Genomic DNA, 144179 nt, shown 5'->3' on the forward strand with positions numbered 1-144179 from the left:
TAGATTTTGCTTGCTCTTATAACAGATGTGAGGGCCGCATGAGAGTATAGGGGATTCTGTATTGTATCGTTATCGGCTGTTGAATAACAGAACGTAAAATGCAATAAAAATATTCAAAAAAAAAAAAAAAGAATTATAAAGATGGTGATGACAATATCTTAATGCAAATTTTTTAATCTGCCATTTGGGGATTTTTTAAATCTGACATAAGCAATAGGCACTAAGAATAATTTAAAACATAAACCTTAACTACATGTACTTCTTCCTCATGTTTTCGGAAATTGGTAGACCTATTCAGCATGGTCAATGGGTTATTATAGAGTTTTCGCTCAGCAACGTACCGAGGAGTCAGGAACAGAGTAAATGTGTCTAAAATTCGCGTCAATGACAAAGAGCAGACGAGAGGTCTTTGTCGAAACAAAATGACCCGGAACAGCAGTTTCGTCCTATGTTTCAGAGCTGACAAAAAATTGCTAATAGTATTTTGTTGCTTAGAATCAAGCAGGACTGGAATCGAGGAATAGACTGCTGTTTTGATTCATTAATTTTCGACAAAGACCTCTTTGCTGTTCTTTGCCATGATGGACAGTTGACAATGCATCTTCTATGTTCTTGAATCCTTCGTACATCACTGAGCGAAAACTCGGTGTTATGCAACCGTCAACCTGCGAAATCTACTGCAGACCGATCAGAGCGATCACGTTATTTCCAATTCCATCTTAGCAGGTTTCGCAATTGCAACGGGAGACGGTTTCTACAACATATAAAACCTATTGAAATGCCCGACAAATACCGATGAAGTACTGAGAGGTATTTGTCGAAAATTGGTGCACCAGGGCTCCGTAACACAAAGATTACCGATCAATCGCTAAATGAACTGACCAATCAATATCAATGTTACGCGCGTATTGGTTTGAAATACTGACCAGGGACCAATCAGTGCGGTTTTTCATATTTGCAATCCATCGCAAACCTTTGTGTTACGGAGCCCAGGAGAGCAGATCGTCCTACGATTCGGACCGGATGATAAATTGCAAAATAGTCGTTTATCCAGAGTCCATGACGACACTGCAGTCCCTATTTACCGACCTCCGACAAAGCCTGCTTTGTCGTGAAGGGCTTTTGGCAATAGATTCCTCTAATCATGGAAGGCGTCCCCGCAGTGGTTGTGAAAACTCTCTATTATATATATCTGTCTGTCTGTTTTGTTGAGGTGACAATGACATTAAGGTACATACTTCCTGTACAGCTGAACAGTTGGTTGTAGAAGGATATCGGTCTATCAGGGTTGGTCTCCTCTACCGTGAATGCCCGACTGGCTCCTGCCTGGCCTAGCTGCCTACAGATGACCTGGACGTCGATGATACCCCACGATGGCGTGTGGCATACCGTCAGCCATATCGACCTCGCCCCGTCGAGGATCTCGACGATGCCCGAGAACTGACTGGTGCCGTTCACCAAGCGGACCTCTGCAGTGGAGTAACGATAAAATGGAAATGTTTGTTGACGGTCGAAGTGAGTTAACATGGCAAGCCTGCGCCAGAAACTTCTTGCTCAATGTTAGCATCTGAGTGCGTTGCCAATATATCAATCATTCCGTCAATCAATTAATGAAAAACAACGAAAAATAAACAAATTGAATAACAAAATATAAAGAGGGCTTAAAGAGAACCTAAAGAATGGCCATATATATTCATCGATAAAGATTGAACAAACTCGTTAACATGGTTAATAAATTGATACATGTACATTAATAATGAAATTCAATACAAGTGAAAGTAAAACTTATAATTAACAAGGACATGATCGATTTCAATTCATGAAGTTAGTCCTAATACTTAGTTTGAGTAATATTATGTGATGCAAAAGTCTGGTACGAAGTTTTGCAAAAGAATGAATGTCTAGCCGACGGTACGTATGCCGACATACTGTACGTAAAGAGACCTTAATAATTGTCAATTCGTCCACTCATCACATGGTCTACCTTCATTAACTCTATAATGCGGCCATTCCGTCCATCAACATTACGCCTAACGTTGGTTCAATAATCATTTGGTCCAATCATCACTTCTAATCACCAGTTGGTCTATTACCATTTCGTCTAATAACCAGTTGGTCTATAATACTCGTTTTATTCTCATTCATTTTACTCAATTAACACTTAGTCTAATTAGAAAATTGGTATATGGACTAAATGGCTGTTGGACCAACTGGTTATTAGACGAAATGGTCAGTGGACGAAATGGCAGTTAGACCATGTGGATATTGGAAGAACTGATGGTAGACCAATGATAGTAGACGAGTTGGCAATTGGACGAATTGGCATTCGAAAACATGAAAATAAACCCGTAAGAGAATGGACACACAGACAGGGGATGGGGGGGGGGGCATTAAATTAATTTTATCTCATGATGATCTTCAACACATTTTGGTCATTTCATCTCCACTCTACCTCCTCTTAAAGCCACATATGCTCTCTCTCATCATCCATTTTTACTTTAAAAACGTCGACATCAACAACCACAAATTGCATGAATCACGGAAATATCAAGATGGCTTGACAGAATTAACCTGTAACACTAATAAGGTAATTAAAAAAAAGATTTTTAAAGGGCGGGAGTGCGAATTCAATGCTGTCCGGAACAAATTTGAAGGAGTCGGGATACATAGTTAATGGTTATTTTAAAACGATTCAAATATCTTTAAATCTAATTTTATGCTTTAAATCAAATCATTCCCTCCCAAACCTAAACTTTCTTTTTACTTCTGAAGGTTTCCATGGCGAAGAAGAAATGTAGCAGGTTTCACGGTACACCATGTATCTTTCTTCATTCCTATTATTTCATGTTATGCTGATCCTTTTCCTCGTGAATCCGGGGAGCGTTTCATCAACATTTTCATGCGACAAGTTGTCAGATCTGACAACTTTCCTTGATTCTGATTGGCTTAGAAGCACTGCTACTATGGTAACTGTCTGATAAAACAGGATTTGTCGGATCAAGTCCTGTAATGAAACGCTCTCCAGGTTTTTTTTTTTTTTTTTTTTTAATAATTTACCGTATAAAAATCACAATAAAATACATTGCACAAGATATGATATTAAATATAAATATATAAACATGCACATAAAAATATACAGTTTGTTCGTTGCAACGTTGGGAGTTTTTCAACAACATTCAGTTTTGACAAAAATATTTGCAAATGTAAGGTTCATTATACTGCTGGAATTCATTTTCATTTTTTGTACCAGATACTAGGAAAAACAAAAACAAGCGCCAATGTCGTTTTCTGTAACAAAATAAGACAAAAAACAAAACAAAAAAGGGGAAAAGTAAGAAAATATTAAGAAAAAGTTATTAGTCGTCTTGATACTTGATATCATATGTGTTTGGATTTCAGATATCGTCGTATATCCTTTTTGACAAGATGATCTCTGTTGAACCACAAAACATTATTGTCAAAGGATAAAAACAAAGGTAGACATCTAACCTTAGTCAGATCTTATTCCCAAATATTATGGGATTAAACAGGTATTGTTCTTCTCAATCTTGACATATTTAATCCTTGAGTCAATGGAAGGTGTTACAGTCTTTGTGTTTCAAGCTTCGAAATTTTAAAGCAAAATATGAAAACAGCTGTTGCTAATGGGGGTTCAAAGGAAACCGCATATGGATCATTGAAATGATGTTTTGTATATTCATTTTTATCGCAATGTGCACAGGAAATACATATTTTGCTATGTGATTTTTTTGGAAGTTTTAAAAATAATTTTTTTCTTTCCCTTAAAAAAAGCCATATTAGCAGTCTTTTTGCCATAATGAGACAACAAACATGATTACGTGAATCTTATTCTGTGAATTTTGTAATCAATATTGCTTTTCAATTAATTTCTGTTTTTTTTTCAATGCTTTTCTCATTGATAATTACTATAATAATATATTTAGATTTAAGGAATTATGATAAAAAGTATGATTTTGAAAAAAAATGCAATTATCGAAAAGACAAAAGAAAAAAATCAAACTTATATTGGGATAGCAATGCTACCCCCCCCCCCGAAAAAAAATTTAAAAAAATCCTAACCCACCGGGGTAGTCACAAAAGAGATATTTGAAGCATGGACCCTGGTATACTGGGCATGTTGGCTCATTGGTAGTAGTCAGAGGGCCCATCTTTCGAACGGAAGTTTGTGAGTTCGGTCTCCGTCCGAGTCACACCACATATAAAAGACTTCTTAAATAGAAAGATCTCATCAGAAGCTAGACGTATATGAAAATGCTAATGCTAATTACATGTATATCTTTCGAGGTTCGCTGGAACAGGGTAGATTTACCCAGTGTAAATTTCCCGAGTTATTGTCCTATTATTTGTATTTCTTATTTTACGTCTAGTAAAAATTCCTCATCATTTTCGAGCTATCCGTACACTGCAAAAACTCCGGTGTTGATTTACCATCTATTTTATGTCCACAACAGACATGACAGAGAAGTAGTGGAACAACACAAGTTTGGAAGCAACCGATGTTGTGTTAAAGGAAACCAAAACCCAAGACAAGAAGCAATCTTATTGGAAAGAGTGAAATGAGAGGAACAATTAAAAAAAAGTTTCATCAAAATCGGTTATGAAATAAGCACGTTATGGGAGTTTGAAAACTCTTGTTGTACTTTCTATGGGCATCCTCAAATTGGCAAACGTGCTTCAAAATGGCTGATTTTTGTGGACAACTCTCCATTTGTTTTGTACACAAATTTTTAGATTTTCCTCATTATCTTTCAAATTGCATCTTGCCTCGTTCTGAGCACAACATTATGTTCTGGGGACATATAATTCACACCACATAATATGTCAAGGTCAGGAGGAGATAATGTGAAATATGTAAAATAATGGGGGAAATCTGAAAATTTCTGTACAAAACAAATGGAGAGTTGTTCACAAAATTTTAGGATCCCCGTAGAAAGTACAACAAGAGTTTTCAAACTCCCATAACTTGCTTATTTCATAACCGATTTTGATGAAACTTTTTTTAATTGTTCCTCTCATTTTACTCTTTCCAATAAGATTGCTTCTCTTCTTGGGTTTTGGTTTCCTTTAATACTAATTAACAATTAATGTTTTATAAACATCTATCTGTTGTTATAGCAAAAGCAAACTGGTGTAGCTGAACACTTCTCTGGTGTGGACGTATATATATTCCGGGCTGGTGACAAGTCAACACCGGTGTTTTTGCAGTGTAGATAATGGAACACCGTTGAAGAATCGAATCTGCCCGCATCTCTACAGTTCAATCATCAAAGGCATATCCCATGCCCTCGTAGGAAATCCCCATACAACGCTTAAAAAGTTCAGAGTGGTGATGAGCCATTAGAATAATTGTGAAATACGTTCATTTGCTTCTCTCTGACCTTTTTTTGACGGATTTACAGCTTCAATCCAGGCATTTCCTCTTGTTAATGTGTGGTTGATTAACTAACTAAATAAAATTGTTTGTTGAAATAATGATACTTAATCAAGGGCAGGAGCCTGATCAAACAGCTGGGGACAGCAATATTATTGTTTCAATTGGATCGATGTATTTATCATGAATCCAAAGAAGGGCATTTTGTAATTTGTCGTCGATTTCACTTTCTTTGCTTTGTTTATTTATTTTTTTGTAACTGTGTTTTTCTTCCATCAAACCCTGCCAATTTATCGAAGGTCAAAATCTACCGATTAAAGTAAACTTTGGGCAAAGTTCATTCAGAGTTGTTAGTGAGAATGGGAACCGTTTACGGTGTATAAGTGGCTCGAGTTTCTGAAAGTGGTTGATGGCTTTCGAAAGAGTTTGATGGCTTTCGGATAGATATTAAAGAAAACAATTATATATTGTGCATCATGGCCATGATCACCAGAGGATGCATGCACGTATTACTGTGTGTGCTGTCATGACTGGTGCACGAAATCCTTCAATGTAATTTTTGAAAATACAAAAGCGCCCACATGACAAGCTCGGTCGATTTGCTCCCTCTTTTCCGAGTTTCTTCCATTTTTTTATGCGTCTTACCCCCCCCCCCCCGTAGTCAAGATAGTCTTTAGAAAGAAAGTATCATACTTTGTTTGTTTTACAAAATTATTTCATTTAAAAGTTACCCAAACTCATCATGCCCATGGAAAAAGCAATTTCAATGTGATACGCCATTACTCATATTTATCACAAGGATCATTTCTTTAGGTGATATGAACTATCCGCTCTTTCTTTCTTCTATTTCACTTTATACATGTTCTGAAAGGAATGTTCATCTTTTTATATGCATTAAATTCAAATTAATCAGGAATAGTTCCAAAAACTCTATCGTGAAGTGGCAAAAAAAAATTCCAAATACTGACTCATAATTTCCACCATAAAGTGTGCATGAATCGGGGAATTCGGAGAGGTTACCCAGCGAGGTTATTTTCAAACTTTTCCTGGAAATGCCGTCAGCTCTTCGTTTCCCAACTTCGCTGAAAGAAGGGGTAAGGTTGCGAGGAGGGGGTAAAATTGAGCTGCAACATTCGATCCTCCTTAAGCCAGGGGTGCTGAAAGTTGAATTTATCATGACAAGGTAGATTAGGCAAACGAGAAATGTACCCCGGGAGAAAGTAGGTTAAATCTGGCAAAATCATGCTGTTTGTGGAGAGTAGATAAAACAGGCAACATCTTTTATGAAAACTATTTTCGAACGAATATTAGTGAAGGAGGAGCTCCGTGAAATAGAAAGATACCTCACAGATGTTATAATCAATCTGCAACATATGCAGGAATGCGCGAGGCCTGTTAATGCGGTTGAGGCTCAGTAGATCTATTCGAAGTTCAAGATGTTACATTTTGAGCAACATAACACCAACAGCGATAGAAGAAACAGGAACAAGTGTCTGACACTTATTGCAAGAAAAGGTCGCGGTTATGATAAATATAACCTTGCTATTATATGTGGTGTATCAACTAACGGGGAAAATGTGACTAGAGTCTGATGCCTATTATATGAAGTTCTACCCCAATTTTATTCTTAATAATTCAACGAAAATCAAATAGTTATTCGACAATATGTTGCGTGTGGATTCCATGACTACAGGCTATGATAAACAAAGATTATACTCTTTCTGATGACATCATTATAACGGCGATGTATATAATTATGTGTAATCCCGAACAAGATCGTTGGTCAGTTGCCATAACGACCAGACCTACCAAAGATTGACCCTTTTATATGCTTAAAACCCTTCTTAACTCATTAACCTTATAAATTCCTATTTGGAGAAATAAGGACACTAAGTCTTTACTTCTACATTGACATAACGTCCTTTTATAGTACTCGGTATATCAAACGATCCGAACGGCACCGCAACCACAGAAATGCTATATCCAAATTTTGAGGCTAATGAGTAACAATTTAAATGGGCAGATAATCTTTAGTCCAAGCATTATGTTTATAAAATAAGGACGCGTCTTAATTTTCCTTTGGAAAAAGGTTTACCATCCTCGTTTGCTTATGTGGTATAGGATCATTTAAACATTAACCTACTTATTTATATAACGGATGTTATGACAAACATTGTCCAGTATAACGGAACAATGTCAACAACAACATGTAAAGTCGATTAAACCATGCAGGTCCTGTGTAATAACAATTGCAACGATTGTTTTGCATGTACAATTTGTGCCAGCTTTGGGTTCCCTTCCATGCTATTTGTGGTGAATAACGATCACAACCTTCAACCTTCTTTTTTAATTGCAAAACGGATGCGGTGTTTAATATTGCATAGCGGACCAATGTCAAACAAACAATAGCAACAGCCAACAAGTATCAGCCAGCCCCCCCCCCCAACAAAAAAATACTAATAGGCTTGTTCTTCTTGTAGCTATGTGGTGACTAAAATTATGAACAAATGTAATTTCAGTGCTCTTTACAAATATACAATTTTCACAAGTAAATTAAGTTAGTGAAATAAATATTAATACGAACAAATTTTCACTAAAATTATTATATATTTTTTACAGTTACACTGCAAAAACTCGGTGTTGATTTAGCACCAGCCCGGAATCTATATATGTCCACACCAGAGAAGTGTTAAACAACACCAGTTCCGTTTTAGTCTAACACCAGAAAGGTGTTTATACAACACCAATTAGTATTAAAGCAGCATCGGTTTGATTCCAAACTGGTGTGGTTTCAATACTTCTCTGGTGTGGACATATACATGTATAGATTCTGGCCGGGTGTTAAATCAACAACGGATTTTTTGCTGTGTACGAAATGTGTGTTTTAAGGGGCGACCTACTGAGAAGATCGGTAAGGAAGATGAGATTTTTATAGATAATAAGATTAGGGGTTATTAGGAATATATTATTAAAATTGAAATTAAGTTCATATACATGAATGCCGAATTCTGTATGATCTCAATCGCTACGTTATTCAACAGGTTCAAAATGGGCGTTGGGTTTGGAGAATATTCTCAAACTTTTGAGAAACAATTTAAAGTAAACTTAATAATAGGCAAAACGCTAATACGTCATAATAAGTAGAAATTCAATGTAAATCGCTTAATCAAAACAGGTTCCCATTACACCTCATCCAACGAAAAAAAAATAAATGAAACAATATGACCGTACAATCACTGAACATACACCTCGTTTGCCATTAGACATACGATAAACTGATTCAATTGTCATCAATCTGCATGCCTAGCACGTGTTTTTGATACCACCTTTTAATTAATTTAGTCCACAGTGACAGACGTGTTAATTGATAACATGTATGCATGATGTAAGAGGTCAGTAATATTCATATAGAGCTTTCTTAAGTATGTGCATGATTGACCGTATTTTTCTGCTCTCAATCACAAATGCTTGCACCGAGGGGGGGGGGGGGGTAAACTCCAATCCTGCTCGAGCAGGCATACACAGTGTAATCTTGCACCCCTCCCCCGATATATCCGTAAAAGCATTGACCATGATGTTGAACATGTTGGAAATGGAATAAGCAATCTCAAACAAAGTTCGCTAAATCTCCTTTAAGAGCAAACTAGGGGAGGTTAAACATTTATTATTTTGTTATGTTTGTACTGAACACACATTAAAGTATATAGCATATATAATAGCATGTGGTGTTGTATTTTGTTTAAAGACTCTGGAAGCTTGTTTTGTGGAGTATTATTTGATTAGACTTATTTTTCTTCCGCATTCACAACATTCGAATACAATACAATTTCCATTACGTAACAAACATAATATATCAGTATTTGATTTTGGTATGAATCATAAAGAAAAAAATACAAAAATAAATAAGTCATTTTAAATGAATATGATCTACTACCAACAAAGAAAATTTAACATTTACAGTTTGCAGGAGAAGGATTGTCATTATGAGCAGATTGCTTGAAAAAAATGACAACCCCGATTATGTGCAAGCTAACTCTAATTGCGGCACCAAGAGGACATTCAACCCCTCCCTCAGTTTCCCCAGAATTTTGTTTAAATAAAAAAAGTATATATATTTTTAAATAGATTGTCATTAATCTACATGCCTAGCGCGTGCTTTTGATACTGACTTTTAATTAATTTAGTCCACAGTGACAGACGTGTTAATTGATAACACGTATGCTTTATGTAAGAGGTCAGTAATATTCATAGTATAGTGCTCTTAAAATACAATTTTTTCACTCTTCAGTGCGCGACAAGATTTCTCCAATTTGTTCGTGTTCGCCCTGCGCCCCCCCAAAAAAAAAAAACAAAGCATTTTGACAAATACATTGTGAATTCCCTTTAAATAGAAACAATTCAGGGTTAAGAAAGTAGGTGGATTATGAAAATTATAATTATGTATATAGTCAAGGGAGTTTGATATATCGGAGACCTCGACTTATGTAAGATCCTAAGGGACAGCTGGTGAATTGTCTCTCAAGTACAGCTATGGAGTGCGAGGAGACCGTACGGGTGCTCCACCATGCAATGTGTATGATTTTGAAAATTTGTAGATTGAAATTTGTGTAAGTTCGTCATGCACACTTAAAATGATGGGCAACATACTGTCCACACAACAAGTGGTTAAAAAGATGTATCCAACTCTGGGAAGTTTTCAACCAATACTTTCTAGTTTTCACACATTATTGGTTTAAAACTACCCAGTATTGGATAAAGTTTTAACCAATTGTTGTGTGGACAGTACGTTGCCCAACATTTTAAGAGTGTGTTTGTCGAAAAATTATTATTGATAACGGTAGGTCGGCGGCAATTTTGTCATGTAACTAAACCTTGAAGCAAACATTACATGTATAATTTACTAATTCTCCTGAGAATTATAAGTACTCTTGAAAAAAGCTTTCCCCAATGTTATATCGATAGGTTGTGTGGGTTAGGGTGTGTGTGCGTGTGCGTGTGTGTGTGGGTGTGTGAGGGTGCCTGTGGGGGTGTGTATGTGTGTCTGTTGTTGAAATAACACCTTATACTTTTTAATACTAATTTTCCTTAATGTTTTGAAGATATTTCCCCGCAATAATTATATGTTTACATATTTACTTACTGAATGCCATTATTCAGGAGCCCCTTTAACGTGTTTAACAAATAATTTAACTTGGATTAAACTCTCAACATGGTCAACTAAATTCCAAATAACATATATTCTCTCAGATGAAAATATTCTTTTAAAGCGTATTAATATCTTATATCCAATCTATGATCTTGAGTACATAAAAACCTTCTGAACTTTCTCAATCTTTGTTAAGTCGTATCTTCCTCTGAAATATGTCCCCAAATTCTTTGGTCGATGACAGTAATGTTTTCGTCCCACGGTATAATACGTCGGTGTTTTTTTTTTTTGGGGGGGGGGATTTCCTTCATTTAGAATTTCTAAATGACAAACATGATCACGCTGGATATCTGTAGAATTCTTGATCCATAACTTCCCTGTATTTCTTTGAATAGGATAGGTAGAGGGGGTTAGCGGGGGTTATATGCTACCGTTTGGGTTAGCCAAATTCTAGGTCGGTCTAAATTTAGGTCTAATTTTACTACGATAATAGGCCGATGTGATTATAATCATATTCGTTGAACTAGATAAATCCAGTGTTAACATCATACTATTTCCTCATTCAGGTCACGGAGTCTTTCAACATTTTAAGAAACTTAATCTTCATGTTCTTGGTGAATTATCTCGATGGATCAATCACCGATGTATCCCCATCCATATAGCATCTTTATCTCCTATAAAAAAGCTTTTTTCATCCCACCAACCAATACTGAAAGATATACAAAGACAGCTATATCACCAGGCCTACTAGATCGCGTCAAAGACACCAAAAGCCTATTCTTAACACCTGGATATGTTTTAAAGGTGTCATCGACAAATCCGCAAGAGGTCTTTCTCGCAATGGTTCTTCCCCCTCTTTCCGTCTTGGGGTGTCAGGTGCAACGCCAAATGGTAGGGGTAATTGCCTCAAGAAATGGGCTAATGAGGGGTGAACATGGGGTACGATTAACAACCTTCCGTTGGAGGAGATTTGTTGGGGGTTGGATTACTCCGTTAATCCAGAGTTTGTAATCCCACTCGTCTTGCATTACCAAACTAAGCTTCTTGACAATCATACTACCTGAAAGTGGTAATTGACTCCTCTTAACGATGCAAGGATGTTTTCTATTAAAGGTTGCCCCCTAGATCATGCTGTATTAGGAGTACAATTTATTAATTTGCACTGTTTGCGTTCATCATTATCAATCGTAAAAAAAAAGAAAACGGTCATAGTATGATTATACAGGTAGCAGTCGGTTCAGGTTAAACAATCCAACCACTATGAACACATTCTTTGTTTAATTGTAGAGAGAATAAGCATCAAGGGTTTTCCTTAAATAATGTCCTTTATTTCATTTTACCGGTACTTCTTTATTAATACACAAGCGTCCCATATCAATCGTAAATATTTCAATTATTCTCTTTTCTTATATCTTTCATTTATATTGACAAATTCTATCAATTTACAAATATCTATCATTTATTCCTAAATATACATGTAAGTGTAGCCTCATTCTATATTCTATCATGTTTATGGACATCTTCATTAATAACGATTTTCTTAAAAGGCTAAATAAAAGTTATCAGAACCTTATACGACAAAACCTGGAAATACTTTTGAATATATTCTTTTAACAATAAGTATTTATTTTGTTTTAAATTAAACTCTGGGTTCCGTTTTATAAATATTTGTTATGCTAACAATTGCACGATTCCTATAACAAATATTCTACCAACCAATAAGATTGAAGAATTTTATTAGCTTTAAACTATTATTTAAATTTGTTTATTTTAACAAGGTTTATGATACGGGCAACTGGAGTGGTCAAATACCAAATGGAAAACCCTGGCTATAAGGCTGGGTGGTGGACATTTTGGTGATTACTGTTGCACTCCCTTTCTCTTTCATTTCAGTCCTCATTGTGACGTCACAAGATGTTATCAGTCGGGGCATGAGTGATAATGAGACGGAGCAGGATATGAATATTAGATTATGAATGAGATTTCCTGTCTGGTATTTCTCCAATGATATTCCATAATTAGAACAACAAAACTTTGATCTGTCAGTACCTGTCAGTGGCATGGTCCGAAGTGACATTCCAACAGAAATTCTGATGAAAATGTATTCAATTCTTATTCAAATAAACTTTTATTTTCTTTCATATTCACAATATAATCCACACAAATTCATTTATCATAAAAGACTGTAAAATTTTAAAAGATTCATTAAAGAATAATTCATAATTAATAACAAATTGTTCTGGATGTGATTGTGTTCAGGTTAAACGATGATGTTGATCTGCGAATTAGCACAAAATCATTAATTGAAAGGCGTTTTACATTTTATTTGCAAGGATTATTTTAGCCCCCCTTTGCCCTCTATCTCGATTTTTTGTCCCCTTCTGATACCACCACCACCAGCACTACTACTACTACTTCTGCTGCTACTACTACTACTACTACTACTACTACTTCTGCTGCTGCTGCTGCTGCTGCTACTACTACTACTACTTATAATAATAATAATAATAATAATGATAAAAACAAATAATAATGATAGTAATGATAATAATAGAAATAGAAATAATAATAATTATAATGATGATAATAATTATAATGATAATAATAATGATAATGATAATAATGATAATAGTGATAATTATCATGATAACAATACTACTACTATCAATAATGATAAAAAATGAATATTTCTAATGCACTCTTTAATAATGATAATATTAATATGATAATAACACTCAATATTTACAACGCGCTTTTCCCATATGGCCCAAAGCGCTCAAAATTTCAGGTAACATATTCACACAAACAAAAATCTGAATGACATGTTAAATGAAGGCAGTTGCCTCGAACAAAAGAGTTTTAAGGGACTTCTTGAAGGACTTGATTGTTGTTCCTATTTATTATCTCTTTCGATTTCTCTGTTTTCATCTCTGCACTATACCCCCCCCCCCCTTCTTCCATAGCTTTTATTTCTTTTCTCTTTTCTCTATTGAATTATTCTCAGTTTTTTCTTGATGTCGAAATATTAAAAACTACTGCATCATCCTCCTATCAACATCTTGCTTCATGGAGCCTCCCACTGCCCACTCCCCTCGATGATTAGACAGGTTAAAATAAGCAACAAAATAAGTTATCCCTTCTCCAAAGGCGTATTTAGTATTCCAAGGATGAGGTGGGGAGGAGAATGTCAAAGACTGAGGAGGGGATTAGGAAAGGAGAAAATGGCTTAATATATTTGGTGATTATCTTATGTGTGGTTAGTGTGCAGTCCCTACAACTCTAGACATTCATCGTTTTTCAGACTTATCCCATGCCCCCACCCCACATCCCCAGCATCCGTGGGTGCCCCCAGCCGAACCAAGGGACCCCTTCTTATGTTACTCATGTGCATGTCACATGCCAAGCATTTAGAACATGACGAAAGTTCATGGCCCAAAACTAGATCCTTATCCGTTTCTTGCAGACGATGGTTCTTTTAAAGGAACGATATTATCGATATCAACATATTGACATGAGACTGGAGGCCACAGAATATCAACATTAATTGCCAATATTCAGGAAAGGCCTGGTGACATGCTTATCAATTTGGCAAGTTTGCAGTCGCATGGATATAACGTTTGTCTGGACTTGAAACATACTTTGATTGGACGCAGTTCATTTAACATTGTGAACTAACCTTCCTAAAAGACGAAGGAAAACGTATATACCTAATAAAGGATACAAGGTATCCATGGAATAAGCAAAACTTTAGTAAAAAAAATCATCGAGTAATGCAAGAGTTTGGACGAAAACTAATATAAATTGCTAAAAAGGAAAAAAAAAATCAAATTATCTTAGTGTGATATAGTGGCCTTTCCAAAACCCCCAATTCATTTTGTCCGCAGGGCTTTCCTCGCTAAGGAAGACGTTATTTCTCTCATATTTTCTTGCAATTCAAGCTTGTAAATTTTCATATGAAAAGTTCACATCAAGGTTAGTTTCTAACACTTTGATAAGAAAACGATATATAATTGTAGAGGAAACGAGTGTTGGAAATTACCACTGGGAGTTGAAACAGACATCGTTTTGAGCTAAACTTGGCTCTTTTAGCATCATTTATTCATTATTTAAGTCTGATGTGATTTGCTGCCATCCTTTATTTTTAAACGATGTCAACAAGATGAGTAATCGAAACCATTATCCCACGGGAGTGAGCGGGGAACAAAATGAAATCATATTCTCGTTATATCAATGTTCATATAGACTTTATGTTTGCTGCTCTTGCTAGATCAATTTTGTTTCTTATGATACTTAAAATAAAGCCGGAATACCAAGCGAAGCTCCGTCCGTTTTAAGTCTCTTTTGGGAAGGTTAGTTCGACGATGATAAGAGTATTCAAGAGGGATGTCTTTTACCCCATCTCACCCCTCTTCAAATCCCTTCTCTATTTCCAATCGTCCTCTGTCAATGGTCGTACACAGCATGGAGAAAGGCAGGGGTGGTCAGTTACCTTATTTATAAACCTACATTTCATTTAAAAAAACCCCCAAAATTGTGATCCTGTTTGGTTTTAAAATGCACAGTGTTATAAACTTTTTAGACTATTTCTTTCTCTTTCTGTTTGTTAATTTTTTATCCTAAAATATTCACATGACATGAAAAATACTACAGCGACAAAAAAATTCTTTAATTTCACTCCACTTATGGTAAACGTATAACTTCAAAACATTTGTGAGCGTGGCAAGGGATACTGGACGTGCCCCTCAAACTAGGCATGCTAGGAGGTGTTCCATTCTCATACTCAATACAATACCTGAGATAGGAAATCACACATGAATACTACATCCTCTCACAATGATGCGCTTACAATAGGGGGTAGGGGCGACCGATCCCAGGGTATCCCAATAGCTTTAAATTGATTCAAAGTTACTCATACATCCCATATAGATCTAGGTGATATGGTGGGTAGAATGGCTTCAAGTACAAACATGGAGCGAATATTAATGGAATGGAATCATAATTGGTTATCCTTAAAACGTTTCTCTAAAAAGTGTTACTGAAATTAGTGAAAATGGATAAAGCAGGGACATTGCAGCGTCTTGTATCCTGTGCACTTTAATTGATTAGAAATTCTGCTAGCCATGTTTTCCGTTTGCTAAGAATTGACTTATAATTTATGTCGTAAATATCTCGTAGATATGTTTGTCATTTTGCCTCCTAAGAAGATTCTGCTAGGATCGAAAGCTTAGGCCCCTTTTGACTCTCTCGTAAATATCTAGGTAGATTTTGACTAACTCGATATATTATATTCCATAATCAGAGTCTACTCAAAACCAAGATAATTGGATCGCGCGGATGCTTAATTGACAATTGTTCTGCGATAATGACTTGAAGTTCTAGAAAAATAGACAGTAACATATTCTACTCCAATTTAACAAATTTCAGAGTAATTAAATAATTCATGAGGTATCTAATGTAATACCATTTTTCTCCACATATACCGTCTTTTGCAGAGAAAGCACATTCTTCTATAACCTGTAACCATGGTGACTACATAATATGCCTAACACAATCGAAGCTCAAATTTTATTTCAGTCATCAGGAGCGCGGTTCGTGATGTCTAATTATGTAATTAGCTTAATGTCACTAATAATGAATGTATTTATTCATCAAGATATGTGGTTGGCGGATCTTACGGTAAGGTCACAAGGTTAGCCTTTGTCATTTGGACCACATACCTTCTTTCTCTCTTCATGCTATTTATTCCCCACTCCCAGTCACCAGTCCTTACCCATTGTTTCCCTATAATCCCACATATTGTGTGATTCACGATCGAGGAAAGAGATTAATAAATGAGATTAGCTTTTGAAATACGCCATGTTAAGAAAAGATTTGGTGCATCATTCCCTATTCTTGAATTCAAAATATGAATATAAATAATGTGAGTCAAACTATGACAAGCCAAGTAGGGATGCAACCTGCATGCGGGGTTGACATTGATAGATGTAATTATGACAGGCCCTGTGTCACGCTTGTGCTAAATTACAAGGTGAAGAGATAATGCTTGGCATGATATTCTTTCAAAATGTTTTGATTAGATGAAAGTTGCTTACTCTACAAGTTGACAAAATAACGGTGCACAAGGGGAAATTGAAAATTGAGCAGTTATCCCCAGAATTTGCCTGAATAAAATTAATAATTTCCATGAGCATTTAGAGGTTCCTAAATGTTTTCAGTAAGTCATTTTTTGTTTTTGTCTGATCTCTAATCCGTTCTTCCAGTATACACACTTCGGCTGAGTTCAGTATTATAGGTACATTCCTAACTTATCATTTTTTTTTACAAATTCGTGAAAAATATCGCAAAACAGAGCCGAATCGGTGAAATGATGATTTGTACCTCAATGGTTTGCAATCGTTCTTGGAGACCGCATTTGTGACGAAAAATCGCCCAAGTGGTCAGGGTAGTTCCAAAAAGTCATCACCACCTTCTAAACGGTTGATAAGTATATTTCCTCCACGAATGATAAACGGATATTCCATCTTCAACTGTCACTTCAATCTCTCTCACAATCTCGACAGCAAAATTACGTCATAAGCTTGCTCTGAAGTCATTAAAGTAACTTTCTTGACCAGATCCGGTACTGGATGCATTTACTTTCGAGGGTTTACCGCAGGCTAAAGGGCAATATTTCATATTCATATTGAAAAAAAGATAAATAGTTTAAACTAGCTGATAAGTAACTTCCTTCCCTTAATCTTGTACTTCATATCTTTAAGATTTATGTTCCTATCGAATATTCAGGGGAAAGGTGTGTATCAAATATATTTGATTAGCTATAATCATCATGATCACGTAATCAGGAAAATCATATTGGAAGAGCTGATAAGACTTTATGCAAGTGCCAGTGATTAAACTGAGTTTATCCTATGCTTATCTAAGATTGGAATTATGAAATTTACAGTAGCAAACTATCAGGAATACCGGTAGAGTCTGAATTAAACATTTTAGATTCTGTGTGACCTCTCGCTAAAAATATTAATAAGTGTTTATAGGCCTTTAGGCAGCTGACTGCTTTAACTGGCTAATTTTCATAATATAAGATTATGAGGCTAACTGGATTGATAAGTGCAAATGAATGATTATAGATAAAGCAATAGAGACGCAAATAAATCAATTAACTTATTGTTTAAAACTTACTGAATGACTGAACGATAAATGAATTTAAATATAAACAAAAGATGTTATCATTATTTAAATAACAATAAAAAGGTATATTATAAGTAATGAATCAATTGACTACTTGCTTATCAAGCAATGAATCTTAACAACAACATCATCAATGCAGCAGGGAAGTTGGAAATAAATACTTGAACAAAACAAATTGCTTATCAGCTATCAGGTTATTCATGTAAAATTTATATATTTTACATGTTTAACCTCATAAATGTAAACGAGAACAGCGTATAGATTTACAAATAAAGGAATGGCTATGATGAAAATAATTCCCCAAATTTACAAAATATGGAATTGTTTTCATCAACACAATAAACATAAACATTAACAAGACGTGAACTTTCCTATTCTCTTACCTGATAAATGCTGCGAGTTGCCAACATTCCTTAAAACAATGATATGGACGATGATAAGCCTCCATAGCGATATCGCCATTGTCATCCACCGATTGGAAGTCGTCTTACACCTTGCCATGATGACATCAGTGCTTCATCCCTTCAAAATACGTTCGAAAATAGTAAAGTCTGGGTGTAACTAATTTCTATTCTAAGTCTCCTTCATCAATATACAGATCGGTGTTAACCCTGTAGGAATGGAGTAACCATTAAGGAAGGATTGACACATCAGATTCGTCTAGATGACTGACGACGTTGGTGGGAACGTCTCTTTGACCTTCTTTAATAGATGAGGTAAATTCAGTAAGTGAAAAACAGTGTGACCCTTGAATGAGTATGAGAGACGTGAACAGCTCAAAGTTAATCAGATGTCTGATGAATTTGGGGTAATTGTTTCTGCAACTTCTTTGAAAACCGTTAAGGTGAGCAGAGGCTATGGTCCAATAGCTTCTGTCGCTCCTTTCTCAGAAAATGTTAGATGACAGTAAACTCACTGTTAATAAATGGCTGTAATCAATTAATCATTTAAATAGCAGTGAGGATAGCCCACTTGCGTATAGATGATTGAAGGCTTCGGTCTGAGTGTATAGGTCCCTTTTTCTATCAGCAGAAGAAATTTCATCCTGTAAAACGCAGCGTGACCAATTCACGATATCGATGATATGAACAGCTAAAATCCATTCAGATGACTGAATGCTGGTCTGAAAGCTTTTGCAACTATTTTATCTGATGATCCAAGGGCGGCCTGTGAAAACAGTGTGGACCAGCGAACGATTCTCACTGGTACGAACAACTCGAATGCGTATAGATGACAGAGTTCTTTGATGTGAAGGCTTTGGCAACTCCTTTATCAGATCGAGCAAATGCAACCTGTATAAACAGTGTGACCAACGAGCGATATTGTAGGTGTAACCGAGTCGAGTGCATCATAATGACTGAAGACCGCTCAGTCTTAAAAGCTCAGTCAAGTTCGGGTATGACGGGGAAACTTGTCACACCCTGGATGAACTTTGGACGAATGAGAGCTATTGAATCGGACGTAGCTTGTGACAAGCGTTGGTGTGTGTGCGTTACATCCTAGTCATGCTAGTGAGACATGGGAATGGTTCAGGTATTGGCTTCAAGGGGGGGGGGGGGTAAGGGCGTGGGGTGGTTGGTTGGGAGGGGGTGGGGACAACCGATGGCGTGGACTAATGTGTGTAATTATTCTCAACCCATCGTACCTTTATAAATGTTTTGATAGGCCTTTTGAGGCTGTGTGTATGGGTGTGTGCGCGCGAGGGTGCGTGTCTGGGTGAGGGATGGGACTGGTAATTTCAGGTGAAATCTTTCGCTTAGATGACAGTATGTTAAAGGCTACTTGCTGGTGGGGAGCTGGTTTAAAGTTTACCATACAGATTCAAATTTCTCGGTTATCATTCAAATTCAAACCAAAGTTAAAATTCATCTAAAATAAAAAAAATAAAAAACCTATATGTAAATAGAATACATTTCCATTGCATGTAAGTACACTCGGTGTTACAAATGAGTATTAACATTATAAAGAACGTATTACAACATGGTTATCATTTTGTGTTTTATAGACTATTCATAATGCATATTTTAAACAGACACGTGTAAATAACAGTAAATATAAGAAATACAGTATATGAAGAGTTTGGTTGCAAAAGGGGTTAGATCCACTTCAGACCATTCAGAGAAAAATCATCTTTTTTATTCTCACTTATTGCAATATTCTTATGAGAAACTAAATTTCTCATAATGTACTACCCTATCATGCGAACATAAAATTGGGTGTAAAAGAAATAAACCTGTCTTAACTTTTACTATTCATTTTTTTTCCGAAATTATCATTGTGGACCTAACCCCTTTTGCAAGCAAACTAAAATGAATCCATTCTGTTTTGAATAAAAAGTGATTTTTCTTTGCCACTTTTATTCACGTTTTAATGCAAATTTAAAAATTTCTCTGGTATCATCTAAGCGACTGAAATATGTAGGTTTTGACACAGAAATCAATAAAATTTATGAACAATGGACCTAACCCCTTATGACTGATTAACTATTCAGAAGGCTTTGGTTGCAAAAGGAGTTAGGTCCACTCCAAGAATTTTTGTTATTCTCCCATATTGCAATATTTTTATGCTAAAGTAAATTTGTATGATACCCTATCACGTGAACATGATATTGGTAATAACAGAAATCTACTTGTCTTCATTTTTTTCTTTCAAATATTCTTTTCCATAAAAAATCTTTGTGGACCTATCCCCTTTTGCAACCAAACTGAAATGGACCTAACCCCTTTTCAAAAAAGTCATTTTATTTTCCATTTTTGTTCACTTTTTGATGGTAATTTCAACCTTTTTTGGTATCATCTTATAAAGCTAAAATCTATACATTGAGACCAAAAAGAAAATCAAATTTGACGAAAAATTGACCTAACCCCTTTTGCAACTGAGCTCTTCATATGTCGAAACATCGCACGAAGAAAAAAGAAAGAAGCCCGGTTTGCATCTAGGAAGGAAAGCTCTAAACTAGTGTTTTGAAAGCTCTAAATTTCAATTCATGCCCCCCCCCCCCTCTCTCTTTCCATCTTCCTCTATCTCTCCTAACGGATTTGAATGTGCTTTCGTTAAATGGATAGCACGTGTGCCTAATAGCAGGATGCTAGGAATTTTCTAAAATTGAGTTTGGAAGATTTTCTGGCGCAAAAATACCAATGTTGAACTTCCCGGGCTTGCATGATTCAGTAGTTTTTCTTAACACCTAGGGGGTGGTGACCTCATTATCCCTGGTACATTTTGGTCTGCATAGTCCAAATAGTCTAATCATAACATTTTAATTCTAACATGATGCCTGCTGAATGTTGTGATTGCCGTAGAATTCGTACAGAGATCACTAGGTTCCAGTGGGCAACGGGCCAACATCTATCCCATTAGCATGGTAAGTTTGATTCATACACATTTAAAAGAAAATGTACACTGAAAAAACTCCGGTACTGATTTATTACCAGCACGGAATCTATATATATATCCACACCAGCGAAGTGTTAAACAACTGGTTTTGGTCTAACATGAGATATGTGTTTATACAACTCCAATTCGTATTAAAACAGCATCGGTTTGATTCCAAACTGGTGTTATTTCAATACTTCTCTGCTGTGGGCATACATGTAGATTCCGGGCTGGTGTTAAATCAACACCGGAGTTTTTGCAGTGTATAGAGAGTATTGTGATATATCCATGATAACGGGTTCGATGCTTAGCACTGAGAGACCGATGAGTCATATTGAAGGTTCCGAATACTTAAAGGCAATTGCACCCGAAACATTCCTTGAGGTCTGTTAAAGTACATAGAGTGTCCGTTGTCGCTTCTGATAATAGCGAGTTTTCATTTTACGATCCACGACGGACTAACGAACGAACGTAGAAAGAGAACTGTCATTTTTTTATCAAACTGAACAACCAGGAAGTCTGGGTCGATAATTGGTCAATCAAAAAAAGCAGTTTCGTCCTGGACTCTGAACGACAAATAGGCCTATGCAACTTTTTCGTCAGCTCCGAATTTAGGACGAAACTGCTGCCCCAGTTGACCTATTTTGGACAAAGACCTCCTAGCTGCTCTTTGTCATTTGACGGATATTTTCAATAATATCCTGTCTTAGAATCAGGAGTTGCGAAAAACTCCACCTCTTTTAGAAAACACACATTTTCATTTTTTTTTCATGACAGGCCTCTAATCGAATATTCGTTTAATGCAATATTAACGTCTGCTAGTAGGTCCATGGTTGCACAACTAATTTGTATAAAATGGATTTTGCTTCTTTGTCTCATCATAAGAATCGGCTAAAATTGTTGATTTTTTTATCTTGTGGTTTTTCTTTTTTTGTCTTTCTTAATACTCATAAGTAGAGTCATCATTGATCAACCCAGGAGGGTTGGCAAATAATCGTTCAATCTAAAATAATTGTGTGATTGAAACTCCATTTTGGTTATACTATGAAGTACAATTTATAGCACGAAAAACCCCTAATACTCCCTCACTTGCTTTCACAATTCGGAGGCTTGTGTCAAATCTCGTTAATCAAACATAATTCATTTCACCTCAAAGCTTTTGTAGCATCTTTGCCGGCAAGTTTTAAAAGTGCAACTTGAAAAATTGCACTTTGCACATATCATGCATATTGATGTGTGTAAATGTTGGCATAAACCAGGCCCAAACTCGGCATTCTTAATGAATTGTCAACTAAATTGAAGATTGTCATTGGATGCTTCCTGCTTGGTGGTTATTATGATAGAAGAGGGATTGCAAGGGGGAGGAGAAACGGAAAAGGGATAGGAAAGGGGAAGAGAAGAGTTCCTATTTGAATCTCTGTTAGATCGTTTTGTCGACATGGGCTTAGATCCCAGTTCCTGTGGACCGTTTCCTTAAAAAGAGCTTTAAGTTATTTGCGATGAAAACTGTTTTAATCCATACATAATTATATATGGTTGGCCAAGGACGGATTTATCAGCGATTGTAACTATACAAAAAATTGTCCAACGTTTCATCGATTTCTTACAGGAGTTTCATGATCCCCTTTGATGCATTTGCAACTAGTGCCAAACTGCGATTATTTTTTTGTCTGTATTGTAAACATGGTAAAACAAACCTACAATTTCGCCAAATTGTATTCCTTTTCCGTTTTGCGGTTTAACTAGATTTCTTGATACTCTTAATACAATGTCTATTGCGAGGTTTTGTTCTTGTTTTGATATCAACCGAATATTGGCACTCTCTTTTCTGATAAAATGTGCTTAATAAAATGACTTCATGTCCAACTTTATTTTCTCAATTGGAATATTTGATAGAAGTAACACCGATCCCGATTTTCCATGGAAAATAATGAATATTTGCAGACATATGCATGCATTTCAGCGTTTAGGACTTTTGAATTGTTGCTGATTGAGTTATTTTTCTTTCTTTTTTGTCCTTTTCCGCTTAATCTTGGAATCATGGTGCATCTTGGGCAATCAGACGCCTGGCAGCCGTAAAAAAATGCATCCTCTCAACATCTTTCCCATGGCCCAAGTCCTTAAATCGCGCCTGTTTGAATTCAACTCTTTATTTTCTATTGTTCATTTTTAATTTCTTTCTCCCACGAAAGTGGCGCCACATGCACGAACTTTCCCCTCCCTGTTACACCACTGCACCTACCTCAATGACACACCGTGGTGAAATTCCTCTTTTATTGAGTCAGAATCAGTTAACAAGTGTCAGCACAATACCCCCTTCTTCCGCATCCTTCTACCCGCCCCGGACCCCCTTCCTCTTCCTTTCAGTGTTTATAGGTATATATGTACGACATTCTCTGGAGATACTATCGGCCACCTATTCGTGTTAGCACAAACATCCGAGTCCATTCAGATTTCACCCAAGAGAGGATGTGGATAACTTGTCCTAAAAAAAGCCGAAAAATATCCATTTGCAATTTTTAGAAACCTTTTGAAAGCGTGCTTGGGGTAATATGCTACCTGCATTTTCTGTGCACTGAATTGTAAGAACGGAAAGTTGATAAAAAGTATTGTTTAAGAGTTTATAAGTTTAAGAACTTTCCCCAACTTGTCCAAATTATTATTATTATTTTTTATTGATAACCGTTTTCCAAAGTGTTACATAGATAGGTCATTAAATGAGACATTAACTAGTTGTGGTTCATTTACCTTTCCATAAAATTATATATCTATTTACTTGTTAAGGGTCCATGTCCCCATCATCCTGGTGTACGGTTGTAAATAAGAAATGTACAATCATGTAAATATAAACAATTCAAATTAAATTTGGAAACGAATGAGAAGAAAATATAGAACAATACAAAAGGCCAGCTCATTGATTAAGGCTTGATTGAATACATATTTTCATATCGGTCGAGTTATTTCGACAATTTCTAGATAGTCAAAAAAGAGCGTGCAAGCATAAAATAACGTCTTCGATATGAAATATATTTTTTGACAGATTTTGATATAATCTCCAGAAAATTTATTCATACTTTTTCATTTAATCATTTATTTCCTTTCTTTATTATTTTCCCTCCTTTATTTGAAAGGAGGGCAAAAGCCCCAAGCCCTTTTAAATTTTGTGTGTTAGGGTGTGCATGAGGAGTGTGTGTGTGTGTTTATCTCTCACACCGGTTTATCCACTTAGATTTAGGGACACGTGCTGCATCGGAAGGCCAAGCATAACTATCTTATAGAACGTTTTGTTTTTATAGGACTCCCATTGCACTGACACAGCAGCAATATCTCCTCTCATCTCTGGCTGACAGATCGGGGAAGTCCGTGTTTATTCCTGGGCCAGAGGGACGGGAAACAATGGACCAGCAAGATATCAGATTTTCACTCACAGTTTTGGATCCTTATAAAGATAAGTATAGTGGACAAGACTTAAAGGTATAACGAGGAAAGGGTGAATGTAGGGTTTATTTCCAATTCGTCCAAATGCCAAGTCGTCTACTACAATATTTTGGTCTGTCATCAGTTCGTCTACTCACCACACGGTCTACTTTCATTTAGTCTACAGCCATTTCGTCTAATAACCAGTTGGTCCAATAGACATTTAGTCCATATACCATTCGGTCTAACTAAACTAAATTGTTATTTGTGCAAAACGAATGAAAAGAAAATGGGTATTATCTTATTAGACGATATGGTAGTAGACGAAATGGTGATTAGACGAAGTGATAATTGGACCAAATGATTATTGGACCAAATTGTTATTAGACGAAATGTTAATGGACGGAATAGGATTAGACTAAATGAAGGTAGACCATGTGGTGAGTGGACGAGTTGGCAGTGGACGAATTGACAATTTACCGAATGTAGAGATGTGGAAATGGTTGAGGGGCCGGGGTTGTGAGAGAGGTAAAATGAGATTAAGAAGGGCATGAATGGAGGAGGTGTGAGACAGGGATTAAGAGGGGAAAAAAGAGATGTGGGCACGACAGACTATAAAATTAATCCAAGCTCCTTTCTACTAAACGCAACTCATATTTTTTTTCTTTATTGATTCAAATCAACGTAGAAAAATCAAACCAGCGTAACCAGTAACAATGAAAATTTCATCGAAATCGGATGTAACATTTAAAAAAAGTGTATTGCATTTTAGAATTTCTCTTTTTACAAAAAAAATATGCATGCAAAGCAGAGTGACATGTAAATAAGAGGGTCGATGATGTCCCTCACTCACAATTTATTTTGCTTTTTATTGTTTGAATTGTGCAATATTTCAATTTTTACAGACTCGACAACAAGGGCCAACTAGACTGAACCATATAATGGTTTTTAAAAATGGATGGTATACATGTTCAGGGATAAATAATTTTTTTCTCTCAAGACAATGGGGAAAAACCGGAATATGTCATTTTTTAGAATAAAATAAGAAAAGAAATAGCGTATGGGTAATACATCCATATGTTTACCGACCAGGATTTGCATATTGTTTTGAGAAATGAAGCAATAATTTTTAAATGTCATAATATTGTCATTTTACACTCGATTTTGATGATTTTTTCCGTGTTTGTTGGATTTAGCTCTTTTCGTTTAAATCAACCTTTTGTTGAGATGGACATGCCCTTTAATGTTTTTAAAAATAATAATCAGTTTCCTTCTTTTACGTGTTAAAACTTTGATTTTTCTTACCCCTTTCTCATGTTTCTGTCCTCTTCATGTCTATACTCTGCATTCTACATGTTCTATAACCTAACCATATACAGCTTCCATGGATGTACAGTGATCAAATGACATCAAACATGTCAAATGAATTAACCGATCACATACGGTTTGCAATGTTATACCATTTATCATTTTCATTAATCCATATTTGTAATTAAGCTATACCATAAAACATCGATTAAACACTTCCTTTTTTCCGATACGCACTAAAATTATGAAGACAACTTTATTTATTCGACTAAGCGAATAAATAATCTATATGCTTACATTTTCTATCATTCTGAGGTCCACGCAAATCTTGGTATTCTTAAAAACACCTTTAAAAAAGGGAAAATAGATTTCGATGTGGTGAAATACACATGTTAATCATTTCCGATGCTGTAGGCCTACATTCTCTGATGAATGAAGCTGTGGTTCAAATTAAGATCTAGATCTTTTATACTTTTTTTACATTTTATTTTCTATTTTCATCGTTATCATTGATACACATCTGATTTCAAAACGTACGGTTAATTTGATACGAGAGGAATATTCCATACATCGTTCTGAGATGAGGAATATGACTGCATGTAACCGTGCGTTCACTCGTATGGGTTCACTAATTACATGGCTAATAAACGTTGATTCCTCTGTAAATCATTGGTTTCCGTACCCAGTGAATTCTAAATTGTTGTCTCTATTTTCGCCTCTCCTACTCTAGCTACCTATTCACCATGTAATATCATCTTTCTCTGTCAGGGGCTACCACATCGGGGGCAAGTTTTATGAAACTTGTTACAATAACAAATTTGCAATGACAGTTATAAGATAATGAAATGATTTTATTTGATTGGCTGATAGTTAACTTATGTCTTTGCAATATTATAACAAGTCTTCATGAAACGGAACTCAGGACATCTTAGCCAGTCTTCTGACGTATACGTATCGCAAGCCGTTATAACATTCTCAATATCATGAACGTTATATCATTCTCGATATCAAGTAAATCCTTTTATTAAACATCAACATGGATTCATTATAAAGAATACGTTTGATGATATCAATAATTTGATTTCTTGATAAAAAGACATAAGTGAATCCATGGTATCAAGAAATATGATTACATGATAAACGTCTTTCCATAAGCATGTATCGATACACCTTTCACATGACTCACACTCTATTTCTCTCTCCCTATATTCTACAGGCGCCGCTTTTTAGCAGCTTCCTCCATTCCAAACCTCTTTATATGATTATCTTGAAATGAATGAAATGAAATAAAAGCTCCTCCTGAAAAATGTTTGTTCCTGTCCCAGAATAAAAAAGAAATGAAATGAGAGGAGAAATGGTATCATGTAAAAAAAATCATTAAAAAAATCGCTTTGCTTTAGAAAATCATTCAAATCCTCAAAATATTGTGACTCATTACGCCACTGCAAACAGTGCAAATGGTCTAGATTATTTTTATGATTCCATTTTCTCAAAAGACATTCACTAAATTCGTATTAGCAGGATTAGTAGACAGTAGACATCAACGAAAAGTTGTCACTACTTCCTCTACTACTACTAATAATATATGCAATATTAATATATCACCTAATACAAACATTTCTAAGCGCTGCATATCATTACCCCCGCTTGAGCACAGCTACCCTGATCAGACGCTCGAGCATTCAAGGAATTCCTTCCTACCGGGTACACATTTACTACACCTGGGTGGAGAGTGGCAAATGTAGATAAACGCCTTGTCAAAGGACGTAAGTGCTACGTTGGGATTTGAACCCCGGAGCTTGAGATTCACAGTTCGGAGACTTAACCACTGAACCACAACACCTCTATTAATGACCGCCGAAGTGTTAATTGGATATAATTAATACCGGTGGTCTATATTAATCACGTTAATAAAGAACTGTCAATGTTTGTCTGCGGTTGAACTCGCCAGACATATTGGTTCTATTTTTATCTTTTAATGCAAACAATGTATCGTTACCTTAATAAAATATTTTTTAATGTTTCATATGCTGCCAATTTTATAAACCTATGTCGAGATTATCATTCAAATATCATATTTCAAAACTAAATTTCCTTCACCTAATTATTAAGTTGATATAATGTTGCGGCACAGACTTTGAGGGTTATATATTTTAGTGAAAGGATTAACTCAATGACTCCACCCTGCCTCCCTCCAATACAACCCCTTACATAACCCCTAACCCCACCACATTGTTTTCATCTTTGAAACAAAAAGTACTTATTTAGAGGGGAAAATACAAATTTCAGCCAAAAAAGTAAAAAAGGGTGTGAAATAGATAAGTGCTTTTTACCCACACACGTCTTTAAATATAATAAAGAAATAAGAACAATATTGTTAGTCCAGGTATGGATCCTCATTCTTGTCATAGTCTTTTACATGACGGATGCAGAAGAAATGTGTGGATGTAAAAATATTGCATGAAATTAGGACTGGGGTAAGTTGAGCCATCCAACATGGGGCAAGTTGAGCCATGGTAATTCATATGGTAATGTATAATAAAAAAAAAACGAACAATCTTTAAAAAGCCATTGATATGCAGGCAGAAAGGAGCAAAACCATGTGACAGTTCTTTTGCTTTTAGAGGATGTTAATATTTAAAGAGAATTAGCAAGTGAAAAGACTTTAAATAAAAATTGGCATACTGGTTCTTCCTGTATACATTTTGTACATACTGTTTGTGGCTCAAATTACCCCCAGGAGGCACAACTTACCCCCACATATGGGGCAAGTTGAGCCATTTGACATCGTTTTTTTTTCAAAGGTCACAATGAATATTTGTGTGGGGGTAGAAAGTTATATGTAGGTGAAAAATATTTCCCAAGAATCAAATTTAATGGCAAGGTACTTATTTCTGCATTATTATTATTCACATCAATTCTAACATGTAAAATGCAAAAAGTGTCACAACTTACCCCGCCTTCCCCTACAGTTGATTGAAATAAATGATAAGTGTACATTCAAAGAGAATCTTTGCTCCGGTTTCCTTTCTGTATGTTTCAATAGATGGCTTCCCCAACGACATTATCAGTAACTCCTATGAAATCGATGAACATTTTTTTTTATTTCGTCATAACAGTGTTATACCACTGTTAACACTAATACATGTATTTACAGTTAGAAGGAAAGTGCATAACTTGAGAATTTGAAAATGTATTTACACTTCAAAAAATGTGCAATTTTGTTTTCATTTATCAGATATCTCCAGATTTTTTCCTAAAATCCTTTTATTTTAACATCAATAAAGTCCACTCTGAAACAATTTTTAATTGCCATGGGTAATAAATTTGAAGTGATAAAGTATACTTTCAGGGTCAGATTGAAAGTAATTTTTAGTTTATGTTCTCTCTTTTTATCAGCATCATTATTTTTTAGTATTTTTCCATCCAATTCTTCAAAGATCATTGCCCGCAAAATAAAAATACAAATTATAATTTCATGGATTGCATCTTAGAATGCATTTGATTTTACGATGTGTTAAATATGGAGAGGATCGACATCTCAGGCTTGTTGGTGAAATTGATATCTTCCGGTCAAAAATAGAACAGGCGTTTATAGAAGGATGTTGTTAGCAGGTATTAAAATGTCTTTGCCAGGGATAACCTTATGATCACCAACATAGTCGGATCCAAGATTTTATTCCTTCGGGGTGAGGGGGCAAAAACGCTTGTGGGCTGATAAAACATCGTTTCTCAAAATTTAAATTGTCCGATGATAGCTCAGAATAAGCTAGATTTTAGAGTTATAACATTAGTGGCAACCTTCTTTAGTCTCTAAAGAGTCCTTCACAGGTATCAGGAGACCGTTTTCTAGCAATATGAGACTGACACCATTCCTATACTTTTTTTAATACTGCATTTTCTATATATATAAGCTGCCCTGAAAAAAGTTGAATTTTGAGATGCAAGTTCTTATCAGTCCAACAACAAAAAATGAAATCCCGACGTTCTAATTGGTGAATATGTGTCCGACCGATAAAACAGTGGTCAATATCAACCAAAAGTCTGGTAGATTTGACCGATAAATTGTTTTTTTTAACGAATTCTGTCGGTCGGACACGTCATATTCATCAAATTATTTGTTATTGGCCAATTCCTTTCAGGATGGCAATATTGTGATACAACTTCGGGCAAAACAGATAGTTTCATTATTCTTTATTTAACCCATTTTTTTATTTAAATCAAATTTAGATCGGCTGTCAATAGTGGCCAGTCAAGCTGTCAATCTTGAGGACTTATATTTGAATCTCAAAAGATTTTGATTTAAATCTAAGAGCTTTGAATTTAAACAATTACATATTCACTACAAATCCCTGCAGTGTTCGGTTGGTTACCATTGCATGAAATTTTAAGTGCATATAATTTTGCTGCCCAATTTGTTTTACAATGTTAAACTGCCTTCTAAATGTTGAGATGAACAAAATTTGTTGGGGCAAACGACCCATTCCCTCTGAAAGGGGGGGAATAATAATTTGTACGGTTTAGTGCTTCACACGTTCACAAAATAAAATCCTTTATCAATATAAACGGGGCACCGTTCTCATCTATTTGATGAATAATATCAGAAGATATCAAATAGGAATGACAGTAAGGGTAGCCCATCACTCCAGATGTAGGGCACATCCTTACCAACTGGAGTTATCATTATCCTGTCAATCCATTTTTAGAATTAATATTTATTGTTGGTCAAGGTCCAATTGTCCTGCATAATGACAGATGTATTAATTCATGTCAATTGGGGAAAAATCGCTTTGGTTAGGGTTGGTTATTTAAGCAAGTGCGAAAGAGATGTTGGTTTTCAGCTTTATTGTATTAATTGTCTCTGTTGTTCGTGATATTATGTGTTGTTAAATCAAATTGAATTTCAATTCCGATGTGCCCAATATACAATCATAAACACATTTATCATACCATGTCATGACTGTAATAATGCATACTTTAGAATTTTGGCTACGATACATTTTTTATTAAAAGTTTTATTGAATTGAATAAGATAAAAAAATATATAAATGCATTCAAAGATAGTAAGCAAGATTTTTTTAAAAACATAACAATTTGGAAATTTATCATTCAAATGACAAGCGTTATGGGGTTAAATTGCAGCCAGCTTTCGAATTATGTTTCATTTTCATAAACATATTTCATCATCACAACACTATAAATTAAAGCACAAAAAATGTTTCAAAAGATGTGTATTTGCCATTATCCATGTTATCATGATTAAAGCGTGTGTGATAGGGAGGCTGAGGTGGAACATTTTATATTAATAGTTTAAAGCTGTGCCCCTTATATCAAGTATTTCACTGCATAATATTTTCATTTCAAATAGGACACATTTTTTGCTTCCTTTGTTTCGCTCGCTTGCAACTTTTTAAGTTTGTCCCCGTAAACTTTTTTCTTTTTTTTGTCCCGTTTTTTTTCTTACTCATTACGCCACAGTATACACCTGGTATTTCTTTTTATTTATTTTTTTATTTTTTATTTGTCTATTTCTTTATAGTTATTTTTCATGTGTTTATTCATTCATTCATCATTTATTTTCATCAGTGGCGTAATGAGCGAAAAAAGTTTGAGGGGCGGGAGAAATGGCTTATCGAAATCAAAATTTATAAAAGGATTCGCAATTTCCGACACATTTTTTAGAAGAATCCAATGTGTGATTGATTTTAACATAATATTGTGAAAATAATATCATATTTTACCCTTCTTTCTTTCCTTTTCTTTCCTTCTCTCTTTTTTAGTCGGTTGTGAAAATTGTTTTTAGGCTGCAAGCGCCCCGAAGCCCCCTCCCCCTCTGTAATAAATTATGTAATACAGATCAAGAATATATACTAGAAACAGCAACAAATAATGAGAACATGATTGATTTTTACTCATTCGTAAAATAATACCATGATAGCAAGAACCGATGAATATAATACTATCATTATTCTCCACTCCTTCTTGTTGCATTCCCTTCACTCCCCTCCTCTATCACGTGATTGCATAAAAGTTACTATTATAGTAGCTTTTCCATGGTAACAATGCTAGGCAAGTCAATCAGAATCAAGGATTTAAGGGAAGTTACCTCTGGATGGCAAAGTTACCGTGATAGTAATTTTAAGCAACGGGCTCTTAATCGATATTTCCATCTCTCCGAGTTCCTTCTCTTTCCTCTCCCTCTTTATCTCTCTTTTTTTAATTATGTTTCCGCTGTATCTCAGTTCTCTCACCCCCCCCCCTTCTTGTCAGTCTGTGTCTATCCACTCCATGTGAAATCTCTCTTTCTCTCTGTCAATCCCTGATTTTCTCTGCGTTTCTTTTACATAATTATCATGTCTATTCATTTATTCTGTCTCTTTGCTATCCTATTAATTGGTCCACCCGTCTGTGACCTCATAACTTATATCCAATCATCAATAACTGAACGACGCATCTTCCGAATGTAATGTGTCGTAGATTTATTCAACTTCATATTCAATATTCAAAATGCAAATCCAACCATTAATTGTTTTAAGAAATTTGAAAACCTACTGTACATGCACCTCCCATATCATTAATTCAATTCATTTCTTTATTCATTCAAATTCAAATAGGTTAAAAAAACATATATACAATGCAAACAAATTAGAAATGCATACAATAATACAGAGTAAATTATTTCATAAATAAACAAACATTGCCTTGATTAAATATCATAATTTAATGAAAGAGAACTTGAGAAGAAAAGCACGGAGGCCTTGTGAGAATAAATTCTCAAAAGAAATTACAATATATATTACACAGGCATATCTAGATCATTATAATAATGTAGGATGACATCAAAAACATACAAATAGGGAGAGCAAAATAACAGTACACAGATGAATTATGAATGAATTAAAAGAAAATAAAAATAACACATGCTATTCGATCCAAACAAAATAAATAAGTAAATAAGTCGACTAAACACATTACTATTGTTTTCTTATCTCAATGAAAGAGTCTAAACATAGGTAAAAAGTGAAAAAAAGGTCAGTTCTTAAAATTTTCATATTGCACCACGCACCGATTAAAGAGATTCCTTGTGACGAACAGGGGTAAAGGGACCATGTTAAGGGTAACAGGATAAGTAGGACAGGATCGTAAAACCTTCTCTCCCTGGCACCTCGATGTGTATTAATAGAATAAAAAGGATGCAGTACCAGACAAGCACGTACATTGTCTGTGAAACTTTTTTCGATATAATTATGCCCATGAACCCTTTCTCTTTCACCCTACCCCCCCCCACCACTCTCTCTCTCTCTCTCTCCCTCTATACCCTCCTCTCTCTCTCTCTCTTCCCGTCTAAAGTGAAAGTGGTTTATGAGCCGGACATGAAGAAGAGATTATATTTTTTACTAACTGTCGAGGAGCAGAATGTCTATTGAACGCGTAAATCAAAATATACTGTATATATATATACAACATTGAAGTCATTCTGTTCGAAACATATTTACATAAATATTGCCATTACGAAGATGAGGAGCAGAGATATTTGGACTCTTGTCGGAACCATTCGGTTCGCTGCGTCCGAAGCAAACATATCCGCGTAACGTTTGCGTGAACCATTGTTTGGAGCTGGGTCCAGCGAAAGGATCTCACACATCATAGAATAGATATCCACCTGTTTGGCAAGAATTAGAACGAATCACGATGAATATCGTTGAGGTCGAATAAAGCCAACACAAACAAAAAAAATTGCCTCAGAACGTCTATAAAAAATATTCCCAGTTGAACATCGAACCTGACTGTCCTTACAATAATTAATTGACGGGTAGTCGTCCTAATTAGAATGACAAAAATTGATTAATCATATAACATAATGGGCTGGCGTTTAGTAGAACTTTTATCAGGTCTATGCACAGTTTTCCTGGACTTTAAAAGTAAGGCTTAAAACTATCCTATATGCGGGCCCTTCACCATGTTGGCTGTTGAATATTTCCTTCTTCCATGAGCCGTAATCAAAGCTATGAAAATATGTTCCACGTGTCGTATTATATAGTACCCGGTATACTTCTCTGTCCCGATTAAACATGAATAATAAAAACAAAATATTGGACATCTATGTTGCTGATACTGATATAAGAATAGACGGGAGTGACGTCATAGCATGGACATCCAAAGCGCGCTAGACTAAGTGCAATCAAACACTCTAATAAGCTCAAGGATGTGTTCAATTTCGATTTACAACTTTAACCAGCAACATGGATCATCTTTGAAGACGTGGTTACAAAACGCGGAAACATTGAGATACAAAGGGTGTGTTCAATGCCCTCTATGCCCGGTCGTAAAAGTAAACGTCTCTCGAATCATCATTTCGAGGAAAATTTAAACGCCGAAAAGGATGCGTTTGTAAACGCGATCAGCTCGAATTTTACGACCTTGAGCACCGGGAATGCAACATTGAACACAATTTAGTTTTGAAACGTCTTAAAATTTGCTCTCGCAGTGGAAGTTTACACAAACAGGTGCCAGAACTATACCTTTCTTGTGATGGGTCAAACTGGAATTGCGCACTGAAGCTGCTCTAGCGAAAGTGGGAAATGAAGACGATCATCATATAAACGGTTTTACATGTTTTGACACTGTACAGTGCGCCGCTGATCATGTTTGTGTTCGGTGTTTTTTAATTGAGTTTTCAATCATGATTCATGCTGCTGTTTAAATTTGAAAATCGGCATTGAATACACCCTTCGACAGATGCTGGAAGAAAGAGCTGACAGGATTTGGCAGTCAAAGCTCTGTTTGCCTACGAGGAAACGAGGCATTTCAATAAAATTAATAGAGATCGATGTATAAAATGCGTGCAAGGTGTCCTGGGATCCTGTGAGTAGGCTACCTACCGATTCGAAACCACTAGTAGCCGTGGGAAGGTTCCGCACGGTAGTTCTTCTTGAAGTGTGGGCCCTGAGCGTAGAAAGATGACTTCATGACCATCCATTGGTTATCATATCCATGATCAGAGATGAGGAAGGTATCATTGCCTTGGATTGCCTGAATTTGGTAATGAGAAACATATGTGAGGAATGGCAATGTTTCGTGACTAAAAAGAAAAAAAAAGCCCAAATGATGCACTATATGTACGAGGGGAAGGTTCATGGTCAATTTTACTTGACGAGATGGCAGAATACCTTTACATGTCAGGTCTTGTCGGCATCGCCACAAAAAATATCGTTCGTGTTATGTCCTTGTTTGTTGAAAAAAAAACATGACTCCACTTCATAATTAAAGAGTGTTCTAACTTGAGAGGAGAGCTGATAGATATTCCAGGACTTAAGTAGTTCTAAGGCCATCGAAGGCCGTTGTCGTGGATGCCATGCTCACTTGTCTTGGTGCCCCTCTCATTGGCCATTTTGCGCATGCGCTGTAATATAGAAATGTGTCCTATGGAAAGGCGATCTTGTTCTACAATGATCGAAGCTTAAGCCTTGATATCCCTTATATATACTTTTTTCTTTATCTATACAGACTAGGCTCCACAAAGACGGCTTAATTAAGGAATGCGGGCTTACCGTATGGAGATGCCATCCAGGATCAACACAACCAAATATATCAAGAACGCGTTCGTTGTTGCCATAGTGATACCTCTCCGGAAGTTCATCCTTCTTGTAGACGGTGAGGGCAGGGTGAGCATTCTTTAGAGCCATGTAAACCTATAAGGGTTGTGGTATGACCGGGGTTAAGAGGGAGGGGGTGAATGGAAAGAGGAGGAAAGGCTAACGAAGACTACGAGAGAAGATGGGTCAACAACTTAATTTCACCATCTGCCATCTGCCCAAATCCACGATCATGAACAATGCCATTGTCTGCTTGTCATCCAAGCAAGATATATCTGATGACCTTGATCGCACTATATGATTATTTGTATGATTTATATAAACAATATGTTAATTTTAGCTTGGTTTAGCACATTGATTTAATTTGCATGTTAAAATTTAACTTTTACTTCAATGTTGCTTACAGGTTGACAAGATGGCGCTGTTTACATTGTCCAAGAAATTTCATTGAGCAGCATTTAGAGATCAGCGGGTTTTTATGAGACAAACAGTGGTTGTTACTGCCAAATTGAGATAAGCCAATGAGAAGCAATGATTTCCCTAGCTAATAACAATCATTGGCTATTCGTTTCATGAAATGGTCTTCGTGTGGTCGCCCAAGGACCATCTGCGTGACGTCTGCCTTGGACTTGATGGGTATCCGTTCACTTTTTGGTCTGTTTATTTCGAGTTCGTCTCTTATGTGGCGTTGGGAGAAAGCAACGATAAATTGCGAGACAAGCGTAATCCCAAAATAATGTGTAATTGTGCTTTTCAAGCAAATTCAGTTGCAATTGATGCAAATCACCTACATACATGCTTTTAATTAAAGGACTTACGTTTTATATTTTGACTTACATATGATGGAATCGAATATAGGTTTCTTGCAACACCCTATCCGTCGTATATTTTGTATTTCGTATGATTTCCTACATTTCTTACCTGGTCAAGTTTACCATCAACGGCGTTAAGCTGAAAACATGGACCGTAATCTGCGATGATAAAATCAACATCCGTAACGTTGATGTAATCATACAACAAAACATGCTTCCCAACCTCGGAGTTGATGTGCCCGTGGTCGCTGGCGATGATGACGTTGACGGTGTCGGTGAGGTCGTCTTCCTCGAGGCGTTGGAATAGGTAGCCGATGGCGTCGTCGACTTCGTAGAGGGTGTCGAATGTTCGCTGGTCCTCGGTTCCGTAGCTGTGGAGGTTGAAGTCCGGCAGGTTGAAGTAGATGACGACGATGTCGAAATCTTGGCTCGTTATCCATGACAACGCGTTGTCAATTCGTTCATTCATTGGTAGGCTAAAGCTATACATCATCAGAAAAAAGAAGGTTGTATCATACAAACGTATCCATAACGAGTAAGATAGAAATAGGGCGATTTGAGAAGACGCAATGGGAGGACATGTACACTGGCAAAAAAGTAATTAGTTGCCAATTTGCCGAATCCTATATTGGCATGATTATGTGAACTTAATTCTTACGCGAATGATAAGAGAGAAGAAGAAGAACACGAAGAAGAGATAGAGGGAGGAAGTGATAGGTGACGACAAAGAAGAAAATACTAACCATGATCCTGATAGGTCGATTGGTATATTCTTGGTAGGTTCCACCCCCTTGATGGGTACATTACTCCCCGTGTAGAGAATGGTGCCGGCCTTTCCACCTTGTGAGATCGTCGTCACCCAAATCGGTTCTGCGCCTGCGTCAAACCACTCGGTGTAATTCATGGTCGCCATGAATGACGGTGATTTTTCCCCAGACGTAGCGTTGAAGAAGAGGTTGTGGATCGCGCCATGGCTTTCAGGGTACAGACCTAACAGATGACGAACATAATCATGATAATGTTGCGTTAATTAGTCCGTCAAGCGCGTTAAGAGGTTGTGGAAAGCGGGTAGGGCGAGAGAACGAAATGACGGAGCCCGAGATCTCAATGTCCCCTCCCACGTGTCCGACGGTATGGTTTTTTGTATATTTCACTACAAGAACCTGGTTATAAATCATATTGAAAAAGGGGCAAATTACATGATGATCCTCACCCACCCCCCCCCCCTCCCCTTCCCCCCTGTAGATGCCCATGGCAGCAGTCTATCTATAGGCCTTTTCAACAATTATCTCAATGCTTATGATTTGTCAAGATTGGATTAGGGTTATATGAACCTCATTCCAAAAAAGAAGGAAGGAATTCAAACTTGCTAAAGATCGTATAGAGCATTTCATGAAACAAACAATCAGTGATGACCAACATAGGCGGCGGAAGCGGGGGGACGTGTCCCCCCTAAATTTTAGGATGGGGACGGTCCCCCCCTAAATTGTTTTTTGATAACCTTTTTTTTTTTTTTTTTGCTTCTCAATTTTTTTCCTGCGTCCCCCCCCCCTAAATTCACGTGGACCCCCCTGAAACGTGTGTTGTCCCCCCTAAAGTTAGCAACTCCTAAAATTTAGATTGATAACCTTTTTGGGGGCGCTTGTCCATTTTTTTACCTGTGTCCATCCCAAAAAATTCAGGTGGACACCCCCTAAATTTTTTGGCTTCCGCCGCCAATGATGACCAATGAAGTTACAGCGAATCCTCCCATCTGATTGGTTCAGAATGAATTTTCTTGGTGAAATTCAATGAAACAAAAATGAAAACGGTCCTCAAACACCAACCCGTAAAGCCGCGCGAAACAGACAAACACCATCAAAGAGAGCTTTAGCTAGATAGGTAGTCAATAAGAATATATTATTGTCAGACATACTGAACATATCATGGAACAACAATTATAATTATACTAGGCCTAGATACATCACTCATCCGAAAAGTTGACATTGAAAAAGAAAAGAAAACTACTAAATCATCCCTGACCATAATAACTTGATCATGTTATTGGTGCTAAGCACAATATGACATAAATTTGCGATGATTTACAAACAAGTATTTCCTCCATCCGTTCGAAGATTACAATGCAAGGTAAATCATTACCGTACTCATAAATCTCGATATCGAGTTACTCTCAAGAGCTACGGCCAAGGCTAGATAGCAAAACTTAGGTCATATTGATTTTGATGCAAAATACCCTTATCCTGATACAATATTACTTATCCTGATACAATGAAATCAATCAAATACCCTTATCCTGATACAATGAAATCAATACGATGCTTATAATTTTGTAAACATTTACGAGATACATTTTTTTCATTGAGAAGTACAGCAGTAATTCACCCTTTTTAAATCAAACGTATAAAAATAATAATACAGCTGAAATACTGGGGGGGGGTCTCTTTCTCAAACCCATCCACACGTTTGCATGGACGTCACTCTATTTTCTATTGATCTTTAACTTTGATGGCATTTGGGGTTCCCCAACACCATGACATGGGTAATTGAGCAAAAACGGTCACCTCAGTAGCTGTGGATGGTTATAGACAGGTTGGATAATTGAGGTGATGGGGACGGGGATGTTGTCAGGGCCTCGGTGGACATCTTATGTGTTCTCTCAAAAATTACATCACCAGGAAAAGTGAGAAGTGGGACATTTCTGGTAGAGGGGGGACATCTTGATTTATTGATTGATGACGAATTTATTTCATTCCAAAATTTCAACAAGGTTTTGTTACAAAGTAAAGGCAAATATAATATAACGTTATAAAATGAAATAGAAACCTTCTGAAAAGCAAATATGTTATTGAAGGTTTCCTTCAATGAATAATACATATTAATGCAAAATACAAAGTTTGCATATATATATATATATATATATATATACATATGTATATCACATATATATATATATATATATATACATATATATATGTATATATATATATAATTGTGATAAGCAAGGACCTAAACATTGCGTTGGTGCTTCAGTGAGTAATATATTGGCGAAGATGCTCAAAAAGCATTGAAGCATTGAAGCACTATACCAATGCAATACAACTCCTTTTGAGATATATATTGTTTTGAGATATATGTATTATTATACATTTTGAGATATAAGTATTATACAGCACACATAACTCAACATGTCTACATACTTTCAAAATAATGTTTGTAATAAAAATCTGCGTAAGCTTAATTGATTTTAATAGCTATTGGATAATCCTAATTAAACATTACCGATGTAAAACATTTTCTTTTAAGACATACCTATATTTAGTAAAATAATCCAAATATATGCATGGTACATGTAAAGCCATTATGTCGTTTACATCTTCAGATACCTGAAGAAGGCCGAACTACATGGCTGAAAGCTTGTACTAATAAAAGTTGAAGAAATCCAGGCTACGCATCTAGCTTCAATGCTTTTTGAGCTTCTTCGTCAATATACATATATATATATATACACAAATCATATCTTTCTTGTTGAAGTTCAAAATATATAATACACAAATCATCATATCTTTCTTGTAGATATCAAATGTAAATCCTTGTTAAATCTATTTTTTTAATATATTCTCTCAAGTAAAAGATAAACAAGGCTGGATCTTGGACGCAATCTTGGACTTTCTATCATCGTAGACCTTATAACTTGGTCTAACAAATTATATTGACCAGACAAACATAAGGTGTAAACAATGAATTATCTAGAATCCACGACCATGATGACTCAAGATTTACTAGCCATGTTAGGGAATGGCACCCATTTTCTCAAGGTAACAATTTCAAAAAATAAAGTGATAAAGAAGTACCCAAACCCGACTGATTTGCCAAATGTATATTGTCAAACATGTAAATCTTGGTTTCCGAAACCTGTTTCATTCGTTTCCTAGACTTGTTTAAGGAAACTGAGTAAGAAAGTCAGACTGCTCTCCATTGTTGGCCAAAAAATGTCACCTTATGGTAATGCTATTAATGTGAGCTGTATTATCATTTACACGCATGAATGAGCTAATGTACAGTGAAGCTTTCCTTTCTTTCCACAAATACTTTGATCAAATCAATCTGAACTTGAAAACGAATTCAGATCATTTGGGAACACGCATTAGGTTTGGGTTAATCTACAAGATTGAGTTTATTTTAGATGTATAAAACAATACGTAATGTTACAGAGCGGGTAGCCGAAAATTATTTTCACCTATATAGAAGTGTGCAATAATAACTTAAGTCCACATCTCCATGTTATGATTATGGTCAGACATCTTGCTGCAAAAATGTTAGAGATAAGTCGCATGTACCGATGTAGTTGCCATCATAATAATGGTGACTGCTTTAAACCATTTACAATCTTTATTTTACTATTAAGCGCAGCGAGCGAAGAGACAATTATAATTTTTTTGAAAAATCAATTGTATTTTGTTTCCCAAAATCTAGTCCCTGCCCTCAGAACAGTCTCGAGTTGTGTCATCCCCCCAACACACACACCTCTTATCTGAATTGGTGCCCATTGCTCCGGATGGTGACTGCCAATCTGTACATAATGTATTTTTAGTATTAAGCGTAGCGAGCGAAAAAGAACATTATAGATTTTAAGAAAAATCAATTGTATCTTTTTATTCTTCAAAATCTATTCCCCTAAAATCTAAACCCAAATCTAACAGCCAGAACTAAATAAACCCTAATCCTCATCTTTGCATTATTCTGAACCAAGAACTCTACTACAATCCCAACTCTAATCGTATGCCCTCTGAGATATTAAAAACGGAGCAAATAACACAGGAGCCAATGTCGTGTCACCTCCCACACACTCTCGTGCACATCCACGCATGCGCACGCGCATACACAAACACGGTGGCTTCCATTATTTTTATGAATTACTAGGTATCTGGGCATATTATTGTAAGGTTGCGTTATGCGACTTTCCCTCAAATAGTGCTTTGAAACCATTTTGCACTTTCTCTTTTTTTTATTAAGGTCAGTCCTCTTTTCTGTTACATGATCTTGGACCTTCCACAGTTCTAGAAATTTCTGATGACAGTCAACTTCAATTTAATTCAAAGTTATGGTGAGAAATGCTCCAGTAAGATAAGACCACCAGGATATACAACCTGCATTCATTTATGTACCCTCATTTTCACTAAATACTTTTTACGAGAGAACGTTTAACAAGTGTCTAGTAATTTATATTAGAGTAATAAAATGCAAGTGCCCACAATAAGGCTATGTACGTTGGGAATGCCACGTTTAAACATCTTTAGTTTAATTACCCTTAAGGCGATTTGTCATTACATTTTAAATTTATCTATGTCTACATCAGGAGGGTATTTCGCAAATATTCAAGTATGACCTAAGGTCGCACTTAAATTCCTAGTTGCGTGCGTTATAATAGACATGACCGCATTGGTCAAATCATGTGGAGGACGCTGACTATTGCTTATTAATCAATAAGATTGCGCGTTGCATATCACGCGTAGCTAGGCATTTAAATGCGACACTAATGGGGCGTTGCAAGAAACTTGCGATCAATTGCAAGTTTATTTTCGTTCCCGAAATCAAACTATTTGCAATTAATTGTAAATTTGCGATTAATTGATAATTTGCTCCATGAATCAAGGAGTGTAATCTGATTTTCTATAGTTAAAACTGATCTATCAATTCTAAAATTGCAACAGAAAATTTTCAATTGATCGCAAATATTTTCTTGCAACACCCCATATGTCATTCTTAAATATTTTTGAACAACCATCTGGTCTTGTATTCACTCTTCATTTATGTAAACGTAATAATAATATATAGCATTCAGAGTGCGCCTTCTATCTAGTTTCACACTCAGCAACAACACACAAGCAACAGTAGCGATAAACATCAAATCCATTATTACTATATCATTGAGAACAAAAGAAATAAAACTCCGAATCGAGCCATGATGAATAAAGTTTCGATCCGTTTGAGAAAATATTTAGATCGTTCAATTCGTAAAGTTTTTCTAAATTAAAAACCGACCATTTGACCTGAAAGCAGCAAATGCTGTAACACATCTAGTGGTCAGATGTCAGTATCTGTTTCTAAAAGTAGTTCAACTGGACTGAGTCATTTACAATCTATCAAACTTAAGATAAATCAATGTTGGATATAGATCAATGAAAATAATTAAAGAGTAATGGGTAAATGTATAAAACTTTCACCGAGACGTAGATAAACAAATAGGTTCATTAATAAAAGAATTAAAAAATAATTTAAAAAATATATAAAACTACCTGTAGCAATAGAGAATGTGCTTGGTATTGTCATGGTCATGAAGACGCCATTTAACCAGTCAGCTTTCACCCCATTTTGTTCCATCTTAATAAAATTGGGCAAATCCTGACCAAATCGATCCCATCGTAATCCATCGGTGAGGATGAAGATGATTTTCTCCTGGAATAGATGGGAGAGAACGTGAATTTTTTTGGTATGATTTTGGGCAGAGCCCCCAGTCTTCCGCAAAATGGAAACGGAGAAATTTCACAGAATTCAAGAAACCCGGTATTCACCAATTTTTCTCTAAAACGCCTTTTCTTCCTGGCCAGGAAAAAACCATGAATCATCAAACCTGTTTGCAATATTTACCATGTGTTTCCTTTAAAATTCATCTGCACAGTTACACATTCCCTTCTATTTCAACAATTCACAACCATAAGGGGGGCAAAGCCGGCCCGTGCGCCCCCCCCCCCTCTGAGAGGCACGATTATATTTGTAATGTGAAAATGCCGGTAAAAAAAGAAGTGTGGCATCCTCCTTTTGAAAGTGACGACCCTTTGCTTGGGGGGGGGGGTTGTCAAATTTTTTGGTGGATTAAATATCCTTAACTTTTGGGTAATATTGATTGAAAACCTTTTATTTATCTATTTATTCATGTTGCTTGTCAAATTTTTCATCGGGAAAATGTGCCCCCCCCCCTTGGAAAATCATGGATCCGCCCCCTCGGGTTGGACGTTTAGAACAGCGAAGTACACGGAGTATATTCTAGAAGTACACTGTAAAAACTGTGGTGTTAAAACTGACACCAATTGGTGTTAATAGAGGACCACATCCTGAGGTTAAACATAACACCAAAGGGTGCAAATGTAACAACAAAAGGTGTTGTAATAACACCTATAGGTGTAAAACCAACACCACCAATTTAACACCGGTGTAAAATAACTGGTGTGGTCCTCTATGTACACCGGTTTACACCACAGTTTTTGCTGTGTAGGTCTTTGCCATGGAGAACAAAAATGCAATATAATATATAACAATAATTAAAACAATATTGTTTCAATTATTGTCAAAGAAAGCTAATACGCCACGTTTCTACATAATATTAGGAATACTAAAAGCATAGTTCTGCTTTGTGACAAGCCCTGTGCGATATTTATTTTCTATCATCCTAAACATGCTTCGATCCAGAAACTGTTTCATGAAAGTTGTCAACGCTGATTTAATTGTCAGCTCTGACAATTTCAGTGTCATTGGCTGATTGGCTGAGAAGCACAGGTAACTGTCTGACAAGCTTCGTGAATGGGTACCCTTCAATTTTTCTTCTGCCCCCCCCCCCCCTTCGTTCAAATAAGTATTACCTTCAATTTTGATTGAAATACACGAAAGTGGTGCGATTTTCAATTAAATCAAACAAGAGACTACCTTGAAAATAGAGGGGAAGAAGATATGATGCTGGTAGGTATAGATGTTTGTATTCTATTCATGGTCCATGGTTGAATACGCCGCCAAACCACACACTGTTAGAAAATTGTCTCTTTAAAAAATAACAAAATTCCTACAGCAGTCTAGAGAACACCTGTAATCTTACTGCACTGTATAATCTAAGATACATTTGTGCAAAATTACAAAAAATTGGTATTTGGTGTGTGTAACCTTACAATTTCATTGTAATAAAACTGTTTCCCCCTTTGAAACAGACCTCTTCTGTAAAATTGTAAAACATCTTACCTATTTCAACAATTCACAGAATGATTTGGTAGTTTCTTTTTGTGAAATCTGCTTTTAATTTTTCTTCTATAAAATCTTCTGTTTTTATTTCTAACAGTAAACAGTGAACCTCACTTTTAATAATTTTTGTTTTAAAGATGTATATGTATTTTACATATATATATTATTAATTCTTTATATTGTTTATTTTGGTTCTTAATTCTTTTTCATTTTCTATATTTTTTGTAGGGTTTTCCGAGGAGAGGAGAGTTTCCTGATGCTATAGAGTGATCGAAATAGATGCGTAATATAGCTCTATGGAGTGATCAGTAATCAAGGCAAAGAACGTTTACCGTAACCGAAATGTCCATTATTTAAATGCACTTAATGCAGTTCCCCTTGAGGAGACATTAAAATATGAAATTCTCAGTAGGTATTATAATTATCAATAATATTGTAGTGCCCTGCAACAGAGATAGAATATCAATAGCAACAAACGATTGTTAAGTGTCGTATACGGTTTGACATATAGGCTAGTTATAACGTGTGGCGTCTCGTGTATCACTTTGGCTACATGGTTCGAACGCGACCTTTTTTTATAGGAAGCCCATGTCTCGTAAAATATTTCCAATTAACCCTTCTAAAAAAAGTGTTCGTTAGTGCTCTACTTAGCGAGAATGTAGTGGTCCGGATGGTACGGGTAGGGAACTCAGTTTATATTGTTCCATCTCCTTATGGAACAAATTATTCAGTGCGGGTTAGTATTGTGCTCAAGAGAATGTATATCACTTAACAATATCAGAAAAGGAAATACTTGTGTTTTTGTACTCATAGCCCTCCCTGTTTAATATTGCCTATTATGTGACAGTAAATTGTATGTTTGAAATGCGCGATTGTCCTCTTTCATACACATGTGACAGATCAATATTTGCTCGTCGTTAGGTCAACGGTGCCATTGCCGCCGAGTTTCGTCTATAGCGTAGTTTAAGCGGCACCTTCTTTAATTTGCTTGGCTGGAAGTTTGGGTTGATTCATTTTCCCCCCTTTCTTCTTTGATTAAAGTTTTTTTCCTTCTTCCATTGAGACAAATTTTTCCACATTTCAGATGGTTTGTCAGTGGACCAAGATTTTTTTTTTTAACTCTGATGGTGAGTCAAGTTTTTTTGGCTCATATTTGAACAACTTCCAGCCCCCTGGATATCTAAATGGTGCGTGCCTAGTAGTACCTCATATCCATGTTTATACTGAGTTTCTGAAGCACAATCCTAGGAGTGGCTATAGGTCCTTATACCTACAGGTTCACCTTGAACTCACTCTGCATTCTACAAATAATGCAACGAATCTATAAAGTGTTAAAGCATGGTGAAAGTCACACCAACGACGTCTACACCAATCCGACTGATGTCACTGGTATAGGCCTATGCCAAAAAATATCATATTGACTTTGTTTTTCATCAGCTCGTTGGTTGGGGGTTTCGCTGGTGTGACAATGGCTTTACAAAGTTTCTGCGAACTTTGTTGACCAACTTCGAGAAAAGCAAATTGATAGTAGGACGTACGCCTACTTGAAATTGGTCCTTGTTTTCCTATCAAGGGATATCATATACCCACACTACCCACAACAGTGTCGAAGAAGTGCCATCCAAAACACATACAGGGTCTAAATGACCCAGCATTTTATTTTTTATCTTATTATTGTACTTGCATCGACGTTAGGTCTTGGAGAATCTTTAGGTCTAGTGTATCCTTCGCCTTTGATGTCGACATGTAGGTATGTATTCTTTACCTACTTGCCCCTCTAAGAAATCGTGAAAATATATTTTGAAAAATACAGAACGTTCATCTAGAATATCTGGAATTTGAAAGATCACATTTGTCACTATTAACGTTACTAACAATGCCTTTTTATTCTTTTCTTTTTAAAGAAAACTATGCTTGACAAGATTACAATTGAAGCATAACCTATGACAAGAGAGAAGTTAAATTGGTGTCGCTATGATTTTCATGAATGAAATAACATAACGTAAAATTAAAAGTGATTTGAAGGGGTCAAACCATTTAAAATTGAAATACATTTTTTATCATTCTCATAATTTCCCTGACAGAAATTCATCATTGTAGTATAGGCATTTTTCACGTTTGATCCGTATCTCGCAGCAAAAAAAAGTATATCGTAAGATTTAGTCATGATGTTGGTAGTATAATGATTTAGCTATCGAAAGAACATTTCAACCACAGAGGGTTAAGAACGTTCATATTCAAGATTAAGTTGAGATTGTTTGTCACGCTTGGGTAATTAAACTTTAGGTATTCAACGGTATATTCTTTACCATCGCACTAAACAGGTCTATTTATAGGGATGATGTCGGCAAGAAAATATGAAACCTACACGGCAATCAATAGGCCTACCACATAGACAAGAGGATGGGAGAATAATGTATTACTTACCTTGTTATTTGTGACAGAAGCTGCGTCAACGTCGATACAACAAACCACCCAACAGACAATCAAGATAATTTTACACACGTATCTTCCCGCCATTTCGGACCTTGCGATATAGAAGAAGAGCAAAGAACACCCGCAGACCCCGAACAACTCCAGAAGATAATGTTATCTTATTTTTTAAGTTGGACCTTGAGTTTGTTGGGTTTATACGTGCATCGACTTCATGTGCGTTTGTGTGCGTCGACGATAGGTCTGCACGCACGGTCGAAGTCTTTAGAGGTCTTCAGCTGTATAGATCTTTGGTGAAGAGGGGTGGGGATGGTCGTGTCATAACGAGCTAATATATATTTTTAGAGAAAGTTGACTGCCGAATATACTGAAAATATTTTGAATATACACACCATTTAATAATTCATGTTAATTATTAAGTTTGTTTGATGTGCTTAAGGCTCGTTTGGGTATAAGAAAATATGGTAAATCAGAAAAATATCAGGAACGTCTAATTAGCAAGTCGATGAATAGTAAAAAATAGTTTTCACCCGGAATTTGTGTTCTTGTTGTCATTTTTAAACATATGTGTCAATCGGATATTAATATTTACTAGTACAATTTGTCGTTTTTATATAAATTCTTTGAAACAATATTTTGTGAAAAATATGTGTACATCATGCATTGTGCTTTTAATGGAGTCCCTTTCGTTTGGTCATTCAGTTGATTTCACTTACTAGCTTATTGATTATGGAAATGGTAAATAAGTATTAATGACTATATAGATAGGAGGGCCCGAGGACCATAAAACATCGAATAATAGTGTGTATACGTTAGCCATCATAATAACAAGTTCTTTGTTTTAGAAAGTTTGTCAATATTTAAAAACATCTATCATGCAGACTTTTTAATCGTGAAAATACATTTTTTTTCTGTTTCATATCTCGTGAATATGTTGTCACTTGTATATTTTTTTAGAAGGGTTGTTCATTGATGATTTCAATTTATTTTGAATATGTGTACTAATCACTACATTAATGACACACAATGATAAAGGAAACCTCAAGCTGAATGAAACATTTTAATATATGTTCTTGTTATATATTGATTTTAGAAGGTTTGTTGTTCATTTCATAAACGTCACATATAATACAGATATGGAAGATGGCACGATGGTACATTTGGTCAAGGAATACTTCTAAAATTAGTGAAAGACTAACATAATTATTTACATCCAATACATACTAGATTCCCAATAAACATCTGAATATCTACATAAATGAAAGATCTTATAGTAAAAACGGATTTCAAGGCTTGAATGTACTTAAACGCTTATATACCAGCTGCATATCTATGAAACTATTGAAAACAAAAAACTTTCATATTCAACCCACTGTTCATACTGATTAAAAATGTTTAAAATTACGCATAAAATTCGTAAGAGAACATCGAAAAAACTTCCCCAACAACAACAAAAAATAATGGATTGGATGATGATGACAATGCCAAGTGTAATAAAAAAAAATAACAAGAAAACAATGATAATAATGATAATGACCCTATAACTGAAATGAAAAAAGTCATAAAATGATTACAATTACAATGATAATGTATAATATGATAAAGAGCTTAAAAACAAATATTTTATAAATGATAAAATAAAAAATGTTGAAATTTGAATTTTGATTTAACCCTTTTTATTGTTTCGTTACCAAAATTTTAATACATGGCTGGAAATGAGACAGCACCTCACAGTGTTCGCCCCCCCCCCCATTCTTTTGCTTCACCATCAAAATGTTTATTTTTAGACTTTTAACCAAGTGGGATCCATACTTTACATCTGCTCAATTTTATACTGTTTTTTTACGAAGTAAGCATGTTCATCTGTAAAATTGTATCTGATTTATATTACTTTGTATTATGTTTTGAATGGAAATGGAATAAAGAATTGAATAACGTTTTCACATAATCAGCTCTGACTTTTCTGATCACACTTTGAACACTCGCATTATTATGTCAAGGTGTCCGCAGTGTTAACTTATATCTTGATATAATAATAATAATTATAATAATAATAATTATAATACGTAACGCATAATAAACGAATGTTTCTCAATGCGCTTTACAATGGAAAAAAAATACGTATCATAATAAAACAGAGAAGTAGGCCTATGAATTACAACATTACTTAATATTTGAACATGCAAAAACTCAATTATTTGGTTACCAGGAAAATATTTATAAATACTATTTTACACCTAGTTATCTCCACGTCGTTTCTTTTTTCATTATTAATTTTATGGAACACACTTTTACACAGTCCCGATGTGATCATACTGTGAACGCATTACACGTCGAGCTGTCCACAGTTTGAACGTTTTTTTTCCACCTCTTTATCTTTTTTAAAGTGTGGTTCTCATTTTTACACAGTCAACTTTATGAACACACAGTGAACACACTGTTAACAAACTTCTGTGACTACGACATCGTTCTCATTGTACTTTCTAAAACTAGTTTACTGGATACCAGTTCGGGAAAACAGTTTTGAAGATCGCTTTACTAGCATTCCCAATTTGATCAGCCGAAAGAGGTTTTCAAAACCACTTTACGTAAAGTGGCCTTGTTGCTATGGGAACACTCTCAGTGTGGGTGCAGGTGACATGTCTCGCGCGAAATTCGAAACCGCAGCGTGGACATCCTACATGCACAGTGTGTCAAGTATCGTGCTCAAAACGTGCGAAGATCGATTCCCGAAGAACGGTTGTGTTCTCACGCTAAAACCAGTTTAACGAGGCGAAGCGATGTCGAAAATTACATCGCGAGGTGGATTTCCGAACTGGTTTCGGGAGATCGCTTCCAAGACCGCTTCGACTGTTCTCCATTACACGTTAAACTAGTTCTAGGGCAGTAATGAGAACGGGGTGAATGTGTTATTTCCAGCAGGATATGCACACTCAAATCAAAAGAAATACTTTCCAAATACAAAATCATAAAATAACAATTACATAATATATGAATTAGCTTATTAATGCGTAGAAATTACACTTTTGAAATTATGTTCGCACCTTTTTCTATGAGCAAAATCAAATTCATTATAATCTGACAACTAACAAGGAATCGATAAGCCGTTACAAAAACCAACCGTTTAGGAGAATGAACTTGTTTCTCAAACTAAGATTTTAACTATTCAAAATTACTCAATGGTGAAAATGTGGCATTCATAGGTATTTTTTAAACAGTAAAAAATAACAATTTGTAAGCGGCATTATTATTTCTCAACTCGAAGATTAAATAATAGTTTTTGTGTTGGGTAGAACCACAACATTCAAAATAGGTTGTTACCCCTCCCAACATTTCAAAAGTTAATTCAACATTTCATTCTTAGAGTGAACTACTGTATCTGTAATCACCATTTGAAATAATTGCATCGTTCTTACCAAATATCATCATTCAATAATACCCCTATAGTAAGACGTAATCAGTTTTTTAATCTTACTCATGATACTACGGCTGTCTCACCAACGAAACCATATCAAAACCAATCAAATATCCCGGGGGGCACTTACATTGGCGAGGGATACCATGCGCGACCAAAAACATGTAACATTTTTTTTTAAGATAGGGCACGTTACGTACGTAATGAGGGTGTCAAAAACACTAGAATAATGAAAAAAAGGGTATCTATTTTTGCTAGGAAGTCTACGTGTTTAGGGTCAAATTTGCGAGGGTGTAAAAAAATTAAGACTAAAATGTTTTATAAAGGATGTTCTTTTGCCCCAAGAGTCAACACTACGTGTTAGAGTATGATTTTGCGCGAGATGTGAGAGGTGCAGGGGCTGTACTAAAACAAATCAGGTAAAACAGTGCACATAACAATGAAAATATCGTCGTTGTACGTGTTTAGGGGGTCAATTCAGGGAATACTTGCCGAGAATATTTTTTGGTTTCCAATACTTGTTAAGGGTAGGGTTTCACACACCAATACTTGTTAAGGGGTGCATTTTCAGAATATAGAAAATACGTGTTTAGGGTGCTTTTCGAGACCCCATGGTCGCGCATGGTATCCACTCGTCAATGGAAGTGCCTCCCCCCCCCTCTGGGTCAAATCTATTACATTATTTCAAATGCCATTCATCGACAAGTCTGAAGTCGGGCTCGTTGATGCGACTCTATCATAACGAATGCATATTAAACACATAACACTCCAGCTCTCACATACAATTTGACAACACTCTCTATTGAAAAATAATCTTAAAATACAAAATAGAAGTGCGATCGTAACAAAATTTTCTTTAAATAAAGATTATAAAAGGAAGAATCACTAGAGAACTACACAACCAGCTGAGCACCGTAGTGGTCACTACCACTTCTTCTTGTTCCTCTACTCAACGTTGACTCGTTGGGACTACCCGGTACGTAGATCTGATTTAATTTTCGCGCGGTTTCAGCGAAGAGGATTTTCTTGGACGTGTCGTCTGACTGAAAAGTCGCGTACGGGTTTTCGACCGCCCTCTGTCGTTCGCCGTACACCCCTATAACAGAAGCGTCGTCTGCTAGGAACGCGCCGTTGTCATACGTCTCTGAATCCTCGGCCAGCTGACTCCCGGTCCTCCGATAAGTCTGACGACCGTCACGATCTAGGATGATGTCGGGTGAGTAACTGTTGCGAACAGGGGAGTGACGGGCGTTTTGCAGGCGTACTGCATCCTCTTCCCCTTTCTTTACCCTTGCTCTTGGGCTGCGAAAAGAAAATACGTCATCACCCATTTTTTTTTATCTACAAGTATGATATTGTATATATAGGTAAAAGAAAACTAAACATTTCATAAATCATCGTCAACGATTTCATCAAGCAACTGCGAGAATGCAATTTTTTAAGAGGGTATGGCAATAGGAAAGTTCTGGTATGTGCATACCGATTCTGTTACAGCAGTTCTTGAAAGTAAAATTAAAAAATACCAAAATTATTTATTTTGCTCACTGAAACAAATGAAAGATTGTTTTTTCTATATGGTTGGGAACTGGGGTGGGGCAATCCTCAATCTGTAAGTGACTTGACAAATTACAATGATCTCTATCATTTACCTAATCTCCTATCCGTTTTTCAAAATTAGATAATTTTCCATGATTCATCCTATCATTTCTAGAGTTCTAGCGATAATGGCAACCGACAGGTTGTCTGGTGATGTCAATGACTCGCGCTTATTTCCTCGGAGTCAAATTTATCTTGAGATGGAGTCAATTGGGATTCAACTCTGTTTCTAGTCAAAGTGACTCGATTTCAAATTATACTTTAACTCAGAATTTAGTAATTTTCAGCTGATGTCTGACTATTCCGAGTCATATACATTAGAACTTCGAGTCACTTTAACTCGGAATGGTGTTTATTCCTATAGCTGGCACTAATCCGAGTCAACTTCTGCTCAGAAATAAGAGTGAACCTACCTGGTAACGACTAGGCATATGACGAGGAGAATGAGAAGGAGACCGAGTATTATCCCACCAAGGAGAAGACCTATGGCAACTGCAAAACACCATGAAACAGACTGTATTAGTCGGCAATGTGATCATGGAGTGTTCTTATGAGTGGAGATTTTAAGGATGGCATGCATTGAGGTCGGGACATGACGAACCATTCTTAAAAATATCCCAGTGAAGAGTCTTCGAAATGGCTAAAAAGGAAAGCAGTCACACAGGGGGGAAATACATCAACATATCTACAACCCCCCCCCTCACCTATTCCCACGGTAGGATCTCAAGATACTCTTGTTGATTTTTGTTTAAGCATAAATTAACGGATAACTTTCGAAGATTGATCTGGTGATGAATTTCACTCTTTCATTAATCTATATCTTTTTTTTTCAAAGAAATGAATTTCCATGCGGTTTAAGTAAAGTATTTCACTGGTAAAGATATCGGGAAGAAATACTATAAATAATCAGGTAATTGAGTTAATCTGGAGTTATTCTGTCTGGAAGGAATTTGAATCTTTAAAATTTCGCGAATGTTTGATGAGTTACCCCTCGGGTTGTATGCCTTTAAAATTATTCATATTCTCATTGTCTTCACCCTTACCTGGTGGCCAAGGCCATTTGCCCTCCTGAGACCCAACGTTAGGGATAAGACCTTCCGTGGTAGATGAACCTGGTGGTGTGGCTCTGGTGCTACCCTCTTGGGAATCAGTACCACCCGTCGATTCCTGGAAGAATTTTCATATTTATGAACATTTATTGCATTATCTGTATTTCCCTGTTTCTACGTAATAGCAGGGACGTGAGAGGGAGATCTTACGTCCCTGGTAATAGTGACACTATTTTTCTGATCATAATGCCTGGATAATCTCACAATCCGGTCTTTGATCTAAAAAAAAAAGAACCTGGGGCCCGTTGCATAAAACTTTATACCTGAGAAAACTCAGGTTGCTTGTACCGGAGTTTTTGCCCTGTGTTAAAGTCAATGGCAGAAATCAGACTAACCTTAGTTTTCAGTTTTTACCAGAGTTTTCTCAGGTAAATTTTTTTATGGAAAAGGTAACTGGAGGCATACAGATTAGGGAAATTGAGAGAGGGAGGACAAGAGATATAGGGTGCTGTTGATCCCCTTCTTCTTCAATTTTGTTAATGGTCTTTTATATTCGCATTTGGGATGATTTCCACGGAAGAGTATTGGGCTCAGCTGAACTCAGAAAATGCCTAACCGCTGTTACAAAAAAAAATAGAAAACAAAGGAATTTTGGAAAGTGATGATTAACATAAAAGGGGATTTTAATCATGATAGGCATTATAAGTGGAGCTGGAGATTCAAAGAAATTGCAAATCGACGACGGTAACAAAATTATTTGAAACATGTTTTTGAAATATTCTAAACATTTTAACATTTTTTTACCATTTATGAAGTCTGTTAAGAATAAAAGTTGTTGTATGTCATTTGTTGACTCTAGTAGAATTTCATTCTTCCTATATACCATGAAGGAACAAAAATTTTAAATCGTGTTGAATAGAGAAAGAAGTCGTAAAATGTCATATAATAAAAATGATATTACTTACAGTTATCGCTGGGTCAGTTTTGTCGTCAATCGTGGTTTCCTCTGCAATTTCTGTCGTTGTTGGCGGTGTTTCTGAATATTTCAAAATGTGGATGAAATTAATGCCAAGAAATAAAATATAAAACACAGTTCAAAATCAATAATGCGTTTTAGAAGTGAATTGAGTAAAATGATTTGAAACAATCTCGAGGGATTATCTGTATCCGCGTTTTGATCTCTCAGGGGGGGGGGTTGTTGAATGGAATCACTACTACTGAAAAAAAAAATCCTACTACCGCGATTTTTCAAAATCGATACAATAAAAACCCATTTGTAGATGGTTCAATTGTGATTCTGCTGAAAAGTACCGGTAAAATGTTTATTAAAGTCTTCAAAGAAAACAGTGGCACCAGGTTTGAATTGAACCTTAATCCCAGTACACACTATGCGATCTGATGCGACGCGATTTTTAATAGATCACATTGGGCAATAAATGTGAAACTAAGATTATTTCATTTTACGTTTGGCATAATGTTAGTAATAATAAAATAATAATCTTGCTTCGCGGCAGGCCTAGTGGTCAGAGTAAAGTCCAAATTGGAATCAGGTCGCAGCCGATGATGACTTCACTACAATTTGGAATTGAATTTGCTATTATTCCTACATGGAGTCTCGAACCAGAATAAATTTCAATTTCAGGTGTCCTACCACTATAGCGATCAGAGTTCAGGATATATCCTGATCTCTGATCGCTAAGACTGTATTGGTTGGAATGCCCATATCAAAGGTTAATACAATTTATTCGCAACGAATCGCAGAGTGTGCGCCAGGTTTTATGCTTCAGTCTACAAATGTTTAAAAAGATCCGTACAATAACACAACTCAAAGCGAAATATTAAGCTCCATAATCATAATACCCATCATTGAACATAATAAACTTAACTGAATTTGTTATTAGTTACTGATGGACGTTACGTCCGAATTTAACAACGGATGCATCGATTATCATGATCTAAGGAAGATGTGAATATAGTCTATCGAAAACCATGTTCATTTGAGCCAACAGCAACACTGCACCTGTAGTTATTGAATCCCCAGTCGTTGTTTGAAATGTTGTTGTAACGTCAGGCGACGTGTGTGAAGCTGTGGTACCTATATCTGTGGCAGTAACGTCAGTTGTTGTATCAATATTAAGAGTTACTGTGCTTTCACTATCCGTTGTGGTTATTATCAGGTTTTGCGATGTCGTAGGCACGGTGGTACTGGTCTCAGTTGATTTAAACTCTGTGGTCGTTTCTATCGCTGTCGTTCCTGTTGTTGGAATAAATGTTGTTGTTGTAACGGTCGATGTTATTCCTTCGGTTGTGAATTGCGTGCTCTTTTCTGTCGTCACAGCTGTTGTCGTTGTATCAGGCGTTGTAATGAATATTGTCGATTCTGCTGTACTAGTCCCAGACGTAGTGATATCTGTCGTAGCTTCCAACGTTGTCGATGGATCTGTAATTGTCGTTGTAAAGAAACCTGTTGTGGACTCGGTTGTGGGCTGTGCCGTTGAGGGGGCATTTGTGGTTGGAATATCGGTTGGACCTGCATGCGATTCGTAATGTGGATCACAAAATTTAAAATGCTTTGCATAAACAACGGTAGCCTGGTTTCAAAGAGAGCGCAACCTATGTGCTAGGGATGAAAACTTGCAAGTTGAAGGCGATGTTCATGGCAGGCAGGCGGGGGTTTTGCAGATAGATATGAAAAGATAGCAAGGATGAAGGTGTGTTAAAGTAAATTCATGGCTTCCGAAAAACAGATTCATTTTGATGCTAGAGTTGCGGAAAAGGGACGATGTTGAAACAGTTCAGAATGCACAAAGTGGTAAATGAAGTCACAGAAACAAATAGCAACAGTCAACATTGATATTAACGGTGGCGTTAAAGATGGCGACAATGGATATGACGACCAGCATGCTTACGAACACGACGATGACACAATGGTCGCAAACGGGTTGTTTTTAGAATAGACAAGAATTAAGAATTAGACAAGAATTAAGGTGAGCAGGTGAGAAAGCTTTTCTAACTTTAATTCATTATTCAAGAAAAGAAGAAAAAATCCAGCACGAAAGCTCTTTTTTCTAAAATCGCATCTACTGCATAATCTAAAAGATTAACCAAATAGAGAAAAACAATGTTACAAAAACGTGTATTGGCTTGAATATGAAGATGAACAGAAAAGAACATGGGCTTAGAAAGACAGTGAAGTAATATTGCCATATTTCATATTTCAATTTGAACTACAATCTATCAATTCGTTGAGCAACACCATTTAAAACCTTAGACTAGGTCCATAAGTTTCCTGATTGTGAATGGTTTTGTCTCACATCAATTCTATTTGTTAGGAAAGTAAGAATAATAAATATCAGGGTCCCTACCTATCAATGAAATCATTATAAAGTGTGTGGTACATTTCTAATCTAACGCTAATTCTTCTTATTACAATAAAGAATACAAATTGCTTGAAAAAGAAACATTGTGATTAATTCGTTTTAGTCATGTTAGTAATGCCTTTACGGCGACGTCCCAGCACTCAAAATTAAACAAAGCGAGAAACATATATTTATTAAAAAGACATACAACCAATTAGAAAGTGACTTTCATTGATATCTTACCTACACACATGGGAGTATCAGCATCCCAGTCAACGGCTGGTGAACCGTTTGCTGTAAGACACTGGATTGTTCGGTTCCCAATTAAAGTGTATCCCTCCGCGCAGTCAAATGTCACCGAAGCTCCATAACGGAACCAGTCCCCCTGTCGCGTTCCATACTCTGGTTCCCCGGGATCTTCACAAAATCCGACCGTAGCTGTTGAGGAGTATAAATAATTGATGGGATTATTATATATACCAGGTGATCTTTAACTTCAACGCCATGAAGACGTGATGGAGCAGCTGAGAGAAAAAAAATGCATTTTTCGGTAATGAAGTATAGGACAGTATTTTATCTACAGTATACAAAAATACTTGAGGATATCATTCTGTAAAGCTATGGGTAGATGGCTACAATATGACCAGGACGTGTTCACCTACGCCTATCATTATGGGAGGTTAATAGGCCCGCAAAGTTTAAATTAAATTCGAACTTAGGGATTCGACAATATCAGGCACAGGGTGTGGTTATTGAATGGCTTTGAAGATCCTCTGTTATCAGGCATGTGCTCTAAAGCGTAAAGGAGTTACGTTGAAGTTTGACGGCCCCATACAGGAACATCTATATCACCTTACATTATGAACTTACTATCGAAGACCGAAATTCGGCCGAGACCGCCACATCTCTCGAGCGTGTTGCCCATGCAAATGTACTGACACTCCGAGTCGTCGTACGTTCCGTGTACGTCGTACTGCGTATCCGCGTCTGCGCAGTAACATTCACTTGCGTATTCTAAACCAGCGTATTTGAAACTCTGATTTCTGCAGAATTCGAGACAAACATCTATGGTCATGCCCACCGTATCGATCAAGGAAGCACCCTGGAAGATTCGTTCAAAAGAGTCCCCGAAACAGCCGATGTAACCAGGCTCTGCAAAAACAAGTTTTAATGGCAACATTTTAAGGGAAATGAAAAGGCATATTTTTCATAAATAAACCAAATTGACAATTTCTTTTAATAAATTTCATTTCTCTCGTTGTATAAATGAAAGTGCGAATTTCAGAATTATTAATTTGTTTCAATGACAAACATAATACTGCATATCAAGCATTATAAGTGTGAATGATATTCAACACAATCTACACATTGTTTTAATTATAAAGTCAATCCTTGTTTTCGTTGAGTGTACTTTCTGTCAAGCCTACTATTCATGCAACAACCAATGTAGTCACAAACTCAAGAAACTAATTTCTTTCAATTTAGATACGATGAATGTTAATTATATGTACAGTGTACTTACTATGGCAAATAATTCCCACATCACTTTGATGGGTGCATCTAGTGAGTATCTCGTCAAAATAGCAGTCATTTAGGGAGCTTTCATCTAGGGGATAAAAATGAATACATTTACTGAAAACTATGGTATCCTTAAAATAAGATGAAATCCATGCCCTCATCACTAGATAATAACATAGACGATTAGAATGAAAGGGAATGGAGAACAAGGGCGTAAGCTTTGGGTGCACTGGGTGCATGTGCACCATCCAACTGAGGCAGAGGAGGTCCGACACATGCAAGCAAAACGAAATTTGTACCCTTTTGCTTTCAATAGCTGATTTTCAAGACTTTAATTTCCATGTGCACCCCCAATGTTACTTCCAACTCCTCAGGATGTGCACCGCCGCATGCTCAAAACCAGCCCACGCCATTGAAGAAGGAGAGGATGACATGGATGAAGAGGAGGAAGTGTAACAGTAATAGGAGGGTTAGTTTAGCAGTAGCAGAGGTATCAGCAGCAGAAGTAGGGAAAAAAGTAGAAGAAAGAGGAGGAGGAGAAGAAGAAGAGGAAGAAGAAGGAAAAGAAGAAGAAGAAAAAAAAGAAGAAGAAAAAAAAGAAGAAGAAGGGAAATAGAAGAACAGGGAAATGATGATTATGATGATGATAATGATGATGATGATGATGATTTATTTATTTATTTATTCGTTTCTGCATGTCATGATAATAGTGTAACCATCACAAAATTGATTACATTTAATTTTACATAATAATAATGTATAATTATGATGATTAACATAACTGATTATAACAAGGTTGCAGATATGCAGTGGTATGACAAAATAAGCAGATGCTTGAGCTGTTGTCAGACCTTTGGATAAATGAAATGCATACATAAATATAAAAACAATACTGAAAAGTCAAAACTAATGATTAAGAAAACCAAATAAACAAATTATTATGTGCCACAACTATTTACAAATATTTACAAGGAGTGTGTGAGGCGTAATAATAATTGAAATTATATCAATCTTTCAGTTTAAAATGTACAGTACAACAAAATGTGTCTTGCTAAAAAAAAAAACGAAACTGGTGTTGTTTAACACTTCTCTGGTGTGGACATATATAGATTCTAGGCTGGTGTTAAACCAACACCAGAGTTTTTGCAGTGTACAAATTCATCATCGTCCTCCAAAAACGATTTGAATAGCATGAATTTTACAAATTCAAATATAATAAAGAAATCAATAACAGCTAAGAAAGAGAGAGATAGAGAGATAGAGAAAGATTGACACAGAATCACACTGAAAAACAGACAATACAAAAGAAAAAAATACATACTCCCGTAACAATCAACATTATTGATAAGAATAGGCAAGTTGCTTTGGCCAAACGGAGAGTTGGTGAAGACGAATGCGTTAGCCCCAGGAAAGCCGAGCTCACGACAGATTATTTCCGTCTCACTGACCCCCCATCCGGTACTACAGACAGTGCCCCACCCTTGGGCGGGGTCATCGATCTCTAACCGACCCTCGTTCGGAGAAGCGCCATCTACGAGACGGATATCTGCATGGGGTGAGACAAAATGAATGACAATTAAGTAATCGAATAGACGTGGTGAAAAACCAGAGCAGGTGAAAAATCTGAGCATGTAAAATGTACAGGATGTAAACGTTAGCCTCCCCCTTACCAGTTCCCGCTGTCAAACTACAACTATTTTTATTGCAAACTGTCCGTCACTGATAAAAACTAAAAGTGCGTCATCTTATGCAAATACAGACACAATAAAATATTATTTCAATGCACAATATCCTACAAGTATATTCAGTAATATGAATAAGAAAACATCGAAATCAAATCGAAATAAAATGACCATACCATAAATGCATTTGTTTATCATTTTCCTTTTCCATTCTGTCGTATTATATGACCTTTTCTTGTGTTGACTTGATTGTTTTGGACCCTGTATGCAGTTGCCTTAATAAGTTCAACATGTCATGAACTGCAATTAGCTTGATTATATAGAATTGTTTCGATACGAAATACAATTAATGAAACCAGTAGGAAGGAGAAACGAAATAGGTTAAGGTCGTGCGGACTAGGAAAACGAATTATCGAATCCTTAAATGTTTGTTTAGAGGACTAATATACTTCAGATATCTAATGAAGATAGCGGTCAATTAGTATTATTAAAAGTGGCGCCATCTTGCAAATAGTCCATCAAACGATAGGATCATGCAAAATGTTAATCATGGTGACCCCATGTGTTCATCTGCTTGCATCTAACTGGATCCAGTTTGTGGTTCTATTGTGCTCACAACATATATTTCTCGTGCATTTGATAAATAATGATCATAATCAAGATATTAAATCTAAATTTCATTTATATTATTTTGGCAGTGTCACTATTTGCAAAAATAAACAACAACAAAATTATTTATTCTCTCTCTCTCTTTATTTCTTTATCACTCATCAACTTCACCATCATCATCGATGTTGTTTTCATGAATTGCGTAATCAATGACAACATCATGAGCGTAATGTCATGTATTTCTTTTTCTCTTTCCTTCCTTTTCTGCGAGAAAGTGTGTGCCAGTGATGGTGTGTGTACGCACTGGTTTTCATGCCCAAGAAAAAAAACAGAAAAGGAAAGAGAGAAGGGCTAAATTTGATATTAATTTCTGAATATTGTGTCAAAATCTATCATAAAATTAGATTTTTTAAATAATCTTTTTCTCGCTTCGCTCGCTCTCAAATTTCTATTATTTTTTTCGATACACTTTATTTAGCCCCCTGATTTTTTTTTGCTCAATACGCCACTGCAAGTACGTAGGTTGAGGATGTGGGTGGGTACGCACATTTAAGTGTGGGCGTGTGTGTCAATGTGTGTGTTTCAAAATCTCCGTTTATCCCCCTTTGTTTTAGCCATTATCTACGCTCTTCATTATAATAGTAAATAACATCTTTTCACCTATCCATGAGACTGAGTGATATAAATCTATTTACCTGTAATGGCGACTGTGCGTGGTGTACTCTCACACATCAGAGCAACAAGTAGGTAATGTATGATTCGTCCACTCCACATCCTGTCCATTCAATATAAGTCAGGTGACAGGTGCGTTGGTATCCTTTGGATCACGTGACTTTGTTTTCCTAGTGACAAAACTAGTTGCAGCTGATTCCTCAGGAGTTCCTGAATAAAACAAAATCAAGAATGAGCATTTGGGATTGGTGATTGAGGATAGATAATGCTTATTATAGACATTTAGCATGTGTTGTGGAGGTACTATAGAAAACATGGAAAATTAATAGACTGTGTCAATTTTCGCAGATCTGTCAATAAATTTTGTTACCTAAGTAACAACAATAGCGATTCCACATTCTCATAGAGGAATCATACTTTGCCTCCCATCAAATTTCATGAAAAATTAAAAAGAAAATAGATTAAGGGCTACCCCTTCCAGGAGTAATAATTGCCCACGAAAGATACATGTTGTACTGTGAAACCAACTACATTCTTCTTCTTTGCTATGGAAACCTTCAGTAGTAAAAAAAAAATATTTCGGAAAACAAATATAAAAGACATTGTGAGAATGTAATATCGGTTGTCTCATTTTTATATCATCAAAATATGTGCATAACTGGTTTTCATTTAGGCCTATATCCCAATATCGTGAAAGGTCCACGTTGTATAGTATGCTATGGTACGGTAAAGCAAAACGGTACATATATGTTTATATACATAATTATTCTAAATACAATATTGATCTTGAATATTGCTCAGAAATGTGATATTGGTGAGTTTCACCTTACATGCCTTAAGGGGTTATGTAACATGTATTCTTAGTTTATAGGCGTGGTCGTGGAATATGCATTTAATTAGACATACCAATGTTACACCAATACGAAACATCGATCTATTTCCCATCGATTCAGTACGCATGACTTGGCCAATATTAAATGAGTCATCCTCATCCAGGTTTCGGTTTATTGAAATGGGTTGTAGTAAAAAAAAATATATAACATTAATTTTAAATGTTGGGCCCCTTCAAATTTCAAATGTTTAGGCTTAAACGGAGCGACTTTGAAGAATAATATTAAGTTAGTCCATGCTTGTTACTTCCATGCTGTGAAGTGTGAACATCGCTGTCCATTTTTATATTTTGATTTCTCTCTGGCCATGTAATACATTTTGTAATTGCTGAAACGCATCAGTATAAATGTCCGGTATGTTTGAAGTTTGATGTATGATTTGTATAATCATATGGGTTATGGATTAATTGTACAATTTATAATCATGTTTCAATACTTTGTACAACTTGCTTGTGGAATGTAAATGTGTATTTTGCTTTGAGAGAATACAATAAAACATCCTTTAAAAAATATATCTCTGGTGGAATGAATAGCCATTTTATAAATAGATAGCGGAACCCTAACATTGACAAGGCACACGTCTTTATTACCCTCTGACGTTGGTGCGCGAATGCATTGTGTGTTTGACTGTGGTGTTATAGAGCTCTTAATTAAGAGGAAATCAGAAACGCAGAGAGAAGAAAAGACAATGGACAGACGGAACATCATCAAACATAAAGGCGCAAAAAATGCAATTAATGGTTTTGTTTAATACACCAAAACAGTGGCGTAACTACGGGGGGCATGATGGGAAGGCACGTGCCCCCCCCCCCTCCCCAATCGGCTGGCAAAAAAAATACGGGGAAAAGGGAAAAGAAACGTAGTGGGTAAAGAAGAAATTATTGTTCATTATAATATGTTATATTGCATAAGAAGCATTTTTTTCATATGAAATGATAGTAATGATTACAATGACTACAATGATTACAATGATTACAATGACTACAAAAGGTGCTTCATGACTGTGTTTAGATGTAATTCTAACAAAATCAGCAAAGGATGGCACTAGCATTTGATGACTATGGTGAGATATTTAAACTTTTGATGGATTCTAAATTATAGTCCTTAAAATTTCCCTGTTTAGGGTCAATGCATACAAAAGTTTTAGCTCGCGCTTCGCACTCGCATTGTTTGTTTAGCGAGACAGTTATGTATCATGATTACAATAAAATTGCTTATAATGTCCCTTTTTAGCTCTGAATATCAATTCAGCTCGCGCTTCGCGTTCGCACTATTTAAGCAGTGAGATACAAATCCGTTTAATGGCACCGCATGTCCTCAAAATATCTCTATTATGTCAGTATACCCGACAACTGAGCGCGTATCGCGCGCTTCCTAAGTGACTCGAAATTTTTGCTGGTGCCCCCCCCCCTCATGCCGTGACCCACAGTACGCCACTGCACCAAAAACAAAATGCCTCGCATGCAGGTAAAACGCTGTATGTTTACATCGCATAAACACTAAATCACATTGACATACATGGACACACGCACTCTCACACACACCCTAATAAACACCATAAAACATTTTCTCTCACCCACACACATCAATCTGAGTCACAAGAAGCAGAGAGAGGACATCCACACCTCCACTTAATGACGAATCTTCAAGATACACTGTTAAAAAAAAACTCGTGATTTTACAGAAAAAAGAAAATTTTGCAGAAAGCAATAACAGAATCATTCTTTAAATTCATAAAACAGGATTTTTTCTGCAATTTAACAGAGCAGGTCTGTGTAAAAAGGGAAAAATGGTATTTTATTGAAGGAAATTTGTAAGATTCCATGCACCAAATATCAATTTCCTGTAAGATTACGCAGGTGTTCTCGAGACTCTGCTGCAGGAACTTCTTTTATTTTAAGGATAAATTTTCTAACAGTGTAGGACTTGTACATCATAAGTTACTTTCTATATTTCTGTATACTTAAGAATATATCTCTTGTATGAGTACCAAACAAGTAATCGGAAACAAGTAGGCTTCTAGCAAAAAAAAACTTCATCTGTATTGGTTGGAAATAAGGAGAAGTTGAAATTTTGTTCCAAACACATAAAGAAAAAATCTAAAGAATTGCCTCGAAATTGTCGGCTTCGGATTTTTTTTTCTTTTTCTTCGAAAAAACTTCGACCTTTCCTTAACTTAAGCAGTGGTTATCTTATTTTATGTCATAACATTGCCTAATAATTTTAATTCTGTTACGTACTTAATGGCCCAAGTTTAGTGACCCGAAGTCTCGTGGAAGAATAGAAACAAATATATTTCAAAAAATTATTCTCATGCTGACGATGCCACAGCAACTGTAAAAGCTTTTGCAAGCGATAAAAAGGTTTGCAAGCGATACAATACGGGGTATTCAGATAATTATGGTAATACACTTTCTTCAAACTTGTTCACGTCTATTTATGAAAATACTGGTGAAACACTGCTACACGACAAATTCGAGACGGGCCGGTCTATTGTGATGTGAAATGACTCACTTTGCGAACATTAATCTAATAACTATTTGACGCGAAAATTCTTTTATAAGCCAATTTGAGCGATGGTGTGGAATTTCGCATATACTCAATAATTGTGATGATTACATCCCTTTTCATAAAGTTTGCAATACCTCCGGCAATCATTCATCTAAATTAGAGATCAATCATTCTCTCCGTGACTTATTAACATTTTACTAATTACAATGCCATAACCATTAATTACAATATAATCACTATAATAGCAGACAGATAATACTTTTCATTAATCGGGTAAGTGTCGCCGACAATAGCCTAAAACATGTATTATATTTTTGGTTACAATGCATGCCCATATCTACTTGAATATCGTGAGTACCGATCAATATTTTTGAAGGTTTGATAATGACGTGTAGTGTATAGGGAATCATTAAATGGCTCATTGGGAGTTCCTATCAACGAAATTAATATTGGATATAGTGAAAAATTGATATGATAGCGTCATTATGCAAACCAACGACTTTTTACAGCTTAATGAATACCTAAATGTCTTTTAATTCATCATGCCCATGGCCATTTTTATTTGAGTAAGAAAACAAAAGTGATCTACTAAATTGAAAAACGTGAGGTCATGAGAATGGAATATTCAGTTCCAGAGGGAATAATTATAAAAAAAACACATTTTTTATATCCTTCATTCCTTTCTTTTTTGTGACTATATTATCAAACTAGTTTGGCAAATAACAAGAATTGTTTACCAACTTACAAATTAAGCGTTTAAAGCGTTTCATGTTCCGGTCTATGGGTACTTTAATTGAGTAGAAAATGAAAGAATAAAAGAAGAGCCTGCGTTAATACTTTTGAAGCCATAGCTATGACGATTAGTACACTCTAAAAACACTTAGTAAAATTTTACCCAAATTGGGTAGAAAGGGAACACGCATGTTTGCTGGGTATTTTCTTTACCCAAAATTGGGCTATTTCAACGCAAGATTGCGTAAAATTTACAACATATTGGGTATCTTTCTACCCAACCAACTTGCATGTTCTCATTTTACCCAATATTGGGCAAACCTTGTTTAGACTGTACTCTGTAGTTATGCTACATGAATTCATGAACTAAGACGTTAGCCACGTGAAAAAAAGGTAAAATGTTATGTATTTTAACATTGCCATATATATTTGATATATACATGTAACCAAATTACTAAAAAGAAAAAAATCCTCGTGAAACGTGATTTCTGGAACAATTAGGTATTTTATAATCAGTAATTGAAACGTCGTAATTTTCCAACTATGTATTACAGCTGGAAAATTGTGAAGTTTATCTATTTACCTTTATCTATTTTACTTATTCATTTATTTAATATAGAGATACAGGGAAAAAAACAATCGAGTCAGCGGAGCTGTCCTACATACAAAATGCTATTAATATCTCCAAACAAGTATCTTAATAAAAGGAAGATGATCATTGGATATTGAATTTAATCAGGGACCGTAACACAAAGCTTAGCAATGATTCCATTGACTACAATACACTATAAATCGTGAAAATCAAGTGTACGATTAATTGCTAACCTTTGTGTTATGGGACCAAAGAATCTGTTTTAGGCATGAGTACATGGATTGGGTTTCATCAACATCAACACTCATCTTCCTGCCTAAATCATGCTGTATGCACAGGTCCATGTATGCAGTCACACCAACGAAACCGACTCCAAACCGACCGATGGTTTGTCATTGACAATTAAGGTAATGACGTTGGTCGGTCTGCAGTCAGCTTGCCAGTATGACTGTACTACAAGATTTCAAATGAAAAGAAAGGGTAGAGGAAAAAGATAATTTTCAATGGTCCGTCGTTGTATATCCATCTTCAGTTTCACATCTCAGCGCTTTATTAATTAGTTTTGATATCATCACTGTAACAATGGAGTCGTAATTAAACAAAAATGAATACTGATACTCCTAAAAAAGGAACAAAGGGAGAAAAATACCGTAAAATATGTTTTGTTAGCTCCACGGATGAGTGCACTCATTAGAGGCAATACGAAACAGTCACCACGTCCACTCTATTCGTCTCTTTGCACCCACGAAACCGACTCTAAAATTATCGACTCTTTTTCATGTAGCATACAATCGGTCTATTTGCAGTCGTTTTGCTGATGGGACCGCAACTTTATGCTAAGCAAAGTTCGTTTTAATTATCATAGTCTGATCATGGAGCTGAGCTCCGTGGTCTTATCTACTATCTACTACATAGTCTTATCTACTTATCTATATCTACTACTATATCCTACATAAAATAAATAATGTATGCTGATTGGTTCAAATAGCATCATGTGACCAAACATATTCTCACTATTTTGCGATGATGTCGAAAATGAAACGCCCACCGAAGAAAATGTGCTACAGTATTCCGTGACGTCAATGATGGAATAGTCGACTATTCCATCATTGACGTCACAGATCATGCAATCTCTCGGGCGCACCGGTCAGCGAGTTGAATCTACCGGACAAGTCCCGTGAAGGAACTGCGCAGGCACAAATCCGCGTTCCGCTGAGCGCGTGGTTTCGGGAAAAGTAGATCAGTCTACGCAGCGCGTTAAGGAAAGATGATCTACGTGTACAAGAGTAGGTAGACTATCGTTCTATATGCCTTATTAAATGTAGGATATAAAACAATTATAACAGGCCTTTATTTCGAAAGTATAGAGGGAATTACTTTTATCCTCCGTTTTACTGGCCAAATTACTATTTCTCCCTCGAGGCTTCGGCCCTCGGGCAAAATAATAATACCAGTCCAACCTCTGAAAATGATTCCCGCTATATACTTACTCATAGCCTGGTATTAAACAAGTATAATGATCTCACAATTTCCATGCAACATTCTATAACCTTCATACCACATTCATATGCCAATAAAAGTTTTGAATAATATATATAAGGATTCTAAACATTCCTATCTTCCCATAGCTCACTATCATAGCTAAATATTTTACATGTATATTACATTTTCAATATGAATGAATATCAATACTACATATTAAGGAAAACAATCTTCCTGGGGCTACGCACAAATTTATTTTGGAGGAAAAACGTGCTCAAGGAACGGATTATCCCCATGTCTAATGTTGTTGAGAAATAAATAATATCGGGAGTTCCTTAATTTGCATTTTATGCATACGACGAAAGCTCTGTGTTATGTATATCGTTTTCAACTATTATCTTTTGAAAATGACATGTTAGTCATGTCAGTATTATATATATGTATTTGGTAACACTTTTAGGTATATGTTTTCTCCCTTTTTCTCGCAAATAAACTTAATAAATTTAGGTAGACTTTTGGCCATTTTATCGATTCTAGTATTAAAAATGCTAGTTCTTCTACTATCATGACTATACTTCTTAATTCTAATGATGATAATAAATGATGCCATCATGATAAAGAAAGTTATGGCAAAAATTTTCGATGGAATAAAACACCAAGTTATAGTCGGATTATCATCAATATCATTATTACTATTATCACGATCATCATTATTTCTACTATCATCATCGTTGTTGGTAATTATTTTAAAATATTGATAATGATGATGATAAGAAGTAATAAATAATAATAATTACTAATACATATGATATTCATAATCAACATATATCGTGTATATAGCCACCAGGAGGACAATTTTTAATTCAGTCTTGTCTTTCTAATCAAGATTGCCCAAGACATAAATTATCTTATCGATTAATACAAAACAACACAATGGGCTCACATAAGCACACACACATGCACACACACACACTCGCAATACGCACCATAACAGCCCAAAGCAAATTACCATGGCGATGCCAAACGCTGCCTGAAACCGAGAATATATACGTACCGAATCGGCGGCGGGTAGAAACCAAATTATTCAACTACCAGTATTGTGCATCCCCGAATAATTCAAGCAATATACGACCTTGTTAATAGCTTTAAAACCCACTATTATTATTGTTCATAATAATTAAATGGTCTGATTGAGATTTGTGTCAATAATTAGGCTATTAGGCTCATCGCAATTAAAAGCGCTTCTGTGTTAAACTAATAGGGATGTGAAACCACCACTAAGATCTCAATTTTGAGCAGCGGTCTTTTTTGTGATGCCCCTTGACTATCAACTGCATGCATGTTAGTGCATCATATATACATGTTTAGTTTAAGGGTTATTAATTGCACTTCCATTCCAAATGATTGATCATTCTCATTCATTGTGACAATGCCTGCGAAGAATCGTTTTTAAATTTACATCATAACCTATCATTCCATTCTATTGCCAATATCACAAATATTATATACTCTCCGTAGTCCTAACACACTGCATCTCCCACTGATCATGCTAATAAACTGGACAGCTGATGTACATTTTATTAAATATTAGATGCTTGCCGGCCGACTTGTTGGCTGCATTTGAATCAATATCGTGGTGGTTTCTCTGTAATGGTTCATAACGCAGCCACACCGGAATTAAAAAAAATGAACTGATTGTATAAACATTATAATCTACTTATTCAAATAAACTACAGTATTTCACGTGCTTGTTTTACTGGTTTTCTTCAAGAAATATGTAATGTTATATTGATAAATGTGTTATCATATTATACAATAAAACAGCAAGAGAAATGAAAAATGTAGGCCTATTATGGCATATGATTAAAATTTTGAGGCCTATATGAAGTCGGCTTTCAGTCAATCGGTGACACAATGGTTGAGGTGATCGAGTAACGACTGGATTATTTTACTTCAACATTCTTTTTGTGTTACATTGTCGTTTGGTTGCATTTGATACATTTGGGTTTCAATAATATTTTTGTTATTCCGTTCAGCTCCATTCATATTGTTTCACAAACTCTCTTTATTTACTTTGATACTGATGATGAAAACATGAAAACAATTACCGATGCGTCTATTATTGCCAATTAGCTATACTATTGTGACTGCTCCATTTGTCTAAAAATTGGGTGTCTTCAGAGAGTACAAACCAAATGTGCCCGGCTGATTTGTAGGCAGCCTAGATTTTAAGGATAATCTCAAATGCATTGCACTGGCTTTCACAAAATGAAATACGGGACAATCGACAAAAAAGATCAACAAAGAAGGCTACACAGTGTTACACCTGTAAAAAAAATAAAGAATTGGAAGGGAGGGTGAACGAAAGAATGAAGGAGAGAAAGAAAAGACGAAAGAAAAGAGATGAATTGAGAAGAAAGAAAGACAAAATTAAGGGGAAAATGAAGGGAAAAAAAAGTTAGAATAAAAGGATGAAAGAAAGAAAAAAAGAGAGAAAAATGTTTCCGTCATTCTTTGAATTGAATACAGAAAAAAAGAAAAGGAAAGGAATGGAAGAAGAATACAATGTGTGAAAGACAACATAAAGGAGAGAAAGAAAAAAAGTAAGAAAATGGAGGAGGAAAGAAAGAATGAAGGAAAGAAAAATGTTTCCTTCATTCTTTGAAAGAAAGAAAGAAGCAAGCAAAGAAGGAAGGAAAGCAGTATAAGGGAGGAGGGAAGGAAGGAATTAAGGGAGGGAGGGAGAGAAAGAATAAGTGAAAGAATTCGAAGGAAAAGTAAAATGAAGAATGAAAGAAAGGAGGAAAGAGAGGGAGGAAGAATTGAAGTGAGGAGGGAATGAAAACAACATATTTATCGATTTTGTTGTTGTCTCTGCTTCGTCATCTGTTGGTTATTTTGATGAAAATTCGTCACTTTTAAATACATTTTGTTCAACATTCTGAAATACGGGACAAATAGGCGTCCCGGGAAGGGTTTGTCGGGACGCCGGAACAAAGAAGCAAAATACGGGACAATCCCGGGAAATACGGGACGTCTGGTCACTCTGCTGGCTTCCAATTCGCCAACGAATATCTTTCAAGATTTTGATAATTGTATGCCAGCCTGACACTTGCACGATTTTGTGTCACGCATTGGCACGACTCAAGTCGTGCCAGTGCGCAAACTAGTCGTGAACTGGCGTGAAGTGTGCGTAAACACGTCGTGACACGTCGTGACTGCGTGCCATGTCGGGACGAGAATTTTGAAATGTTCAAAATTTTGGTCACGACAAAATTTAGCGACCGGGTCGTGAACTATGCGCAAACTGTTCGTGAACTCGTTGGGACGATGCGGGAGAATGCGTGTTAGTGCGTGGCAGTGCGCGCCATGCCACGACTGTCACGAATAGTTCACGAACAGCTCACGTCGAGTTCACGAATAGTTCAGCCCGACACCGTCCGAATTGCACAAACTCGTCGTGCCAGTTCGCGTCAATGTGGACACTGACGGGCACGCACACGTGAACTATTCGTGAACTCGTCGTGAACTTGTCGTGAACTATGCGTGAACAAGTCGTAAACAGTGCGGGAGCCTCCCAGTTCGTGCCCCAAAATGACACGACTTGCCACGACAAATTCGTGGCCAAAAATCGTGCAAGTGTCAGCCTGGCATAAGTGGTCAATCCTCCAGCTATATTTCTGAGCATTTACAAAGAAACGCTCACAGACATACCCACGACCCGCGAGTTCTGACGATAATTTTACATCTGACGATTTACACCCGAACTCGTAATACAAAGGTAATTTTGGGAGATCGTGGTGCCGCCTGCGCAGCCCCATTATGGAATGGTTTGCCATGTTATGTATGTAATTAGATCATCTCCATTGGTAGAAACGTTCAAACTTAGACTAAAGTTTATCTTTTGCATAGTTTCCCATACTTTCTTTTTTCCATTTTCGGACTTTGATTTTCAATCATTTCCTAAGCTCTTTACAGCGCAGAATCTTATTCTGCGCTGTACAAATCAGTATATTACATGGATATTTTATTATCACAAAGCCGATAATTTCATTTTCTTTCACAATTGCGTGCAAAAAACATACCCCTCCAGTCATACTATGCTAGAAAAAAGGCAAAATGTCAATACAAAAATTGTGTCAATAGTACCATATGGTGCGGTTAGGCCGATGGTCTTTATTTTAGAATTGAAATTTCTCTTGTTTGATTAAATTCATCGATTAAATCACTATGACAACATCCAAATTTAAAGCAATTTTGAGGCAGCCGAGATTTTCGCGTCAAATCAAGATATAGACTTAGAATTATAAAATAACACATAAAGATGTCTTATTTGAGGCAAGGGGGATGTTTTAAGGTGCCGCAAACACATGGAGCTAAAATTAGAGAACATTAAAGGAAAAAGGGGAGACAAATATAGATGAAGAAAAGAAAAAAAAAGTAGAACGTGTAATCTAACAACGTCGAAAATTCGAGTTTCAGCAATTGCCCCGGCGTCAGAAGTGGGGAAATGTTAGCACTAGATCAGATGGCTTAAACAAGTTGATTTCTTAGAGATTGCTTACAACTGTCAAATCGTTTCATTCATAGGGAAGCGATTCTATTGGTTCCGGTGATCTTACTACCAAAAGATTGTCATGAATGTGGGGACTAAGAAAGTAAAGAAAACAGTCGACCATAACTGCTTTATAGCATTTTCATCAGTGGAAATCTGACGGACGTATTCTCCCCCGAATTTCTTAACATCCACAACTTTCTTATTTTTGTGCAGAAAAAGCACACACTTCTAGATCAGATTGCATGCAATATGAAATTTAACATTCGTAAATCATGTAAATGGGCAACACCACATCAAAGGGCCGGTTAAATTTCAGACAACAATGCATGACAATTTAAGATTTACATACATTATTGAAACAGTTTTGGCTAAGTTTATCGGAGATATTTACATACATCATAAATTGTAGAAAAAAATACCGAATGGTTGGAAAGAAAAAGGCGTACAGACTTGATACTGAAGAATCCAGTCGTTATATTCGTTGTATCTGTTCGATATCTACTCGGTAACATGTTATTTTTAATATTAATTGTGTGTGTGTGCCTTTCTGCCAAATATGTTCATTGTCAGATGTACATTTGCGCCTATAAACGGTATTTGTCTTTATTATATACATGTATTCAAACTAACCTACATTAACACTGATAAAGAAAGCATAATAATTTACTTACCAGTCTTCGCAGATTTCGCGCTGATTAGTTTATCTTTGCTCTGTGGGTCAAAAAAAGTGGTATATCCTTTTTCTTTGTTCTTTGTTTAATTTAACAGTGCAACTTGCCGGAAAAAAAACGGATAAGCTGAAAAGGCTCCTAGTTTCCAGGAAAACTTCAATAATAAGGCGAGAGGTTTCGAGGATGAGAAAATAGAACATGAAATGCGTCAAGCATCGTGTAAAAACCCTCAGACTAGCACCTGTTGCTGTGTCTTATCCTAATATAATCAGCTCAGCACCTATTAGCGTTGGCTTTCAGGAGGCTCGATCAATGTGAGCAATGTGGAACTCTATCTCTGTTTATTTTGCGCCAACTGGACAGTTTCCATCCAGTTATAGTTCCACGTAGAAAACGCGATTGACATTCGCCGAAATAATAAGCGGCGTTATTAAAAGCAAATTAATTTATTCCGAAGTACGTCCATGTCATCACAACCATCATTGGATGCGTTATATTGGCGTTATCGTGACGTTGAGATGGAGCTATTGTTGTAAATGCTTGGGGACAGCAGATGAGGGGAAGAGAGAATAGAAGTAGGGATATCAGATACACTCTAATTAATACTGAGCAGAATTTTACCCAATATTGGGTAAAAAGGGAACATGCATGTTTGCTGGATATTTTTGTACCCAGACTGGACGAAATGCATGTTTTAAGGCTAGATTTTAACGCAAATTGCGTAAAATTTACAATATTTGGTATATTTTTACCCAATCAACCCATTTTACCCAATATTGGGTAAACATTGTTTAAGAGTGTATGTATCATACTACAATCACACCAGCGTAACCTATCCCACATGCACACACTGACAAAAAGTTACCCTATTTTTAAGTGAAAATCTTTAGTTTACCTGCCGATTTTATGATGGAAATAGCGTAAAATCTAAGAAAGATTCAAATTAATTATTAAAAAGGTGTAAAGGCTTCGATTATTTTCGATAACCGTGAATTTACGTTGGAAAGTCGCGCATGAATTTGGCAACTATTTGCCATTAAAATAAAAATACGTAAATATAATAAATACATATAATAAAACACACACACACACACACACATATATATATATATATATATATATATACAGTGCGTATCAAAAAAAAGTTTACACTTTGAAAAAGCCCTGGGAATTAAAAAATATACATGTGGGTAATTTTTTTCACATATAATTATGGGTTTGGGTCTCATCTATCCAATGAAGGTAAAAGTTTTGACAGAATGTTACACTTGAGTGAGCACTGTCCATTTTTGTAAAGCTCGCAGAAATCTGTTTGCGCAGAAATGCTTGTTTTCACGCTGTGTCAAGGGGAAAGGTCGAAATCAAACTTGCCCTGTGAAGCATTTCTCATAAATTTCCCTAGCACTTTTAGCCAATTGAAATAAAACGGATACATTCAAGCATTTTGTAACAATTTTGCCGCCCAAATTTGAAATTTCAACACTTAGTAAGCACAACCTTTACCCTTTTTGTGCCAGCTGGATCTGAGGACATAACTGAATCTGAACAAAAGTTTTTATCAGACATCTCCAGCATTTTTCACTAAGTTTTTATCATTTAAAATTGGTTTACATTTCATTTTCATTTAATACTTGTTTCTCCACACTTTTCCCAAGCTTGGCAATGATTAACAAAATGAAAATCAAGCCTAAGCCATTTCATGTAAATCACAGCTCAGTGTAAAGCAAATATCGTCACGATGGACTCGGTGTGTGGGGAGTGGGATGGGGCGCAATGCACTCTTCGAAGTGTTTTGGGCAGGGAAACAAGTTTTAAAAGGTAAAAGATATCTTCATATCAATTTTACTTGCTAATTTCCACGTGTTCTTTATGATTAAGGTCTACTTTTATTCGCATAACTATTTCAAAGTTCTGCGCAAATCATTTTTCACCAACTTTTCAAAAGTAAGTGGTGCTCACTCAAGCGGAAATATTTTTCGACAGTTATATCGTCATTTGCTTAAATGGATCTGTACCAATGCTAAAATGTGGAAAAAATCGTCAGGATATTACAAATATATAATTTTACAGGATTTTTTTCTAAGTGTAAACTTTTTTTTGATACGCACTGTATATATATATATATATGTGTGTGTGAGTGCGTGTGCGCGCGCGCGCGCGTGTGTTTTACTATTACGCCTGACGGTATCCTATCTAAACCTTAATCCAACCTATCAAACATTATGGAATGGAAACACTTTCATCGACCTGACAAAAATACAATTGCATTTTGCTTCATCAGATCTCTGGATCCGCCAGTGTGTAACGAAAACCTTGGACGACTCATTACACCAGTTCAGTTCAGTTCAAGCGTTTGGTATCTCATGTGCCAAATGATCAGTTAAAAATTACAATATAAAAATATAATAAAAATGGCAGGCGAAGTAATCTGGCAATAAATTTGGGATACATATACAAAATCAAAAGGTTGATGTAGAAAACACGACAAATGAGGCACTGAAAAATAAACAGAGCTGGTAGAAAATGCAGTGCCTCTGTGATTGAATACAATTTCTAAGTCAAAGAGTAAAAACAAGATTGTACATATCGGACTTCATATATCGCATTATCAGGCAAAACCGTTTTTTTATTTTTAACAAATTCAGAATTTCCCCCAAAAAGTAAATCATCTTTCATTTATGTCTAAGCTTTAAGGGTTATATATATTTTATTTTTGCATTGTATTGATAATAATTTATTTACTGTAAGGTTTAATGAAACGATTAAGCATTAACACAAGTGTTATGTGTTGTAAAACTACTGAACATTATTCCATCTTAATGATAATAATATAGGTATATTCACCCAGGGAAGCCACTTTAGTTCTGAAAACTGTTCTCCCAGCGGTCCTGATATTATTATTATTACCCCGGCTTTATCTGGGCTATATACCTAGCATTCAAGGAATTTCTTCCTATACCGGGTACCCATTCACCTCATCTGGGTTTCTGTTTCTGTTTCTGTTTGTGGTAACTCCCGTAGGAACTCGGCAGGACAGCATTTTGCTGGTAAACGCCAAGCTGGTATATAACCAATTACCAATGAAACATTTAACGTCTATGTTAATCAGTCATAGTGGCTGACGTTATAGACGACAGATATCACTCTCGGGCCTTTTTATCAAAGTGGAGACAATGGCAGAGTTGGGATTCGAACTCACAACCTTGCGATTATGAGTCCAATGCTCTAACCACTGGACCACACGACCCGTGGTTGAGTGCAGCACAATGTAGATAAGTTTCTTGCTGAAGGAAATTACGCCATGGCTGGAATTCGAACCCACAACCCTCTGTTTCAACAGAAGACTAATCCACTTTAAATTTCATCTCTCCGCGCAGGAAAATGCTCCACTTTTTTATGGAAGGGATGCATGGCCATCGAAATTTACCCCAATTGCCCGTCCAAGATAAAAGAAAAACAGTAGGTCGGGTACGTGTGTGTATGAACGACACATTCGTCATGTTCGTATGCCCTTTAGATTATGATCAATGTGCATTTTTAAAAACAAAATAGCTCCATCTACGAGTTATCATGTATACGAGATGATTGTTGTTTCATTGGACTTGTGAATATGCGATAGATCCATGCTTGTAATTATATCAGAACCATGTAGTTGGCCCCGTGGCGTAATGAGGCAAAAAAATTGAGGGGCCACATATGCGTATTTCTGTCATATCTCCCCCACCCCAGGTCAAAATAAGGGGCACTCCGAGGTCAGATTCGTGGCGTAATAAGTCAAACATTTTCAAAGGGCTTAACAGGGGCCAAATTTCTCAAAACCTGGAGGGGGGGTAGGGCAAACCTTTTAACTGTTTTCATACAAAGATTTTTGACAGTCATTTTTATAATACTAAAAAAACGATATCCATTTTCCGACCATAACGACTAAGTATATGAGAACAAAATGTAATGTTTGAATATTTTCACATAAATCACAAAATCGTGAAAAGCGAGATAATGCGGTGTCTCAGGCATGGTCGTACAAGAGGCAGGACAAATTGTTGAAATACCTTACTGTCCTTTTAAATCCGGGTCGTCTAGCCACCCTGCTCGCCCCCTCCCCTTTCTCTCTCCATGCATCTTTATCTCTATCCGCTCTCTAGTATATACCTCAATAATCTATACATGGAATGTGATTTCATTTCATACATGTCAAGATTTGAAATTCATTACACATTATTGTCATAACCTGAAGCATTATAGGTATATTGTGGAAGATAATTATATGAAGCGGCAACCCCCTCAAAAGAGTGTAAATAAACGAAACTTTAAAAAGTGACATAAAATTTGTAAAATAAATGGAATCAACAGGCATTTATGGGGGGGCAATAAAAAACTCATTTTTGCCTGAATTGCAAGCACGATATACAAATAACTCTATTTCAAGAACTGTATATAAAAATGTTTATTATAAAAGAAATATATTTCAACGCAGACATAGATAAAGCACTATAAATACATCACCTTTTACCACACTACATTAATTAATTTAATATTGTTATGTTGAAACAACCCTTTAATGTAACAATGCGTTTATTACAACTTTAAAACAGGAAATTCACGTCCGATGATGACTTCCTCTGACATACAGACATACTAATTTTACTTTCGAAATCTGAAAAGATCTGAAGCTATATAAAGCATGAATATTGTCATCATGAATCGCTCTGCTGAAATGTATTTAGAGGAGGAACATGCATTAAACATTCATTTTTAATGACACAATCCAATAATCGCAAGTATATGTTTAAGTGAATCTCTCCAAAATAAATATTTAAAAAAATGAATTGCTAACTGCATTAATAGTAATATGACTTTCAAGTGTTATATAGCTAGCGCTAGCCTAAAGGGTATTTTTTGCAGAGTATGCATTGCAATTTTAAGTGATAAACCAAGTGCAGTTTAAATTTTTGTATTAGTGTCTTAAGCAGATGGCCGTATATATCAAATCGAAAATCAAACAAGTAACAATGTTTGATATAAATGTCAAGAGCTCTGTTCGCATTCTTTTCTGAAAAGCAATGCGTTTGATATTTGATTCTTACCCCATGGGTTTAAATTGAGCAGTTGAGGGTGTATACCCATTTCAAAGACAAACTTGTACGGTTTGCTCTTTTAGTTCATGACAAAGCAGTAGATATTTATAGTCTATATTGTAAACAGTTTTCTTTTTAAATTCTGAAGAGATGAAAATCTTTATGCATTGCATGTTGTAACTATATCGAAAACATACATGTACCGTAATCGTGGTCGCACGACGATGGCTTTGCTTACAAATGATCTTCAAGTTTTCAATCGTCCTATAAAATATTTATTCTGCCGATAATCGTAGTTTTTCGGTGTGTTTCTGCTCATTGCGCATTTTATCGCGTGAATGTATGAAAAATCATGTGCAGAGGGATTAAAAGTAGGCCCTATAAATAATTAATAACTATTTCGGTATATTGAGTAGTGAATATGTGTAAAGTGAGCCTATATGTTAAAACACTAAGTGTTCAGAATATTGGATTCTCGTAGTTTGGGAACTTGTGATGCCGCCTTACAATGCTGCCGGTTCATACTCTTGAGGTCGGGGTGACACGACTTTTGCTCCTGCGCCATTTGCTCCGGTCTTAATATCTCAGAAAGCATAGGGTTAGAGTTAGAATTGAAAAATAGAGCTTTTGGTTTAGAATAATGTAAAAATAACAGTATTTAGTTTTGGAAGTTGGGTATTGTGTTCGGATTAATGTGGTGATTTTCCATCGGAGAAATTGTCGCCGGAGCAAATGTCATGGAACCGAAGCTGGATAATCTGATTACTGTTGCATTCACAAAAATGTCACAGGCTTGATTGTATGTTGCATATATTAGCTTTGTTGCATATTAACATCTATTTAAAAGATATATAGTACTGTTAACTGATATTATTACGTTATTATTGATATTTGACTACATTATAGTTAGCTATTTAAATTACGCCCCACAGACAGATCGGCCTCTCATATCATGATGCGGGTTTTTTTCTTCCAGTAATTAAGTTTATGACATCAGAGGAAAGTTTTGCCATACAGTTCATTATCGATCAGATGAGTCGGATCTTCGTGGAACTCCGAGTTCTCGTAAGCCGCTTCGTTCGCGGTCACTGCATCCGTTATACCCGGCAAACCGGCTGATGCGTCGTCCGTGGACGGTAACCGAATCGATTCGTACCCGAATGCATCTCTTGAAATCCCCGGTCTATCCGGCATTTCGGTGCGCATTGGAGTTCGCAGTTCGATGCTCTCGCCGTAATCGTTTTCTCCAGCGGTTTCCGGGTGGCTGGTTAGTTCGGTTAGTGCAAAGTCATGCTCTCCATCTGCCCTCGACATCAGAGGACTACCTGCCCCGTTGCCATGGTGACTAGACGCACACGTGCTTTCAGTAACCGGGCGAACTGGGTTGTGGGTTTTTCTAGAAAAAAACGTAATGAAAAACAAAATTAATTCAGAGGTAAGGCAATGCGATAGAGTGCATCAACGCTATAGAACAGTATAAGTAAAGTCACTTTTCTTCTCGCAAAAGAAGTATAAAACTATGCTCCTAAAGATTTGTCCAAGATTGCATGTTTCGAAATACTTTGAATTACTTTTTAGTCAATGAGTGTTTGATTCATCCTACACAGAAAATGTGATATTCACACAAAAGGACATTTCTTATAGCCATTCCTAATTTGGGAAGACGTCATGGGACTTCCCCAGATATTCATGCCCGCACGTTTAACTTCTTGTTTAGTGACCCAGTTCTAGTTTCTCTTTCTTTTGTTTCCAAGATTTTGGTTTTGATTCTGAACTTTTTTCGCTTTCTATCCATAACCAACTCCACACACTTAACCAATTTTAGTATCAAATTGACATGTGAAAGGTCCAGAGGACACATATTGGCAACATACTTCCCTTACAACATATAGGTCCATGCTTACAACTATAGGTTTATTTATCCAACTGATGTTGGATTGTCCATTCAGGTTTTTTTTTTGTGGTTATGCAAATGAAATTGCCCCTCGTTAGGTGACCGATTAGACATAATCCAACTCTACAATTACCCCCCGAATGTAGTTTATTGTTTCCACGCCACTCATCAATGCTTTGCAAATTTTCCGTGGGTTTACACACTTATTAGAGGTGCAAGGTCAACAATTCATCAAGCCCACTATTATACTGTTCTGAGATGCAACATACTTCCTTAAAGTCCCATTTACACCAGATGAAGTTCCCGCTGCGTTTTCGAAATTCCTAAGAAAATATATAAAGTAGCGCCACCTTCGGTTGATTTTGTCGAAAAAATTGTGCGTGTTATTTATTTCGGAATTCACCCACAAGTGCGCAAAATGATTGTAAAATTGACCATATCCTCGTATACATATATAAATACACAAAATGGTTTTTTTTTCAAAATCTATCAATCAAAATGAACCATCATAAAATTATGTTCATATACCTAAAGGTCAAGGGCACCTCAGAAAAATGTTGATTTGAATCAATAGAGAAAAATCAGACAAGCACAATGCTGAAAATTTCATCAAAAGCGGATGTAAAATATGAAAGTTATGACATTTCAAAGTTTCGCTTATTTTTAACAAATAGTTATATGAACGAGCCAGTTACATCAAAATGAGAGAGTCGATGGTGTCACTCACTATTTCTTTTGCTTTTTATTGTTTGAAATACAATATTTCAATTTTTGATGATTAGGACCTCTTTGCCTGAAGCACAAAATGTTAAAATAATGGAATTCCACGTGTTCAGGGAGAAATGAAACTTCATTTCACATGACAATGACGAGAAAATAAAAATATTTCATAATCCAAACAATAAAAAAAAAAATAGTGAGAGAGTGACATCATCGCCTCTCTCATTTGGATGTAACTGGCTCGTTCATATAACTCTTTTGTGAAATGAAGCGAAACTTTAAAATGTCATAACTTTCTTATTTTACATCCGATTTTGATGAAATTTTCAGTGTGATGCTGGTTGAATTTTTCTTTTTTTATTCAAATCAAGTTTTTGTTGGGGTGTACTGGCCTTTAATCATTGTTAGAACTACGAAACCTCGTTTGAATGCTCTATACAGGTTGACTTACAGACAGGGTAATTAATTGTTGAAGATAATGTGAAACTGGTAGTTTGAGTGATATAAATGGTTTATAGCTACCAATTAACATTATGCTATTAATTCAACACCAAGCCAATTGTTCATAAATCTTTAAGTAAACAGCCTTAGAGGGAATCAAGGAAGTAAATTGTACTTGAAAAAGAAACTCCTGATATTATAATAAGTATTATCATTATTATTCATTTGGCCATAAAAACACAAATCGGAAAATGTAAATACAAACATACAATTTATAAATAGGGTAAAATGACCGAAAATAAGAAGAGAGTAAAATAGCTTCCCATTTTCTTAGGAATCTGTATCATTATTTCCATACAGTACATGAAATGTAAAATGCAAAACACTATAAAAAAAATCATGAGTCAAAATAAGAAAAAAAACGGAAAATAGTGAGAACGGAGAGAAAGAGATGAAGGAGGGGGGCTGGAGAGTTTGGGAATGAAAAAAAAATCATGCACTATTGATTAGTCAACCAATCTTAATCGTATAGGATATGGGACATGAACGATAAGTGGCATACAAAATAAATGCAGTGGAGACATTTTCATCACTCACAGAGATGTCGCGGATAGTCCGGATACTAAGCATATCCCTGACTGCTGAGACGTCTCAGCGATGTTTCTGCGAAGCCTCAGAGACCTCTCAGTGACCTCGCGGAGACTAAATAAGTCGCGAAGACGTCTCCAGCATCAAAGTTTATTCGGTCTAACCATGTACCTATTTGTAATAGGTCAATGGTCTAACCCAGCGCTTCTCATTCTTTTTATACTCGAGGACCACTTTGACTCTCAATTTTTTTTCGAGGCCCACCTATAGTGCGTATAACTTTCAGTAGCCCGGCCTTCGAGCCCCTCCTCCAAACATACAACCATGACAGCTAACAAAAGAATGCTGAATACCTTCAACATTCGACATACATTGATTATGGTTTTGCATCACTGCCAGTCATGAATCCTCGCCCTTTTAAATCACTTTAAAAAAAGTCAATTTTGATGAAAGTATGTTTTCGTGAAATTTGAACACAAAGCTCTAAAGCACGTTCGAAATAAACAGTTAAAAAACTAACTGCATTCGCAAAGGTCCGGTAAAAGGGCGACAATCAACTAATTTCTACACAATATGCATCCATGATGAGGTTCACATCAAAGTAAGATCGAAACCATCATAATGTGTATGCATATTGCAACATGCATAAATCATAACAGTCGGACAGATCCAGGTCTGTGAAACATACTGTAGTTTCCCCCATTTTTTATTCCTCTGGAGCTTCTCGCGGCCCACCAGTGGTCCGTGGCCCACCGTTTGAGAAGCGCTGGTCTAACCAATGAGACGTGTCAGAGTACGCCTTTTAGACAAGGTGACAAACGTATTGCCCGAATTCGCTGGATGTTACTGCAAAGGCTTTAAATGGTCGCTGCGCCGGCTTGGAAACATCGCTGAGACGTCGCTGCAACAACAACAAAAATTGTCTCCTTTGCTCTGATATGGCCTTATAAACTCGGAAGTTGTATCTCTCACTCTGATTTGTCCAACCCCCATTTTTCTCAGGTCTTACTTCACTTCATAAACTGACCAAGTCATGGTCCTTTGGGCAAAGTACAGACTGTCCAAAGAACGAAAAATCAGAGACAGAAAATTCTATGAAGGTCCCACACATCAGGTGTCGGACGTACATAATTTATGGAATTGCCCTGCTACGATTATTCATTAACGTTGGTAACACGTATTGCGATAGTAGCAGTAAAATCCGTACAGTCTATGGTTTAGTTAGTCATAAAATTGTGAAAGAAAGGATATACAGTGCAAGAGACCTTAAGTATATTGCTTATTAGCTTTGTGTTGTTATCTTCCATGAATTACTAGAGGCATTTGGATGGATCAATGTTATTTCATTCTTAGATTCAAGTGAATAAAATGAGGAGCAGGGCACAATATATTGCTATGCTTCATAAAAAACATGCCTATTATTAGTTTCACCTTGTTGATATTCTGAACCTATTCTCAGAACCGGATATGTTTTTCTTCCTTTTACTAATATACACCGTTATATTTCCTCATATTCATCACAGTCTATATCTGTCCTATGACATGCATGATATACTTTCAGTAGAGTATGATAAGCTGTGCTGCGACTATTTTTCTAATTGTCGTTATTGCTAATATTGATAATAATGGAAAGAATTATTTCGCGTCTATGAAACACATATTTAATTGTCATTTAGAATATTATACAACAGGAAGGTTAAGGAAATGTGTGTGTGTATGTGGGAAGGGTTAGGATAAGGGTGATGACGATTATTCTTATGATCTTCTAATGAATATCAGTGGTTCGTGTATACTTACGTATAATTTTAAGATGCCTTATCTTAACTATAATGTGTTGTACTGTTTCTTTTATGAAGAATGTTCTCTTACGTGAATTCGGTGCTCTTTCTCTTACACATATTTTTTTGTTTCTCCTTGTTCTTCTTTGTCTTCATCGCACGCCTTCCCCTTCGTATTCTGTAATTCCAATGTTCCAATGATCCCTCTCCTTTAAAATGTCTTCTCCCTTCACAATTATTGTTCTCTAACTTCCATTTAAAAAAAATCCCTTTTGCTCCATCCTCTTCGAATTACAATGGTGATTTAAGTGCTGCCATTGAAAATATTGTCTTGGCTGATTATAGAGGGATAAAATTTACATTGTTAACAGAGCCTATAAAGTCTTCTTGAGAGAATAAAATAATCAAGATCAACTTCCTGTTGTACTTCATGTTATTTTTCCTCGAGTAATGGTGCGGCTTTATAGTGGTGAAGACAATTTGTTGGCTAAAGTGATTCTTCATGTCACGAGTGAACGAATGGACTAAACCAGAAGTGAATATAATTATGATAATCAGTGTCCTTGTTCCAACTTACCGAAAATTCACCTCATCTTCATATACTCCTCTCTTACTACCCACAACCCCTCACAAACACATAGGTACGTATTCACCCACCCGGTCACCCACACGCCCATCACGGCACTTTCCTTACATATTCAATTAGTTTATTGGAATATATTTCATGACAATAATTTGATATAGTTTCTTTTTCAGCATTAAATAACTTTGTATTATTGTTAAAAGAACTACGCAGACAAAAATAGAAGAAAAACAGACTAACAGAAACAGAACAGGTAAAAGAAAGTCAAGACATAATAGTTCTAAAGATAATGATAAAAATCACTATAATACTGGAAAAGATTAGCAAGAAGGAGATGAATAATGATAAGAAAGTAGAAGAACACGAAGGAAAAAAAGAAAAAAAAGGAGGCAGGAGAAGGGGAGGAGAATAAGATTATAACTTAAAGTATCATAATGAATAATGATAATGGTAATTGCAGTTGTGATGATTTTGTAAAGACTATCAGTCCCTTCTAATACTTATTTCAAGACATACACCTATTAATTTCTCTCACCTATTATGTCTTCTGCAAAGAAAGACCACTCCAATGACAAAGACAATGATTAAGAGACAGAAGGCAGTGCCAACACTAATATAGATGATACCTATATACGGGAAACAAGGAAATTCGTTACATCAAAATCTGTTTAATGTCGAAATACACATGTTACAGGGAAGCAAAAGGGGCCTTTGTAAATTTCATAAATATTTACCCTGTGTAAAACAAATGAATGGAATGGCAAGTTAAACACATTTAACCCCAAACGGCTATTTCAATGTTACCTTAGATCTTCGAGATCCCCAGGAGTCGGATAACATATAGCTAAATCTGGAAAGATTGAAATTATGTAGAATTCTTATTTATCTTACCTGTCATATGGCATAATATCAGAATATAACAAAAGAAATAGGATGAAAAAGGGGTCGGAGACCTTGTACCTTTTTAGCAGATTAGTTTTAAGCGAACAAAGCAAGCGAGTCTGGATATTTCACCCCTCCCCCGCAAAAAAAATGTAACACAAGAACCAGTCATTGATCTTACCTAACCTATGACCGATATTTATGTGTTTTCAGGTGATAGTTCAACTTTTTAGCTGATTTCAGCTATTTTTGCTACTGATTTTTAGCTTAATTTCAGCTTACTTTGGTTTTCCTCCGTAAAAAAACAACTATGGGAGCTCTTTTAATTTTAGCTTTTTCCGGCTCTTTTTATTCGTGATGGCTATCACCCTTGTGTTTTGATCTTATACTACGTTTAATAGTAGTTCCACTCGCAGTGGTTGTCATATGATAATTCTCGATGGAAAACTAACAAGCGCAATGGGCAATTATAGTTCTTACGAGAGAGGCCCACTCTTTTCAGTACTTTTCTTTAAAATTCTCCCCTTTTTCTTCCCCTTTAGTCATTTTAATTCTTTTTGTTTCAAAGATATCCCTTGAATATTCACAAGGGAGCGTCACCCACATCACTGGTGATCAAGGTATACAATAATGTTAGTTTGAAAACGAGTGCAATGCCATCGTCACACTGACGAAACCGGCATCAGACCGACCAGTAGGTCCATGGTTGTATCCCATGACATACCATCGGTCCGTTTGGCGCCGGTTCCGCTGGTGTGACCGCATAGTGCGTAATAAAAATCATAGAGTCACCCCTTTGGTTTTCAGTGTGATTCACATCCGCCTTGCCAGTGAACGTGATTTGATAACTCTCCTCTTCTTGATTTGCTGTCACAGGTGGTAAATGTGAAGGTGAAGTGGAACTAAAACCTACAAATCATATATGGGTAAATGGAAAATGTGTTATAAACGATGTCAAAATATTCGTTTTGAATATTAACAAAGAATGATGAGTGTGTTGGTGATGATGGTGGTGGTGATGGTGCCGATGATGATGATGATGGTGGTGGTGGTGGTGGTGGTGGTGGCGATGATGATGATGATGATGGTGGTGTTGATGGTGGTGGTGGTGGTGGTGGTGGCGATGATGATGATGATGATGATGGTGGTGTTGATGGTGGTGGTGGTGGTGGTGGCGATGATGATGATGACGACGGTGGTGTTGATGGTGATGATGGTGACGATGATGACGATGTGATGATGATGATGAATACAATAACAATTCATAGCGTTTATTTTAAATAACAATCCTGACAATATTAATCATCATTATCGTCAAAATGTGAAGGAAAATGTCCATCTCAATGATGAGTGACTTTATGAAAGCCTATATTTTGCATGCCACAGCCGGGCGTGTTGGTGTACACATGGGACAAGCATGGAGCTATTAAAACAGAATAACTCCATGGGCAGTGGCGAACCGTGACCCCGAGGAGACAAACAATGCAGTGCCCCGCCCCCCCCCCCATGCTTTGTCTCCTCCGGATCACGGTCTGCTACTGTCCATGGGACAAGGTGGAAATTTCAAACTGATTCAGAGATCCTCTATGTTCATAGCCCCATGGTTCTAGCTTGCCCTGGGCATGCTGGGTACTGTGATGGTGGTATAAAAGAAGCTAGTCTAAAGACACACAAACAGCTGAATAGTCACATCTGACGATTATACATGAAACTGTATGTTTTCAACAAACACAAAAAGGTAAAGAATACACGCATGGTCGTTTCGCTTCCCCACCTAACCACAGCCCAATGGAATCTTTAAGTTTCAATCTATGATTCGAAAAGGCATTATGAAAAAACTAGTATAAACCACTTGTCTCTATAACAAATGAATTTTATATGCTTTTCCATAATCATTATTATGATCCCTTTTATTATCATTTGCATTTTGTATCATTTTGAATCCTTCCAATTTTGTGAACATGTAATTAAGATGACTTATTTCAATAAAACATACAAAAGACGTTTCAATTTAACAATTATAATATGCATGTAGAAATCTGATTACATTTGTATACATGTCCAAATCAATGAATGTTGTTGACTATATAAGCTTGAAACTAGATCCGTTTCTAGATCGATCCTTTATCTAAAGCCTAGAGTTATTACCTTCTTGATTCTCGGTCAGCTTCATGCCATATGTTGTGGTCGATGGAATTAGGTTGGTTTGTCCTCTTACTTTGGTTGTCAGAAGAGGGGGTGAAGTTGAAATAAAACCTGAAAAGTAGGGAAAAGTAGAAATATATGGATATATACGAAGACTATTTTTTGTTTATTACTAAACGCACACAAGCTCTTCCTTCCACTATTCTATACTATCGCTGTTGATTTTACTGAATATACTTTCCCTATACAGTGCGTATAAAACAAAAACCGGACAGTTTTGAAAACTCTCTAAAAAAATTGTTTCAAATTATCATATCTACATTTTGATGTTAAAAGATGCTCTAAGATCTTATCTTTGAAATGCCATTTAAAAAATAAATTTTGTTAATGCTTGAGCGAACACGGGATGTTTTTGTCGGGGGTTCAAAAAGAGGCTTGCACCAAAATTGCAGAAATTAGAAATTTGATAATTAGACTTTTGGCTAATCAGCAGACTTCCTCTTGATCTTTTCATTATCTTTGCCATAATTTTCGAATTATGCTGTCAAATTTCATTTACAAATTCATTTATTTACCTGAATTATATTGTTTTTCATTTAAACTTCTTTTACCTTTGAATTTTCCTTCATAAGTAAGAAAAGAAGAGACTTTTTGTCAACCCAAGTAAGAAGATGTAATTTCTAATTATTCAAATCCTTCAATATGTGAAACAATTTATGTTATGATACCTTTAATAATCATTGTGTGAAACAAATTATGTTATGGTACCTATAAAAGACATGAATCCTATTTTCAAGGGGTTATTGAATCCTTCACCAAGTTTAATTATGTGCTTGACAGGACAAACAGGAAAGGATTCATGTCTTTCAATGGCAATGGTGTATTTAGTCAATTTTGAAGGAGCAAGATATGGCAGATCGGTTAAAATATATTGAAAAGTTGTGAAGCGAGCAAGCAAAAATTTCCACTTTTTTATTGAAATATCAAATTTTGTGATTTTGACATAATATTCAGAAAATGATATCATACTTCACTTTCTATGTTTTCTGTTATTTTCCTTTACATGTTTTTTCCTTGGTCATAATTTTTTATTTAGGGGGGGAGCACCCCGAGCCCCCACCAATCAGTATGCCACAGCTGTTCAAAGGCACCATAAATTTTGTAGCACACAATGAAAGGATTTGAAAAAATACGCTCTCCCATACTTTGGCTTTTTAAGTTCTCGCCTAAAGAAGGAATATTCAAAGCTAAAAAAGAACATATTAAAAAGGAACAACAAAACTAGTCAAGCAAATAAGTAGATTTGGAAATGAATTTTGACCACATAATTCGAAAATTATGGCTAAGATAATGAAACGGTTAAGAGGAAGTCTGCTGATTAGCAAGAAGTCCAACCATCATATTTATCATTTTATGCCATTTTGGCGCAAGCCTCCTTTTCCCCCCCATACAAAAACATTCCGTGTTCGCTCAAGCATGACCGAAACTAAATTATTTTAATGGCAATTGAAGGATAAGACTCCAGAGCACATATTGACACCAAAATATAGAGATCATGATTTGAAACAAAAAATGTTATAGTCTTTTCAAGTCTGTCCCGTTTTTTTTTATATACGCACTGTATAGTGTTCATGTTGATACGATACTGTTGCCACTGATACTACTAGTCCTAATTAACATCGTCCTTCACATTCGATACAGTTTAAAATTCTTGAAGTAAAATATGTATAGTCAAAGTAGACCAGAAGAAAGTTTCAAAGAATTCTTAGTTTAGATTGTATTTCTTCTCAAATTATTCTCATTGTTACACTTTCTAATGCGAGATCAATTTCCTAGTCTTCAAAAAAGTGTGGATCTTACTAGTGATATCGAAATTGTTGTTTTACTGGTGAGTCACAAGTAAGGAATTAAAGGGAGCAAAGTCTATTAGGTAATCATATAAATGATTATATTACGATATCTAGTTGCCCAATCAATTATGGTGCATTATAACATTTTGAAATGAAGTAGTGTCTGTCTTTTAAAATGGCCTCAAACATGGTCTGGTCAAGTTTAAAATGAAATGATAATAATCTCGATGTAAAAGATTACCCATTTTGATTTCCACGTAAAAAAAGGTTTGAATCACAATATTTTGGCCCATCAATCAAATGAAGACCAGTGTGCCAATTTTACGACTTACCCGTTGGTCTACATGTTGGAGGTTCATGATCCCAGACAACGTCATGTGTACTATTGGGATGACTTTCGCTCCTACGACCATACCTCTGAACACATTGGATAACATTGGGTCCTTGTAGATCAAATCCTTCGGAGCAGTTGAAGTATACTTTGCTACCATATCGGATAAGATCCGTTTCGTTATGTCGGAATCCGTTTAAAGGGGTACCGGGGTCTTCGCAAAAACCGAGATCGACTTATATATGCAATTGGATTAAAAATAAATATAAATGTCTCCAATGCTACACTCTTAAAAATATTGGGTAAAAATGCTCCATGATGGTAATTATGTATCCAACCAACATTGGGCATTTCTTTTGGACATTATTCTTTATCCAATGTAATGAAAATTTAGCCCATTCTAAAGTATTTTCTGCTTATTTTTTAACCTTACTGGACAATATGCTTCCCGCATTGGGTAAAATACTACCCCAAATTGGTTGGATACATAATTACCCTCGTGCTGGTTAAAATTTTGCCTAATATTTTTTACAGTGTACAGTTCTTGAAAAAAATAATATTTATAAATGTATATAAGTAAACGTGAATATTTGCTGCCGTCTTTGTAAACACATGTCTATAATCAATAACGGGCCAACCAAAATTAGAATGTATAGATCTCTATCAAACTGTTCAGATCTTCATAAAAAGTGACTGTTTGGAGTAATTTAGGAAATCGAACTGATTCTCCTTTTCCGGTAGAAACATTGTATGAGAAGACAATTATTAACAGCATGTCAAGGATAAGTATGTTTGAAGTGATGAAGGGGCTATAGCCCTTCTCACACTTTGCGATTCGTTGCAAAGAAATTGTAATAACATTTGATATAGACATTCCTACGAAAATAATCTTACACCTCGTTCCCACTGTCGTGCGATTCGTTACGAATGCCTTTCGCATACGGATCGTGATAACTTTTGAACCATTTCATTTTTTACGATCGATACGATTGTCTCGGTTGATCTGATACGAACTTATACGTTCTGATACGATCATTAAGATTACTCTATACGATTAAGGCCACCGTTTAAATCGTGGCGCGAATCGTGACAGCGGGACTGAGTTCAAAATTGTGGTAGGTTAAATTCCAAATCGTAATGACGTCATCATCGACTGCGACTTGAGGCCGATTTGGATTCTACTCCTACCACAGCCACAGGGCTTGCCATGAAGCAAAATTATATATTTTTATTCCTGGTATCAGTGGCGGATCCAGAGGGGGGCGCCCCGGGCGCGCGCCCCTCCCCCCTATTTTCGCCGGATTTTTTTTTTTTTATGGTTATATTTACTGGATTGGTACAATGTAGTCAATTTCAAGGGCTAGATCTAGTCAAAACTATATTTTAACTTACGCTCATGGCCTTTGTGTTCGCACAAATGCACCTCTGTCATACTGTATTGCAATATGTAAATTCCGGAATTCCAGGGCGCGCAAGTCGATTGGTTGGAAAGTTGCACCACTTGTAATCGGGAGTTGCAGTGCAGTGACCAGTGTGAATATGCTGGATTGGATATCATTTTTTCCCGAAATTTTGTGTTTTTTGTAACATGCGTTTGTCCGTCTTTATGGCAAATACATGTAAATTGTAAGTAACAGATCGCGAGAGAAAGTGTCAACGATGCGAATGATAATGTCTATCCCCGAGATTATTCTTCACTCAAAGATGAAGCCCTATATCGGGCGCCACGTGCGCAGCATTATCATTCTGCCTTGGTCATGTACATTTTCACTGAAATGTATAGGTCAGACATATTTGTATTTAATGTAAACTAACTTTTACACTTTCTGGTAGATTCAGAGGCATATTATCCAGGGCGCCCCAACTAAGTTTCGCCGAAGCAATCATTCCAACGAATTATCAAGGAGCAAAATTGTATATTCTCAATCACCAGTCGACCCCACTCCGCGTTTGCTGTGTATAGGCAGCTATATGTCAGCGTAAGGAGCGAAGATTTTATGTGACGGGGGGGGGGTGGGGGTGGGGGGGAGAATAAAAATACTTTCGTGCTGGGGAAAAACGTCCCGAAGACACATTGTGTATTGTTAAAAAGTAGAAATTGTGACATTAACCCCCCCCCCCCTTACCCCATTTTTAATGTTTGATAATCTATAGGTTTGCTGATTACAATATATCTTTAAAAAAAAATTGCCAGCAAAATCGAAAAAAAAAATAGCAAGCAAGTGAAGAGCCTTTGCCAAATGTATGTTTTGAATGACCGCTTATACGGTGTGTGACTGGAAACCAGCTCCTAAATGAGTCAGTATGTGTCTTTTATTCATGAAGTTACAGTGATTTAAGGTGCTCTCAAAATACGACTTTTGGACATGATTTTTTGAAAAAGTCCTTGCCGTGGGAGGGGGGGATCCCCCTCCCACACCCTCCCCCCGCTCGGTCGCTTCGCTCCCTCGCAGCTGGCGCCCCCCCCCCTATTTCAAAATCCTGGATCCGCCCCTGGGTATTATGCCGAACTTCAAATAAAGTAATTTCACTTCTTGTAACATTCATATTTTATGCAAAATGCGATAAGAAAAAAATTAAGTCGTATCGCATCGTATAGTGTGCGCTGGGTTTTAGGGAACTATAGCCTCCCCCCTTTCAACCCTTCATACCCAACATGCCGAGTACGCACCCTAGCTCACACATTCATTCACCCTTTTTAAAGCCTAAGAAATGAATGGTCAAAATAGGGAAATAAAAAATACAATCTATAGAAAACTCTATTATATTTTACCTTGGTAAATGGAGATTAAGTCTGAGCCTCCACATGATTCAAGGGAATCTCCATCACAAACATAATTACAATCGTGATCCCGAACTTTTCCATCTCGAGTAATGTTTTCATCTTGCACACCACAGAAACATTCTTTAGCAAACTCTACACCTGCGTAAAAGTTTCCTTCCCTTTTACATACTTTGATGCAGAGGTCAATTGTCAGAATATCATAATAGTATCGGGGACCATCGGAAAGCAAGCGAGTTCTTCCGTATCCAGACTGGTTTTCATCTATGTAACAGCCGAGGTATCCTGGTTCTGAATTAAAATGAAAATCAAAACGTTTATGGAGATGCATGATAGGCCATGAGTCAGACAACCCAGGTCGAGCTATATACAGTTGTTTTTCCTAATCCAAAGACTAAAATAAATTGTAATAAATCATAATGAAATTCAATCATTGCAATCAAGATTGTGCATAATTTTCTCTTTAACAAAAATATTGTAGATGAATTTCACCAACAAATATTTAACTTCTTTTCAGTAAAGATATGCACCACATAGGGAAGAAACTTGAAAGTGTGAAATTTATTCGTCACACCGTGACAGTTTTCCTTTTTTAAGTATGTGGTTTTATCAAACTTCAAGTGGTCACTTTTCACTCCTTGGCGAAGTTACTGTATGAAAAAAATCCACAATGTTGTTTTACTGCATGTACCGTGTACCATAATGTAAAAAGCATGTGACAAAGGGTGTACAGCTGCTTTACGGTAAATCCGCCCACCAGGATATGCATGTACCGGTAACCAATCTATGGAATTATTAGACACTTTAAATGTTATAACTTTGATGTATTGATATCAAATTTTAATAAAATCCTTAATAGCACTATGAAGCATGTATTTTGATGTTTCATTGTTTATTCGAAACAACTGTTTGATGGGGTAGATCAGACCTTTAAGTGCGAAGCCTCATCTGGTTATTACCTTTACAGGAAACGGCCCTTATGCGTAGTTTCACATTCTCCTTGCATTCCCTTATAGAGATTTGGCATTGCAAATTTGTCCCATCTGTAATGAATCAATATCAAATTCATATCAATTCCACTTCCATGTGTATTAGGATTCTGTTTGGAATTCGAAATCACTAGTATGAAATAAAATATTAGAAAAACAAGAAGTAGTATAAGAGGTGATGTCACTATACATTTTCTAAAAGTGGTAAAGTAGCAACAGTAGTAGTAGTAGTATTCTTAGTAGGATGAGGAGGAGGAGTTGTAGCAGTAGTGGTGGTAGAAGTATTAATAGCATCAGGTGCAGTAGTAGCATTATAAGAAGATGTAGGTCTAAAAGAAGTTGTTTAGATTTGTTTGGTTTTATTTACCCTATAAAAAATCGCATCAATATACATTGTACAAATATTGAAAAATAACTGCGAATATCATCATGAATATCATGAGGTTAAAAAAAGAAAGAAAGATACAGAGGACCCTTATTCCTGGTGCTATGTGGACTGATATATTGCACTTACCGAAAGATGAACAGCCATAGTAATATGTTGATGTATTTTGTGCGATTGCACTCGGCCAGCCATCTTCGTCGTTGTTGAATTTCACTCCATTGAGATGATGAGATGTTCCCGGAAAGTTTAGTTGATGACAAACTATGCTAGCAAGTTCGAACGTCCATCCGGAGAGATCAGTGGTAGGGTCACAAATAATTCCCCATCCAAACTCTTGGTTAAAAACCTCGACAATCCCAGCATTGGGTCGATCTTTTGTGATTAATCTATAGTCTGTTTGGAAATTTTTTTTTTTATCAAGTCATGTATAAAACGAAGAAGTATAAAGTTGCAGTTTAATGATCAAGCTGTACATCGAATTAAGAAGATTAATTCAATTGGGTGTGAAGCTGGCAATTAAAGCCAATCCACTTTTTCTTTTCCATACCACCCCCCCCCCTCAATCTATCGATATTGTCCATAACATCATGCGTAGTGCCTATAACTTTAAAAAAAATGTATTCGTGTAAACTCAGAGGCAATTATACAGGGGGGGGGGGCACATAGAAAAAATCGGAAACAGAAGAAATTAAAGAAAAAACGAATTGATCAATCCCCCACCTCCACCTCCACCCTCACACACACCCATTTGAATGTAGGGCCTACATGTAAATACATCAACCGAGTCTACGGGACTTTGAATCGTATTTTCCCCTTGATTTTGATCGCTTTAATTGCATCCTCACATAATTCATCTCACCATCGAATAATTTCACGCCCATCATATTAATATAAAAAAACTATAAAAAGCAATTTTATACAAACTGAGGCGACATAAAAAGAGAGATTATTTGAACGTGCATTATTAGCCCTTAAAGATTACCTGAAATGTTGTGCATCGCCAAACAGGAATTGGATATTAAAGTAATGAAGAACAAAAGCACGATATAGAATAAACATTCGTCCATGATTATTCCGAGGTATATATCTAGTAGTGAAGTTTTAACCATGTCTCGACGAGACGGTTGACATGTGTATAGCAGCTCCAGTTGTGGGAAAATAAATTCTTGAACATTACAAGTAGTACAAGTGTTTCCTTGAATTGAGTGTTAAATGTAACGAATGCATCCTGGCCTACATTAGGTCTATCATTTAGGTGATTGAGTTCCTTGTTTTGATGAACACGTTATAACTGTGTCGACGGAAATGATCGAATCGAATAGCTATTCATGAAGGCTAGTCAAGCCGAGGGCACTCGTCTTTTCCGATCGAATGGGAATTCCCCTAAATGTAGCATCAGATCCGATGATAAAATTCAGTAGGGAACAGGCGCGCCGGAACACTTTCATTTTTTTTTTTGGGGGGGGGCAAAATCCCGAAGGGGGCACAATATTTTTGACAGCGTGAGATACCAAAGCGATCGAGCGGGAGAGGGTGTGGCGCCCCCACGGTAATGACTTTGTGTAAAAATTGAGTATAAAAGTTGCGTTTTCTAAGAGCATTCAAAAAATAAATTTCTTGAGAATTAAACATAGAATTCAATACGAAAGACTATACTATGGAAGCTTAAAAGTGCCACCGAGATGTTGAGATAATTATCTCGGGAAGTCGACATCTTGATAGCAAAAGATAAGATGACGAGATCCTGGATCTCATCATGTCGACATCTTTTAGAAGAGATGATGAGATGACAAGATCCTGGATCTCATCATGTCAACATCTTTTAGAAGAGATGATGAGATGACAAGATCCCGGATCTCATCATGTCAACATCTTTTAGAAGAGATGTTGAGATGACAAGATCCCGGATCTCATCATGTTGACATCTTTTAGAAGAGATGATGAGATGACAAGATCCTGGATCTCATCATGTTGACATCTTTTGGAAGAGATGATGAGATGACAAGATCCCGGATCTCATCATGTTGACATCTTGTAGAAAAGATGATGAGATGACAAGATCCTGGATCTCATCATGTTGACATCTTTTGGAAGAGATGATGAGATGACAAGATCCCGGATCTCATCATGTTGACATCTTGTAGAAGAGATGATGAGATGACAAGATCCTGGATCTCATCATGTTGACATCTTTTAGAAGAGATGATGAGATGACAAGATCCCGGATCTCATCATGTCGACATCTTTAGAAGAGATGATGAGATGACAAGATCCTGGATCTCATCATGTTGACATCTTGTAGAAGAGATGATGAGATGACAAGATCCCGGATCTCGTCATGACGACATCTTTTAGAAGAGATGATGAGATGACAAGATCCCGGATCTCGTCATGTCGACATCTTTTAGATGAGATGATCTGACAAGATGCTTGCACCTGCACGCATTAACACCGACAGGAAGTTGGTTAATATTCGATTTTCGATATTCAAACTATGGAAGCTTAAAAGTGCCACCGAGATGTTGAGATAATTATCTCGGGAAGTCGACATCTTGATAGCAAAAGATAAGATGACGAGATCCCAGATCTATGGAAGCTTAAAAGTGCCACCGAGATGTTGAGATAATTATCTCATCATGTTGACATCTTGTAGAAGAGATGATGAGATGACAAGATCCCGGATCTCATCATGTTGACATCTTGTAGAAGAGATGATGAGATGACAAGATCCCGGATCTCATCATGTTGACATCTTGTAGAAGAGATGATGAGATGACAAGATCCCGGATCTCATCATGTTGACATCTTGTAGAAGAGATGATGAGATGACAAGATCCCGGATCTCATCTATGTTGACATCTTGTAGAAGAGATGATGAGATGACAAGATCCCGGATCTCATCATGTTGACATCTTGTAGAAGAGATGATGAGATGACGAGATCCTGGATCTCATCATGTCGACATCTTTTGGAGAGATGATGAGATGACAAGATCCTGGATCTCATCATGTTGACATCTTTTGGAAGAGATGATGAGATGATGAGATGATCTTGTCATCTCAACATCTCTTCTAAAGATGTTGACATGATGAGATCCAGGATCTTGTCATCTCATCATCTCTTATGGAAGCTTAAAAGTATGGAAGCTTAAAAGTGCCACCGAGATGTTGAGATAATTATCTCGGGAAGTCGACATCTTGATAGCAAAAGATAAGATGACGAGATCCTGGATCTCATCATGTCGACATCTTTTAGAAGAGATGATGAGATGACAAGATCCTGGATCTCATCATGTCAACATCTTTAGAAGAGATGATGAGATGACAAGATCCCGGATCTCATCATGTCAACATCTTTAGAAGAGATGATGAGATGACAAGATCCCGGATCTCATCATGTCAACATCTTTTAGAAGAGATGTTGAGATGACAAGATCCCGGATCTCATCATGTTGACATCTTTTGGAAGAGATGATGAGATGACAAGATCCCGGATCTCATCATGTTGACATCTTTTGGAAGAGATGATGAGATGACAAGATCCCGGATCTCATCATTTTGACATCTTGTAGAAAAGATGATGAGATGATGAGATGATCTTGTCATCTCAACATCTCTTCTTAAGATGTTGACATGATGAGATCCAGGATCTTGTCATCTCATCATCTCTTCTACAAGATGTCAACATGATGAGATCCAGGATCTTGTCATCTCATCATCTCTTCTACAAGATGTCAACATGATGAGATCCGGGATCTTGTCATCTCATCATCTCTTCCAAAAGATGTCAACATGATGAGATCCAGGATCTTGTCATCACATCATCTCTTCTAAAAGATGTCAACATGATGAGATCCGGGATCTTGTCATCTCAACATCTCTTCTAAAAGATGTTGACATGATGAGATCCGGGATCTTGTCATCTCATCATCTCTTCTAAAAGATGTCGACATGATGAGATCCAGGATCTCGTCATCTTATCTTTTGCTATCAAGATGTCGACTTCCCGAGATAATTATCTCAACATCTCGGTGGCACTTTTAAGCTTCCATATAAAAGTGCCACCGAGATGTTGAGATAATTATCTCGGGAAGTCGACATCTTGATAGCAAAATATAAGATGACGAGATCCTGGATCTCATCATGTTGACATCTTTTAGAAGAGATGATGAGATGACGAGATCCTGGATCTCATCATGTCAACATCTTTTAGAAGAGATGTTGAGATGACGAGATCCTGGATCTCATCATGTCAACATCTTTTAGAAGAGATGTTGAGATGACGAGATCCTGGATCTCATCATGTCAACATCTTTTAGAAGAGATGTTGAGATGACGAGATCCTGGATCTCATCATGTCGACATCTTTTAGAAGAGATGATGAGATGACAAGATCCTGGATCTCATCATGTCAACATCTTAAGAAGAGATGTTGAGATGACAAGATCATCTCATCATCTCATCATCTTTTCTACAAGATGTCAACATGATGAGATCCGGGATCTTGTCATCTCAACATCTCTTCTAAAAGATGTTGACATGATGAGATCCGGGATCTTGTCATCTCATCATCTGTTCTAAAAGATGTTGACATGATGAGATCCAGGATCTTGTCATCTCATCATCTCTTCTAAAAGATGTCGACATGATGAGATCCAGGATCTCGTCATCTCAACATCTCTTCTAAAAGATGTTGACATGATGAGATCCAGGATCTCGTCATCTCAACATCTCTTCTAAAAGATGTTGACATGATGAGATCCAGGATCTCGTCATCTCAACATCTCTTCTGAAAGATGTTGACATGATGAGATCCAGGATCTCGTCATCTCATCATCTCTTCTAAAATATGTCAACATGATGAGATCCAGGATCTCGTCATCTTATATTTTGCTATCAAGATGTCGACTTCCCGAGATAATTATCTCAGCATCTCGGTGGCACTTTTAAGCTTCCATACAGATCTCATCATGTCGACATCTTTTAGAAGAGATGATGAGATGACAAGATCCCGGATCTCATCATGTTGACATCTTGTAGAAGAGATGATGAGATGACAAGATCCCGGATCTCATCATGTCAACATCTTTAAGAAGAGATGATGAGATGACAAGATCCTGGATCTCATCATGTTGACATCTTGTAGAAGAGATGATGAGATGACAAGATCCCGGATCTCATCATGTTGACATCTTGTAGAAGAGATGATGAGATGACAAGATCCCGGATCTCATCATGTTGACATCTTTTCGAAGAGATGATGAGATGACAAGATCCCGGATCTAATCATGTCAATATCTTTTCGAAGAGATGATAAGATGACAAGATCCTGGAACTTATCATGTCACCATCTTTTAGAAGAGATGATGAGATGACAAGATCTCGGATCTCATCATGTTGACATCTTGTAGAAGAGATGATCAGATGTCATGATCTCGTAACTCGTCATGTCTACATCTTTAAGAAGAAATGATTAGATGACATGATCATGGATCGAAGATCTTGTCATCTGACCATTTCTTCTAAAAGATGTCGACATGACGAGATCCGGGATCTTGTCATCTGATCATCTCATCTACAAGATGTTGACATGATGAGATCCTGGATCTTGTCATCTCATCATCTATTCTACAAGATGTTGACAAGATGAGATCCGGGATCTTGTCATCTCATCATCTCTTCTAAAAGATATGGAAGCTTAAAAGTGCCACCGAGATGTTGAGATAATTATCTCGGGAAGTCGACATCTTGATAGCAAAAGTTAAGATGACGAGATCCTGGATCTCATCATGTCAACATCTTTTAGAAGAGATGATGAGATGACAAGATCCCGGATCTCATCATGTCAACATCTTTTAGAAGAGATGTTGAGATGACAAGATCCCGGATCTCATCATGTTGACATCTTGTAGAAGAGATGATGAGATGACAAGATCCTGGATCTCATAATGTTGACATCTTTTGGAAGAGATGATGAGATGACAAGATCCCGGATCTCATCATGTTGACATCTTGTAGAAGAGATGATGAGATGACAAGATCCTGGATCTCATCATGTTGACATCTTTTAGAAGAGATGATGAGATGACAAGATCCCGGATCTCATCATGTCAACATCTTTAGAAGAGATGTTGAGATGACAAGATCCCGGATCTCATCATGTTGACATCTTGTAGAAGAGATGATGAGATGACAAGGGCCTGGATCTCATCATGTTGACATCTTTTGGAAGAGATGATGAGATGACAAGATCCCGGATCTCATCATGTTGACATCTTGTAGAAGAGATGATGAGATGACAAGATCCTGGATCTCATCATGTTGACATCTTGTAGAAGAGATGATGAGATGACAAGATCCTGGATCTCATCATGTTGACATCTTTTAGAAGAGATGATGAGATGACAAGATCCCGGATCTCATCATGTCGACATCTTTAGAAGAGATGATGAGATGACAAGATCCCGGATCTCGTCATGACGACATCTTTTAGAAGAGATGATGAGATGACAAGATCCTGGATCTCATCATGTCGACATCTTTTAGAAGAGATGATGAGATGACAAGATCCCGGATCTCGTCATGACGACATCTTTTAGAAGAGATGATGAGATGACAAGATCCCGGATCTCGTCATGACGACATCTTTTAGAAGAGATGATGAGATGACAAGATCCCGGATCTCGTCATGTCGACATCTTTTAGATGAGATAATCTGACAAGATGCTTGCACCTGCACGCATTAACACCGACAGGAATTTGGTTGATATTCGATTTTCGATATTCAAACTGTGAAGTTGGTTCGATATTCAAACGCGTGTGAATTTGGTTAATTTTCGATATTAAAAATTAGGGCTTACAAAGCTAAATAGGGGGTTTAACAGGTGCAGCACATCTCGGGCAACCATAAATACACTGGCTTGCCCTATTACGAGGACATTTAGGGGACAAGGTCAGTGAATAAAAGGGCATGAAATTTTTAATTTTTGATTTTTTTTTCGAGGGACCCCTAGAGATATCCCGACGGCTTAGCCAGGGTAACCACGTATCTGAACTTGTAGAACTCGACTCGGGTAACCAGATAAACACTACCTTGACCCGGTGCATGCACATTTAGGGGGCTCAAATTAACAAAATTAAAGGGAATAAAGGGCTATTTAGAGCATTTTTTAACTAAAAAAAGTATTTTTTCAAGAGGCCGGCCCCAGGGATATCCCGACGGCCTAGCCATGGTAGCCACGTATCTTAACTTGTAGAATTCGACTCGGGCAACCAGATAAACACTAGCTTGACTAGCTTGACCCGGTGCATGCACATTAAGGGGGCAACTCGGTAAAGCATCTCATGAGCAGATCTTAATCTATTATACTCAGTCCTCATTCCTCCGCCAATAAATTATTCCGAAAGCTGAGTGACACATGTATTTTTCTTTTATTTGCACAAAATATGTTTAGTGGTTGCCCATTCTTTGTTTTTAGAATCAGTCTAATCATTACACATACTCTTCATTGTAATCAGTTTACAAAATTAAAAAAAAATTAAATTGGTTGGGTCGAATGAATATATTTAACCTTTTGTTGTAGATCGTCATATCTTGGAGAAAAGATGTCGACGTATATCGATAGAAAACGTATTGTCAAAATATAAAATATGAGTATAAAGCTCCTCTAATCTTTGAATGATTGTCATGAGACATTTTCTTTTGCATGTATCTTTCAATTCAATTAACCAGCAAGGAGTAATACCCCTCCAATAAAACTTTCATGAACGAAAATGTCTCTTTTAGACAATATCGCGTGACTAATTTCAAAGCTCTTGATTGATTGATCGACTAAATTTCCAAAGCGACTATCACATAATTAGAATTTAATTTCAAAATCATTTTAAAAGGCCAAAATTTTCTAGCTCGCTTCGCTCGCTTGCGACTTTTTCAAATTATTCCACATTTGCTATGTTGTCGTGCCTTAGCATATTTCGTTTATTATCCGCAACTGCGTTGCACTTAATATAATTGCGGTGTATGTACCCGCGATATGATAAAAAAATTGGCCATCTGCAATATTTAAAAATATCACGAGGTTCCGGGGGCTCCGCCCCAGACCAGTGGCGCCACCGAATGGGGAGGCCCCAGTGAGTCCCCCCCCCAAATTTGAAGAAAAAAGTGTGTTGTAAACGTCATAATTCTCCAAAAATGTTTTTTGTTCTTTAAATTTTATTTTTTTTCCTCCATTCAAAATGTTGCTCGCGCTACACGCTCGCAGTTATTAATGATTGAGATAAGTAAATTATCTGTTCACATGGGGCTTAAAAATCATACGTTATTAGAGTTTTCATTATTCGTTTTAGCGAGATACATATCCTGCGTATTCATAATTTTCATAAATGAAATATTTTCAGCTAATTAGATAGCCATTCAGTTCATGATTAGTATTACAAAAAGTGCTTAGAACGTCCAGGTATCATCCCGGATATCAAAAATTTTCAGCTCGCGCTTCGCGCTTGCATTATTTATTTGGTGAGATATCATCTTTATGACCCGATCAATGCAAACAGCTAATCCTTAACAGGTCCCTTTTCAATTCAGTATAGGGACTACATTTTCGAGCTCCTCACTCGATTTTTAAAAAATTGTGTGTCACCACCCCCGGCCCCAAAATGTTTGTTTTTCCTCCTCCTAGGTTAAAAAACTTGGTGCCATCATTGCCCCGGACCCGATCCGCATAGCACTCCCCCTCCAAAAAAAAAATATGATGTCATTTTCTGCATACCATGTCAAAATCAATCTCAAAGTTAAAGGTGATTTTTTTGTCTCGCTCACTTCGCTCGCCTGAGATTTATTATGAAGCAAATTTTTGCTGCGTGCGCCATGGTGTGTCCTCTCTTTTTTGTCCTTATCACGCATTGAGCTTCGCCCTTATGCTCGGGGCATGATTATAAAATATCCTGTTCATACAATGATACGATCAACCCATCAGTTCTCCCTTTCCTTTCTCTCCCTTCCCCCCCCCCCCTTCTTTCCTATTTCCCCCTTTCGCTTCTTTCTCTTTTTTTCTATCTTTCCTTGTTTTTTTACTGTACCCATTGGCGGTACCAAGGGATGGGGAAAAAGTCAGGACCGTGGTTCCCCATGCTTGAAATAGCCCTATATTCCTTTAATTTTGTTAATTTGAGCCCCCAAAATTTGCATGCGTCAGATGAAGCTAGTGCAAATCTGGTTGCCCGGGTCAAGATCTACAAGTTAGGATACCTGGTTGTCCCGGCTATAGGCCGTTTGGATATCTTGGGGGGCCACTTAAAAAAATCACTTTAATATAAAAAATGCTTGATATAGCCCAATATTCCTTTATTTTAGTTAATTCTAGCCCTCAAAATGCGCATGCACCTGATCAAGCTAGTGTTTATCTGGTTGCACGGGTCACGTTCAACAAGTTAGGATGCCTGTTTGCCCCGGCTAGGCCGTTGGATATCTCTGGGGGCCCCTTGAAAAAAATATACTTTTTTAAATTAAAAAAGATGCTCTAAATAGCCCTTTATTCCCTTTAATTTTGTTAATTTGAGCCCCCTAAATGTGCATGCGCCGGGTAAAGCTAGTGTTTATCTGGTTGCCCGAGTCGAGTTCTACAAGTCAAGATACGTGGTTACCCTGGCTAAGCCGTCGGGATATCCCTAGGGGTCCCTCGAAAAAAAAAAATTAAAAATCTCATGCACTTTTCTTCACTGACCTTGTCCCCTAAATGTCCTCGTACTAGGGCAAGCCAGTGTATTTATGGTTGCCCGAGATGTGCTGCACCTGTTAAACTCCCCTATTTAGCTTTGAAAGCCCCTAATTTTGAATTTCGAAAATCAACCAAATTCACACGCGTTTGAATATCGACCCAACTTCACAGTTTGAATATCGAAAATCGAATATCAACCAACTTCCTGTCGGTGTTAATGCGTGCAGGTGCAAGCATCTTGTCAGATCATCTCATCTAAAAGATGTCGACATGACGAGATCATGGATCTTGTCATCTCATCATCTCTTCTAAAAGATGTCGTCATGACGAGATCCGGGATCTTGTCATCTCATCATCTCTTCTAAAAGATGTCAACATGATGAGATCCGGGATCTTGTCATCTCATCATCTCTTCCAAAAGATGTCAACATGATGAGATCCAGGATCTTGTCATCTCATCATCTCTTCTACAAGATGTCAACATGATGAGATCCGGGATCTTGTCATCTCATCATCTCTTCCAAAAGATGTCAACATGATGAGATCCAGGCCCTTGTCATCTAATCATCTCTTCTACAAGATGTCAACATGATGAGATCCGGGATCTTGTCATCTCAACATCTCTTCTAAAGATGTTGACATGATGAGATCCGGGATCTTGTCATCTCATCATCTCTTCTAAAAGATGTCAACATGATGAGATCCAGGATCTTGTCATCTCATCATCTCTTCCAAAAGATGTCAACATGATGAGATCCAGGATCTTGTCATCTCATCATCTCTTCTTAAAGATGTCAACATGATGAGATCCGGGATCTTGTCATCTCAACATCTCTTCTAAAAGATGTTGACATGATGAGATCCGGGATCTTGTCATCTCATCATCTCTTCTAAAAGATGTTGACATGATGAGATCCAGGATCTTGTCATCTCATCATCTCTTCTAAAAGATGTCGACATGATGAGATCCAAGATCTCGTCATCTTATCTTTTGCTATCAAGATGTCGACTTCCCGAGATAATTATCTCAACATCTCGGTGGCACTTTTAAGCTTCCATAAAAAGATGTTGACATGATGAGATCCGGGATCTTGTCATCTCATCATCTCTTCTAAAAGATGACGACATGACGAGATCCGGGATCTTGTCATCTCAACATCTCTTCTAAAAGATGTCAACATGATGAGATTCGGGATCTTGTCATCTCATCATCTCTTCTAAAAGATGTTGACATGATGAGATCCAGGATCTTGTCATCTCATCATCTCTTCTAAAAGATGTTGACATGATGAGATCCGGGATCTTGTCATCTCATCATCTCTTCCAAAAGATGTCAACATGATGAGATCCAGGATCTTGTCATCTCATCATCTCTTCTTAAAGATGTCAACATGATGAGATCCGGGATCTTGTCATCTCAACATCTCTTCTAAAAGATGTTGACATGATGAGATCCGGGATCTTGTCATCTCATCATCTCTTCTAAAAGATGTTGACATGATGAGATCCAGGATCTTGTCATCTCATCATCTCTTCTAAAAGATGTCGACATGATGAGATCCAAGATCTCGTCATCTTATCTTTTGCTATCAAGATGTCGACTTCCCGAGATAATTATCTCAACATCTCGGTGGCACTTTTAAGCTTCCATAAAAAGATGTTGACATGGTGAGATCCGGGATCTTGTCATCTCATCATCTCTTCTAAAAGATGACGACATGACGAGATCCGGGATCTTGTCATCTCAACATCTCTTCTAAAAGATGTCAACATGATGAGATTCGGGATCTTGTCATCTCATCATCTTTTCTAAAAGATGTTGACATGATGAGATCCAGGATCTTGTCATCTCATCATCTCTTCCAAAAGATGTTGACATGATGAGATCCGGGATCTTGTCATCTCATCATCTCTTCTAAAAGATGTTGACATGATGAGATCTGGGATCTCGTCATCTTATCTTTTGCTATCAAGATGTCGACTTCCCGAGATAATTATCTCAACATCTCGGTGGCACTTTTAAGCTTCCATAAGAACTCGACTCGGGCAACCAGATAAACACTACCTTGACCCGGTGCATGCACATTTAGGGGGCTCAAATTAACAAAATTAAAGGGAATAAAGGGCTATTTAGAGCATTTTTTAACTAAAAAAGTATTTTTTCAAGAGGCCGGCCCCAGGGATATCCCGACGGCCTAGCCATGGTAGCCACGTATCCTAACTTGTAGAATTCGACTCGGGCAACCAGATAAACACTAGCTTGACCCGGTGCATGCACATTTAGGGGGCAACTCGGTAAAGCATCTCATGAGCAGATCTTACTCAGCCCTCATTCCTCCGCCAATAAAATATTCCGAAAGCTGAGTGACACATGTATTTTTCTTTTATTTGCACAAAATATGTTTAGTGGTTGCCCATTCTTTGTTTTTAGAATCAGTCTAATCATTACACATACTCTTCATTGTAATCAGTTTACAAAATTAAAAAAAATGAGAATTGGTTGGGTCGAATGAATATATTTAACCTTTTGTTGTAGATCGTCATATCTTGGAGAAAAGATGTCGACGTATATCGATAGAAAACGTATTGTCAAAATATAAAATATGAGTATAAAGCTCCTCTAATCTTTAATGATTGTCATGAGACATTTTCTTTTGCATATGTATCTTTCAATTCAATTAACCAGCAAGGAGTAATACCCCTCCAATAAAACTTTCATGAACGAAAATGTCTCTTTTAGACAATATCGCGTGACTAATTTCAAAGCTCTTGATTGATTGATCGACTAAATTTCCAAAGCGACTATCACATAATTAGAATTTAATTTCAAAATCATTTTAAAAGGCCAAAATTTTCTAGCTCGCTTCGCTCGCTTGCGACTTTTTCAAATTATTCCACATTTGCTATGTTGTCGTGCCTTAGCATATTTCGTTTATTATCCGCAACTGCGTTGAACTTAATATAATTGTGGTGTATGTACCCGCGATATGATAAAAAAATTGGCCATCTGCAATATTTAAAAATATCACGAGGTTCCGGGGGCTCCGCCCCAGACCAGTGGCGCCACCGAATTAGAAAATAGTGTGTTGTAAACGTCATAATTCTCCAAAAATGTTTTTTGTTCTTTAAATTTTAAAAATTTTATCCTCCATTCAAAATGTTGCTCGCGCTACACGCTCGCAGTTATTAATGATTGAGATAAGTAAATTATCTGTTCACATGGGGCTTAAAAATCATATGTTATTAGAGTTTTCATTATTCGTTTTAGCGAGATACATATCCTGCGTATTCATAATTTTCATAAATGAAATATTTTCAGCTAATTAGATAGCCATTCAGTTCATGATTAGTATTACAAAAAGTGCTTAGAACGTCCAGGTATCATCCCGGATATCAAAAATTTTCAGCTCGCGCTTCGCGCTTGCATTATTTATTTGGTGAGATATCATCTTTATGACCCGATCAATGCAAACAGCTAATCCTTAACAGGTCCCTTTTCAATTCAGTATAGGGACTACATTTTCGAGCTCCTCACTCGATTTTTAAAAAATTGTGTGTCACCACCCCCGGCCCCAAAATGTTTGTTTTTCCTCCTCCTAGGTTAAAAAACTTGGTGCCATCATTGCCCCGGACCCGATCCGCATAGCACTCCCCCCTCAAAAAAAATATGATGTCATTTTCTGCATACCATGTCAAAATCAATCTCAAAGTTAAAGGTGATTTTTTGTCTCGCTCACTTCGCTCGCCTGAGATTTATTATGAAGCAAATTTTTGCTGCGTGCGCCATGGTGTGTCCTCTCTTTTTTGTCCTTATCACGCATTGAGCTTCGCCCTTATGCTCGGGGCATGATTATAAAATATCCTGTTCATACAATGATACGATCAACCCATCCGTTCTCCCTTTCCTTTCTCTCCCTCCCCCCCCCCCCTTTCTTTCCTATTTCCCCCTTTCGCTTCTTTCTCTTTTTTTTCTATCTTTCCTTGTTTTTTTACTGTACCCATTGGCGGTACCAAGGGATGGGGAAAAAGTCAGGACCGTGGTTCCCCATGCTTGAAATAGCCCTATATTCCTTTAATTTTGTTAATTTGAGCCCCCAAAATTTGCATGCGTCAGATGAAGCTAGTGCAAATCTGGTTGCCCGGGTCAAGATCTACAAGTTAGGATGCCTGGTTGTCCCGGCTATAGGCCGTTTGGATATCTTGGGGGCCACTTAAAAAAAATCACTTTATTAATATAAAAAATGCTTGATATAGCCCAATATTCCTTTATTTTAGTTAATTTTAGCCCTCAAAATGCGCATGCACCTGATCAAGCTAGTGTTTATCTGGTTGCACGGGTCACGTTCAACAAGTTAGGATGCCTGTTTGCCCCGGCTAGGCCGTTGGATATCTCTGGGGGCCCCTTGAAAAAATATACTTTTTTAAATTAAAAAAGATGCTCTAAATAGCCCTTTATTCCCTTTAATTTTGTTAATTTGAGCCCCCTAAATGTGCATGCGCCGGGTCAAGCTAGTGTTTATCTGGTTGCCCGAGTCGAGTTCTACAAGTCAAGATACGTGGTAACCCTGGCTAAGCCGTCGGGATATCCCTAGGGGTCCCTCGAAAAAAAAAATAATTAAAAATCTCATGCCCTTTTCTTCACTGACCTTGTCCCCTAAATGTCCTCGTACTAGGGCAAGCCAGTGTATTTATGGTTGCCCGAGATGTGCTGCACCTGTTAAACCCCCCTATTTAGCTTTGAAAGCCCCTAATTTTGAATATCGAAAATTAACCAAATTCACACGCGTTTGAATATCGAACCAACTTCACAGTTTGAATATCGAAAATCGAATATCAACCAACTTCCTGTCGGTGTTAATGCGTGCAGGTGCAAGCATCTTGTCAGATCATCTCATCTAAAAGATGTCGACATGACGAGATCCGGGATCTTGTCATCTCATCATCTCTTCTAAAAGATGTCGTCATGACGAGATCCGGGATCTTGTCATCTCATCATCTCTTCTACAAGATGTCAACATGATGAGATCCGGGATCTTGTCATCTCATCATCTCTTCTAAAGATGTCGACATGATGAGATCCGGGATCTTGTCATCTCATCATCTCTTCTAAAAGATGTCAACATGATGAGATCCAGGATCTTGTCATCTCATCATCTCTTCTACAAGATGTCAACATGATGAGATCCAGGATCTTGTCATCTCATCATCTCTTCTACAAGATGTCAACATGATGAGATCCGGGATCTTGTCATCTCATCATCTCTTCCAAAAGATGTCAACATGATGAGATCCAGGCCCTTGTCATCTCATCATCTCTTCTACAAGATGTCAACATGATGAGATCCAGGATCTTGTCATCTCAACATCTCTTCTAAAGATGTTGACATGATGAGATCCGGGATCTTGTCATCTCATCATCTCTTCTAAAAGATGTCAACATGATGAGATCCAGGATCTTGTCATCTCATCATCTCTTCTACAAGATGTCAACATGACGAGATCCGGGATCTTGTCATCTCAACATCTCTTCTAAAAGATGTTGACATGATGAGATTCGGGATCTTGTCATCTCATCATCTCTTCTAAAAGATGTTGACATGATGAGATCCAGGATCTTGTCATCTCATCATCTCTTCTAAAAGATGTTGACATGATGAGATCCAGGATCTTGTCATCTCATCATCTCTTCTAAAAGATGTCGACATGATGAGATCCAGGATCTCGTCATCTTATCTTTTGCTATCAAGATGTCGACTTCCCGAGATAATTATGTCAACATCTCGGTGGCACTTTTAAGCTTCCATACTATACTAATAATTTATGAGAACCTATGAAATCTACGGACAAAACGATCGCTTCGGAATGTGGTTTTCATGTCTGATTAACTAAATTACGTACTTATTCTTATACTGACTCAAAATAACAGAAATGACATTTTTCATGCAATATCCTTTCAGAAAAAAATATTTATGTACATTTACATACACGGACGATGCGAGAGAGCACAATCATAAGTTTCAAGTAATTCATGTCAGAACAAGGAGTGTATTAAGCAGAATAAGCGTATAACAGAAACAAAAGAAATTCAAATTCAAATGTCATAGTGTTCTGAGGTGGCAGACGTCGATAAGCACTTAAATCTCCATTCTATGCAAATCATTTCTGACATCAGCATTGGAGATAGTCCCTGATTATCCATACATTGGCAATACGTTTCATATTTTGTAAGTATAGGGGAAAGAAATTCGACAAGCTTAATTGTCTAACAATTTAAAAATTTTCTGAAAATTATTAAAGTTTAAAATATTACTCGATTTATGTGTTTCCTTTTGCATGTTTTGTATGGCTGGGAAGCACTTTTGGATGACTCCTTCAAAATCTTCTTTTTTCTTTACATATTTTCTGGGGAAAATGTGACCATAACTAGGAAATGATGAATATCAAATTCCAGGAAATATTCACTTGTAAATAATCATGAACTGATGCACAATATGTAACATTATAGAATAAAAAAATTACATTCCAATAGCGGATGTGGTTGACGGTACACCATGTGGAGTTTTCGAAAAAGTGGATAGCGGAAGAAGTGAAATTGATAGGGTAGTGGACAGTTGATAGTCGGGTATTTTTTTATTTAAATGAGCGTACATGTAGTCCTGAAAAAGACAGTAAACCAGAAAAGGTTGAAGATTTGAAGAGGCTTGAGTAGTTGATAGATGAGTACTCCTGCTCTGCACTCCATTCGCCGACTCAAACTAGCATCTTCTCATTTATCCAATAATCCAACTACTCAAGCCTCTAACTATTTAACCTTTTCTGTTTTACATTCATTTTCAGAACTACACACATTTTAAAGAAATATTACTCTAGGACCTACTCTCAATATTTATCTTCCAATTTCTCGCCTATCAATTTTGCTTCTTCTGAAGAAGTAAAATTGATAGGCGAGGTATTGGATGATTGAGAGTATGTCCGAGAGTAATAAATGACGACCTCGAGATGTTATGGTTTCTGGGCTTGACAGGTATGACATATATAGATTCCATATTTTGCTAGCGTTCAGGCGCGTTAGTGATATCGGGTCCGGTCTGAGCGTTTCTGGGCGACCGCGCGTTAGTCAGCCGACACAGCCAGCATGCATAGGCGGCGGAAGCGGGGGGACGGGGGGACGTGTCCCCCCCTGAATTTTATTTAGATAACCTTTTTTTTTTTTGCTTGTCAAAAAATTTTGGGGCGCTTGTCCTATTTTTTACATGTGTCCATCCCAAAATTTCAGGTGGACACCCCCTAAATTTATTGGCTTCCGCCGCCAATGCCAGCATGCATTGGTAAACCACTTTCAATTTGCCATTCGGTTTTAGTTTGAAATGCATTCATAAAAGGTTAAACGTTATCACACTGTAATATGATGGAAAAGGGGCTTTATCAGAGGTATGTTTCACAGAAAGAAATGTTCGTCAAAACACGCGAGGCTTACCATGTAATTGCCCCGTCAGGGGCGAAATTTTTTCATTTTTGACAATGGAAATGACAATTTTTAGGCAGAAAAGTGCCTTAATCGTTTACTTTTGTCCTTAAACATGTTAAATAATTTATCTTTTTTCTACTTTTAGGGGGGCACATTGGGGGCAAAATCTCGTTTTGCCCCCCAAAATTTTATGGGGGGGGGGGGGGCAAGTGCCCCCCTGCACCCCCCCCCCCCCCCGCTTCCGGCGCCTATTGTTTAGGGAAATGACAATTCCTGAGCAATAGGCTACTGTCGATTATTTACACAGGAGCCAGGAGTGCACATTGACAATTCCGTAGACTGATGCTTCAGCCACATCTCCCCTCCGGCGGCCGTACGGCGAGTCGAAACCAGCCGTTTTATCCACCGTTATTCAAACCATCTATATGTAAGTTGTACAAAAAAAATGTTGAAACGGCTTTTTTCGTCTCACCCTACGGTAAATGTGGCTGTGCTATTTATCGAAACGAGCCGAATTACAGATGTTGCTAAATAGAAATTTTACCAACTTTGTAGGTGGTCTGTCTGTGACAGATCACCTCCTAATTTCGTTAGAATTTTTGACTTTCTTTTTGTTTCTTTTTATTGGCTATATATTTGTCGCCAAGATATCTCGAATTTGACCATGTCAAATTCATTGAATTTCAGGCCATCTGTAGGATCTGTCATGGACACGCCAGAATAAGCTTTTATGCTCATCAGGTAACGATGACGTCATCTAGACGCCATTTTGTAAAATCACATTATCAATCATATGTCCATTATCAATTTTCAAAAATTAACAATACTTACATCACAATAATTTCAAGGTCAACTGTTCAAGCCAAAGGTCATCCAGAATTAAATGCGCGCGCGTACGCGTGCCTCAAAATGTCAAAATGCTCAAAATCACCCAATGATTACATGAGAGCACGTTTCAGGTCATTTTAAGGCCACCGCACACCTTACGACCCGACTGGTCGCCGACTGGCTTGCGACTGAGTGAGGGGAGATTAATCGCAAGGCAATCGTAGGCCTCGACACCGCACACCTTGCGATCCGATCTGCGACTCACGCATGCGTTTTTTGCTTTATGGCATAGCATCTGAGAAATTGCGCTTACTACTGCGTATGCGCGTTGTTTATCATAATACGCGTTATGCAACTCTGCTGTCTGCTTGGCTGGCTGGAGGTTGGATTGAGCTTGCGATCCAGTCATGAGGATTCAACATGTCGAACCCTTCCGATTTTCCTTGCGACTTGTCTCCGACCGGTCTGCGACGCTCAGCTGACAAGAGCTGTGACGTCTCATCTCCCCTCACCCAGTCGCAAGCCAGTCGGCGACCGGTCGGATCTTAAGGTGTGCGGTGGCCTTAACGCAACGCAGAAACAACGTTCTTATACCATTGCATTGATGATATAATGAGCAATTTGATACCTCGATCAACCTATGACCATTAATAACGAAATCAACTCCCATTAAAGTTTGCAGCACGTGTGCGCGCGATATCTCACTATTGGCAAAAACATGCCTATTGAAAATTCACTGTAGCTCTTTAAATAGTCCTTGACCCCCAATTTCTTCATATCTCGATAGAGTATGAGTTGTAGATTTGATTTCATGTCACCATTGTCCCTCAATTTGATCATGACGTCATCAAAATTGCGTCTAAATTCAATATATCAATTTAGCGTGTTATAACGTCACAATAATTATGCAAATCTGGCTCTAACTCCGTGAATATTGATCAATTTTCATCCAATTTTTGATATGTTGTAGCTTAGGTCTTACTCTTTATGACTCTTTGCCTTTATTTTTTCATCTAAATTAATAATAAAAGGCATGTCATTTTAACTCATTTTGCGTGTAATCTGTATGGGACATGACTTTCTCGAAACTAGATTCTACATTCCTTTTTTTCGTGAGCCATATCTCCACTTTTTCTTGTCAGTTTTCCCTGAGCTTTAAGTATAATGTAGCTGAGATTCTAAGCTTTCGTAATGTATCCTCTATTTTTTATCAGATGCCGGAATCGTGCCCGTTTTGTGCTTGCAAAATTGGATTTGTAATTCTCAAATTTGCCTTCGTGTAATCTCTATGGGGAATATCGTGGTGGAATGCATAGCGTACTTGACTAGCGTCTTTGGGGTACCAGGTTCGAGTCCTGGGGTGAACAAGATGATTTTGTTTTCATTTTATTTTCTTTTTACCACCTCGAAAATGATCCTTTATGACAATTAAAAGGTATAAAAGTTAAAATTTAGCAAGATAAAACAGATTATATTTACCTTTTTTCATATCACATGCATTGAGACCTTTTTCACAGTGCTTTATCATCTCCCATCTTTTGACAAGTATTCTAGTTGTCATCATGATGATCATATTGATCGGCATGAACATGGTGATAGTGATCATGATGGCGAGAATAAGGACAGACCACCTAATTCGCCCACATGACGAATTAAAATCTAGTTAACTTTGAATTCATTGTCAGATATTTTTCTCAGTCATTGACTGGGTCCAAACTTTCAAAAGATAGATTTCATATGAAATGAAATGATGGACATAATCCTGGAAATTGGCAAGTTGCCCCCCCCCCCATGATTAATCGAAAAACTGAAGAAATCAAAAAATTACTAAGGCATTAACTGCACCCCCTCCCTCCGAAAAAAATAAAAGAATCGACATCAAGAATTTCTAGCTCCAAAAGGGCGCGGACAACGGAATGACCCTACCTGACACATCAACCGATGGAATGAAAACAAGCCTACTTCGCCTTTGATATATGGAAGGAGTAATGGCAACCATGAAAAAGCCCGACTTTCTGATGAAGATACTTTTCTTCATTTTTTTAAAGATACAAATTGAATGTAATTTTTGTAACAGCAGAGGGCGCTGTATCTGATGAGTGAAAAGAAAAAAAAATCAATTTTGATAAAGATATTCAGATATTTATTTGATAAAGATATTCATTAATCAACCGTACTGTCAGCAACAGCGATAATAATAGACAGCTTTTAAGCGGAAAATTAATAAAAAATAAAATCATCTGAATATCAATTCCCTCAGGCTAGTTACTGCATTCGAACTGTAATATAAACTTTTTACTTGTATTAGAATATATAATGCAAAAAAGTGAGTTTACGTGCAACGTTTGTTATTTGACAAATCTGCCCCACTACCATCAACTTTCTCTCTTTCTCTCTCCTCTCTCTCCCTTTCATCCTCTATGTCTCTCTCTCTCTCAGTAACACACACACACACGCAAAATGAACAACGAAAACGATGTTGCACGTTCTTTCACAAGTACTTTCTTTTTTTATATTATTGCATGCTTAGCACATAAAAATATATAACTACTTTCGTGTATAATAAACTTGAAACGAGGTTTGATATATTTGTCATGAAAATGGCATTAAATCCACTAACAGTTGAAAATCATGATGACAAGACTTAATGGCCCGATTTCACAAAGGTGCTTTTGAAAGCCATCGGTTGAAGTAATGGTTTATGCAGATTCCCTGTAAAATCAGGTTTATTTAACGCGAATATTTAAAAATGTCCATATTATACAGTATATGAGTTAGTGATAGTACAGTTAGTACACCAATGGTTAATAACCGCATTAATATAATAATATGATAAAATATTACTGTATGTTACCAGTGTCTTACTGGGGTTAAGTGGATAAGTATCTTGACTTTGAACCACACGGTCAAGGAATCAATTTTTATCGTAGCACTCGCATCTTTTGGCAAGACATTTATTCACATTTGTCTTTCTCCATCCAGGTGTAATAAATAGGTACCCGGTAGGTATGCTGCGCTTAGACACATTGTATTGAGCGTTATAAGTATCGCACTGATATCACTATTGTCAAATTATTATCATTATTAATGATATGAGTAAAGCCTAACACTGTCTTTCTTACAAATATTTCTACAAAAACTATTATTCTTGCACTAATAATAACATACACAGAGTTTGAAATAACAATAATATTGAGTACTTTTCACAAGATTAACAAACGCCTGCTAAGACAAAATATCTGAAATGCTTAATTTCTAAAAAACTAAACCTATTGTGCCATTTATTTTAATCACCATCTTTAATAAGACGCCAATATCTAAAATTGTATGCTAGTTGTGCTATTTATATATAAAAAGACGATATGCGATATATTTATTTTGTTTCTAAAATACTCAAACAGGACCGAATAACTCACTTAGGCCTATGTAAATTTACAATGGTTATCTCACCACCACGTACAAGTACGAACATACCCACACACACACACACACATGTTTCCACGATGCTTGCATTTATCTATATAGAGATACAGGTGCAGCTGAAATTCTTTATTCGTAGTAGGAAAAAAATCTTACACAATGAACATGTTCTAGATTTAATGTCAAAATCAAATATTGATTCCATGGGTAATTCAGTGTCGTACCTAGGACAAACGGCGCCCGGGAAAAATGCTAACCCCCCCCCCCCCCCCTCCTTCCTTGATACGGAACTGGGGTAACTATTAGAGTGGATTAGTGACAGAAAATGAACGACCCTACATACTATATGGCATAATCTAATTAATACATGAGTAGTCCGAGTACAAACCATAGTGTGTTTCAAACAACGTAAAATGAAATAGATTCTACCTTTTTCCCACAACAAATTCACTATTTGGGATTATTAGGGATTTTTTTGGTATACTGCATACAATACTGATACATCAAAAACTGTATTTCAAATTAAGTTCTTATGAAATTCTAAAAATATACTGTCTATATTGAAATTAAAATTGAGCAAATCCATTTCATACGGTATTTTTATTTACACAAAAGAAATAGTGGGGTGTTCATAAGCCTCCACTTATTCATCAATTGACATGATTGATGGAATATTTAAATGCACGATACATGTTATCATAGAATCTCTTTTGATAAATTTACAGGATTCTAAATCGTAGCACGAAAAATTTCAGAAAATTTAAACATTGTCATAATATGAAAACTTTTTCAACGTGACCTTGCCCACTTATCAATTATGGAATATAATTATATTCAGTTCTAACGTAAATTTAGTATACCTCAATATAAAGAGAGCCGACTTTCATGTAAAAATGAACAGCAAATTAGTCTGACTATACTAACACTATGACAGTCTTATCAAATATGATTTTGAATTAAGTTATGATATTTTACGATTCCGAAAATAGCCACGGTGCAGTTGAATTAAAATATTGATTAATAATGTTCATTATCAAAATGATGAGTTGAGACATATCAGCGTTCTGGTTGAGTTTGGTATGTTTCTGGTCGATTTTGTATTATTGTGGTTGAAGTCACTAATGCGTTGAATATTCATCAAAATAAGTATTTGTTTGGCGCAATAAGGAGATGGTAAAATTACGAAGTGCATAACACAAATTGCCCGCCCGCGATTCGGTCAGGACTTCATTTACATATCCAGCGTAGACTCGTACAATCCGTCATCAATTTTACTGAGTGACATGTAATTCTGTGAAAAATAGCAATAACATACTCATTATTTCATAAATTGGAGTATTTTATATAATCATCACGATACAAATTATGATAATTGAACTAGTTATATGACTGCTTAACTACTTTTATTTTAATGTCAAATAAGATGTTACAGTCATTCGGCTTTACGTTCTTTTGTGATAATAATAATAACAATCACAATGATGATAATAAAAATAACAATAACGATGACAATAATAACAATGATAATTCACTAAAACAAAACTGGTATAATGATAATATATATATATTGTTAAGAGTTGAAAAACGTTTTAAAAAAAAAATAACAGGCATGATAGACCCATTCCCTTATATAACAATAAGTCATTTAAGAATGGATATGAACACGTGTCACAGTATAAAATATGCATCTGAATTTTTTCTTACGTGGGCCTTTTCAAGAATCGTTTCCAGACTCTTCAGGATCAGATCAAAACTACTTCGCTTTTCAGCTTCTTTCTCCCAACAACCAGCCATTACTGCATACCTATATAATTACAAAGAGGTAAATGAATTGTGTGATGAACCTGAAATGAGTAAAAGAAAATTAAAATTCACCGACATTCTTTATAAAAAGCTTTTTTTTTCTAGATTATATATGCTTCGGATTTTAAATAGTAATAATATGATTTTGTTAATCTCTCGTGCTGTTTAAACTTTAACAAGAGAATTTATATTATGTCTAATTGCAGAGCTCGTGAATTGTTCCAGAAAACTGATAAACCCTTAAAGTCTATATTCTTCAAAGTCTTTACCGAATACTGACTCAAAAACTTTCTTTCTGACCGTTTCATGCTGTCTAGCTTGAGAGCATTTCTGTCAAGAACTCTTCTATACACCAACCTGGGGTCTTGATGGCATTCCGACTTGTTTACTGACGGAATGCTGTGAGGAGCTGGTACCTAAAATAACTAATAAGTTGGCCGTTTTCCATGTGGCTTTAAGGTGGTCCGACATCTGTCCTCACATCAAATATAAGTTGAACAGTGATGGTTTAAAGAACTACCGACCAATTTTGATTCTTAAGTTTCTGGGAAACACAGTAGATACTGCAGGAGTTACTCATTTTAAGAGCTACCTTTTTGAAAGGCTGCCTCCTTGCAAGAACTCTGTCGGTCTAAATACATTTCTGAGAGGCAGCACTTTCCAATGATATCCTTTCACATAGGTCATGAAGTAATTCTAGTTCTTTTGGACTATTCATCAGTTCATTTTACAATTCGCCATGACAGCATATTCCAGAGAATGTCGTGTTTTTTAATCCAAGGTCATGCATTTGACTGGATTTGAACACTCCAAACAGTTTGGACTCTGTATTTATAAATGGTGAACACACATTGACAAAAGTCATCTTAAAAAAAAATGTAGTAGATTTCACGGTACACCATGTATGTATCTTTCTTGGGCAAGTGTTGGTCCTTAAAAGTACCACTCAATCGCGACAAGAGTGTTTTTGTCGAGAATGAGAAAAGTTTGTAAAAGCAGGCCTTGCAGGGTACATGTCTCTGATTGGCTGGACAAGTCACATGACATCCGCATATGCGGACGTTGGTGACAACACACAAAACTAGGCAAAGGTCATTGTGCCACAAAGGTCTGTCATCGGAGCGTTGGTATTACCATTAATACATCATATTTAGAATTTTCCGATTCTCAGGGATTGTGCAAAATGTCTTTAATATGTTGACAATACTAATTAAAAGAGTAGTCTTCAGGTTGAATAGTAAGAGAACAGAGGTTATGCATATATGTAGATGTTATTCATGTCAAGACTGGAAGAAATATTGGCGTTTTATTTGATAATCAGTTTACAATGCACAATTATATCAATTATTTATATTCTGCATCATATACATTGCTTATTCAGGTCATTCAAGAACAAAACAGAACAAAACAGGTACAACACTGGACCATCTGTATATTAGAAGATCCTTCCATTGGTTTTCGGTGAGATCACGTATGGTCTTACTACACTCATTTCAGCGTTTTCATGAACAGAAACGATCAAAGTTACTTGTGAAATATGAACCTGTTTTAAATCTAAGATCATTCCAGGACCTAACGGAATATCGTACCATTCTGAAAACAATATTTCGCGGCAAACGAGGATTTGCATATACAGCGTCGGAACTGGCATCCTTCACAATTCAAGGTAAATTGTTATAGTTGGGCAATTCAAATCCGCGTTGAAAACAAATCTACTTAACTGATGATAATTTGACATTTTCAGCACCTTTCTCTGATCTTTTCGTCTTGATTTTCCTGATATGCAATAATACCCTTTTATAGAATGCGCTATATAAAACAGTTCTTTATCATGATTGTTATTATTTACAAATTATCCAACATTACTATCGCACGATATAAACAGGTAATGTCAGACAGAATTGCAAACAATAAAAACTAAAATGAAGAATATTGTGGTAAAATAATTACACTTCTTGTCCACAGTGATGAGGGCGTGGCATCTGGTAACCATCGATAACTTTCATCTGGACCATGTCAAATGTCATTTTAGGATAAGGTCTGGATCCTGTGAGAATAAAGATATTGTACTTATCCGTTCACTATCTATTTTAACTATTAAAATAATGACAATAATAGTGCTTAGTATCAGTACAAATATCATGAATGCTGAGTTGTTATTCTTCTACTAGTAGTATTACTCTTAAGTATAAACATGATCCAGGTTGTTATACTCTTTTCCTTCTACACTGTAAAAAAAAATATTGAGTAAAATTTTAACCAGAACGAGGGAAATTATGTGTCAATCCAATTTGGGAAAGTATTCCATCCAATGCGTGAAGCATATTGTCCGGTAAGCATGGTAAGGATAAAATATAAGCAGCAATTACTTTAGTATGCGCAAACTTTTCGTCACACTTGAGAAATTAAAATGCCCAAAAGAAATTCCCAATGTTCATTGAGCAATAATTACCCTAATGGAGCATTTTTACCCAATATTGTTTTTAGAGTGTACTGATTCTGTTGCTGCCACTTCTACAATTATTACTACTGTTATTATCAAACTATGCCTATATCTTTCAACATGTTCAATACAAATTGCAACTTCGTGTTCGTCTACGTTATTATTGGAGATGAAGGTAAGGTTATACTCAATATTCCAAATATTTCGTTTATTTCGCTTTGTTTTTGTTTACCTAATGTTACAATTTCCCACAAGACGATTCCAAAAGACCAAATGTCTCCTTCAGTCGATTGTCCACCCGTTGCCATGGTTTCAGGGCAACTCCATCTTGTTAGTTTCTAGGAATGTGGAAAATAAAGAGAAAACCAAAATGTATTCATTAAGTCCATCCTGACATCAACCGAGATTGTATTAAAGAAAAATTAAGAAACCGTAAGAAAGTTTATTGCTGAAATAAATGTACCAAATTTTAAGAAAGCGATTTTCTTTTATGATTTGTGTTTGTAACGTGACATGCAAATTTAAGATCTTTCCTTACAAAATGCGTCATCTAATATAAAAGATCATGATAAATTTACATTTTCAATGGCGTATGAGGATATAATATTGTATTTCTCACAAAAAAACTTGTTTGAATTAGAATGACTAAGATTATTATCCACGGATAAATATTTTTTAATTTTCCAGGGAAAAAGGCAATTTATAGATGTTGCATCATGGTCAATCGCTCAATTGACGACACAGGTTGAACATTTTGAAAATCAGTTATTCTAAGATGGATTTTGCCTTCCTTTTTTAAAGGCCACCGCACACCTTACGACCCGACTGGTCGGCGACTGGCTTGCGACTGAGTGAGGGGAGATGAATCGCAAGGCAGTCATAAGCCTCGACACCGCACACCTTGCGATCCGATCTGCGACTCACGCATGCGCTTTTTGCTTTTTGGCATAGCATCTGAGATATTGCGCTTACTACTGCGTATGCGCGTTGATAATCATGATACGCTTTATGCAATTCTGCTGTCTGATTGGCTGGAGGTTGGAGTGAGCTTACGATCCAGTCATAAGGATTCAACATGTCAAATCCTTCGGATTTTCCTTGGACTTGTCTCTGACCGGTCTGCGACTCTGAAGCTGACGAGCGCTGTGACGTCACATCTCCCCTCACCCAGTCGCAAGCCAGTCGGCGACCGGTCGGGTCGTAAGGTGTGCGGTGGCCTTAACATTCAATGCTCCGCCTTTCTGGAATAAACTTTATTTCCATATCCATCAATCAGTTAACGTTTCGTGATAGAACATTACTATTAGTTGTCTTGACTGAAGGTAGTTAGAGATACTTGAATTTTTCGGTTAACTTAAGTTATCAGTTAACTTCGCATGATCGAATCCATATCGTCTACAACCATTTTGTCTATTATCAATTTCGTCTAATTCCCACTTGGTTTACTATACAATTCTTCTAATGATCAATTTGGTAAGAGTCATTTTTGTAATTCCAATCTGAAGATTAGAGCAACGGGTTTTAGACCAAGAGTAATTCCATTCAAAATAACCATGTCATTAAATGAATAAGTAGTAGGGCTTCAACTTAAAAAGTGTGATGAACTTTACGAACAGATTATCATTACAACTCGGAATACCCACAACTTTGTCCCTAAATAGCAATGTAGATAGTCCATAATCCGATATCTTGCACAGCTTTTCATCTGCCAGTAGCACATTGTGAGCACAGAGAGCTCCATGGGTGATCTGTACAAGGAATCGCAATGCATAATATTTTACATATGAAATGAGAGGAATTAACAAATTTAAATGACAGTGTATCTATACACTTATGTGCCATGGCTAATGACAGAGATTGATATATCTACGGGCAAACCATAAAAAAATAATGGTGGAAGGTTGCGCAGCAACATGTCAGAAATGAATACCTTGTTTTTTGTGAATTCCTAGCGACTTGTTGCGCGATTTTCCACTGTCACTTTTCAGGTTTGCCGTAAAAATAGGGGTTTTACATTATTTTAAATGATAATGAGAGCGGTGTTGGCTCAGTCGGTAACGCGTCTGCCCGTCGAACCGAAGATCGTGGGTTCGAGTCAAGGAGTCAACCCCGGGCGGATGACTGAAGCCAGTGCGTTGTGTGTAAACGTCTCTCTCCCATGTTTCATAGATGCAGGCTATGTTACAATGGAAAACACTCCGTCCCTCGGATAGGACGTTAAATGGAGGCCCCGTGTAGAGGAGTGGTCCACCTGCATTCCCCCCCCCAATCAGTTATATCGGGAGGAGAGACTTGCGGGTCATAGTGATTCAGTTCGCTTTTCGCCTCCCAGGCACAGGTGACGCCAAACAATAATAATAATTATTAAAATTACATTAATAAGAGCAATAAATCATAATAACAATGATAATTCTATTAATTATAACAATAACTAATGATTTTTCTTCTCGGGTCACTACATAAATCCTATTCAGTGGATGGAACGAGATCTAGCTCCGGGGTTAAAAGACTCCAGATCTTTGGCAGTGTATGGCTCTGGTAGGAGAGGGCAAACCAAAAGGTGCCACATCGTCTGATTCTCCCAAGCAGTCACAGATAGTGTCTCCATCCCTGATGTAGCCTCATTACTGCATAATGACTTTTCACGTTCATGTTCCAGCCCGCCAAGACAGCCAAGTTGTTGGTACCTCACTTGACACCGGGGGAGGTGATTCACTACGTCCATAAGAGAGCTTGTGCGTCACAATAATAACAATTATAATAATAACATGTTTATATAGCTCATATCACTGCCAAATGCGTCCCTATGCGCTTAATTGGATATTATTATCCTGGCTTTAGCCTCGCAGCCTTTTACAGTGCGATTGCATTTCAAGGAATAAATTCCTGCCAGGTACCCATTTACCTCACCTGGGTCGAGTGCAGTACAATGTAGATGAATTTTTTGCCGAAGGAAATTACGCCATGGCTGGGATTCGAACCCACGACCCTCTGTTTCAAAGTCCGAAGACTAATCCACTGGGCCACAACGCTCCACCCTCACAGGCTGAAGGTAGTTTCTATATAGGGTGATCATTCGACGGTGTGCAGAGCTATCAAATGATTCAGTCGAGTGAAGGAAGCTGTGTCTTGGTATGCTTGACTTTCTTTTGGCTGGGTTTTAGTTGAAGAGTGGATGACGAGGCTCATCTTCTTCCTTGGTCCCCTCCCACTCTACTGATACACCCCTCCTGATGTATGGATGGGCAATACCACACAGTAGGTAAAGATCATCTACTATTATTGGTCGCAGACATCCGGTAATTGCTAGACAAGCAGCATTCAGGACTGGGTCAACTTTTGCAGCATGGGATGGCTTACACCAGACAGGAGCTGCGTACTCTGCAGTTGAGTAGCATAGAGCAAGAGCAGTCCTGAGAAGGCTTTCCATCTCTTGTTGGAAACCTTCAGTTCCATAGTCAGGTTTTTGTCTGTCTCGGTAAATGTCCGTTGTACGTAGGACAGCGGTCTATGACGACGAGTGCGTCAACATTTTTTCATAGCTGCACCTGACCCTCAGCTGATGGTCTGCATCTCTGTAGAAGACACCGAGTTGGGGTTTTCTCTAAATTCACCCGGAGATGATTGTTGCACATTAAGGGGTCAGCCCTGCCATAGCAACGTTGAATGCTTTTTCTACCTCGTCAAAAGACTGCTTCTGCGAAGTTATGAAGAGGTTATTAGTGTGCAGGTATCCCTACTACTTGGGTGGACTGGTCGGTCGTTCGCGGAAGGCCATGTTTTCTGCCGTCTTCTGCTGCTAGAACCACGATATCTACCAGGAACTACCGGCTTTAAAGCATCTTTTGGATCGCTGTGTCAACTTGACGTCCTTTGTCATCTCAAAGACTTTACTCATGATTATCCTATGATTCACGATGTCGACAAAGACTGGTCTAGTTATCAGTCTTTTCTCGACGGCATTTTGAATGAACTATGTCATATTCACCAGTTGAATACAGGACGTTTCTGGACTATAAATCCTCCCTGTTCCGTATCAAACGGAGCTCATCAACAAAGGGAGCAATCCCGAAGGGGCCATTTTCATTGACGAGTGGATACCATGCGCGACCATGGGGTCTCGAAAAGGACCCTAAACAGAATGCTCAGTAGTGAGCATATTATTTACTAACAAGCTATACTTACCTATACCATCTCATCAAATTGCTATTCGTTACCCTAACTCGAATAGCCACCGGTAAAAACTCCCCGAAAAAGGCTAACTGCATTCAGGTAGCCTGGGAAACCCGTCACGGAACGAGACCCATAAAACCCGGTCTCCGCATATAAGCCTCCTCTTTCGTAGCCAAGGAGGGGCGAAGTCTGCAGGGGAGGACGGGTGGGGAGTTATAGGTAAGTATAGCTTGTTAGTAAATAATATGCTCACTACTGAGCATTCTGATTTACTACACTGCGCTATACTTACCTATACCATCTCATCAAATTGCTAGAATAGCACGGAAAAAACTGGAGGAGGGGCAGAAATGAGACCCTTTCCAGACATGATATCATAACGATAAAGAAACTGATAGACTATAAAATGGAGCAGTCTCCCAACTGGAGAAGCTACCCTAGGAATGACGGGTAAAAATAACATCAACCTCATTAATGAAATATATCAACTGGAAATAGTTTAGGAACGATTAGGACAGGACAGAACCGCCGAGGCAAAACCTGTGTCTCGGCTTATAACATCGGATAAGTAATAAGATACAAAGGTATTGGAATTGGTCCAATAGGCTGCCTGGAGAATCTCCTCTATAGAGGTACCCTGAAAAAGCGCCCAAGATGTTGCTATGCCCCGTGTATCGTGGGCTCTAATGGACCCTGATAATATGGCGTCCCCTCCACCTGACTTGATCCCCTGTACTAACCATCGGGAAATTGTAATTGGACTAACAGGGCCGTGAGGTTCTATTGAACTAATGAAAAGTTGGTGGGAAGTGCGAATACATTTAGTCCTATCAATGTACCACTTCAAGGCACGTACAGGACACCATAACCTATCTTCGGAAACTGACGAGAGATTGTTAATGGCTGGAAGAACAATTTCACAAGGTTTAGAGCTTTCTTTTTGATTTTTAGCTAGGAAACCTGGTCTAGGGATCAGGCGGACTCTGCCCTTCTCCCAACGGATATGACCCGGCCTTACCGTGAGTGCATGAAGCAAACTACGTCTTTGACCTGAAGCTATAGCCAACAAGAAGGCTGTTTTAATGGACAGATCAAGGAGGGAGCATTTATGCATGGGTTCAAAGGGGGGTTTCGCCAGGGCCCGAAGGACCCGCGGAAGGTCCCATTTGGGGAAGAGTCTTCGGCGAGGAGGATTCTGTAAGAAAAAGGATCTTGTTAGTCTGGCAAGGACAACTGAATTTGAGATAGTTTCCCCATTAGAGAAGCCTGAATGAATGGCTGCTATGGCTGACCTGTAACCCCTTATGGAGGAGACAGATAAACCTTCATCAAATAGTAGAAGTAAGAAATCTGCTATCTTACCTAAAGAGGCAGAGGTTGGATCAATCTGTAAACTGTCACACCACCGGAAGTATCTCTGGAGTCTAGAATCATAAGTGTTCCTGGTGGAGGATCGCAGGAATCTAGAGGCCATGTCTGCAGCTCTCTCCGAAAGGCCCGCTTTAGTTGCTGATTTCCTGAGATGGGCCAGAGTGTTAGGCAAAGTCTTTCCGGGTTCGGGTAATAAGTGTCCGTCCCGGGTTGTTTTAGGAGGTCCACCAGTGGGGGTAGTCTTTTGGGAGTCCCCACTAGGAGATCTGTAAGTGTTGTGAACCATGGTCTCCTCGGCCACCAAGGTGCGATGAGGAGAACGTAAGCTTCTTCCTTCCTCACTTTCTCCAGCACTTGAGGTATTATGGGAAAGGGCGGAAAGGCGTAACCCAGGATCCCCTTCCAAGGGATTGTTAGGGAGTCTGTCGCAAAGGCTAAGGGATCTTGATGTTTCGTGCAATAAGTCGGGAGCTGCTTGTTCAGGGCTGATGCAAATAAGTCTATCTGAGGCTGGTCGCCCTGACTGAAGATTCTCTCCACTATGGTGAGATTGAGTTGCCATTCTGATGGGAGATAACTTCCCCGAGAGAGGAAGTCTGCAATGTAATTTTCTTTCCCTGGGATGTGGCAAGCCTTTAGGGTTATGTGATTGTTCTGGCACCATGCTAGAATTTCCAATGTTAGGAAGCAAAGAGTAGATGACCTTGTCCCTCCTTCCCTGTTTATGTAGGAGACCACTGTGCTGTTGTCTGATTTTACCAGAATGCACTGGTTGGCAACTTGGGGGAGGAAGGCAAGTAGAGCCAGTTGAACCGCCTTCATTTCTAGAACATTGATATGCTGTGCTGAATCTCTTTCTTGCCATTGGCCGGAGGCTTTGAATTTCCCCATGTGTGCTCCCCAACCCAGCTTTGAAGCATCGGTCGTTAGGGTGAGGTTTGGTTTTGGGTTCTGAGTTTGCTTCCCTTGGTTCAGAAATCGACATGCTGACCACAGATGAATTGCATGCATCATCGCATCTGTCATGGGAACAAGATGGTCCCTGGGGTGAATTCTGGGCCTGAAGTGTCTCAGGAGGTGCAGTTGGAGTGGCCTCATATGTCGTCTGCACTGCGGGATTAGATCCACTAGGCTTGCTAATAGACCGAGGAAAATTTGCCAAGTTCTGGCTGGCGAGCATGAGTTTGAGTAGAGCTCTGCACCTACTGACTGGATCTTCTTTATTCTGTGAGGGGAAGGGCGAACTATTAAGTTTGGGATGGATATTATCGCCCCTAGAAACTCTGGTGATCTTGTTGGTGTGAACCTTGATTTTTCTTTGTTGATCAGAAAACCTAGATCCGAAGCTAGCTTTCGGACAACGCTTACGTTGTAGGCAAGAGAGGTCCTGGAAGGGCCGAGGAGGAGCCAGTCGTCCAGGTAACAGAAGATAGTAATGCCTCGCCTTCTTAACTCTGCGGCGAGGACTCTCACCAGTCGGGAAAAAATCCTTGGGGCAGGCTTTAGGCCGAACGGAAGGGCTATGAACTGATAACAAACGTCTCCTACTTTGAAGCCCAGAAACTTGCAGGCCTCTGGGGCTATAGGAACATGATAATAAGCGTCTTTGAGGTCTATAGTGACTGCCCATTGATTGGGATTTATCAGAGGTAGGATGGTTGAAAGGGACTCCATTCTGAATGTTTGATCTGGGAGGAGTTTGTTTATCTTCTTTAGGTTGATTATCATGCGAAAACCCCCGGAGCGTTTCTTTACCAGGAAAACGGGGGAGAGGATGAGGGACTTGTGGTCTGGGACTGTTATGATAGCTCCTTTGTGGAGTAGAGACTGTATTTCTGATTGGAGAGCCTCTCGGCGTGAAGGATCCCTTGGTATGGGGGTCTGTTGTCGAAAATGGGAAGGATGAATTACTCTTGGGAAATTTGGATTGTATCCCGACCTTAGTATCTCTAGAACAAATTTGTCTTTGGTTATCTTTTCCCAGTTCTGTAAGCAAAGAAAAAGTCTTCCCCCTACTGGGACTTGCTGAAGGTGGGGAATGACTAGTGTTTGATTGTCAAAAGTCCCGGTTTTGAGTGGGGGCCCTAAATTCGGTGCGCTGAAAGTGGGCCTGGCGGCCCCGACCTCCACCCCGAGGTTTCCTATGACTTTCCCCGCGGCCCCTTTCAATCCTGGCGTCAACACCAGAGCGAGGGAAGAAGGAGAGGGATGACCCCTTATGTTCATTGTAGGCCTGGGGCTGGGGTCTGGAGCTAGAGCTAGCAAAGGGGGGTCTCTGGGCCTGGCCCTGTCTAGCATTAGCGGTGCCTGGCGGGCTAGGTCTACTCGAAGAGAGCCTATAAAAAGTCTTGTCAGCTGTGGTGCTGGCTGAAATAGACTTATCCAAAACATCTTGAAAATGTCCATGAAATAAGTCCTTACCTTCACAAGGGAGCTTATTGAGCAGTCTTGCTGCCTCTTTTTCAATTTTGAGGGCATCTAAAACTTTGGCTCTTCTTGCCCTCGAGCATAGTAGAGTTGATCTTGCTGCTTGCTCATACTGGAGATCAGCAATCTTTGTGAGTGATTCTAACAATAAGTTTTTGTCACCGGTAGAGACTCCAAGCCGCTCAGCCTCACTAAGAGCGGTTAACAGGCACCCCTGGTACATCGCGAGTCTCATACTGCTCCGGGCGGCCGCGTCCAGCGATGCAAGCTGATAGTCGGCTGAGCGGTAGCTTGAGCTGCGGAGAGGGTTACGGCCCGATCTAGACTTCCTCGCTCCCGCATCCCCGACACGGAAAGCAACGTCCGGGACTGAAGGTGTGCACAAAAAATCCTCAAAGTCTTGAGCGGCAAATCGATAATCCCTCGACACTTCTTTACTGATCGGTTTAAGCCGAGAGTGTTGCTTATCTAGGCCCCGAAAGCAGGATTTATACGGGGCATCCATCTTGATCGCCGGACTAACTTCGTCCGAACGAGTAAGGGACGAGTTCAGGCGGAAGATTGACTTCTCTCGCTCAGTTTCGCTACTAGTATTGTCTTCGGCCCGAAGTTGAGGGCAGTATTTAGTCAAGATCAGGGCTGACTGATGCCTGTTCCCACTAGCCGGAGTATCGCGTTCGTGTAAGTCAGAACTCTCTCGTACCCCCAATGGTGATTGTCCTCGTACGAATCCCATATGCTGGGCAGCTTGGAGGGAATGCGCGGGGCTGCTATTAGAATTAGATGGTGAGAAATCGCCCCAATCTCTTCTGCGAGATGTAACAGGTCGGTGGTAATCAAATTCCGAATCAGATTCTCCCACAATGGAAAATACTTTTTCTCTACGGCTAATACGAGGCGAGTTATCATTAGCCCCCACTCTGCGACCGTTACGAGGCGATCTAGACCTCTCTCTACGTCTAGAATGAGTCGAGTCTTCATTAGACCGTTGTCTCGGGCGACTTTGTCTATTACTTGCCGGGCTGGCGGTAAGCAAATCCAGAGGGTCGGGGTCTGGAAGGGTCGATGGCGGCGCCCGCTGGGGAAGGGCCGCCTGCAAGGCTTGCAAGATCCAACTACCCGCCTCGGCGGGGTCTGGCAATGAATGGACTGACCTGTCACAATCCTGGGCCAGTCGGCTCTTTTTCTGAATTACAGGGGGTTGTAGTGGGTCAAGACTTTGAGTCTGATTGTCATGAGAACACGAGTGGTCATCGCGAGGCCTCTTCTTGCCCGTCCTATTCTTTGATGAGGAGCTACCCCGATCGGAAGGAGTGTAAACAGTCTCTTCCGATTTATCCATACCCTTGTCTACCTCCCGCCTATGGGACTGGGTGTCTGATTGTGTAGAGGTATTAGCCGGCGTTGTCTTGGCCGGGTTATTAGTGTTAGGATTCTTGTTCTTCGGCTTTGTCTTGGCCGCCTTATCATTATTTTTCGGCTTTGTCTTGGCCGAAATATTGACCCTCGGCTTTGTCTTGACCGAGTTATTCTCCCCTTGATTGAGATTTGGGGAGGCTTGGGAATTAATGTTCATGTCAGTTATTTCTTCAGACATCGTGATTCAAAAGAAAAACACTGAAGCGCGGTGGCTAAACGTTTACTCAGCGACGTCGCGGTAACGAAAGAGGAAGCTTATATGCGGAGACCGGGTTTTATGGGTCTCGTTCCGTGACGGGTTTCCCAGGCTACCTGAATGCAGTTAGCCTTTTTCGGGGAGTTTTTACCGGTGGCTATTCGAGTTAGGGTAACGAATAGCAATTTGATGAGATGGTATAGGTAAGTATAGCGCAGTGTAGTAAATCACGTATTTTCAAAAAAAACTATTCTGAAAATGCACCCCTTAACAAGTATTGGCGTGCGAAACCCTACCCTAGCAAGTATTGGAAATAAAACGATACTGTTGGCAAGTATTCGCTGAATTGAACCCTAAAAGAAGTACAGCGATATTTCAATTATTATGTCACGGATGTCGGTCGTTGGCTTTACCTTTACCCCGGGACCTTTACCTGCATCATTGGGTTTAGTACAGCCCCACCTCCTACACCTCGCGCAACTCATACTCTAAACACGTGGTGTTGCCTCTTGGTGCAAATAGTTCATCTTTTATAAAACAAAATAGTCTTGATTTTTTATACCCTTGCAAATTTGACCCTGAACACGTAGCCTTCCTAGCGAAAATAGAGACATTTTTTTCATTATTTTAGTGTTTTTTGCACCCTTATTACGTTACGTACGTAACGTGCCCTATTTTGAAAAGCGACATCCTTTTTACGTGTTTCTTGGTTGCGCATGGTTTCCACTAGTCAATGTAAGTGCCCCCCCCCCCCGGGAGCAATGCCCTAGGATAGAAGCCTTTCAAAGAGCTTGTATATGGGTCTGTACCTTTGTGGGATGGCTGGGTCTTTGTCTGGTTTGAGTAAGGCAACTGCCCTATATTTCCTCAATTGTTATGTTTTCACTCAGAGAGTGGTTTTGTATAACAAACAGCAACTGAAGTGCACCAGATACAAGATGATTTTTCAACAGCAGATTTTTCAGCAGCATTACAAACTTGTGCTGTAATGGGTAGGGACTACATGGAGGTCCTGAATATAATGTATCCAGATCTAAAGCAGTTGCTTAGTTGTTTACACGTCATGATTAAAAAACTTCACGGAATATTCAATTTTCATGTTCAATTATATACGATATAGGCCTAAAAACATGTTAGCTTGCGCTTTCCGCTCGCATGATTTACATTTAGACATCATGAGATTATTGTTTTTTTAAGAATAAAGCAAAAATGTAGGCCTACTTTAAACTTCATTCACTATTTATGACTAGCCCCTTAAAAAAATCAACGAATATCAGAATATGGCTGCTGATCTGAAAAATAAAATATGAATGGAAATATCTTTTTCCTCCCCTCCGATTGATGAAAACCAGCTCTGCACTTAGGAATGACGAAAGACAATGTGAATGAGAAGAATGAGGATCACTACCATCATGACCATGACGCATGGTTGTCGGACGTCGGTACAGATATCTGTCAGTAATATATGGCCTCCAAACCCTTCACACTGGAAAAGTCCAAACGACGCCCCTGCGAACAACCTCCATTCCCTTAAAGAAGAATTCCAACAATAATCAGTAATTTCCCTCTCATCGCTCAGCAAACATTGACGTCCACATCGTAATATGTACCCATTTAACACATGGATGGAAACGTCTTTCCAAAAGACACAATGAAACCGATTGGAACACATGGCCTTACAAGTGGATGGTCAGAACCCTTACACCTCATCGCCATTCGTAGTATACTTTGGCAAAATAAAGTCGGTGCATGCCCCTTGAAGCCGGCGATCTAATAATCATATGATTAGAAGCCGCTATTTTTACGAGAATCTTGTAAAAGCGACCAGAATAGAATTTGGTCTACCAAGAACCATAACTTGAATCATGACATTGGACGTCAGGTGCTCTCAGCCAGTAAAATGTATCATTATACCAAGGTTTTCATTTTTTATCATTATATTTCATCTGTTTATATCCACCCCCCCCCCCCAAAAAAAAGAAGTACTCTTCCAATAATCGTAAGTTGCCTGACGTTGTCTTCGGTAAATATGGCATGCAAAGTCTAGCTGTCGTATGAAATAATTTACCTTTTTGGACACGAGAAACTCCATCCCCTTTGCAACCTGCCAGGCCATGTTCAATAGCCTACCTTCATCATCATCATTGAGACGTTCACTCTTTGGTTTTAGATTTTTGTACGTTGGCTGAGAATGTCCCCGTTTGGCTTGCAGATAGGTGAGTAGTGTACCACCAGAAACAAACTCGTACAGAATGCTTCCTGTACATGACGACAACAAATTACATGACAGTCACAGTGATCATGGAAACATTTCAGGGCCCCCGTCTTACAAAGAATTCCGATTGATCCAATCAATCGTAACTCTATGGAAATCCATGGATCAGTTTCATTTTTTTCTTCTACAGGAAAGTTGCACAATGTCCTTTGTACACATAAAGAAGCAAAATGGATTTTCAAGGAAACAATGAATGCATGAAAATACATCATAGTTAGAAAATATTTTGAACAAACATGCATTATAGATGTTGACGCTGCTTGCCGTCCATAGTTGTGATTGATCAGATCAATCGCAACTCTTTAAGACGGGGTTCAGAATGATATAAGTACATTGAAACAGGATGATAGAAAGATGTTAATATCGTTGATTATGTTGTAAATGTTTATTGAAAGAACCATATTTATAAAGAATAACGACTACTAGTATACCATTGATCAGAAATAGTAGCAATTAAGTATTGAACCCTATGAAAAATGTCCCTTTCTCTCGTATTATGATGAGAAGGTCTCATACTCACGACCTATTTTAAGGTGTCAACCCGCTTCTTTGACTATAAACAGTAGATTTCTCCTGGTATTACGAATATCAACCCTTATCATGTGCTTATGGTAATGATCATACTAAATACAGCATGATGCTACACTGATTCCAACAAATCCGACTCCAAAGCGACCAATGGGAGGCCTATGTCATTGGTAATATATACGTAATTGTTCCTTTTTATTACATGTACACACTGAATACTATTTAGCCATGTATTGAAACAAAGGATACCCTAGCCTTACAAGCCCTGCTTTTTTAGGGGTTCTCCTTGTCTTTCTCTCAATACGTAATTAGTTATTTGCTGTGTTTCTTTTTTTCTACCGTAACAATGATTTATGGTTAATTGGTTTTCATTTGTAGAATGTGAAATCACACTTGTAAGATAAAATGTATGTGCAGAAAGAAAGACGAATAAATATCTTATCGATATCTTATCATTAAATCATATGTTGTTAAAAGATGTAAAATGTATGAATTTTAATTTGTTAATTTTACCAGTTTGACATTAGCTACAGTTGCTCTTTAATCTCATACGGCTTTTCTGAGACGAATAATGATAAAGAAACTTAAGGAATCCGTAATAAAAATGAGATGATCATTGATAAAATTTGTATTTCTGTTAAAACATTGGATTCACATGTATACATGATCAAACTAATTTCCTCCTCAAAATAAGATGAAAAAAAATAACAAATGCTATATTTGAAGCCATCCTGCTGAATGGATCATTTGTAAAACAGTGTTCCAGAGAGATAGGACTCAACATGCTGAACATGTTGAAGTATGGAAGCAGGAGACCGTCAAAAACACGGATATACGTTGTGTCGTCATTCAATTTACTACACGACGTAAATAATTACGTAGTGTAGCAATTCGAATTACTACGCGACGTAAATAATTACGTAGTGTAGTAATTCGAATTACTACACGACGCAATTCCGAATTACTGCCCAACGATTTAATGTCATGACGTTAAATGAATTGGTGTCGCTACATCAAATAATTAAGGTCGTGTAGTAATTCGAATTACTACACTACGTAAATAATTACGTAGTGTAGTAATTCCAATTACTACACTACCTAAATAATTACGTCGTGTAGTAAATAATTACTACACGACGTAATTCCGAATTACTGCTCAACGATTTGACGTCATGACGTTAAATGAATTAGTGTAGTGACGTTAAATCAACCAATGAGACCGTTCGTTATATGAGCGCAATGCGAAGAGCTGAGACTCCAGAGTATATTGTACAGGAACGTACCGGCAGGAAGTTAGTTGGATGTTCGACATTTGATATTCAAACTGTGAAGTTGGTTTGATATAGGTTCGATATTCAAACGCCTGTGAACCTTGACCAATATTCGAGTCCGTCATTGCCACGGACCCGATCCGGATAGTACTGCCCCCCCCCCAAAAAAAAAATGTTCTCCAACCGAGAACAATAGGAAATGATAAAAGGAAAGAAAGGAAAGAAAGATGAAAGATACGTTATTTTATGCATACCATGTCAAAATCAATCTCAAAGTTAAAGGTGTTTTTTTTCTCGCTGGCTCGAGACTTATTACGAAGCAAATTTTTGCTGCATGCGCCATTGTGTGCCCCCTCTTTTTGTTCTTATCACGCATTGAGCTTCGAACTAATGCTCGGGCACAATCATAAAACTCCTGTCATACAATGATATGACCCCTCCGTTCTTCCCTTTCTCTCCCGTTCCCCCTCCTTTTTTTTCCAATCTCCCCCTTTCGCTTCTCTCTCTCCTATTATGTATTCTCTCTTTCCTTGTTTTTTTTTACTCTATCCACTGGCGGCACCAAGAGATTAGTCAGGAACGTGGTTCCGGCCATGCTTGAATTCCGTTTTGTTAATTTTAGCCCCCCCGTTAATGTGCATGCGCCGGGTAACCGAGTCAAGTTCTACAAGTTAGGGTAGGTGGTTACCCCGGATAGGCCGTCGGGATATTCCTGGGGGCCCCTTGGAAAAAAAATTAACATAATGCATTAATTTTGTTAATTTGAGCCCCCTAAATGTGCATGCTCCGGGTCAAACTAGTATTTATATGGTTGCCCGAGTCGAGTTCTACAAGTTAGGATACATATACCCCGGCTTGGCCGTCGGGGTATCCCTGGGGGCCCCTCGAAAAAAAAATTCTTGCCCTTTTATTCACTGACGTTTGTCCCCTAAATGTCCTCGTACTTGGGCACGCCAGTGTTGTTATGGTTGCCCGAGACGTGTTGCACCTGTAAAACCCCTTATAGCTTTCAAAACCCCTGAATATATTTGAATATCGAATGTTGGTCCAGCTTCACAGGCGTTTGAATATCGAACCTGAATATCAAACCAACTTCACAGTTTGAATATCAAATGTCGAACTTCCTGCCGGTACGTTCCTGTACAATACTCTGTAGTCTCAGCTCTTCGCATTGCGCTAATATAACGAACGGTCTCATTGGTTGATTTAACGTCACTACATTAATTTATTTAACGTCATGACGATAAATCGTTGAGCAGTAATTCGGAATTATGTCGTGTAGTAATTATTTACTACACGACGTAATTATTTAGGTAGGGTAGTAATTGGAATTACTACACTACGTAATTATTTACGTAGTGTAGTAATTCGAATTACTACACGACCTTAATCATTTGATGTAGCGACACTAATTCATTTAACGTCATGACATTAAATCGTTGGGCAGTAATTCGGAATTGCGTCGTGTAGTAATTCGAATTACTACACTACGTAATTATTTACGTCGTGTAGTAATTCGAATTGCTACACTACGTAATTATTTACGTCGTGTAGTAAATTGAATGACGACACGACGTATATCCGTGTTTTTGACGGTCCCCTGCTTCCATATTGAAGAAGGTTTCAGTTTGAATGTTTTTTTCCTACTATGAATAGCGGTCATTTTCCGGAGGGATAGTCAAATATGAATATTGCTGGACACAAGCGTGACCAAAAAACGCGTTTAAATAGGTATTTTTGTAGTTTTTGGACGCGGGCTGCACTTGCAGTCGTTGAGGGTATCAAAAACAGAAAAAGTTGTTTTTAAGACTGTTTAATAGTCAATTGCGTGGTCAACCGTATTGATGGTATTTTTCCCCTCAAGCCTTTTTTTACACTAGCCAAACATGTTTAGGTTATGTTTTTTTCTCAAGCTTTTCCCCCGCCGGGGCTTTTTCCTCCTTGTTTCTGAAAAGTGTTCGGGTTCTTCTTGATTTATACAAAACTTGTTTAGGGGTCATATTCTGGCGACATGTTTAGGGGCCAAAATGTGTAAATAAAGCACTCGAAAATTTGTTTAGGGGGTTATCATGCACAACGAGAAAAACTCGTTTACGGGTGTTTGGAAATAATTTGGTCTCGCATGTGTACAGCAATATATTTGATCTACCCCCTCCCGGGTCATCAGCAACAGTCAATTTTACTACTGGGTGGATCCTTCTAGAAATGTGTTGAATGTTCTATTCAACATCGTTTCGGCTCATCTTATCTAACCTCTTGACAGTTTCTGTTAATGCATGGTGATCTAAGTTCAGATTACATGATTTTTTAATTGAGGAGACCAATCAGAAGGCCTACGGATTTCATGCTCCGTTTATTTCATGTATCGTTTGTTGAAAGGTGTGGATGTGCCGTGGTCGAGTGATCTAGGCACCGAACAAGACACATGAAAGACCGAGGTTCGATCCCCAGCCACGACACCAATACCTGGGAGCAAATATATATAGTTGACACACATGCTCAGACTCTCAGAGAGTAAGTGGAAGTGAATGGTGACACTGATCTGTTTTAAAATGTTTTCAACGTGTCTGAGGATACTGACATATACTTACTAAAGATTGTGTGTTACCTTTTTCTGGACAATATCCTAGGCATTTTACAACATTTAGTTGATCCGACAGCTCATAGAGTACCCGGATAGCTTGAAGAAAGTCACCCGATTTGGCCACTTGATCTGAGGGACGAAACGGCATTTTAAATTATTTTGAAAAGCAAGAATGTGGTGTAGAATATTTGAAGAATGTTATCAGTGTACATGTTGAAGCGTTCGATTAGAAGTGTCAATCGCTAAGAAGATTGAGAAAGTTGTATTGTAAATTTGTAGTTATGAATACCTCCTGAAAATTTCCATAGAAAATGTTTATCATGTGTGTGGAAATACGAGTTTAGATGAGGCCAACATGTGCATGATGTACATGTATTGTTGAAAGAAAGTGACCCTCGAATCGTCAAAATATTCCAGGATATACAGCAAAATGCAATTCTGTGGCATCAGTGGACCACCGATCACCCCATCCCCCCCCTCCTTAAAAAAATTACTTGCACTCTAGCCAATTCATAACATCTATTTCTGATGCTTCTTGAAACAACAATACCTACACTCTTTAAAGTAGATCAATTTTAATGAGCTGTCTGCAGTTCTTTAGCGATATATGAAGGAATCAAACTTAAACTATTTCAAGTGGAATCAATTCAGTAACTCTGCAGTTTAAACTAGGGTGATCAAATATGTTAATGATAAATCGACATTTCGTAAGTTTAATCGTAAAACTCGTCTATATCACTAATGTCCATTCTATACTAGTATATTTATAAATGGCATTTGTTTTGAGGAACGAACTAACCTGAAACCAACCTGACAGCAACATCTTTATGGAAGTGACTAACATTGAGACCTCCCTTCCATACTTCTCCAAAGTCACCTCGACCAATCGAACTGAGTCTTGCAAAAAGCGTTAAGTCTTCAGAACCGATGATAGGTGTTCCAGATGAACCGATTTTCAGGGCTGTGTATGCTATTTATAAATAAGAAGAACTGAGTTCGTCTCTACATACTTTGTTTCTCTTTTATCGTCACTGTCATACGTGTTTCCAACATCATAAAATTTCCCCTTAAGAGGGGTACGGCAGGCTAAAATGATATGACTTGAAGAGATAAAATCGTGAAGACTGTTTTAAGATGGCAAAGTTTGCAATGAAGTTGTGAAACTTCACGGCCAAAATTGCAAATTTCGCTACCAACAACTGAAAAATTTGCAACGAAGATCGCTTACTTCTGAAGTAGAATTGTGATCGACCGTACTTTAGAGCCACCCCAATACAATACAGGAATGTTACATGATACGAAGGACAGCTGTAATAAAGGTGCAAGTTGCTCATCATATTATTTTTATTAATAATATCTGGAGGCATCTTTCACATAGAGGATAGGTCTTTTTGCATGGCATGTACGTAGGATCGATACCCAATCGTAAGTTAACACTAACAGGACTGGGGCCACGATGCCCCCCCCCCCCTCGACGCTTCGCGTGATATTTCAAACGCAAAAAGATACCCCCTTAAAAATCATGTCTCTTTTTGTTTAAGTCTCACGCAACTTTTGAAACATACGGGTTTAGCATCGCGACGCCACGTGACTTTTTACGAGACAATGTCGTGCTCAATTTTAAACTTTGTGTACAAATGGGTGATGAAATTCATAAAAGAGTTATTACTTTTCTTTCTAATTGGTCTGCTGAATTAATTCAGGGTTTATTTCAGTTGTTAAATGGTCTGTAATAAGTTCCATTAAAAAATAATGACAAAAGATGAAAAACAAATAAATACGTAAGGAATTAGACTTCCGCAATTTTATTTTGTGGAAACCTCTGAATTAGATCACAAAGAAAATCTGAAGTGAAATTAGGTGTTAAATAAGCAAATAATGTTTTTTATGAATAAATTTGCATATTTTATTCATTAAAGAATAATTATTTTTCATGATCTTTTAATACTGCATTGTAGTTAACGTTATAGAGAAATTGCGTGCCAAATCTAGGCGCGAACCGCGGCGGCCGAGATCAGAAGGGGGGTATTATGCCCCCTCACCAGTCCTCAGGGTTAAGGTCATATTTCAGTTGTGCATTTCCACTGCTGCATGTCACATGAAAATAACTATACTTTGCAAATTCACTCATCAAAGATAAACAAAAAAAACTAACAGACTCAAAAGATCTATGTTCTATCACCAATACTGATGTATTTAATTATTCATAAGTCTTGTCTTGCTACCCTTTTCTTCTCAATACACCAGATTACAAACAAACATCAATCCAAAGTTTGTTTTACTATTCTTCTATGACTTTATAATATACCAGAGTACAAACCTAAAAAAAAATATATAACAATAAACTGATTTACGAAATGAACCTTTTTAAACTTGAAAAACGAACCGCATTATAACTCTCACAAACTAAGATGGATTTATAGTCTCTCAAAATGACACCGCTCAAAATCGTTCCAAATGTTTCATAGTTGTGTCATTCTCTCAATTGATCAAATGTCATACGTCACCGCTTGAAGATTTGACGTTGAGAATCCTTTATGTAGTTAAGACGAAGCTGTGTCGTGATGATCGTACATGACTCCTGAGTGCTGAGTTTACTGGTAGTTGGATCAGAGTTGGATGGGGTGTGTCTCCTGCCCCAGACTACGTGCCATCGTTGGTGCTCTTTATAAATGCTTGAGAGAATTCATCGTAATGAAGAATTTGCCTGTCATTACAATTACAGGTCTTTCCTTTTGCCTTGAAATCACTTGAAAACAAACTCTTGAAATTAATAACTCATGTAGAGAAACTCATGTCGAAAAAAAGTCAAAGAGGCCCTTGGAAAAGGTACCTGTCTCCTCTATAGGCTAGGTGTGTCTGTCTCAAAAATCCTTACTACTTGCCCAGTGCAAGGAGCATGATTAAATCTAATTTGTATTTAACCACCTGGATATTTCCTTCAAACAATGCCCATCCTGGGCTGAATAAAACTAAGAATTTACTTTGAAAAGCCTTTCCTCGGCTGAAAGAAATGAGGTATGTATTCAAACTAGCTCCAATATTGTAGACAAACCACTTTCACACTATAAAGATTAACCTTGGTCACACCTAGTGCACACATGTCATAATGTGAAGACCCTTTCACACTCGAAATTTAATCTCTTCTTTATCTCCTATTACTAATCTTCACATACACCCCTATACAACACCACACGATGGCACTTCTACTTTCCTCCTGTATCCATAGAAACAAAATAAGTGAATACAATCTCACTTCCACTGTGACATTTTACCCCCCAATCTAAAATTGTATTCACTAATTTAGAAAGATAAGCATTAATTCGTCCTTTTTGCATCATATGCTTATTTCACAATAAAATTATCATTTAGGTCTCAAAAGAAAAATAATAACACATATTTATCAAATGTACCAAATAACAAAATCTACTTTATCTTTTTCATGACACTGCTTTAATTTGTCATTTTCTTCATTAATTCTGAAAATAAATCCCAAATGAGCTTTATTCTGGGAATTTTATTTTTCACATTTGTTTCTCAACCTATTTTCAATTAACGTTAAGAAGACACTTTTTTTTAAACTTGTGTCATTTCCCGACGTTCCTTAATTTATTTACAAGCGGCTGAGGAGATCTGCCCCTACGTTATCACTACCTTTTATTGACACTAGTCGAAATCGATAGGGCTGCAAAGCTAGTGCCCATCGCATGACCATTGGGTTGGCTACTTTAGTACGATGAATGTACGTTAAGGACTGGTGATCGGTTTCGAGATCGAACTGGTTTCCATAGAGATATGTCTCAAACTTCTTGACGGCCCAAATGATCGCCAAACATTCTTTTTCGATCACGGCGTAATCCTTTTCACTATCCTTCAACTTTCTACTAGCATATGCGACTGGGAATTTCTCGTTAGCATGCTTTTGTAACAAAACGGCGCCTATGCCGTTGTCGGATGCATCTGTTCTCAACACAAATTTCTTTGTGAGGTCGGGAAGTCGTAATATGGGAAAATTACTCAATTTGGACTTGAGAGTATGGAAAGCTTGCTCTTCATTCTCTCCCCATATTACCTGATTTCGTTCACTGTTTTTCAACTTGTCAGTCAAGGGGGCGGCGATTGCCGAGTAGTTCGGAATGAACTTACGATAGTAATTTGTAGTACCTAGGAATGATCTCAACTGTTTCTTAGTTTGAGGCTTACTGATTTCGTTGATTGCAGTTACCTTCTGCGGTCTTGGTGCTAGTTCACCTTTACCTATGACATGTCCTAGGAATTCTACCTGTTCTTGAGCTACATGACACTTACTTGGTTTGGTGGCAATGAAGTTAGCAGCACGGAGTCGCTGGAAAAGCTCTTTCAGTGCCTGTACATGTTCTGACCAAGTGGAGGAATAGATTAGTATATCATCTATGTAATTGAGTGTTCCATGGAGACCCTCGAGGGCTTTCCTCATAAGTCTACTGAAAGTCGCCGGGGCATTGACTAAGCCAAACGGCATCATGGTGAACTGAAATAAACCATCGGGTGTTAGGAACGCAGTAAGGTGCTTGGCTGACTCTGACATGGGGACCTGCCAGTAGCCCTTACTGAGGTCTAATTTGGTGAAATACCTGGCATGTGATAACTTGGTGAAGAGTTCTTCTTGGTCAGGGATTGGTTCGGCGTCAAAGACTGTGATTTGATTGAGCCTGCGGTAATCAACGCAGAATCTGTTACTGCCATCCGGTTTCTTAACTAACACTATGGGAGAAGCAAATGGACTGTTAGAGGGTTCAATTACTCCAAGTGCAAGCATTTTCTGTACTTCATCTTTGACTGTCTGTCGGAGAGCGTGAGGAATGGGGTATGGTTTGCTCCTGCGTGGTTCATCCTCTGTCAGTTTGATGTCATGGTGACCTAGTGTAGTCCGGCCTGGAAGATCTGTAAGGGTATCTTGAAATTCAGTTAGTATTTGATTAATTTCTTTCCTTTGGGTAGAGGTTAGATCTTGGTTGATCGTCACATCGGCTACGGTTTCCTGTGAATCAAGAGGAAATGGTTGGAGTAAAGCTTTGTTAGAAAGAGATGTCTCTGTTGTATCCTCTTCGCATTCTATGACGGCGGTAGCAACTATCTCTGGTTCTGTGAGGGTCATTAGTGGGTGAGAAAGAGAACTTACCTCGTCTTGTCGTACGTTATACTTCTTCAGAAGGTTGATATGAAAGACCTTCGTCTTGCCATTCAGATCTATCCGGTAGTCAGATGCACCGATTTTGGCAATCACGTTGAAAGGTCCTTTCCACTGAAGGAGTAGTTTGCTTCGATCTGTGGGGAGTAAGAGAAGGACTTTGTCACCTGGTACAAAGGAACGTACCTTACTCTTCTTGTCGTACTGTTTCTTGTAGCGAGTAGCTGACTTCTGGAGTGATCGATGAGCTTCCTGGCATGTCTCTTCTAACCTGTTTCTTAATTCTAATACATACTCATATGTTGTCTTGGTTTCGGCTCTCATGTCCACATTACGTGTCCATAGTTCTTTCAAGATCGCCATTGGTCCACGAACCTTCCTGCCGTAAAGAAGTTCGAAAGGAGAAAAGCCCAAGCTTTCCTGTGGAGATTCTCTAATGGCAAAAAGCAAAGGTTCAACGTACCTGTCCCAATCTGATGGACGTTCAGCGCACATGCGTTTCAGCATCTGTTTCAGTGTGCCGTTGAAACGTTCCACTAATCCATTGGCAATGGGATGATATGGTGAAGTGGTTATCTGTTTGATAGAGAGAAGTCTACTGATATGGTTCATTACTTCAGACGTAAACTGAGAGCCTTGATCAGTTAGCATTTCACTAGGAATACCTACTCTTGTGAATACACTTACTAAGGCTTCAGCTACCCGTTCAGCTTCGATACTTGGTAGTGGTATGGCCTCTGGATACCGAGTTGCGTAGTCTACGATGGTGAGGATGTATCTGTTCCGGCGTTCTGTCATGGGCTGTATTGGACCTACAATATCAACTGCAATACGTTGAAATGGAATTTCTATTAGTGGCATGGTACCGAGAGGAACCCTGGTTACTTTACCTTTCGGTAGGGTGCGTTGGCATACGTCACATGATTGACAATACCTGGTGACATCAGAGGTGATTCCTGGCCAAAAGAAATTGGTTAATATTTTGTCAGTAGTCTTCTTGGCACCTTGGTGGCCTCCAAATAAGGTTTCATGAGCTAGGCGCATCACTCGAGTTCGAAGTGACTTGGGCACAACTACCTGGTGGAAGACACTGTCATGTTCAACATTAGGGGAATGAAACTTGCGAAATAATATACCATCTCTGTAATAATAGGAAGAAGTTGCATTTCGATTATTAGTTTTCTCTTGTTGGGAATCTGCTAGTTCTCTAGCACGACGAAGTGATTCGTCAGTCTGCTGAGCGTCCTTAAGTTTCTCTGGAGTGACAACATCCTGTAAGGGTTTAGGAACTTTAAGTGGTCGAAGTGGTTTACCTTCATTCTTGACTTGATTCCTAGTTTGAACAGCATTTGCCTGTGTCGTTGGAGTCCAATTGAGGTCTGGGTGATCTGGAGGGAGGATGTCTTGCACGTTACCTAGAATAAGATCGTACAAGGGGTTCTTCATGCAAAGTACATCAATTGTTTTGACTAAGTAGGGTGTATCAACATGGATTCTTGCAACTGGAACTTTCCTTACAGTCCCATCTATTAAAATACATGTGGTTTCCTTACCTGTCATTTGTTCTGGAAGTACCAAACTTTGACGGATCACAGCACTGCTGCAGCCGCTGTCCCGAAGTACTGAGACCTGTTTATTTCCAACAATACCTTTTGTTACTGGCATTCGTTTATCTATATTTACTTTGCTATTACATGCGGCACTTACAATTGGAAGTGAATGACCACATTGAAGGGTGATGTGATCTTGGTTATCTGGCAAACAACAAGAATGGAGTGATTGCGGTGAATCATTTATCTCCATACATGATGCTACTGGGTCGAATCTAACATCTGTGTGGGATGATTGGTCATTTAAACTTGGTTGGCCTGGTAAGTATTCATGATTATTTGTCCTAAGCTCGTTGGGCACATGATAAGACATAGCATGACCTTGATCTGTCCTAAATGGTGGGGCTTCTGCAGACAGTGACCTAGATTGCTCTGGGTATGTCCTAAACTGCTGCATATGTGGACTTGCATTGCTATCAATAGTTTGGTTCATATTAGAAAAAGCAGCACCTAGTCTAGGTCGATTGTAATTACAATTCCTTGCGAAGTGTCCCGGTTTGTGACACAAATAACATGTCTTTGGCATGTTAGGACTGGTTTGAGTGTTAGTCATAGGTTTTACTGTACAATTTCTGGCTAAGTGTCCATTTCTGTGGCAATTGTAACATTCAATTGGTTGATTTGCGAAAGCACCTTTGGGTTCTGAGTTATAAATCTTACCTTCGGGTTTCTTTACAAATCTATCCTGGTTTCTGATTTGTCTAGAACCTGACTGAGTGAACATACCCCCACGGGCTGTTAAGTATTGTTCTGTTAGTTCAGCGGTAGTCTCTAAATCAGAAGGTTGTCTTTCCCTAAGGAAGAGTGACAGTTCTTTACTACAACCATCTACAAATTGTCCCTTTATTATGAGATCTCTCAACTCTACGAAATTCTCCTTTATTCCAGCTAACTTTATCCACCTATCAAAATACTTCCCAATTCTGGCTGCATATTGGTGACCAGTCTCACCCGCTTCTGGTTTACTAGTGAATAACTTATTCCGAAATCCCTCTGCTGTATAATCATATCTCTGCAGTAAGGCTGCCTTAAGTTCATCAAAGTCACTAGCATCCCTATCTGGTAAACGAGAATAAACATCTAGAGCCTTTCCACTCAAAAGGGCGCTTAAATTCATTGCCCAATCTTCTTTCTTCCAACCTTGCCCTATCGCATATCTCTCAAAACGATGCAAATACGCATCAATATCATCTTTTCCATCATTAAATGCTGGGAGTTTAGGGGTCCTAGCCGAACTTCGATTACTACTAGACTGACCTCCTGGGTCTGAAGTACCATCCTGCTTAGCCTTTGCTAATTCCAATTGTAGTTCTAATATCTCTTTCTCCTGTCTCTTCAATTCTAACAATTCAGCTCTCTCACCTCTCGCTTCTCTCTGAGCATCTTTCTGTTCTTTTTCTACATAATCTTGGAGTTCTTTTCCACTAAACCCAAGAGCTTGACCAACCCTCAAATATTTTTCTGGATCCATTTCAAACTTCCATACAAACAAAAATCTAACAAGGACTTTGGTTCAGACACACCAACCTTTACAAAACAATTCAAATTCTATCACTTCCTTAATCTGTAATGTTTACTACCTAATTCCTATGACTAATCCCTATAACTATAAATTTGCCTCAAGATTAATGAAAAACATTTTCATGTGACTGATGAGTGAATCTTAGCTCCCGGACAAGCCCCCAAAAATTGTCACATGAAAATAACTATACTTTGCAAATTCACTCATCAAAGATAAACAAAAAAAACTAACAGACTCAAAAGATCTATGTTCTATCACCAATACTGATGTATTTAATTATTCATAAGTCTTGTCTTGCTACCCTTTTCTTCTCAATACACCAGATTACAAACAAACATCAATCCAAAGTTTGTTTTACTATTCTTCTATGACTTTATAATATACCAGAGTACAAACCTAAAAAAAATATATAACAATAAACTGATTTACGAAATGAACCTTTTTAAACTTGAAAAACGAACCGCATTATAACTCTCACAAACTAAGATGGATTTATAGTCTCTCAAAATGACACCGCTCAAAATCGTTCCAAATGTTTCATAGTTGTGTCACTCTCTCAATTGATCAAATGTCATACGTCACCGCTTGAAGATTTGACGTTGAGAATCCTTTATGTAGTTAAGACGAAGCTGTGTCGTGATGATCGTACATGACTCCTGAGTGCTGAGTTTACTGGTAGTTGGATCAGAGTTGGATGGGGTGTGTCTCCTGCCCCAGACTACGTGCCATCGTTGGTGCTCTTTATAAATGCTTGAGAGAATTCATCGTAATGAAGAATTTGCCTGTCATTACAATTGCAGGTCTTTCCTTTTGCCTTGAAATCACTTGAAAACAAACTCTTGAAATTAATAACTCATGTAGAGAAACTCATGTCGAAAAAAAGTCAAAGAGGCCCTTGGAAAAGGTACCTGTCTCCTCTATAGGCTAGGTGTGTCTGTCTCAAAAATCCTTACTACTTGCCCAGTGCAAGGAGCATGATTAAATCTAATTTGTATTTAACCACCTGGATATTTCCTTCAAACAATGCCCATCCTGGGCTGAATAAAACTAAGAATTTACTTTGAAAAGCCTTTCCTCGGCTGAAAGAAATGAGGTATGTATTCAAACTAGCTCCAATATTGTAGACAAACCACTTTCACACTATAAAGATTAACCTTGGTCACACCTAGTGCACACATGTCATAATGTGAAGACCCTTTCACACTCGAAATTTAATCTCTTCTTTATCTCCTATTACTAATCTTCACATACACCCCTATACAACACCACACGATGGCACTTCTACTTTCCTCCTGTATCCATAGAAACAAAATAAGTGAATACAATCTCACTTCCACTGTGACACTGCATATCTTATACATGTTATATACATGATACTTATTCATGGACTATTATAGAGTGCGTATCAAAAAAAGGTTTACATTTAGAAAAATCCTGTAAAATTATACATTGGTAATATCCTGGTGATTTTTCCACATTTTAACATTGGTACAGATCCATAAA

At 37.4% G+C, this 144179-nt stretch overlaps 5 protein-coding genes across 6 annotated transcripts in view; all 5 read right to left on the bottom strand.

Annotated features, from left to right (window-relative positions):
• Nucleotides 1-19136, bottom strand: part of LOC121431027 — a 34489-nt gene extending 15353 nt beyond the window's left edge. The window contains exons 1-3 of the mRNA XM_041628490.1: nucleotides 18643-19136; nucleotides 18110-18473; nucleotides 1239-1469 (exon numbers count right to left, since the gene is read on the bottom strand). Of these exons, the coding sequence (XP_041484424.1) occupies nucleotides 1239-1469; nucleotides 18110-18227 (349 nt within the window). The 5' untranslated portion in view covers nucleotides 18228-18473; nucleotides 18643-19136. The remainder of the gene's footprint in view (nucleotides 1-1238; nucleotides 1470-18109; nucleotides 18474-18642) is intronic.
• A 13154-nt stretch (nucleotides 19137-32290) lies between these two features.
• LOC121431130 (ectonucleotide pyrophosphatase/phosphodiesterase family member 7-like) lies at nucleotides 32291-46893 on the bottom strand. The gene is made up of 7 exons (XM_041628636.1): nucleotides 46669-46893; nucleotides 42531-42690; nucleotides 36978-37224; nucleotides 36344-36716; nucleotides 35378-35518; nucleotides 34733-34859; nucleotides 32291-33494 (listed from the first exon to the last, which is right to left on the bottom strand). The coding sequence occupies exons 1-7, from the start codon at nucleotides 46759-46761 to the stop codon at nucleotides 33319-33321; spliced, it is 1317 nt and encodes a 438-aa protein (XP_041484570.1). The 5' UTR covers nucleotides 46762-46893; the 3' UTR covers nucleotides 32291-33318.
• Nucleotides 46894-50687: 3794 nt separating this feature from the next.
• LOC121430483 (cell wall integrity and stress response component 3-like) lies at nucleotides 50688-72347 on the bottom strand. 2 transcript variants are annotated; one of them, XM_041627751.1, is made up of 11 exons: nucleotides 72011-72347; nucleotides 60598-60784; nucleotides 58933-59157; nucleotides 57616-57699; nucleotides 56964-57245; nucleotides 56337-56531; nucleotides 54755-55264; nucleotides 53700-53770; nucleotides 52729-52852; nucleotides 52099-52177; nucleotides 50688-51391 (listed from the first exon to the last, which is right to left on the bottom strand). In XM_041627751.1, the coding sequence occupies exons 2-11, from the start codon at nucleotides 60683-60685 to the stop codon at nucleotides 50983-50985; spliced, it is 2067 nt and encodes a 688-aa protein (XP_041483685.1). In that variant the 5' UTR covers nucleotides 60686-60784; nucleotides 72011-72347; the 3' UTR covers nucleotides 50688-50982. The 2 variants fall into 2 exon arrangements, with proteins under 2 accessions (XP_041483685.1, XP_041483686.1); XM_041627752.1 differs by lacking the exon at nucleotides 54755-55264.
• Nucleotides 72348-76436: 4089 nt separating this feature from the next.
• On the bottom strand, nucleotides 76437-93201 carry LOC121431284. Its single transcript, XM_041628793.1, has 6 exons — nucleotides 93174-93201; nucleotides 91071-91370; nucleotides 88299-88532; nucleotides 86120-86227; nucleotides 83625-83715; nucleotides 76437-78481 (listed from the first exon to the last, which is right to left on the bottom strand). Exons 1-6 carry the CDS (start codon nucleotides 93199-93201, stop codon nucleotides 78079-78081), a joined length of 1164 nt encoding a protein of 387 aa, XP_041484727.1. The 3' UTR covers nucleotides 76437-78078.
• Nucleotides 93202-114802: 21601 nt separating this feature from the next.
• LOC121431286 (fibroblast growth factor receptor 3-like) overlaps nucleotides 114803-144179 on the bottom strand; it is a 59308-nt gene continuing 29931 nt past the window's right edge. Inside the window, exons 8-15 of the mRNA XM_041628794.1 lie at nucleotides 135174-135344; nucleotides 134399-134503; nucleotides 129785-129975; nucleotides 119774-119878; nucleotides 118363-118468; nucleotides 117638-117734; nucleotides 115589-115688; nucleotides 114803-115175 (exon numbers count right to left, since the gene is read on the bottom strand). Coding sequence (XP_041484728.1) covers nucleotides 115116-115175; nucleotides 115589-115688; nucleotides 117638-117734; nucleotides 118363-118468; nucleotides 119774-119878; nucleotides 129785-129975; nucleotides 134399-134503; nucleotides 135174-135344 — 935 coding nt within the window. The 3' untranslated portion in view covers nucleotides 114803-115115. The remainder of the gene's footprint in view (nucleotides 115176-115588; nucleotides 115689-117637; nucleotides 117735-118362; nucleotides 118469-119773; nucleotides 119879-129784; nucleotides 129976-134398; nucleotides 134504-135173; nucleotides 135345-144179) is intronic.

The sequence above is a fragment of the Lytechinus variegatus genome, chromosome 17 (assembly GCF_018143015.1).
Source record: "Lytechinus variegatus isolate NC3 chromosome 17, Lvar_3.0, whole genome shotgun sequence".
NCBI lineage: Eukaryota > Metazoa > Echinodermata > Echinoidea > Temnopleuroida > Toxopneustidae > Lytechinus > Lytechinus variegatus.

Excerpts from the sequence above, each read along its gene's own strand:
- LOC121431130 (XM_041628636.1), bottom strand. The coding sequence starts at position 46,761 with ATGGCGGGAAGATACGTGTGTAAAATTATCTTGATTGTCTGTTGGGTG. Across the intron at positions 36,717-36,977 it reads ATCGACCTATCAGGATCATG|CTTTAGCCTACCAATGAATG; the intron begins GTTAGTATTTTC and ends GATGATGTATAG. Across the intron at positions 35,519-36,343 it reads TTGATGGTAAACTTGACCAG|GTTTACATGGCTCTAAAGAA; the intron begins GTAAGAAATGTA and ends CAACCCTTATAG.
- LOC121431284 (XM_041628793.1), bottom strand. The coding sequence starts at position 93,201 with ATGGGTGTGTGTGAGGGTGGAGGTGGAG. Across the intron at positions 88,533-91,070 it reads CTTAATCTCCATTTACCAAG|TCGATCTCGGTTTTTGCGAA; the intron begins GTAAAATATAAT and ends TGCATATATAAG. Across the intron at positions 83,716-86,119 it reads GCTGACCGAGAATCAAGAAG|GTATCATCTATATTAGTGTT; the intron begins GTAATAACTCTA and ends TCCCGTATATAG.
- LOC121430483 (XM_041627751.1), bottom strand. The coding sequence starts at position 60,685 with ATGGACAGGATGTGGAGTGGACGAATCATACATTACCTACTTGTTGCT. Across the intron at positions 57,246-57,615 it reads TGTGGGAATTATTTGCCATA|AGCCTGGTTACATCGGCTGT; the intron begins GTAAGTACACTG and ends TTGTTTTTGCAG. Across the intron at positions 51,392-52,098 it reads ATATGCCTAGTCGTTACCAG|CCCAAGAGCAAGGGTAAAGA; the intron begins GTAGGTTCACTC and ends TTCTTTTCGCAG.